Raw genomic sequence first — 114,442 nt, 5'->3', positions numbered from 1 at the left:
AATATATAAAAAGAGATACATACAAAATAGTATAAATATTTTTTTAAATTAAATTATGACTGAGATATCCGGATGAGCGTGGATCAGATAAACACCGAAATGATTTATCAAGTCATTAATTATTCTCATCTAACAATATTATATATTAACATATTTAATTAATCCAATAGTTAATGGATATATAGGAGGATAATAACTAGATTCAAGTATATCCTCATAATGTGTATTATACGCGCCTGGGGTATTTTACTAAATATTAGACCATGATATTTTGAATAGGAACTACTCTATAAAAATGTTTAAAATATCTTTTTTAAGTATATTTTTTAATAATTAAAATTTAATATATATAATTAATTAAATTGTGTTATTTTTCTTAAAATTAGACTAAATAAATTAATTTAACAAAAAAATAATAAATTAAATTAAACTAATAATCTGAATTAATATTATTTTTATAAAAATAACTATAATATTTCTATTATAAAGAATAACTAAAATACTCTTATTATATATTAATTTTAAGAATTCTAAATTTTAATTTTTTTTTGTCATCATAGGATTAGCATTTAAAGTTTTTAAAATTAATATAATAATAATAATAATAATAATAATATTGTAATAATTTTTTATAATAAATATTAATTTAGATCAATTTAAAATTTAATTTATTAATTTTTTGGTTAAATTAATTTTTTGTTTGATTTAATTTTAATAAAAATAAGACAATTTAATCAATTATATATGTTAAATTTAATTATTAAAAAATATCTTAAAAAAAAATATTTTTAACATCAATATCTTACCGACTTCTATTTTAAATTTCCTCTAGTTTCACATGGTAACTTCATTTTGTATCTTCTTTTGAAAATTGTGTCCTCGAGAATGAGAGAATAAATTATCCAATATAAGAATTGTATTTAGAAGATTTTTGGTTGATAAGTTCAACTTACAAAATTTTGATATAAAAATTTGTGAAGTGTATGCTTAGCAAGTTAGCAGCTATTGGACTGCCTCTTTTAATAGCAGCTATTGGAATGCCTCAAATTTTTCCACTTTGTATCCCAAATATAGGTAACAATAATAAAATAGTTAATAGTCAATTAAGACAGATTTTGGATGTGCTTACATTTTTTAGGTATATGTAAATTTTTTTAATCTGGCAGAATAATAATTTAATTGATCTTTTAGATTGATAGGTCCTCGGATCTTACTTTGCTTGAAATCTACTTCTATGTACTTCTTGTATCTTGCACCTCTTATTTTTTGATTTTGATACTTTGATTTCAATTCTTACCCCAAAAGGATAAAGAAAGCTTATTTTTGTTGTTTGGTAAAAAATATAAGAGTAAAATATTATTTTAACTTTTAACGTTTAGATTAAATTATAATTTAATTTTTAACGATTTAAATATTTTATTTTTGTTCTAAAAAATTTTAAACAGGTTAAATATTATTTTATCATTAAATTTACATAAATAATTAACGGAATGAATGACATAAACCTTAATAATGTTATTGTTAAGTTATATATTTCTATTTGTGTTAAAAAATATAACTAAAACCTTCTTGTAACATTTTTTTTAATGTTCTTTTTACATATATAAAAAATACTACTAATCAATTATCAACGTTCTATAATAAAAAAAAAACTTTTATACTAGTAATCGTTAATAGATCACTTTTACTTACATACTAAAATAAAATGTTATTAATTCTTAAATATAATAATTATTTGTGTCAAATTTAACAAAAAGACAATGTTAAATCCATTTGAAGTTTTTTGGACTTAAATAAAATGTTTGAAACTTTTAAAAACTACAATGAGACGTTTAAAACGTTAGAGATTAAATTAAGACTTGATCTAAGCATTAAAGACTAATTCGTCGTGGATTGAAGCTCTATTTAAGAGTTTGTTGCTGACCAATAGATTGCTAAATGTATAAGATAGGATTCACACCCCCAATATTTTTTTAAATAGACTAATAAACTTACCACCAAACTAACCCAACTTGCTTAAGATTAAAATAATACTTTATATCCAAAATATAAAAGCCTAATTATGCGATAGCATGTTTTCAAAATCCAAGCGGGGATCTGTGTTTTGTGCCCTTTTTTGTTTTGGGACCAAGCTCAGAAAGATGGTGTTTTCTATTGGGCCTCATCACAATCATGTTTAGGGAAAGAGAACCCAACTATCGAACAAAAACAAATATAACCAACAAAAATTTCAAAAATAAAAAGACGAATCGGCACTAAGCTAAACACAATGTTCAAAAAAAAAATCACTAAGCTCAACACAAGAAAAACCACATAAAATCGTCATTGCAATTCCATTGTACAAATTTACCCTCATCTTTGATGCAAAAGACGCATGATTCCAACGAAACCAACGTGATTTTGAGTGGCAAAATAGTCATTTTAAGTTTCAGTAACGAGTCAATGCAAAACCCTAGTGTCAAATATATACCCTAGTTCTCCCAAACGTTGCGCCTTCATTTCCCTCTTTGACTCTGAAACCCTAGCCGTTCGATTCTTCTGCAGCAACAATGCCGCCTAAGTTCGACCCTTCGCAGGTCGTCGATGTCTACGTCCGAGTCACCGGAGGTGAGGTTGGCGCGGCGAGTTCGCTCGCTCCGAAGATCGGTCCGCTAGGTCTCTCTCCGAAGAAGATCGGAGAAGACATTGCTAAGGAGACAGCAAAGGACTGGAAGGGACTGAGAGTGACGGTGAAGCTCACCGTGCAGAACCGTCAGGCTAAGGTCTCGGTGGTTCCGTCGGCGGCGGCGCTGGTCATCAAGGCTTTGAAGGAGCCGGAGAGAGACCGGAAGAAGACGAAGAATATTAAGCACAACGGGAACATCTCGCTGGATGACGTCATCGAAATTGCAAGGGTTATGCGGCCAAGGTCGATGGCGAAGGAGCTGAGCGGCACCGTTAAGGAGATTCTTGGCACGTGCGTCTCCGTCGGGTGCACCGTCGACGGGAAGGATCCAAAGGATTTGCAGGAGGAGATCACGGACGGAGATGTTGAGATCCCTCTCGATTGATGAACAAGTTTTCTTCTATTTCTTTTTATTTTTTCTATATTGTTTTTTGTTATCTCTGTTTAATTAGTGCTTTTTTCTTCTGATATAATTTTTGGGAAACTGCTGAAGGATAATTCCAAATTCAATTTACTCTTGAGGTAATTGACAATTGAGATGATGTTGAGGAATTTTTGTGATCCTGTTTAATGTGGAATGCAGTTTTACAAGGATAATGTGTATTATTTTTAGTGTATCTTCCTTCTAAGGGTGGATTGCATTGTTTTTGTTAGTTTATTATTACATATCTCTTTTATTATTGCATAATTGTATTCCGTTTATTCGTGTGCCTATTGTTTATTAGTTGTAGTATAATATATGTTTCTCCATTTGAATTCTGTGTGGAGTTTGTCACCGCGATCAAATCGGTATTACCTTCTCTGAGGATTGTTGCTATTCTAATTTCGTTATTCTCACTAGGTCTTTTACAAGGCTAGTTTTTTTTATCCTACATGTCTCGTTCTTATCTAAAATTGATTTATCATTGGTGCATATTAGACTTGATTTTACAATATGGTGAATGAGGTGAAACGTATTTGTTTCTACTAGGTGGTTGTGTTGTCCACGTGGTTTGTTTCTATCATGATGCAATGTTCGTTTCACTATTCGTGTTGTTTGATCTTGCACTATTCTTGGCTTTGAAGCCATTTTTAGTCTCGTGTTGTTCTCGCTGCCACTCGTTTTCTCATTCATTCCGAAGTTTTTGCTTCCCCGTTTGTGTATATATATAGCTCTTGATTTCTCATTGCATTTCAAATCAATTCAATCAACAGCACTTTCAAATATATCTCTCCCTAGGAATCCTTCAAGCCAACATTTCAATAGTCCCTCGTTTGGTTCTGCTTTCTCTCTCTTCGTTTCATTCAGGGACTTAGAGAGAGATCCACACAATAATAAAAGCTTCCATTAACAGAGGCCGTAGCCACCTCTCAAGTAAGACGTTTGTCTTCAATGGCAAGAGAGCTCAGGCAGAAAATGCAGCCCTGGATCGAGGTTGCACCCTTGCTTCTGGATTTCCCTTGGAAGCCCTCCAACTCTCCCAAACTCGAGACCATTTTCGAAGAAAGAGCTGAAGAGTTTGATGGTGAAGACGATGGTCGTGCCGACCTTTAATTGTGAACTGTTTGTTAGGACAGGGCTGGCAATGGCATTGTATCCTTGCAAAGTCAAGGGCAGTGCCCAGTTCCCATTTCTAGCGTCCCTATTCTTTCTGTATTTGAATATGAATAGCGAGACGGCACTCACAAACAATTACAGCGGCAGATGGGAATAATCAGAGATGATGCATTTGTATATGCAATTGTCTTGGATCTATGATGATTTAGTATATCAGTCATTTATTAAGTTGTACATATTAATAATGCGGTAACGTACCATAAAACAATGCCAAGCTACTCATAAATGAGTGTGCTTCGTGCTATGTGTTGAACATCTCTCAATCAGAGTTAAAATTCATGTATTTAAGTTTTATTTTATTGTTCTAGACCTTCATGACTCGTGTACCATTCGTAGTAGTTAAATTTACCTAAACAATTCAAAGGCAGAAACTCGAAAAAACAAAGCATGGAGGTTTTTTTTAATTATTTGGGCCGAAACAAGCTTCAATTAAGAAAATTGATGACTTTACCTTCAAATATTTTGGGCTTTATCCTTGCTTATTGTTTTCCGGCTTGCTAAGTCTTTGTTTAAAACAGAATTAACGTTGAAAAAAGAACCTAATTACAAACTAAGTAGGACAAGAACGCAGCTGAGACTTAATTCAAGTGACAAAATTACGTGTCTCTTAATACGTTGCACCCGGATTTGAAACTTGGCATAGACCAAGTGCGAGTGTTCCTGGAAAATACAGTAGGAATAAATTTTTTTTACCAAAGTCTAAAGTTAAAAAAAAAAAAAAAAGATCCCAAGGAGTTAGGAGATTAATTTAGAACATTTTAAAATGTCCATTATAATACGAACGTTTAATCCCGGACAATTAGGATATCAAAACAATTGTCGTCAGCCCTTCGGTCGGTCATGATTTTGCTAATATAAGTATGCAGTGATAGATGACAGGCTGACTAATCATATAATTCCAAAACAGCCACTAATCCTTATGCATTAAAATATCAGAAAATAATATCTCATAGTATACTCAGTGAAAAAGATAAGTACTATTTCAATTTATAAGATTGAATTAGATGAATATAAATAACATATCTTTTATTATAAATATTCTCTATTTCATAACCGTTTTTAAGTTTTGCTTTAATTCATTTTGAGATGGAGAGGCGTATTATGGTTCGAGAGGCGGAGAGAAGGGGAGGTGGGAACCGGGCAACCTCTTCACGTTGGAAGGATCCGCGGATTTGGACTAGAGAAGAATATCATCGCTTAGAGAGGGACTCTTTTACTATCTTTGTAGATAATCTGCCGGAGGATATCTCTAGGAGGGAACTGTATCAGCTGTTCAACTGGATAGGAAGAATCAATGACGTTTATCTCTGTAGAAGACAGAAGAATACAAAGGCGTACATGTTCGCCTTTGTTCGATATACGACGAAGGGTGGTGCCCTAAAAGCTATAGCTGAAATGCACCAATACAGGCTGCGTGGTAAAACGGTCTCTGTAGGGGAAGCTAAGTTTCGGAGGCAAATGCAGGAGGGGGACCGAAGGGTGCTGGTGGATCAAAGCAGAGGTATGGAAAGGAGGCCGGAGAGAATTACTAAGCAGAATGAAGTGGTTCAGCATCCTATGGAAGGCGGAATGCAGGCAGGGGACCAAGCGCGTATTCACCAAGGTAATGGATGTATGAAACGGATTGCACTACCTGTACTAGCAGCGAATATGGAATGGTTGGCCAGAAGCCTAGTAGGGTACACACTGAATCCTCTGGACCTCCGATCCTTGAAGAGGGTGATCCAAACAAATGTGCCTCACGTGGAAGATGTTAGGGAGATAGAGAGGACCAAGGTACTGGTAACGTTTGATACGGTGGAGCATTCTGCTGAGGCATATACGTTTAAACTGGATTCAATGTTACAAGTTTTTTATCGAATCCGGCGATGGGAGGAAGCAGAATGCGGCGGGTCTCGTCAGGTATGGTTGGAATGCTACGGAATGCCTATTCATGTATGGTCGGAAGAGGCATTCAAAGCGGTAGGAGGCCTGTGGGGTAACGTTATACATTGTGCTATTCCAACAGGAGCAGGGGCTTCATTTCGGGTAGGACGGGTTCAAGTAGATACATGTGTCTTTGATGAAATTAGAGAATCGGTCAGGCTTGTTATTGGAGAGAAGGAGGTTACAGTATTTGTGCAGGAAATGGGGTGGGTGACTGGTGGGCCGAAGAATTCAGTGGAGGTGAAGCAAGCTTATGAAGGGGTAGTTGATGTTGGTCATGGGGAACATAGCTGGAGAAAGGCGGAGGTGCCGAGGGACCTAGCGGCAGACATGATCACCGGCAATGAGAACGGGGGGAAACATGAGAAGGGCAGGATAGTAAACTCAGAGGTACTATTGAATGATATGAACGTTGACTTTTTGAATTTTAAAAAGATTGTTGAAGTAACAGATTCGGAGGGTAGTACCAATAATAATGGGAAAGGGGATATGCTGAGATTTGGTGAGAGTGAATAAGGGGATTCTGACAGAACGGTTACGCAGGTTTTTAGTTCGGGGGAAGGAAGGGTTGTTGGTTCAAGCGTTCCTCGTGCTGACCTATTGCAGAAGGATGAGCCAATTAGGCCCAACACAGGACGCAGCTTAGGGGGAAGGGAATTGGGTCATGAAACAAAAAGCCCAATGTTAACTAACCAAGGGGAGTGGGGGGAACCGGGTCGGCTGAGGTTGGGCTGCAACATGGTGGACTGGGTTGACATGACCCGTTTGATTCAGGAAACGCCCAAGGGTAGGGTTGCGCGAGAGGCTGTGGCTGCGGGTGGGTGCAAAGGCAAAGCTGTGGTCAATATGGTTTGTGAGGCAGATGCTGAATGGGACCAGCAACCTATGCATGGACGGCTGCCGACGACCTCCGTGGTATGTGAATTGGGGTTGGTAGGCTGTGAACAGGACAGGGCGGTGGGTGTAGTGGCGCGGGCAACCTCTGCTGCGTCGGGGTGCGATGGGGGCGGTGAGGGGACACCCGTTGATCGCGCGAAGGGAGAAGCTGGCCGGACCAGGTCGCCCGTTCTGGGAAGAACGCCGGTGGTTTCGGAGGAAGGCGAGGCGGGGTACCAACGGCCCGAACAAGAGGTGCTGCGATTGGGAGCGGGGGTGGAAATCGGAAGAGATAGGGTCAGAAGGTTAGAGAATTGCAATGGTTCAGGAGGCAGGGAGCAGCGTGGCACGGGCAGGGAGGGAAATTTTACTGATAGTTGGGTGGATGAGGGTGCAAAGCAGCAAATGATCAGGGCAAATGTTGACACCATTGGGAATGATCAAGAGGAAGAGGCGGACGACCAAGGCTTGGTGGGGATTGAGGAACATGTTGAGGAAGGGGCTGGAGCTGAACCTGGCAGTGTGCGGCTAACGGAGGGAAATGATGATCGGATGTCTATGGAAGCACAGACCAAGGAAAATGCGATTACATGGGAACTGGCAGTGGAATCTGGCGCTGTGCTGTTGGACGAGGACGTGGATATCATGGGTATATTGCAAGCTCAGAATGAAGAAATAGCGAAAAAGCGGAAGTTGGCGAAACAAAAAGCAAAGGCAAGAAGGAGTCGTCCAAAGAATAAACAGAAGGTGAGCAGTAATTTGTTTAAATGATTGTGAGCTGTTGGAATATTAGGGGTTTGAGGGGGGATGGAAAGATGAGTATGATTAGGACGTTGAAAAAAAAGTATAATTTAGACATGCTAGGTTTGATAGAAACTAAAAGGGAGAATATCTCGATGTATGATGTTGGAAGGATTTGGGGACATAGTTCTGTCGGTTGGGAATTTGTGGAATCTGTTGGGGCGGCGGGGGGGCTTCTGTGGATGTGGGATGATAACATGTTTAAGAGAAGGAATTGTTATAAAGGAGATAGGTGGTTGTGTATTGAAGGAGTAATAACAAAGAATGACTTTCAGTGTGCTTACTGTTTGGTATACGGGGCACATGAAAGGGAGGCAAAGTGGGTGGTGTGGGAGGAGTTGAGTTATATTGCAGGTTTGTGCTAGGTGTCTTTCTGTTTGTTGGGTGACTTCAATGAGATTTTGCAAGTTGAAGATCGAAGAGGGCTACAGAATTTATCGGTCTCAGCGGAAGAGTTTAAGAGTTGGGTTCAAGACATGCAGTTGGTGGATCTCCCCCTTACGGATAGGAAGTTCACTTGGTTTAGGGGCAAATCTTGTAGCAGAATTGACAGGGTGCTGGTTAATATTGAATGGGTGGAGCAGTTTCCTGACTTAAGGCTGAGAGGGGGTCCAAGGGGCTTGTCCGATCACTGCTCGTTGATTGTGGAGGATACAAAAGTGAGAGGGGGGCCTAGACTATTTAGAAGTCTGGATGCCTGGTTTAGCCATGAGGGCTTTCTAAGGATGGTAAAGAATGAATGGCGGACCTTGGGAGGTGGTCCATTCCTTGATAAACTGAAAGCCTTGACGATACCATTGAGGCAATGGCACAAGGATAATTTCAGAGATATGGATACTAGACTGCAAAAGTTTGAGGAAGAGCTCAGGAAGCTAGATGAGCAGGTTAGTGAGGGGATATATGATGGTACGACGGAGGCTAGAAGAAAGGCGTTGGTGAGATTTTGTGAAAAATGGTACAGTAGGATGGAAACGCATTGGAAGCAGATGTCTCGATCTAAACATGCAAGGGACATGGACAGGAATACCCGGTACTTTCATACTATTGCATCGGCTAGAAGACGGAATAACTGGATTGATGCTCTGATGATTCATGGTCGGCTTGTGAGGAATCAAGAGAGAATAAAGCAAGCAATTAGGGGATTCTACAAGGAGTTGTATTGTCAGGAACATGCTCCGAGTATAGGTATTCGGGATGGGTTGTTGAAGCAAATTGATAGAGCTGAGGCAGAAGCCTTGGAGGTTTTTCCGTCGGCTGAGGAAATTAGGGAGGCCGCTTGGGATTGTGAATCGTCTAAGGCCCCAGGTAGTGATGGATACAATATGAACTTCATTAAAAAATGCTGGGATGAGTTGGGTCAAGAGTTCACAGAGGCGGTGATGGATTTCTTCCACAGGGTAAAGCTACCAACAGAGGTGAATATAACATGGGTGACTCTGGCCCCAAAATTCCTGGGTGCTAAGGAGATTAAGGATTTTCGGCCAATAAGTCTGGTGGGTTGTGTGTACAAGGTGATCTCGAAGGTGATGGTGAGAAGAATGAGGATGGTGATGCCGGGTTTGGTGGGTGAGACTCAGACGGCTTTTGTGAAAGGGAGAAATATTCATGATGGTGCTCTGATAGCCTGTGAGACAGTTAGTTGGCTTAAGGCACGGAGGAGGAAAGCGGCGATCATAAAGCTGGATTTTCATAAAGCATATGACAGAGTCAGGTGGAGTTTTGTGGATATAGTGTTACAGAAAATGGGATTTGGCCAACGCTGGAGGAATTGGGTGAAGGAGTGTGTAAGCACGGCCACTATGTCTATTCTGGTGAATGGGGCGCCGTCTAAGCCATTCAACATGGAAAGAGGTCTCAGACAAGGGGATCCCCTTTCTCCATTTCTGTTTGTGTTGGTAGTGGACGTGTTGAATAGGATGGTGGGAGAAGCTGTAAGGAATGGGCGCATTGAACCGCTGTTGGTTGGCGGGGAGCATATCAGTTTGTCGCACCTACAATTTGCGGATGATACGATATTGTTTTGCCCACAAGAGACAGAGACAATTCTTAATTATAAAAGACTGTTGAGGTGTTTTGAGTTGATGTCGGGGCTGAGCATTAATTTCGAGAAGTCAAGTTTGATATCGGTGAACTGTGAGCAGGACTAGATAGATCAGGCATGTGGATTGCTGGGATGCAAGCAAGCGGTATTACCTGTAAGATATCTCGGGATTTCTTTGGGTGCAAATCCTCGATTGGTGAAGACTTGGAAGCCCATAATTGACAAGGTGGAAGAGAAACTCAGTCTCTGGAAAGCTAAGGTTCTAACTAAAGCGGGTAAGCTTGTTCTTATCAAATCAGTGCTGAATAGCCTTCCTATATACTATCTAAGTCTATACAAGATGCCAAAGGCAGTTGCAGATAAGCTGATCGCTCTGCAAAGGCGATTTCTGTGGTGCAAGGAGGATGGCAAGGATGGTATTCCGTTAGTTAAGGGAGTTGGTTCAGGCACCGAAAAAGGCTGGGGGCTTAGGTATTGGGGATGCGGTGATCCGGAACACAGCGCTATTATTCAAGTGGTGGTGGCGTTTCTCAAAAGAAGAGTGCCCATTATGGAAGAAGATAGTTTGCTCATGCAACAACCTGAACCCTGCTGTAATGCTAGTGAATCAGCAGTTACCAGTGAAAGGAGGGCCATGGAAAGATATATGTCAGTTAAACGTTCAAGAGCAAAGGATAAAAGATAAAATGCTTACTGGCATGGCGATGGAGGTAGGGAATGGGAGGAGTACCCTGTTTTGGGAAGATAACTGGCTGCAAGGTGGTCCTTTGAAGGTGACATTTCCAAGACTTTTCTCAATTTCTAATCAGCAAGGATCGAAGGTAGGGGAGTGTGGATTTTGGGATGGACTTGAGTGGATATGGAACTTCCAGTGGCGGAGAGAGTTGTTCCAATGGGAGCTGGAACTTGTCCACCAACTTCATGTGCGGCTTAGGCAGGTGAAATTGTCAGAGGATAAAGATGATAATTTGGTTTGGAAGTTTGATGGTAAAGGGGTATTTTCTACCAAATCTGTTGTGCAGGTACTACAATCGGAGACTCTGTCGGATGAGATAACGAGCTACAGTTTCACAAGTTCTATTTGGAGGGGAATGGTACCGCCGAGGATTGAGCTTTTTGGGTGGTTTGTACTTATTGGCAGAGTAAATACAAAGGAGAGATTGATTAGACTAGACGTCCTTAGGCCCAGTGATAATATCTGTGTTCTTTGTAACAAGGAGGTAGAGTCGGTGGAGCATTTATTTCTCAGGTGTGAGATAACATGGAAGGTGTGGTGTAGTTGTTTGAGATATGTTGGGGAGGTGTGGTCTATGCCTGGTACCATAAAGGAACTGTTTGAGCGGTGGGCCGGTAGGCATAAGCAGAAACAGGATCAGAAGAAGTGGCTGCCGGGATTCTTTGCAGTTATTTGGAACATTTGGGTGGAACGCAATGCGCGGATCTTCAATAATCAGAACACAGATGTGGAGTTTGTAATAAGAAAGACGATTCTGAGTTACGACGAATGGACTACGAGTGTTCCGTAGGGGTTGATGGCATCACTGGAAGTTAAAAAGTTGTATGTAATTTTTTTAAGTACTTGTTGTTTCTACTGTTGCTCTACTTCAGTGTGTTGAGCTTATTTTCTTTCAAAAAAAATTATAAATATTCTCTAACGTTGATTTTGCAACCACTGCTACAGTATTACTCTCGTGACATGGACAACAAATGTGCCATTCAAGCTATGCTTTTGAGTAGAATTTTATGATAAAATGAAACATGTAATGGGAAGATGATGATGATTGATGAATACCATAGCAATCAAAATTCCGGCAAGAATATTGGGCATAACTCTATGTGGTTTATTTAAATTGTCCTATGATATATTTTCAAATATCATGCGTGAAATTTATGAATCAATGAATGGAACGTAATTGAACAATATGATATATATTTGAAAATAATAGAATGAAAGAATGTTGTTGTGGCTGAAAAAGCACCACGTGTCGAACATTTGTTGGCCAGAGATGATGATCAATGTTTGTACAAATTTTCTTTGGCTAGCCTTGATTAAGATAGGCAATGACAATTTCGCTGGTCGGTGCCTGAATTCCAATTAATTTTGTAATTAATAGCTCAATTTCGTTAGCTTATCCATGCGCTTATGTAGAAATGTATTCAATTGCTTCATAAAAAATATGTAATGGATTATGGACCAAAGTTAGTTTGTTAATCATGTCGCCGTCCAATAATTCCTTATTTTTTAATTTTTCTTCGAATATCATGTTATGAAACCAATTATTTTTATTAACCACGCGATAGAAAAGGTTAATCACAAGATATAAAGTGCTCAGAAGGGAAACTGGTCGTATTTGATTAATAACATGAATTTTGTTGAACAAATCTGATGTATAAATTTGCATGCATGTAGAGTTTATTTGTAAAAACCTTATTGATTTTTTACGCTATAAATTAAACGCACCCTTAATGTAAAAGCAACAATGCCAATTCATGATCAGTATAATTGACAATCATTATTGGTAATAATCTTGCACTTGAACAGCTGAAAAGAAAACGAAAATGTATTAAATAGGGACATGCACAAAATTGAACCAATGCTTAACTATAGTTATAAACTTATAATAGTTAAGTTAATAAATACCCTATTCAAAATGTTCTCTAAGTGCCAACAGAATTTATTATATTATTTTTTACTAATATTTTTAATTATTAATTTAATTTTTTTAATTTAATAATATAACCATATATTTTTAATCTACATTTTTAAGTATTATTAATTAATTACTAATAAAAAATAATAAAAAATTTTACTGATCTTTTAATATTTTTTCTACACGAACTTTAAACTTTAAATATGCAGTCTCTTTTATATATAATAATATTTGAGGAGATTCCCAAAAACCAGTTAAAATTGGCCATGATTATGATTTAATTTTGCTTAATTATTTATTACATATTGCAGTTAATTAATTAGAAATGGTGGGATCACAATAGTTGCGAGGGCCATGAGTCCGTAGTTTGTTCTGGAATTTGCTCTGAACCTATCTGAATTTTAGGTGAGTCCAGATAAGTTCATCTGGCAAGCATTCGTCACCCAACAAAAGTGACAACTACTTTTCCTCTTATTTTAATCACATTATCAATTACGTACATATTTAATGATGCCGAGAACAATGATTGATAGCTTTAATTTCTTTTACTTCCATATATAATAATATATATGCGTTTATCTCTTGCAATTTTTTTATGACAATATTTCGTGGCCACTAATTAACTTTAATTTGATGCTTTGCTTCATATAGTTTCGTAGAAATGGCAAAAGTTAGATGATTTAAAACTTAAAAAGTCACTCTGATCCATGGAGTTAGCTCCATATTAGCCTAATCCCCTGCTATAAATTTTCGATGTAATTTTAGATCGTATGAAATTAAAGTTGTAGGTAGGATTTAATTCCATATATTATAAATCTGTTCTTTCTAAAAATTTAAATTTATAAGAGAAGATGTTTAAATAATTATATTTTTAATACGATTTTTTTGTTTAATTTTTTTTGTTTAGACTCACTTTCTCTTTTTATTATTAGATTTATACTGAAATTATTTTTTTAGATAAAAATAAATCGAATTTTAAACTTTTATATTATAAAAACTTTGATATATATATAAAATTATTTCTTTTAAATATTTAAACAAACAAAAAGAAATACATAAATAGTTGTATATACATATTATATCTTATATTTTAAAAATTTTGAATTATATGACATTCAATATTCTTCATATTTTGTAAAAACGCAATACTCATTTTTCATTTTGCAATATAAATATAGACATGATGAATTGATTTAAAGACAATCCAGATAGTATTGTATTAGATAAGTGTAATTTATGCTAATAAATAGATTTTCTATTGATTGTATTCAAAAGATCTTTCCCGAATAAGGGGAAGAGAAAATGAGGCGCAGTTGTATTTACTTTCTTGCAAATAACTTGCGTATGGAATTGATATTCATTCAAGATGGTTAATTATTACATAATTTCCACAGTAGCAAGCTATAGCTAGGCCATATAAACCACATGCAACGGTTGAATTATTAAGAACCTTTTATAAGGTTACGTTGGCCCATAGAAACAGACCACATAAACCTAAACCCTAAAGAAATTTCCAGAAACCAACAAACATTGATTTATAGACTTTTTTTTTTTATTAATAAGAGTCGTTGGAAAAGTTAAGGGCAATGCACAGGGTTAATTATTAAGGCGTACGGTGGGTCCATGCAAGCGAAATCAAGCTAATAAGGGCGGCAAAAAAATAACGTTAATACATGTCATCAAAGAAATTAATTAATTGTGTTTAATTATTTAACCTAGTGTAGTGGCTCTGTTACCCTGATTCCTTAAATACCCTGTTTTGCTGAAACCTGAAAGCACAGAATTGAATTGAATTGAAAGAGAGAGGGGGGGAGAAAATGACGAAGGATGTTGAGGTAGCAGAGCAAGGGCAAGGAGGAGAGTACAGTGCAAAAGACTATAATGACCCTCCACCGGCACCATTGATAGACTTTGAGGAGCTGAAAAAGTGGTCTTTGTACAGAGCAGTGATTGCTGAGTTCGTAGCAACGCTTCTATTCCTTTATATAACGGTTTTGACCATCATAGGTTACAAGCACCAGACGGACCCAAACGTTGCTGGTACCAATCAGTGTGACGGCGTTGGAATCTTGGGTATTGCATGGGCCTTTGGTGGCATGATCTTCATCCTTGTTTACTGCACGGCAGGAATCTCTGGTAATTTATAATACTTACTGTCTATTATTTGATACAAAAAATAATTTATAATACTTACGCCTATTATTTGATATAAAAAATAATTTTATATGTATTCACGTGAAGAATTATCTAAAAGAATGGATGTGTTGGTTGGTGCAGGTGGACATATCAACCCGGCGGTGACATTCGGGTTGTTCGTGGGGCAGAAACTGTCACTAATAAGGGCACTGCTGTACATGATTGGGCAATGCGCCGGTGCCATCTGCGGTGCCGGACTTGCCAAGGGGTTTCAGAAATCGTTCTACAACAGATACGGTGGTGGTGCCAACACCGTCAGCCACGGGTATAACAAAGGCACTGCTCTAGGTGCTGAGATTATCGGCACCTTCGTCCTTGTGTACACCGTGTTCTCTGCCACTGATCCGAAGAGGAACGCCAGGGACTCCCATGTTCCAGTGTTGGCACCACTCCCCATTGGATTCGCCGTCTTCATGGTTCACTTGGCCACTATCCCTATCACTGGTACTGGAATTAACCCTGCAAGGAGTTTTGGACCCGCTGTTATCTTCAACAATGATAAAGCTTGGGATGACCAGGTACTCTATTATTTCCACTTTCAATTCCAAACTTTACTCATCCTGATGAGCTTATTAGAAAATCAAAGAGAAATACCAGCCGCCATAAGAATTTATTATTTTTGTTTAATTTTTTAGTTTAATTTTGTTAGTGTATTAATTAAATAATATATTTTATTTTATATTTTTAAATATTAATAATTAATTAATGACTAAAAATACTAAATTTTAATAATCATATAATATTTTTCAAAACTAAATATGTTATCCCCAAAAAATAAATTATTATATATTGATAATATTATAAATCTATAAAAATCTATTATTTTTAATTATTAATCTCATTTTTTTAGTTTATTTCATACTTTAAATATTAATAATTAATTATTAATAAAAAATAATCATTTTTAATAATTTTTAATATTTTTTAAATTTGTATATAATATATATTTTATACTAATAATCGTTAAATTTTTATATATATGTAACATGAGTATTAAAAAAAAATCCGAAATTTGACTCTAATTTTCATTTTATATTTGAATGAATACTGAAAAACTATTTTGTTTTTACCAAAAATATTACTTCCTAGCAATTTTTTGTTTAACAGTGGTATAATTGTTTATTTTGATTTTCAGTGGATTTACTGGGTTGGACCCTTCGTTGGAGCAGCAGCAGCAGCGATCTACCACCAACACATTCTTAGAGCAGCAGCAATCAAAGCTCTTGGATCCTTCAGGAGCAACGCTTAATCAAAATCACACCTTAGTTTACTATTTCTCAGACACATCTTTAACTTCAATAATTATTATGGTTAAACTCTATTATGAGGTTATGGCTAGTGTCTATCTTCTTCCCAGTTATCCCATATGCTGTGTATGGGACCCTCTTCTTGTGTGTTTTGGCTTTCTTCCATTTCAAGCTTAGCTGTGTGGTGGGTTTGAGGGCAAAACAGGCCAAAACAAAATGTGGGGTCACATCAAAATTGTAGATAAGCACGCATGCTTTTGTGTTCTAAGGGTGTATTTTCTATCCCCTTTTGTCCTTTCTTTCTTTTTTTTTTTTCTTCATGTTTTCTTCATCATTACGTGTTGCCTTCTGTATTATGATCCTGTGCATTATCCTCATTATTAAGTTATTTTTCACTCTTTTTCGTCATCTTTTTCTCCTTATATACTTCACATCAAAACTGTTAGTACATTGCATGTGTTATTTATAACCTTCTTGTGATAATTGCTTGATCTCTTCTACACGCAGAGTTAATTAAATTACCTTAAATTTATACTATTTTTATAAGTTGATGTTATAAAATTTTCTGGTCACTCAACTTTTCTTAAAAATTAAATACCAATTTAATTTTTCTTATAGAAAAAAGAGTGAAATTTTATAGCCGAAGCTTATTTTAGCCAAGAAGTAGACATAATTCTGGAATGTTCTTCCTGAATTGGCCAGTGTTATACATCTCTTGTATATTAATTTAGGGTTATTAGTTAGGTAAGCGTAACATATCACTCACGATCCATCTTAGTGTCTTGTGCTTTAATTTGAAAACCGATAGTGACAAAAGCCAAAGTGTTGTGTCACTCAACACTAGACAAAATTAAAATTTGTTTTGCTTTCATTATTAAGCTAAATAAATATGCAAATTAAACTAGCTACAAGTTTCTCGAGCTTTCACTTAATTAATTAAGCTAGCCTTAATACTAGCATTAGGGGTTTAACATTATTGTCAACTGTTTGGATCCTTATCCGAATGTATTAAACTATTGCAAGGATCATAATAAATAGTAGTGGAGGAGGTACCGGGTACCCTAATTATTGTTATTAAATATATAAATTAAATTAAATCATCGTTTTGGACAAAAGTTTATAAGTAAGGCTTAATATATTATCATCTGGCTCGACTTGTCTGATGGTGATGACAGTATTTGACGTGACTTGTTCCTTTTTTGCATATAAAACTATAGCTTGTGGATGGTATTAATGTTTCCCTTTTCATATAAAACATAATAAAAAAAACGTTTCAGGATATGCTATAATATTAATAATATAGGGAAAGAAATAGTAACACGTTAGGTAACGGGGTTCCTTAATTTTTTCCATATAATAGATTAGTGAGCTGAAGAACCTGTCTTTACCTTATTATTATTTTTTTTAATGTATCCCATTAGGTGTACTTTATTTGTTTAATTAATGGTCACAATTAAGCATATCATCTTTTTTAATAGGAATGATGTATATGGTGGCTGGTAGGGACTAATCAAATAAATTTCCTATCAATTTTACATGATGATGCATGTAAAGTTTAATTTCATCATCTCTGATTAAGAAATTAATTGAAATATATATAGAATATAAATTATTATTAATAAAAGAATAAAAATAATATTTATATACTAAAAATTAGTCATTAAATCAATTATCACATAGTTTTAATTTATATTTAATGTGCTTTTATATTTTAGAGTAAAATGACAATTAAATCTTCAAAAATTTCGATTACGAACTAATTAGTCTTTAATGAAAAATAAAATATCAATAAAGTGTTCCACAATAGTAAACATTGGATGTATATCCTTTCGATCCGTCAATAAATAATGCAAAATAAAACAAAATTATTCATGTATTTTGTTATTTATCGTGATGCCTATCTCATTACTGCCACATGAATATAAAAATAATTTAATTTTAGATTATAAAATATTTGTTATTTTTTTGGATTTTCATCTAATATTTATCAACTGTTCTCTATTTATTACGAATCATAGTAAAACAATAAAATTTTACTCTAAAAGTTGTTAGACAATTTATGAATGAATATGTCACAGTAATTAACGATACATATAAACAATACTTTAAGTTTTACGTGATAAATTAATAGAAAGATTTTACGTGTGCACCATTTGTTATTGTAAAAAATTAAATTGATATTTTTATTTTTAGAGATTAATTAATTTAAAATCAAAATTTTTAGTAATCTAATAATCACTTTACTCTATATTTTAATATTTATTATTTTTGTATACTTCTAACATCACTGACAACACAAATTATAGAGAATTAATGATTATGCTATTTGTAATTAGTTCCTTCATGATTTGAGCATTTTCGAAATATATGTCATCATTATCATCATGTGATAAGATAGAATTAGAAATCATAATTCATATAAGGTTCTCGCCAACACAAATTATATAACATTTCCGGTTAACAATAAATGAATTCGACAAGTACCGAAACAAGAACATATTCTTGTTGCATACAGGGCGAAGCTACATACTGGGAAAGGGGGGCAACGGCCCCCCCTAATTTTAATTTTTTACATGTAAATTATATGTAAATTTTAGTTTAGCCCCCTCTCAAAATTTTATTTAATATTATTTTATGGTGTAAATAATTTTAGCCCCCTTCTAATATTTTTTCTAGCTCCGCCCCTGGTTGCATATATGTTGGGTTAAGAATAATGAAATGCAATTTTATGTGTTGATAGATGTATTGACGAAAATTGCAGAAAATGAAAGTTTGGCTTCATAATTGCTTCAATTATGTTATTTGATTGGAGTAAAAAAAACAATGAATAGACGTGTAGCATAGAGCATAAGAAGTTGATTGTTTTGTTTGTCGCATATTCTCTTCACAAAACCCGCATATCCATCACTCAAATATTAAGGAATAAATATAGGACCAGCAATTTTGGTATTTTTTGACTAATATTTAATTATTAAAATAAAAGTGAGTGATTTCGCACTATTATTAATGACCAATTGATAATTACAAAACACTAAAATTATTGATCTCTTAACATTTCTCTAAATATAAATCTTGTGAATTATTAAACCCACGTGTTTGTGGGGTTATATAAATATACATTACATAGAAATTCAAGAGTAAAAAGAAATTTAACAAGTCCTATAATTTTAAATAATCCAACAACAATGAATAAGAAAATTTTCAAATCATATTGGTCATACTTCTTATCACTAACAATAATAAAAGAGTTAAATTAAAAATTAAATGACTTATAAATAAAGAATCAGTAGTTTACATCAACAAAATATTTTACTTATTTTGTTTACTATATATAAAGACATATCAATAATAAGGATTTAAGTATGATAGTCTATTAGAGAGAAAGCATATTTACAAAAAAAAAATAAATTAAAAGAATAATCTAAGAATATATTTATTTACAAAAAAAAATAGTTTTTCTTCTTAAATATTACATAAATCAACCATTTTTAATAATTTTAGTACAAAGGTCATTTTTTAATAATTAATTCTTCCTATCGATTTTTTAGAATAATTTTTTCTTAATCAATCTTGATAGAGATCAAGTTTATTTTTTTTTTTAAATTATAGATGTAAATTTTATTCTATTTTTTTTTTGTTTCTCATAGTATCTCCCAACTCGACAGGTCAATGACTAATCTGTTGCGGATTGTAGCTCCATTAAGTGTTTGTCGTTCGCCAATGGATTAATGCATGCACAAGATTCAAACCTTCAACCCTTACTTAAGCGAATTAGTGAGTTCACTGCTAAATCAACCTAACTTGGTTAAATTTTACTCTAATTTATTGACCATATTATTTTCTGGTTTTGGTTGTTGCAATTAACTCTTTTTTTGGGTCAACTTTAGGTTTCAACTTTCAACAAACTTCAATTTTCTCTACGAAATCTCGAAGCAATATTTTTTTTACAAATGGGCCATGGCCCAAGCAAAGGATGCCTAAGCAGAAATTTTTTTCTTGATAAGGGCCTAAACAGAATTTAATAGCTCTTAATTGCACCACTCAAAAATATAAATAGTCCATAATCATGAACCCCGACCCAAAAAAGCTACTAAGCGAGCATGTTAAAAAAAAAAAGAAAAAAGAAAAGCACATTCACGATTACCATTCATGTCACCTAATACAAGAGAAATGCATTAGGCATGAACTATATAATATGCATGTACAAAAGGAAAGAAAAAACACCAAGCTGGTATGATTTTTAATGTTTCATGATATCACATGCATGGTGTTGCCTAAGTGAAGAACATAAATGCACATTTTGTGCTATTCACCTCTTTAATTTGCATGCGCAATTCAATTTGTTTCTTTGCAATAATGTGGAAGTGGCATGCTAAATCAATAATAAGTCCTTTGCTGCCTTTCTAAGCTAAGGTTACCCCACTTAGAGACTAAGCTAATTAAGCATAAACCTTCATAAATAATAAATTAACCTTCATATCATGGAAATGTTACATAAGATATTTTCATTATTTAACTAATAACACGTGCATGTCACTTTGGAGGAGAAACTGAGTTTGTAATTAATTAATACCAAATACCCCAATAATGTGATTTATGCCATGGGTTTTTATTGGTGATTTAATAAGGATGGATGACTTTATTTAATGATTTTAATTACCACTATACACTAATTACTCTAATTATATGCATTGGGGATAATACACTCAAATTATAACTGCATAAGTATTCTTTTTTGGGTCTAACAAATAATAATTGATGTAAATGATATTTATTATGCCCCCCATCTGCTCTCCAATAATACCAAGTATCAACTCAATTTGAAATATGCTTAGTTAGTTGTTAATTGGAATCTAAATAAAGTAGTTAGAGTTGTTATATCTATTACACTTGCACCATCAGAATAGAAAGAAAGACACTTAACAGAAAAATACTATTTACTTTCCTGTAAGATGTGAAATTTATGTTGTGTGAATTTCATACCCTATTTAATAAAAAAAATTCTAATTGTTTATTCTCTTATATATTAACTCAAAATATATTCATCTATCATTAGATATGATATAAATCATCATGAATCATACATGCTTTCAAAAATAGAAATACTTATATATTTACTTCATATACAAAATAAAAATAAGTACAAATAAGTGAATAACACATTTTATCTAAATAAAAAAAAAATTGAACCAACTTAATATCTCAATTTAGTATTAGCCAGATCAAAAGGCTAGACTGTTTAGTAATTGCAAAGGGTTCAATGAGGGGCTAAAATCAGAATCCACAATAATTGAGTCTTCCTCATGTAGTAGTACCTCATCACCATTATAAAAGCCACCTAAAACCATCCACAAGTTTTGATCATCATCCAAAAAATTCTTCACATTGCAATTAAATCCAAAAGTGGTTTAATTTTAGAGATGAAGAATCTCACAAGGCTTTCCTTCTTCCTCTTCATCACTATCCTTTGTGTCTCAGTTGTCACAGCAGAAGAAAGAGCACCCCATGGTCTTGTTTATGTGAAACCTGAAGCTTTTTCACCATCAGCATACAACTTCTTTCACCCCATCAATAACAATGCAAGGAAAAAGAAGCCTGAGACCAAAACACAAGAACCTTGTAGTGCATCATCATCCAAATGTTCACCAATGCCATTATCAGTTACAGCACAATCTGAAGAAGCAACACAAATTCATGAAAGTAAATCCTCATCATCATCCACAAAGGAGGATAATAATGTTAGCAAAAATATTGGAGCTGGTGGGATAGCAGGCATTTTATTTGGTATAGTTTTTGTGGTGCTTTTAGGTATGAGTGTGTACCATTTTAGGGTCACTCGCTCTAATAACCTAGGCAAACCCAATAATTTTCTTCAACCAGCTTTATCTGCATAATAATTGCCTACTAGAATTAATTTACTTTGATTAATTAGGATTGCATTAATGTATAATGTCTCTCCACTTTGATTTTGTTACTCTAATATTCCACTTTCTTGTTAATTTGTTTTTAATGGTGACGGTTATGTATCTAGTTTTGTGATAACAATGTTCTAGAAAAATTAAAATTGAAGTGTTACTTATCAAACAATAATACAGCACAAGAGCATTTTCTCAGTTTTAGAAGAAAAATAAAGAATTTTAGATTTAAAAAAATATTTTTTTTCTTAGTTTTATTTGTGAAAAATAAGACTACTTCTCAAGCCCAGACCAGTAATGTAAGGTATATATACATTAAGTGTTTTCATTTTCAAATACCTGGAAAAAAAAGTCTAGAGGTTCGGAACTAATGTTGAAATTTGGCCAACACTTAACCATCAAAAGAAAAATGATTAATCCTATATCATTAAATGTCATCTTACACCATTAAAAATATTGATGATGGCTAATTGATGGCTAAACATCACAAATTCTGCTGGTCCCCCTAGTACTGATGTTTTCATTTTCATATGATTCTTTAGGAGTGTATTGGTTTAGCTATTTTTTATTTTTGATAAAAATAAAAATGAAATATAAAAATATATTTAGTTAAATATTTTAATATTATTTTTTGTAGAAATATTTTTCTTAAAATAAAAATTTAAAAATAATCTTTTTTATAATTTTTTAGTTAAAAATGATAATTTTCAATTCAAAATATGGTATTTTCAGTAGTAAATTTTTTATTTAACGTATTCAATTATTCATTTCTCTTTTTATATCTCATCCACTAGAACTATGTCCAAAAATATAAAATCTTTTAACTATTTTTTTACTCTTTTTTTTTTCTAATTTTTTCAGTGGTTTTTCCAATTTTAGTAGCTCTCTTTCATTATTTTTTTCATTTTCTCTCTTCCATTTAAAGATAAAAAAATCTCTTTTAAGTTTTTTTTGTGGTTTGGTTAAAAATTTTTATATTTTTTAAAATTAGATTTTAATATGAGGTGAAGTTTGAGTTCTAAAACCAACACTTCTATCTCTTCTTTTAGTAATTACTGATTGGTCTTCTACTAGTTATCTAGTGGCAACTAGCTCAACTCTTCCCTTCTATTGTTTTTCCATTCCATGCCTCCATTCAAAAATTAAAAAAATTCTTTAAAAATTTCTTTTGTTGTGCTTGAAAATTTTTACTGTTTTGTTATTGTAAATTAAATTGGACTATTAAATAATGTAAAATTTGAGTTCTAATTCTTTTATGTTTTATTGAATTTTGGCCAGCATGTAACCAGCAGAGGAAGATGAGCCATTGGATGAAATTTCACACCAATCTTACACCATCAAATCATCATTGATGGCTAGTTGATGGCCAACAATCACAAAAATTGCTGGCCCCCTAGCATTGCTCTTTATTATATTCAGTGTTTTTTTTTTAATTTCAAGTCCTGTCTTGTTTTCTGTCTTAAATGTCTTTTAAGTTTTTGTTTTGGTATTTCTGTTAAATTTTTGTAAAGAATATCCAAAAAAATTCATTTGATAATAATTGACAGTAAATATAATTTATTTATATTTGTATTTCAATATAAAGATTTATTTGTGTTCTTATTCAATATAATTTTTGTACTCTCATTTTTAAAATCAAATTCAATCGTACTCCCATTGTTTATGCTTTATTTATTTTGTATTTATATTTTATATTTATTTTTTAATATTAATATAATTTATTTTTATATTAAAAAATATTAATTTTAAATATTTTTATTTTAAAATATTTTTTTATATTATTTTTTTAAATGCTATGATAATTTTTTTAATAAAAAAATAATTTATTTAATTAATCATCAATTAATAAAATATTAATAATAAAAATTAAAAGAATAAGTGTTCACTGTTCAGTACGCTGTTTCTCATCCTCAAGTTGTTTATTTACCTATACGAGTTTAGAGTTGAATTACAAAGTGCTGGATAAATCTCACTTGTTTTTGGAACAAAGGAACTGCAAGGCTTAGAGAATGTGTGACTTGAAGATTGCTTTCATTGCTCATCTTCCTTACAATCCTTTCTTATACATGATCAAGTAGGAAGATTTCTGACAGAAGAAAAAAAAAGAAAAAGATAATGTGTATGTATAGAAGTATGGAGAATGGAGAGTGGTTAATTATTCATTTATTTATAGGTGATTTTGCATAGATATTTTATGATCTATGATAATATTCGGCTGGACAAAAAGATTGTAACTATTTCTTTGTTGTCGTCTTTATAATTACATTCTATAATTACTGTTCGTCATAAAATTATATCACTTAAAATTATAATTTTTTAATATTCTTTAGTTATAATTTTTATTAAAAAAATTTAAATTTATATATTAAAATTTAGTATTCTTTTAGTAATAAAATTTTTAGTATTTTATTGTAGTAGTGTTCTTGTATTTAGTTTTATCTTTTTAATAGAATTAATAAAATATATTATAAAAAATAATAATAATAAACAAAATATATACTAATTCAAAAACACATAGTAAGATTATACAAAATTTAAAAAAATAAAATAAAATTTCATAAAAAATATATCAATAAAAATAATTAAAAATTCAATAATATAATAATGTACATAAAAAAACATATATAAAAAATTTAAATAAAAATTAATAAAAATCAAAATTTTAAAAAGAGTACTAAAAATTATAGTATAAAAAAAATGTTTGTAAAATATAACCATAAAAAAAAGTTACAATAATTTTAATGATTATTTTTGGTACTTCTTATTGGTTATTACAAATAAGATTGAATGATAAAATTAATAAAAAAAAATTTCTTTTTAATTACTTCAGTCTAACAATTGAACGTATAAGTTAGAATTTGTTATTCTTGATGAACCCGAATTAAAATACCAAACAAAAAGTTGTAAGCGTTTAATGAGATTGAACATTGTTTCTTTCTGTGTTTAAAAACATAACATTTGAATAATTGTTTCTGATCAGTTGAAGGATCTCGTGATTGTATTCATTGATTAGAATTAAAGTCATGATAAATAATAAAATAATAATTTATAAAATAAATAATAAATTTTAAAATTAAATGATATATAAAAAATTAATTAATAAATAAAAATTATTTAAAATTTATTAAATTTTTTTATAAAATATATTTTATTATTAGAATCATTTAATAGTCCAAATATCAGTAAATTATCCAATCCTTTTCCTAGTTTATTTTAGGGAAAAAAATGCTATTGCTAATTCTTAATTTAGACCGTCAAAACAAGTTTATCTTTATGTCTAATAATTCAGTAGTTTTTTGCATTTATTTTAATAGTATTATAAAATACACAAATAATTACAATAATATTAGATAAAATAATAACTTATGTTCAGTCTTTAAGATGTTTATTTTTGAATTGATTCAAGTTAAGATTTTTATTTTTTTTATCAAAGATAGGAGATTCAAACCCACAACTTTTTAGATGAGTATGAAGAGATTATGTTATTTGACTAATTCAAGCTAAGATAATTATTTAATGTAATTTTATTTTAATATTTATATTTTAATCTTATATTCTTGTACTTTTAGAATGTATGTATCAAAATATTTGGCTGCATTTTAAAAGGAGATTGACACTGAAAAACTGAAACTAAATTTAAATTTTTATATTATATTTAATGTAAAATATATTGAATTGGATTATAATTTAATATTATATTTAGTTATAAATATAGAAATTGAAGAAGTAAATTTAAATTTTAAAAAGCAATCATTATATATACTATCCAAACTTCAATATAAAATAAGAGAATGATTCAATAATATTATAAATAGTCTTTTTATATTATCAGTAATTTTCCAAACTATTAATTTTTTATTTTCAGAAGCCAAATGAATGATTAGATATGACACGTCCACCAAAAATTAGTGTAATCGAGTAAGGTTATAGAACTTCCACCAAAAACAGGAAAAGAAAACAAGTCATCAAAAACTTCAACTAAAGATCAAAATATACAAAAACATTAAAAAAAAAAAGTAGAACGACAACAATTAAGGACAGAAAAACTATCATTGCCATAACAATTTCAGCAAAACTTATATACATAAGTTTAAAATAAAACTAATATACATAGGAGAAATATTAGTCAAGTAACATTAAATAAATAAATGATCTGAAGCTTAAATTTAATTTTTTTTATCAAGGTAAATTATCAAACACTTTATCTGCATGCAACATAATCATAACAAGTATATAAAAAATCAAGCAAAATAGAAAAAGAATTAATCAGATTAGTAGTCTGTTGTAAAAAATTAATGTAATATGATATAGAAAGAATGAAAAAAACTCAAATCTTAATAAGAGATTCTAGAAGAATTTGTAGAGTGTAAACATGAATTTAAAGAAGAGAAGGAGATAAATCTTCTATTTAGAGTAATGGTAGCACTGACGTGAGCTCTAATGGCGATAACATTGGTGAAATCTCTACTGATTTGAAAAAAAAAATACAAAAAATCTATGCTAGAAAAAAATGATAATAAAAGTAAGAGCTAAAGTTAAAATGATAGGAATAATTTAATCTTTTTTATTTTATTATTTATATTCTATTTTCATTAGAATTAAAAAAAAAACAAAATAAATGTGAGAATTAAATTAATAGTATTTTTATTATAGAGAATAAAAGTTGTTTGAGAATATTTTTTTAACTTTAAACTAAACATCGGAATATGATATTCTAAAATAAATTTTCTCAGTTTTTTTCTTCAATTTGATAAAGAATTATCTTTCACTTTATAATTTTTAAGCGAGACTAAAAAAAAATATGTGAAAAAAATATTGAATAATAAAAAATTACACTTTACTAAATAACTAAAAAAAATCCACTCTTTAGTATTTTCATCGTAAGATTTTTAAAAATACTTTATAATTTCTCTAAGAAAAAGTATGAGAAGACAATAGAGGTATTATACAATACATATAATGGGGTTAATTTAAAATTTAAAATATTTGATAGGCAATTAATTAATTTTAAATTATAGGCAACTAATTAATTTTGAATAGTTTTCAATTTGAAATTTAAATCAAATATTAGGATTACCGTCGGTTTTGGAAACAAATAAACTACCTCCCTCTCTCACTTCTCTCTCTCAGTACAGTTTGTCAGCGTTCCATACCTTTCTCATGGAGTCTCGTTGGTACACTAACGCCACGGTCACCAGCCGCCATTGAAAATTGCGCCGACACTGTTTCGACTGACGCAGTTGTCGCACAGGCCACCGCCAAGGGAGGACACACATATTGTGTGGGTCAAACTAACGGCACCGCATCAACCCGAACGTCTAGCGCTTCCGTCGTAGCCGGTATGTGCCTTCTTCCCTACACTGTCCTCACATCCTCCGATATGCCTTCGCTTTCTCCCATTCCTTTAAGTCTCTTCTCACCGATAATACTGCTGTTGCGAAACATAGGGCTCAAATCATGAAAGAAACATGGTTAGCTTCTTTCATGATTTGAGCCCTATGCTTCGCAACAATGCCATTTGTCATGATAGTCCTTCAAAATTATGTTTCACCACAATAATAGTTTCTTCTGTCTATTCATCTTCTTCTTCTATTTTAATGGTCAATTTAAGATGGTCATTTTAGTAGGTATGCGAGTAGTTATTTTATTTTTATGTAGATGATTATTTTGATTGGATTGAGTTTAGTTATATATAATTAAAATATGTTAGATGTTCAATTCATTAGATATGCGGATGATTATTTTTATCCTTAAGTGGATGGTTATTTTTATTAAGGGTGAGTGGCGTGTGGCAAGCCAAGTAGCGACGGTGAAATGGGATGATTATTGATGAATGCGGGGTGGCCACCGGTTGAAAAAGAATAAAGTATTGGAGGATTTCAGATGGTTATTTATTTGAAATAACTAACGGGATTTGTTTAAAAATTTGAAATTTGAAATTGGAGAATTTGAAATTTGAAATTTGATGTGAAATAACTGAATAAGAGTTTTTAAATTTATTATTTCGTGGATAATTCTCATTTTTCACTCATATTGGGCTAAATAAGCAGCCCATTGTACACATTGTACAAATACCCCATTAGTTCCATAACAAGACTCTTTTTCCAAACATCTACCTTTAGGCCCGTCTATTTTCCTTTTCCCTTTTCATGGTACTCTTCTTACGTCAAGGAAAAAAAAAGAGTTTGAAAAAAGAAGCTCCGGACAGCGGTGGCCTAGCACGGATGACATATCTGGTGGCCTAGCATGGATGACATATCTATATTTTTTTGGTTTGCACTAGGGTATCCATCAGGCCGGAAGCCCAATGACTAATCCCTCGAGTACTGCAGAGGCACACAAAGTGGGTGACCCTCCCAAGCAAGCAAGCTCCATTCCCATTCTCCAGTGAGTATCGAACCCAAGAGAGATGGTTAAGAGACACAGACCCTCATCTATCTGTGCCAACTTGCGTTGGTGATGATATATCTATATGTCTATTGTAAGTTGTATTTTGGATCAAATTTCAGTTGAGATTGAATGTTGTTTAAAAAATCCATAATATTCATGTAACATGTGTAAGTGTGTTGTGTAGGTGTGTAAAGCATAGGGCTAATGTCTAAAAATAGGAGCTATCTAATCCATTTAACAAAAAAAAAAAGAAAAAAAAGAAGCTATGTGAATCCAATTAAAAAAAAAAAGTCTCTCCAAAAGACTTGTAAAAAAAGTGTGTTGAATTAATATTTAGAACGTGAGTAGTTGTAAGGCCAGAAAATAAGTTGTTATTTATCTTTGACTCAATTATTTTTACAGCATAATGTATAGGCCCATTAAATAATTAAAAATTAATAGTTTCTTACTTTTCTACACTCAACTTTACTTTAGAATTTTTATTTTTATATTTAAATAAATAACATGTTAAATGCCTGTTAAATTAAAAAGGGGATAAGTATTGTTTTGGTCCTTAATATTGAGGGTCAGAATCGAAACCGTCTCCAACAAAATTTTTTATTTAAAATCATTCTTAACAATTTTTTTCGTATTAAAATCATCCTTTTAATTTTTTTGTACAAAAATACCCTCAACTACCATCAGCACATTTACCTCCACCACCACCACCACCACCAGCACCTTTACCTCCACCACCAAGAAAAACAACATCAATAAAATCAACAAATCCAGGTATCAGAAATTCAACAAATCAACTCAAATTCAATAAATTCAACAACCAAATCAACACATAACAACAATAAAATCAAAAAACAACAAATCAAAATCAGAAGTAGAAGCAGTTATAGAAGCAGAAGCAGATGCAGTCACAAAAACAGAAACAAAAACTCAAAAAGAAGCAGATGCAGAAGAAGAAGCAGATGTAGAAGCCGAAGCAGAAGAAGCAGATTAAGAAGAAGAAGCAGATGCAGAATCACCGGCGCTTGCTCACCCATCACCAGCGGCGGCGACAGAGCGTGCGAGGACCGGCGACGCACTCCACCCTCAGATCCCTCTCTCTCCTCGGCCACCCATCACCAACGGCGGCGACGGAGCATGCGAGGATCGGCGACGCACACCACCCTCGGATCCCTCTCTCTCCTCGGCCACCCATCACCCGCGGACCGGCGACGGAGCGTGCGCGGACCAGTTCAGCCTCAGATCCCTCTGTCTCCTTCGCGCGTCGCCCTCCTTGCGTCGGGCTCTTCTTCCCGACGACGCACTCCATGGCAGCAGAAGCATGCATGAACGGTCCTCCCCTCCACCGGCGCTCCCTCTCTCTTTCCCCCCTTCTCTTCTCCCCCGTTGCAGCTCCTCTCCTTTCTTCTTTCTTTCGACAACGGCGATGGCAGCTCCAAGCTTCGCCGGCGACGTCCCCCCCCCTTTCCCTTCCTCTTCCCCTTCCCCCTCTTCCTTTCTCCTTTTCCTCCCCTCAATTTTTTATTAAATTAAGGGAATTTTATTAAAAAGGACGATTTAAATACGAAAAAAAACGTTAAGGATGATTTTAAATAAAAAATTACGTTGGGGACGATTTTGATTCTGACCCTCAACGTTAGGGACCAAAACAATACTTATCCATAATTTATCAACTTTATTTTGGGTGAGTGACTGAGTGATAGATTAGGGACCGGATGTTGTAACATCATAGATAATATCAAGGCTTAGTTTGGTAAAGCTTTAATTTTTCAAAAGTAGCTTATAAAAATTAACTTTTAAAAGATAATTTTTTAAAAGTTGTAGCATTTATATTTGGTAAATCAAATCAAAAATAGCTTTTAATAAACACAAACAACATCAATTACGTTTGGTAAAATAACTTTTAAAATTTAAAAATACTATAATAGACATAAATGTAAGTATTAAATTTGAAAATTAGTTAATATATGAGGTTATATTAGACTTTTAAATTTTAAAAAGTACAAGCCAACTTTAAAAAATTCTATCTTAAGTACTTTAAAAAGTATTCAATTCTTTTAAGGTGAATTCTATGATGTAGAAAGAAAGATTCTTCTACATGTGTATGTTTATGTTGTCAAAAGGATAGTGTGACAAGTATTTAGAAAGAGAGTAATTGAAGAGACTAAATTTGACATGTTGCAAATAAAATATAGTGTATTTTGTCTTATGTAACATGTAAATAATGTATTAATTAAATAGGCTAATTATATTTATGTTAATTAATTATTAAAGATAATATTAGACCTTGTATGATTTTTTTTTATTTTTGGACTTTTTAAATGTACGCTCTCTTTCCAAAAATATTAACTTTACACACAAAAATTTATTAATATTTATTTATTTTATTATATTCCTTTTTTTTCGATGACTTAGATATATTCAGTTTCACAAATATAAAAATATATTTACATATTTTAACCAACAAAAAATATATAACTTTATGTATTTACATATATTTAAATTAACGGTAATATTTATATATATTTAATTTAAATATTATATCAATATATCTGTCAATATTATTCTGGGTACATATAGATATTTATAAAAAAATATTATTTAAACACCACATATTCTTGACATCTTATAAAAATAGTTTGTTATTAATTATTTTTATATTTAAATTTTTTAATTAATAAAAAAAATTATATTTAATTATTTAAAAAATATTGATAGCAAAATAGCATTTGTAATATTGCCATTTTTATGGTGCAGAAAGAGAGGATATATATTTTGAGAGAATTGATTTTTTTTTTAAATGAAAATTGTAATAAGAAATTTTACTTTTTGTTATAAAGAGAAATTAAAAATAAATTTAATTTTAATGTAGTGTTAGTATAAAATAATTTTATATTTACATCTAATGACGTAACACTATATTAACAAAAATAATTACTTTTTATAGACGGTGTGAATTGTAATCCAAAAGACCAAATATAATTACACGACTGTATAAAATATATTTTACACGGTCAATACATCAAAATTAAACTCACTAAAAATATATGCACCCAAAATTTGTATAACACCAGACATATAGAAAAATATGGTAGACACCAAGAAAAATATAAGAAAACATAGTTATTTTTTGGTATTATATAGACGATATCTTGTTATTTTGTTTGCATTAAAATATCTATTTACAGTTATTTATAAAAAATAATTAAAAAAAATTTCAAATACTAAAAAAAGAAAAATCTTTTAATAATTAATATTTCAAAAAAAAAATTGCCTAAAAAATTAAATATTTCAAGTTATTATTGGAATATTTTAGATGCAACCTATTATTTATAATTAAATTATTAATTTTTTACAATGAATAAACTATGTTATTGAGTGAATATTTAATATTTATTATTTTATTAAACAAAAAAAGTATATTTGAACAAATTTAACAAAATTATATGATTAGTTTCTCTTTAAAGGCATATAAGTGTGTTGAAGAAAGATGATAATTTTTCTAATATATATTATACATTCATTAATTTAATTTAAAATAAATATTAATAAATTTTTGTGTGTAAAAATTAATTTTTCAGATGATATTTATTATATAAATAAAAATAATTAATTGAATTCTCTTTTTCAAGTAACATGAGTTGGAAGAAAAATTATTAACTTAGATAAAAAATTAATAAAAAAGAAAAATTCAATTAATTATTTTTGTAAAACTGAATATATCTAAATCATCAAAAAAAAAAAGTATATTAAATAAATAAATATTAATAAATTTTTGTGTGTAAAGTTAATATTTTTGGAGAGAGAGAATACATTCAAAAAATCTAAAAATAAAAAAATCATACAAAGTCTAATATTATCTTTAATAATTAATTAACATAAATATAATTAGCCTATTTAATTAATACATCATTTAGTCACAAAAAAAAATCAATACATCATTTTCATATTACATAAGACAAAATACACTATATTTTACTTATAACATGTCAAATCTTGTTTCTTCAATTACTCTCTTTCTAAACACTTGTCACACTACCCTTTTGACAATACAAATATACATATGTAGAAGAATCTTTTTTTCTACATCATAGAATTCATCCCTTTTTTATTTACGAAACACAAAATAAAAAATTTAAACTTTTAAAAAATACAAGTACAATTTCAAAAAATTTTACCAAACCAACCCAAATAACCAAAAAGTAAGAAGTAAAATAGTTGATTAAGCACAAATATACTCTATACAGACAAAGTAAAGACATTATTACCAAAAATAGGAAAGAGAAAACGGTAGAAGGCACATACACATCACCATCACAAAATACAAATAAATGATCAATCTTACTAGATAATTAACAGGATTTAACTAATAATAAATCAATAAATATTTTTAAATTATACTCCATATTAATTAATTATTATTAATTAATAATTATTTAAAATTTATTTTTTTAAAATATAAAATTAATAATTATTAATTACATTTATTTAACTAGGTAAAAATTATTTACCTATATATTTCCATAAATGTTATGGCATGTGAGAGTCCGGCTAGAATGGCCTATCATTGAGCAATTCTTCTGTTATTCTCATGTGACTAATTTTTTTTTTCTCATATGCTAGACTGAAACATTTCACTACTCTTATTGGTCCCCACAAAGCAACCCTTAAGTCAGCATCATGCTACTTTTTTTTCCTATTAGGACCAAGGATGTTTCTCTTATGTCCATTTCATTTTTCACCTCTCAACCACTTTCCCATACAGTTACAGTGAGAGATCATTTTAGCAACTAACTTTTCATCTGTCTTAATTTCCATTTTGTTAACTAGACTAGCACATACACCATCACTCTTAAAATTAATAATAATAATAATAATAATAATAATAACAACCCTTTAAAACTTATTTGAAGGTACATATATTGAGAGGAGACTTTCGGAGGACATGTGAAACCTAAGAAAGATGGAAGGAAGGAATTGAAAGAGGTCAATTTTGTGAACTAGACTAAGACTAGTCACGAGTAACAAGAAATGAAAGCAGCACATGCCCCTGATGCAAGTTTGAATGGAATTGTCTTGCTTACACTGTTACTTGTAGTGGCTTCTATTAAGTAACAAACTCTTTTCTTCCAATGCAATGCTATCTATGTCTTCTCTCCTTCCCCCTCTACACCTAGAGAGCCTACACATGTGCCCTTTTTTGTTTATATAATTTGGAGACAAGTATTCTGTACTTGTGAGAGAAACAAGTGTAAATTTTGTAATAAGAAAGTCGAAGCGTCATTTAATACGACTTGATTTTTTTTTTTTTTACTAAAGATAGGAGACTCGAATCCGCAACTTTTTAAATGAGTATGGGGAGACTATACCATTTGAGTTATAACTCATTGGCAATACGAGTTGATTTCATGTGAAAATAATAATTAAAAATTATTGGATGATAATTTAGTTAAATATGTCATATTATTTAATAATTTTCATTTAATGTATTTTTATAAAGACAAATTAATGTACTATAGAATCATTATTTCTCTAGTAAAACCTTACTGTAAAGTGAGGACTAAGTCAAACCAAATTAATTAGTAGTTTATATTATATGATATATATATATAAAAGAAAAACAAAGACATAGAAGCATGTACTTTACCGAAGCTCACACACATACACACACGTGATCTTTCTTTGGCATGAGTTGCACAATAACTTTTCATTTTCTCCTTAGAAACATGTCTCCTAACGAAGTTTGATCCTTGAAGCACCACAATCTATGATGTTATGTACTTTGATTTAGCCTCAACTTTCTAGAGATCTCTAATACATAACATAACTCCACGGGGATCAATCCTGACATGGATGATGTTATTGTTTTTGGCCTTTGTAGTTTACCTTAACTCAGAATCATCACGTTATGTCTTTTACCATTGCTCCATGGTCCACTTGTCATGTTCTTCTCTTTTACCACTTTGCTGCACAACAATGCATCATGCTGATGCTCTTATCTTATGAAATTATGGGAAAAGAAAGAGATAAACAAAAATCAAAATCTTCTAAGTTCTATTTATAAAGTATTGAAACGCCAACATGTGACAAATACAAGAAAGTGTTTGGTTTCATTCTTTTATTAGGTCCAAACACAACTTTAGGGACTAATTAAATTGTGGTTTATGCTGATAAAAACCTTTAGATTTATGAGCTTCTCTGAGGAATAATGGAACTTGCAAAATAATGGTGAAAAGGTATTTGATATAAGTAGTACTTGAAAGAAGTCTATATATATTGTGGCATGCATTTTCCTCTGGGGTTGAGAGATTCCTTGGGAATATTTTGGGATTTGGAATTCCAAATTTCTCATTAGGCTGGAAAATATATTGTGGGTTTAACAACAAAGATCAAAAGAAAGCAGCAAGTTCAGCTGTCCACTTCAATGAAGACAACCTGTTTAAAGTATGTTCCAGCTTTTCCTGTTACCTTTCTTAGCTGTTTAGTATATATAGTCAACCAAGTTCCACTGTTGGATTCTTGTGTTGCTACTTGCCAGTGCTACACTCTCTTACTCTTCTTATCTTCATTCATTCATACCCTTTTCAAGCATTTTTTATTGCTTTCTCTTTCTACTTCCTCGGTAAGTATGTAACTTGAGAGCCATGCAAAGTGTGACTTCAAAATTCTTCTCAAATTTTCACCATTATATAAAGCAGTTTACTGTCTATTCCCTTTGATGATTGTTACATTACATTTTGTATTTCTGGTAAGTTCTGTCATCAAAATTGCCCACTATGCTATTTTTGACTAAAAAATTGACTTTCATTGTCATTTTGTGGATGAGAGAATGAGAGATCTTAGTTTGTGGTGTAGCTCCATTATTGATTGATTGTATGCTAGTTCCCTCTTTTTTCTTTATTGCTCTTCTGTCTAGTTTGACTGAGATTATTTCAGGTTTCATATAACTGTGCATAGTTACTATTTCTCTTGAAGAGCTTATAAGAATGAGAAATATGTAAGCCTGTTTATTTGAATGTGTTTTAGTGGGTGTAGAAAAAGCAAGAAGAGTCTATCATGAAGTTCATAGGGTGATGCTTGTTGACAATGCGATTGCTATGGGGTATAAAGTTGCCCCTACTCATATTCATTCAACTTTTATGTCTCAGCAAATTATATGGTAAGTGTTTGATATCTTTTTCCCTTTACCATATTCATTAGCAAGTTTTGTTTTCCATGACAAAAAGCATTGAATTTGTCTATCAAATTTCCATTTGCAAGCTATGAATTATTGGACAAAGACTATATGTTTCCATTTTCTCATGGAAAGTAAAGTAGTAAACTACAGATTGATCTTCAATATATATAGATAAAATTAGTGTCAATGAGAAGATCCAGTGACAAATTTGTTGACTGCAGCTGAGGCTTTGTTCACTTTGAAAGGTTCACTTAGCAGATCACAGCAATTGGGATGCAGCATTGTGAAGTATCCGTGTCGAATGCAATGGCCGTGTCGCCTTAACTGCTATAAACTAAAAGATCCAGGTGCTTTTTCACTGATTCTCTGTAAGCTCCTTCTCTATGTTTCTCTGAATTTGTGTGTACTGTGTAGTATTTTGTTGTTCAGAGAGATATGAGTAATTTGTTAACATGATTATAAAATTAACTTTCTAATTTTTTTATACTCTTAGTGTAACATCAAGAAATCAATCATAAGAATGATGAGAAAAGATCTTTACTTGAGAAACAGGTGGAATAGCAGCAAAGGTGGATGGAAACAATGACATTCCAACACTTACACCTGTTCAAGAAGCTCAAGTTAACAGGCAGGGTGAAAGAAGGGCTGCTGCTGCCACAGTTGGTGGCGTTGCTGCCGCCTTATTGGTGATTATCATTGTGGTAATTGTGTATATCTGCTTGATGCGTCTTAAAAGAATGATGAGGCAAACATCTGAGAGTGCTTCTTCTATGCCATCTCCCACAGGTAAGTTGAGATTTTTCATATGTTATTTACTTTGAGATTTTTGGTTAAAATTTGATCTGATGTTGTGGATTCTTACAGTTGAGATGGGAAGAAGCAACAACTCGCTGCAAGTAAACGAATTGTGTCCATATTATGCACACAATGCAAGGCAGTTAACAATTTTAGAACTAGAACAAGCTACAAGATGTTTCAATCAAAGTAATATTGTAGGTGAAGATAGATTTGGTTTGGTTTACCAGGGCTTGCTTCAAGATGGATCTATTGTGGCTATAAAGAGGAGAATGTCTTCTCTAACGACGAATTTCATCCGCGAGGTAGATAAATTTGAACATTAAAATCAGACATGCTTGATATGCATATTACATCATGTTGATATATAATAAGTGATGACAGGTGAGGAAGATATCATGCATTCACCATATGAATCTTGTGAAGCTTATAGGCTACTATGAAGATGGCTATCAACAATTACTAGTGTATGAACATCTCCCTAATGGCCATGTAGGGAATCACCTATATGGTACTCTGCCTCTCTTTCTTTTGAGTTTGCTTTTATTGTTTTACCTCTCTTGATTATTCTGCTTAATGTGTAACTTTTCTTGTTGCAGATAGTGAAGGTTTGCCTATTGGAAAGTTAGACTTGTGGAGGAGGTTATCCATTGCTTTAGGAGCATCCAAAGGTTAGTCCATCTTTACTATTGATTATCCTTTTAGAATTCAAAATAAACAACTTAGTCTATTATGCTTTGCAAACAGGACTGGAACATCTTCACAGTTTGGATCCTCCTTTGGTTCACACCAATTTCAGAACTAGAAATGTTTTTTTGGATGGAAGTTACACTGCCAAGGTTTCGGATTACGGATTCGGCACATTGCAAAGAGAAGTTGATCAGGCTGCAGCCTCATCTTCATGCATAGATTGCTTTCTTGACCCAGAGTATGCTAACTACCCTATGCTCTTTTTCTTTTCATTGTTTTAGCCTTTCCTTGTTGAATAATGTTGATTTATTTATGGTGCATGAATATTTTTCTTTGCCAAGGTTGAGTTCACCAGAAAACTATACACATCAGACTGATGTATACAGCTTTGGAGTCTTTTTACTGGAGTTGATTAGTGGTTGTGAAGTTTATAACAGAAACATGTCAACCTTAGAAGAAAACCTAGTATTCCAGGTACATAAATAGTAGGTATATTCATTACATGCTTTTTAATAAACACTAGTAACTGAGTAAATGATAATGATATATTTGAAGGCAAAGGCAAAGGCAAAGGATAGTGATGGGTTGGAGAAGTTGATTGATGTAACATTAGGAGAGCATGAAAAACATGGTGCAAGGAGAATGGTGAGGTTGGCATTGTTATGCATAAGCAAGAGTTATAGAAGGCCATCAATGGGGCAAATAGTGGAAGAGCTAGAGCGGATTCAAAGAGAGATTGCTCCTTTGTATTCACAAGTCAATGAGGACATTGGTGTCGTCACTCTTGGGAGTGAACTTTTCCAATAAGCCTATGCATTTGGTTATTGTTATTGCATACCGTTCCTAAAAGGAAAATTCATTTGTAATTACATTCTTCAAAGTAAATAAAATATTGAAATTAGTGGAAACTATATTGGATATGGGTATTACAAGTTGTCGAATTTTTTAAACATGGGCTTTGAAATGCAAAAATATTGGAACTTTTTTGTTTAACTAAAATATGGATAGCAATTTATAAAGTAAGAAATCATCGGAGATGATTTGTAATTTTTATTTTTTAATTTCAAAAGAATTAAATTATCGAGGTCAATTTCTATTTTTAGTCAGAAAATTGTCTCTGGCAATTTTGGTTTGCATGACTACATACAACCATAGTTGTGAAAATTTTGAATTTATCTTATATTTTGGTATTTTAGAATTTTAAATCCCACGTCAAAATTAATTTGCGATTATAATTTTGTGTGAAAGAGGAATCTATATTTTTAAGAGGAGTGCTACACATACAAGTCTTTTTGACTTACAAGTCTTACAAGTTACTAGGCTTTTTAATGCGTTATTCAACGTTTCCTGTTTTCAAAGCGCTACATTCAGAACGGTTCTTCTTCTTCTTCCTCTTCCTCTTCTTTGTTTTTTTTTTTTCGATTTTTATGGTTTTTGAAATCAAGCTTTGAAATCGTTTTGAAGAAGAAGAAGCAGCAGAAGATGAGGAGAAAGAGAAAGAGTTCTGAATTATGCAATGAATTTGGGGTGTATTTTTCGTAATCCTTTGGGTGTATTTCTGTAATCTTTTTGAAGATAATGGAACTTCAGAAATACACCCAAACGATTACAGAAGTACACCCAAAATGATTACAGAAATACACCCAAAGGATTACAGAAATACACCCAAACGGTTACAGGAATTCACCCAAACGATTATAGAAATACACCCAAAGGATTACAGAAAATACACCCAAAAGATTACAAAACTACACCCAAAGGATTTAAAGAAATACACCCAAAATTCGTTGAAGTACATCTTATGCATAATTCAGAACTCTTTCTCTTTCTCCTCCTCATCTTCTACTGCTTTTTCTTCTTCAAAAACGATTTTTCCATGAAAAATCGAAAAAAAAAAAGAGAAAACAGAGAGAAAAGAACGTAAATGAAGAAGAAGAGGAAGACGAGGAAGAAGAACGTGCAAAAACGAAAGAAAAGAAGAAGAAGAAGAGTAAGAGAAAGAAGAAACGAAAGAAAAGAAGAATGATTTGAAGCGCGTTTTGAACGTTAGTTTTAATTGAACTTGTAAGGCTTACAAGCCTTAATCGTTTGTATGCGAAGAATTACTCTATTTTTAATTACTGAAATATTGTCCTTTACTTAATAGGAGATAAATTTTAATTCAAAAACAAGATTCTCACAATTATTCTTAATATTATATTAGATTTACTAATCAATCTAAATAATTTTATATAATAAATTTTACGTGATCATCAATTTTTTATAATTTTAGTCATCATAAATATTAAATTATCATTTATATATATAAATTTAAAAAATATAAATATAAATTATATTGATTCATATATATAAATTTTAATAAATATAAGTATGAATTATAAATATGAATATAAATTATTATTGTCAAATATTGACTCAAAATTATGTGTATAATTTCTGTAAAATATAAATATAAATAATATTTATTTATGTATATAAATTTTGATAAATATAATAATAAATTATATTTTTTGTATAAATATCTATAAATATAAATATAATTTATTATTAATCAAATAATAATAAAAATAAGTTTTGATCACTGTCTAACCTTTTTCGTTTTTTATTCCATTCCAAAACAGATAAAAATATCTTCTAAGAGGCATTTGTTTAAAAGAAAAAGGGTGATAAAAGAAAAAAAATAACCGAAAACCGCACGTAAAGGACACAGTTTTTTTGGGTGGTGAAAGGACAGTTTAATTGTAATTACTAAGAGAAAATATACGAATCAATAAAATATTTATACGATGTATATAATAAACATTTAAAAAATATTAAAAATATAATTATTAATATTATTTTTTTTATCATTATAAATTTTTAAAATAAATAATATGATGACATAGTATCAGAATTTTAGACCACAAGTAAGTGGCTCCTAGCAGGACTCAATTACTAATTAGCAAGCGAGTTTTGTTTGTTTTTGACCCAAAACGACGCCGTAGAGAGAGAGAGAAGAAGGTTCATTCTGTTTCACACTCGAAACAAGAAAGTCAACAAAGTCAGTGTTAGCTACTTAGCTTCACATAACTTCACTGTTTACTCAGATCTCTTTCACTTCCGTTCGATCTTCGTTTACTGGATTTTTCACTTGCTTCACAATGCGGATCTTCGTTCTCCTCTCCCTCACCACTCTCCTCCTCTTCTCCACGTTCTCAATTACTTATTGCAAGGACTCCGCCACCGCAACCGCCACCACCGCCGCTGATGACGACGAAGATCTCAGTTTCCTCGAAGAGGCCGATGACACCTCTTCCTCTCATCATCACCAGTACGAAGGTCACTACCCGGATCCCGACCAAATCGACGACGCTGATCTCGACGACTTCTCTGGCTTCGACGAGACAGAGTTCAATCCTGACGCCTACAAAGAAGCCGAAGTGGACGAAAAGGACGTCGTCATTTTGAAGGATAAGAACTTCACCGACGTTGTCAAGAACAACCGCTACGTTATGGTTGAGTTCTACGCGCCTTGGTGCGGTCACTGCCAAGCCTTGGCTCCCGAGTACGCTGCCGCCGCCACTGAGCTGAAGGGCGAGAACGTCATTTTGGCGAAGGTGGATGCAACGGAGGAGAACGAATTAGCGCAGGAGTACGATATACAGGGTTTTCCCACCGTGTACTTCTTCATTGATGGAGTTCACAAGACTTACAATGGCCTCAGGAACAAGTAACTATCTCGTTCTCAATTCTCTATCTCTGTGGAATTTGATTCTAACTATGTGTTTGACAGATTTACAATTCAGCGTTGCAATTGCATCCAAGCTGAAATTTGATGTCACGTTGTGTTTTGTATGCAAGTTCTTGCTTTTGTTGGATCTGAATTTTACTTTGTTTTTGAATTTGGGATGCAGAGATGCTATAGTGAGCTGGATTAAGAAGAAGATAGGACCTGGTATCTACAACATTACCACAGTGGAGGATGCTGAACGCATTTTGACCTCCGAAAGCAAAGTTGTTTTGGGATTCCTCAACTCTTTAGTCGTAAGTATTTATATGTCTTCGTCAAGCTACAATCGCCTGTTTGGTTAGATCTGGTAGGACCGGTATCAAAGTGAAGTGGAATTTGTCTCTTTTCTTTTTGTACCTTTTAACATGGATTTTGAAATTGATGGTTACTAATGATATTCATCATGATAACTTGATCTTGTCGTAGCAAGTCTATGTTTCCCAATTGACCAGTCAACAAATTTTTCCTTGATGAAGCTGCACCATATGTTACTGTCATTTATCTGGATTATATGATAGGGTTGAGCAAACCTATATAATTGTATATTTAAAAATGTTGGTTGTTATGCTTCATTTACCCTGTCATAAAATCAGGGTCCGGAGAGTGACGAGCTAGCTGCTGCATCAAGACTTGAGGATGAAGTCACCTTTTATCAAACTGTGAATCCTGATGTGGCAAAGCTTTTCCATATTGACCCGAGCATTAAGCGCCCAACTTTGATCCTGATCAAGAGAGAGGAGGAAAAACTGAACCATTTTGGTTTGTTTTCTATCTTGTTCTTCCCTCTTTTGCTAGTTAACATGATGTTTACAGTAAACTTGATGTATTTTTCCCCATCTCTGCAGATGGTCAATTTGTGAAGTCTGAACTAGCAGACTTTGTGTTTGCCAATAAGCTTCCCTTGGTAACAACTTTTACAAGAGAAAGCGCACCATCAGTTTTTGAAAATCCAATCAAGAAACAGGTAATTATCCATATGCATCTATCTATCTAATTATATTGTAATCTTGAGATATTCTTTAGAAATGACACTACATTATCCTTCTAATGGTGTTATGTTTTTGAAACTGAACATTTAGATATTGTTGTTTGCGACTTCAAACGATTCGGAGAAGTTCCTCCCGGTATTTCAAGATGCAGCAAAATTTTTCAAGGGGAAGGTATGTTTCATTGCAGGCTGTTATTGGCTTTCTTTCTATCTGTTATAACTTTTTTTTCTCTTTAGAGTGTCGACGAATTTGTATATGACTTGTATTTCAGAACACTACTATTTAAATACAATACATGCTTTACCTCAGAATTCAGGTGCAGGGTACTGCTGTATGGGTCATGAAAGTAGACTGGGAGGATGGAATTGATGAAATTTAGTTGAGTCACATTGAGTTAATGAATAATTGTATGTTTTATCTGTTGCAGCTAATCTTTGTGTATGTGCAAGTGGATAATGAAGATGTTGGAAAGCCGGTTTCAGATTACTTTGGTATATCTGGGGATGGTCCAAATGTAATTAGTCCTTCTTCCCTTTCAAATTTATTTAAGAGGTTGAGGTTTGAAAGTTATGATATTTCACATATTACATGAAATGAATTTTAAGTAACCATTGGAATTTCAATGCAGGTACTTGCATACACTGGTAATGATGATGGAAGAAAATTTGTGCTTGATGGGGAGATGACTATTGACAAAATAAAGGTATTCTGTTTGCCTTCTTGCCAGGGGTTCTGTTAGAGGTTGCTACCAAGTTGTGGGAGGATCTTGGATGTTAGTTTTGAATTCTGTTAGTTAACAAGGTTTGAATTCAAAACTGTATTTTGGCTAAAGATTCCAAATCTTTATTCTATGTCAGGCGTTTGGGGAAGATTTCCTTCAAGACAAGCTAAAACCTTTCTACAAGTCGGATCCAGTTCCAGAAAGTGTGAGTTGTTTTGTTTTCCAGCCATGAATCATATTATATTCTACTGAATCAGTCGATGATGTGTAACCTTTTGTTATCTTGGTGACAGAATGATGGTGATGTGAAAATAGTTGTTGGGAATAACTTTGACGAAATTGTCTTGGATGAGTCAAAGGATGTTCTCCTAGAGGTATAATTGGACCCACTAGATTGGTATTACATTTGTATCTGTACCTTGGACATGTTAGTTTAATGTTTGTCATAATCTCAGATTTATGCCCCCTGGTGTGGTCACTGCCAAGCACTGGAACCAATATACAACAAACTTGCAAAACATCTTCGCAGTATTGACTCACTTGTTATAGCCAAGATGGATGGAACAACAAATGAGCATCCTAGGGCAAAGGTAAACAATATAAATTTAAACTAGACTCATTCTAAATTTTGAATTTTCAAGGATGCAGAAAAACACTTTGTTTTGCCTTTCATGAATACATCTGTATGCAGTCATGATAGGATTCAAGAATTAATCGATTCATATTCACTTTGCAGTCTGATGGATTCCCCACACTACTCTTCTTCCCAGCAGGAAACAAGAGTTTTGACCCTGTAAGTTGATATTTCATTTACTTTAGATCTGACTCATGATCATTTCTTTTACATGGAAGATATGTATGTCCTTGTCTAAACATGCTATCGGTTCATTGTGTCTGCAGATTACTGTTGATACAGATCGTACAGTGGTAGCTTTCTACAAGTTCCTCAAGAAACATGCATCAATCCCATTCAAGCTCCAGAAACCAGCCTCGGCCTCGACTCCTAAACCTGAGGGTACTGATGATACCAAGGAGAGTTCTGACGTCAAGGAAAGCAAGAGTAGCAGTAGCGACTTGAAGGATGAATTATAAGGTGAATTAAGTTATGTATTTATATTTACAAAGAGGTATGATTAGGCAAAGACGACTGAGCACAACTAAAAAGGAGAAAAGAATATTTCCCCAGAGAAGAAAGTGGGATAAAATGGGGGCCAATATATGTATTACTATCATCTTTAATTCTTTCAACTTTTTCTTTTGGATATTTTAGAATTTTGGTTAGACTTCGTTAAAAGAAAGAATAACCTATATTTTAGTTTATTTATTTAGCGCACAAATAATAAATTTTGCTTGACCAGTAATTATTTGGAAAAATATTTAACGCAAGGAGATATTATAAATGAACACAGGAATAATTAGGGGCAAATAATCTTTGGGCTTCCTGACAAATATTGATTGTTTAATAAGGAATTTCTTATATCTTCATATGAGTTTGGAAGACAATTGTTTCTGTTTTGGGTGTTATATGACGACTTCTATATCAATTTGATTAACACCTGCAAAACTGAAATATAATAGTAGCAAGGGAGCAATGCCTAACATTTGATATCCTTCCATTGTCATTGAGCCTTGTCCTGTTATTATTTAGATAAACATTATACAACAACTAGTGCCTTTAAATGCCGAAAAGTCAATTGTATGAAACTTCACATTATTATTATTATTAAAAGCGTCAATCGTTCCGGCCTAAGTAATTGGGAGGATGTGTTAAATAACGGAAATCTCAGAAAATCAAATATAATCACGTTTAAGTAACCTTTCTTTTCCCCTCTTTTGATGTGTTTATAATTTATAACTTGAAATTAATCATGAAAGTCATCGTGAATCCTTATTGCCATGAAAAGAGCCTTAAATACTTGAAACTGAAAACTATAATGGCACTTTACGTGTTCGGAATATGACAAATATATTATAGTATGTCCCATCATTGATAGACACTATTGTTTTAACTTTTAACCAACTTGACTCTATCATTCCATCAATACATAGAAACAGTGTGCACCGCCATAACGTAGACATACAAGTACAATTAACCCCTACGAAAATATAAAGTTCTCTCCTGAATTGCATGAAAAGCAACGCTTTTCCCTTCATTAAAAATGTACATGCCTGGTTCCATGCAATTCCTATACGTCTACTCTGTCTCCATCTGTACATACATGTGAAATAATATGTCCACAAATAAGCACGTAACTCTCATAAAATTAAAATTAAATAACTTACTCTTCATATATTATATATAGTTTATATACGCTATCTCAACTCAATTTCATTTTTATAACTCAAAAACACTAGTTTCTTTTCCACGAAACAAGGCTGTTTCGCATTTCACATGATCTTTTCTTCCTTATTAATCTTCAACGACTCCTGACCAAAAAAAAAAAAAAATCTTCAACGACTAAGAAAAATTATTTCCTTTAATTCGCGCCTCTTTCCGTTTTCCCTACGCTTACGTGTCCGGATCCCGTGCCTCCATTCCCGCTGACCGTTCGATTATTTTCCAAAATCTCGAGATCTTCTCTAACTTGACCGTTTTATCAGCTGTCACTTCTCACACACTCTCGGATCTACCGGTTTTCCCTTTTTGCTTCGATTCAAACACTTTCTTACACACATTATTCAGTCTTCATAGTTCGTTCCTCTTCATTTCCAATTTCAACTTCAAATTCAGATCTACGTTCTTCTGTTCTCCACTTTGTTCTTCTCTGAACCAATAACAATGGCGGGTGCGAGATCCTTGTTTGTTTTTCTCGCTCTACTCTCCTTATTATTGTTGCACCATCACCTCACTGTCTCAGCAGAGTCGCCGCCGTCTCCGTCACCGGAATCACCAGCTGACTTGCCCGCAAGCTCACCGGTAAAGTCATCTTCATCTCCATCTCCATCTCCTTCACTTTCACTTTCTCCTTCTGTTTTGGGTTTTGCTCCTGGCGTTGGCGCTCCAAACTCTGCTCCGGCCAGTTCGCCAGACACTTCATCGCCGCCGGAGCCTTATTCGGAAACTCAGAGTCCTGATTTTTCGCCGGAGAGCTCTCCATTTACATCTCCATCTCCTTCACCAGCGGATGGAAGCTCACTGAGCCGCGCCGGTTTGGACCCCGAGGATGAGACCGCAACTGCATCCGGAGAAGGAGGAATGAGCGGCGGCAAGAAGGCCGGGATAGTGATCGGAGTTATCGTTGCCGCCGCCGTGGTTGCACTGGCAGGGATGGTGTACAAGAAGCGGCAGGAGAATATACGGCGCTCTCAGTACGGATCTGCTGCCAGAGGAGGGCTTCTGTAATATACGTAGTAGGTTTATACGTACAACTACGTTAATATGTAACACACGTTTGTTTTTGCTATTATACCATAGATTCAATATTTTTTCTAGCTGCTAGATTCATTATTCATTCCATTATTATTGGTTGTGGCGGATACTATGTTGATTCCATTTGATTCTTTGTTTTGTTGGTCATCATGTGATGATTGAAAAATCTTTCTTCCATTTTTAAGAGTATCATCATCATTTCTCAGATCTTCTTATTTGCTAGCTGTAATAGTGATAATAAATAAAGGTTGTGGGGAATTTATATTATTTTACTTCACTTCTGATTTGCAGATTTCTACACTTTCGGTCTAATATTGTTATTGCAGGTGTTACGGTAGGTAACCGGAGATTAGTCCAATGGATGGCGTTTGGCGGCCCAAGTGAGTGATGGAGGAGGACTCCAGGTAGGTCCGCAACTTCGGGAGGCTCCGCCCGACTTGTGCTCGCGTGTGAATGGGGGGTGGTACCTGCAAAGACACTCCGATGCCTAAGTTAGCAAGGGTGTAAGCAGGTCTTAGAGGGTATTGGACTTAGGGATACCTGAGGGGATGTCAGCGTATTTATAGAGGTGAGCCAATAACCACCGTTGGTGTAGTGCCGTATCTTTAGGGTGGTAACCGTCCCCATTATCTTGGGGAGGTTAAGATATGGCTTCATGAGGCGGTTAGAGAGATTTTAGGGGGCGGTTACTCATTTTGAATGAGTATTTATCTGCCAGCGGATCTCACATCCGACCTCTTCATACCAAGTCGTGGTTGACACCGACTTCTTATGTGAAAGTCGGTATTTTGTAAGGCTTATCCTGTTGGATTAGGCCTTTCGGTTGGACCTGGGCCCTTATCATTGGGCCAGGGTATGAACAGTGCCCCTACTTGAGCCCAAATTTTCTTTAAAGTTTGGGTTCAAGTATTCAACTCGGGTTCGTAGTCGACTTGTTTGAGAGAATACGGATCTTGGAAACCGACGTGATTTTCGCGACCTTTGATTTCTGACAGTTACGTCAATTCAAGCGTCGTGTCCGTTGAGGGATCATTTAGGGATTGAGGGTTTTGGTAACGGTGCAGTCTCATTAATGACTGCCTCGCTTTTTACCATTATGCCCCTTATCCTTTTTTATAAATTCTTTCCCTCTCTTTCCATTTTCCGTTTCTGCAATCTTTCAAACTTTTTCCTTATCTTGTTCGTACTGCATCCTTGCATTCGAAGACTTCTGTTCTTCTCCAACCTCCATTTTCGGATAAAGGTTAGTTTTGTTTTATTCATGCCATGCTTTATGTTTGCATGTTTTGCGAGTAGGTAGGTTGACCCGTAGATTCTGGTTTCGAATCTCTCTTCTTTAGTGGCCGTATTTTTTGATTTTCTTTTTCTTTTTCCTTTTTGTAGGTTTTCTGCCACTTTTTTCTTTATAAAAAATGGCCTCTGTAGACATTCTTTCTCAGTGGGTTGACGATACGGTCCTTGGGGAGGAACCGTTGGTTGACGCTGAGTTCATCACCCACCTTCGTACTCATCATAGGCTCTGTACTTCGGACGAGGACGAGCCCAAATATGAGCTGATAATCCCGGGTCTTGAAGACCGGGTCTGTTTTGGGAGAGCTAATGAGGCGGCCCCTCATTTTTTCTTCATGTATGAATGTATGATCACCCGTTTGGGTGTTTTTCTTCCTTTCTCTGATTTCGAGGTATCTGTTTTGCACCACTGTAAGGTTGCCCCTACTCAACTCCACCCCAATTCATGGGGTTTTTTGAAGATTTACCAGTTTATAAGCCACGCTCTGGACTTTCCGACTTCCTTGAGAATCTTCTTCTATCTTTTCCATATGACTAAGCCTTTTAGTGGGCTAAACAACAAACAACAATGGGTATCCTTCCGAGCCATTCAAGGTCGGAGGATTTTCACCCTTTTCGACGAGTCTTTCCACGACTTCAAAAATTTCTTCTTCAAGGTCCAAGCCGTAGAGGGTCACCACCCTTTTTTTCTGGACGAGCATTCCTCCCCTCGCTTTCCCCTTTATTGGCTGCCGGCCACCCCTTGTGAAAAGATCGGTCTAGATGACCTAGACGAGGTGGAGGCGGCCATTGTGGGGTTTTTCCGAGAAGCATGGGGGAGGGCCCCATACTTGGATACGAGGAAAATCCTCCAGGGGACGTCGGTATTTGTTCAATCTTGCATAGGTAGTGCATGCATTTCTTGTTTCCGAGTTGCATTTTACCGACTTGTATTTTACCGACTTGTGTTTTACCGACTTGTGTTTTACCGGCTTGTAACTTGGTTGTTCCTTTTGTAGATATGGCAAAGAAAAATGCTCAAGAGTCCTACCAGCGGGTGCAGGAAGCCAAGGCAAAGTCCCGGGCCAGGTCCGGGGGTTCCAAGGCGGTCGTCTCTCCTCCTCCTCCTCCTCCTAGAAATGTGGGTACTCCCCCTCAACCTCTTATCATCTCTTCCTCCTCAAGTTTGACTCGACCACTCCCTTCTGTCCCACTACTTTTCGAGCCAGAGAAGAAGAAGCGCAAGACTTCAGAGTCTGGCCCTTCTTGGGAAGGTGGGGTTAAGGCGGATGCTTTTGCATTCGTCCGAAAGAACATCTATCCTCTCATAAACATGGATGATGTTTCTGTTCGGAAACACCTTGCCACTCTGGCCGAAGAAAGTTTTAGGACGGCGGGAGTTTGTGGCAAACTTTTGGACATGTTTGAGAAGACTCCTCTCAGCTCCTTGGGGACTTCTTCAAAGGTTGAGGAGCTAGAGGAGAGGCTTCTTTTATTTGAAAAACATCAAAAGGAGTTGAAGGAGGAGATGGATAAGCTGAGGAAGGAGAGAGATGACCTCCGGGGGAAGGAGAGTCAGCTGCGAGCCCAATGCACTATGGAGGTAAACCTAAGGAAGGCAGCCCAGGAGAGTTACCAAAGCCTATTTAAAGATATGGTGGAGGTGAAGAAGGATTTGTTGAACTCTCGGAATGCCTATGCTGACTTGGAGGACTCCATCGCCGATGCCGCCGAGGAGTCTTGGAGAATTTTCCTGGAGCAGGTCAGGGTTATAGCCCCCGACTTGGATCTTTCTCCATTACATCCTGACAAAGTGGTGATTGATGGCGCCATCGTTGATCCTCCTGCTCCCGAGGTCCTTTCCGAGTCAGACCTAAAGACTCGGGGGCAGAGGATTATAGAGTCTCCTCCTCATTCCGCAGATCCACCGAGTTCTTCAACCCTTGCTCCGACTTCCTCTTTGGCTCCTCCTCCCGGTCCTGGTGATGTTCCTCCTGGTGGTGGTGATTCCTCTACTCCGTCCAAGAAGTGACTTTTTTATTTTTGTGGCTATATGGGGGCCCGGCCTGTGGGTCCCCCTTTTTTTAAACTTCTATTTATTTGCTGGTGGTTGTGAACAATTTGCTTCTGGCCTTTCAAGGCCGTAAACAAAATATTCTGTTTGTTGCCCTTTTTTGGATAAGGGTTTTAAACAAAATAAATGCCCTTTTTGGATAAGGGTTTTCTAATCGAAGTAGGTGCCCTTTTTTGGATAAGGGTTTAAGTTACTTTGCGCGTGCACATGCTTTTCTATTTTGAAATATGTTTGATCTTTTCGAAAAACCTTCTGCTAGCTTGCATTATTTTTTCGAGCCTTTTTCGTGGAAAGGCTTGTATGCAAGCTTTAAACTCTTCAGGTTGTCATATCTCTTTTGTTATCCTTTATACTCGACTTTGCTTTAGTGAGTTTTTATGACTTAGGTTATTTTTGCGATGCGTTTTTCTTCTACTCGGTGTTATACTCCGATCTGTGGATCAAAGTTTTCCAAGTTTCCCTACTCGGGATCTCTTTCCGACTTATGAGTCGGGTTGGTTCCCGAGCTTTTACGACCGACTTGTATAACCTCTTTACACCGACTTGTACCTCGTCGTTTTATCCTGACGACCATCTAGGTCGGTTCATGGGATTTTCACGCTTTGTCGAGCTTAAGTCGGCGCGTTTCGTAGAAAGACTTAGAAAACTAAAGGAGGATATTATAAGAGATATTATGAATGAAAAAAGATCTTTATTAATCGGGAAGGTACCTTTTTGCTACTAAGGGTCTTGACAGTATATTTTCCCTTAGCCTCTACTATGATGCCTCGTTAAAAACCCCTCTCCAGAAAAAACCCTTTTTGGGAAAAAATCATGAAGCTGGGAAAAGAGTACATCAGGGAGTAGGGTTCGCTTCTAACTGTAGTACTTTTTCATATTACAAGCATGCCACGACCTTGGTAACTCAGTGCCATCCAGGTCGGTTACTTTATAATAACCTTTCCCTAATACTTCCTTGATTTTGTATGGCCCTTTCCAATTTGCGGCGAGCTTTCCATCTCCTGATTTGTTGACCCCAATGTCGTTTCTAATTAGGACCAGGTCATCTACGGCGAATGTTCTTCGAATGACTTTCTTGTTGTATCTGGTAGTCATCCTTTGCTTTAATGCCGCTTCTCTTATCTGGGCGTTCTCTCGGACTTCGGGGAGCAAGTCGAGCTCCTCTTTGTGCCCCTGTACATTTCCGACCTCATCATGGAGAATTACCCTTGGGCTTTGCTCACTGATTTCTATAGGAATCATGGCTTCTACGCCGTAGACTAGCCGGAAGGGTGTTTCTCCTGTGGCGGATTGGGGGGTCGTCCTATAAGCCCATAGCACTTGGGGGAGCTCGTCAGCCCAAGCTCCCTTTGCTTCCTGTAATCTCTTCTTTAGTCCTGCCAGTATGACTTTGTTGGCTGCCTCGGCTTGCCCGTTGGCTTGTGGGTGTTCTACCGAGGTGAATTGATGTTTGATTTTCATACTGGCTACAAAACTTCTGAAGGAGGCGTCGGTGAACTGGGTCCCATTATCTGTGGTGATGGAATAAGGTATTCCATACCTTGTGATAATGTTTTTGTAGAGGAACCTGCGACTTCTTTGAGCGGTGATAGTAGCTAGTGGTTCTGCTTCTATCCACTTTGTGAAGTAATCTATTCCCACGATCAAGTATTTGACTTGCCCTGGTGCTTGGGGAAAAGGACCTAACAAATCCATTCCCCATTTTGCGAAAGGCCAAGGGGAAGTTATACTGATAAGCTCTTCTGGGGGAGCCACGTGGAAATTTGCATGCATCTGACATGGTTGGCATTTTTTCACAAAGTCGGTTGCATCTTTCTGCAAGGTCGGCCAATAGAATCCTGCTCGGATCACTTTTCTGGCCAGTGACCTTGCTCCGAGGTGATTTCCGCAGATTCCACTATGTACTTCCTCCAACACCTCGGTGGTTCTTGAGGTCGGTACACACTTCAGCAATGGTGTTGATATCCCTCTTCTGTAAAGGACATTTCTCACCAATGTATAATGTTGTGCTTCCCTTCGGATCTTTTTAGCCTCTTTCTCCTCTTTGGGGAGGATGTCGAATTTTAGGTATTCGACTAGGGGATTCATCCATCCGAGATTTAGGCCGACTACCTCAAGTACCTTTTGTTGATCCTCTGTTTTTGATACCGAGGGCTCTTGGAGGGTTTCCTGGATCAGGCTTCTATTGTTCCCTCCGGGTTTGGTACTTGCTAACTTGGATAGGGCGTCAGCTCTGCTATTTAGATCCCGAGTTATGTGCTTGACCTCGGTTTCCGCAAAGCGCCCGAGGTGTTCCAAGGTTTTTTCCAAGTATTTCTTCATATTGGGGTCTTTTGCCTGATACTCTCCACTTATTTGGGAAGTCACCACTTGTGAGTCGCTGTAGATCATCACCTTTGTAGCGCCAACTTCTTCTGCTAACTTTAATCCGGCAATCAAGGCTTCATATTCCGCCTGATTGTTTGAAGCCGGAAATTCAAATTTTAAGGAGACCTCTATCTGGGTCCCTTTTTCATCTACCAATATTATGCCTGCGCCGCTCCCTGTCTTGTTGGAGGATCCGTCTACATAGAGTTCCCATGTGGTCGGTTTTTCCTCTTGTTCACCTGCGTATTCCGCGATGAAGTCGGCGAGGCATTGGGCTTTAATTGCAGTCCGAGTTTCGTATCTCAAATCGAACTCGGAGAGTTCTATCGCCCATTGAACCATTCTCCCTGCAACATCCGTCTTTTGGAGGATTTGCTTCATGGGTTGGTTTGTACGGACTCTTATTGTATGAGCTTGAAAGTAAGGTCGTAGCCTTCGTGAGGCTATCACTAAGGAATAAGCAAACTTCTCTAGTTTGTGGTACCTTAACTCAGGGCCTTGTAGAACCTTACTGGTAAAGTAGACCGGGTGTTGACTGACCTCGTCTTCTGTGATCAGGGCTGATGAGACAGCCCTGTTTGCGACGGATAGGTATAGGACGAGGTCTTTTCCCGGTATTGGTCGGGTCAAGATAGGAGGTTGGCTTAAGAAATTTTTGAACTCTTGGAACGCCTCCTCACATTCTGGAGTCCATTCAAACTGGCATCCCTTCCTTAACAGGGAGAATAATGGAAGGGATTTTAGTGCCGATCCTGCCATAAATCTGGAGAGGGCTGCAAGTCGGCCATTGAGCTGTTGAACCTCTCTTAAACAAGTCGGGCTCTTCATTTCTAGGATGGCTCTGCACTTGTCGGGATTGGCCTCAATCCCTCTTTGTGTTAGCATGAAGCCTAGAAATTTCCCTGCTTCTACTGCAAAGGCGCATTTTGCGGGATTTAATCTCATCCCATGCAACCTTATAGTGTCGAAAACTTGTGAGAGGTCGGTTAAGAGGTCGACTTCTTGCTTGGTTTTTACTAACATGTCGTCGACGTATACCTCCATTAGGCTCCCTAGGTGGGGGGAAAACACTTTGTTCATCAGCCTTTGGTACGTAGCTCCTGCATTCTTCAATCCGAATGGCATGACCACGTAGCAGTAGTTGGCTTTTGGTGTGATGAACGATGTTTTCTCTTGGTCGGGTTCATGCATCGGGATTTGGTTATATCCCGAGTAGGCGTCCATGAATGATAGGTATTGGTACCCTGAGCTGGAGTCTACCAGGGTATCAATACTTGGTAAGGGATAAGGGTCCTTAGGACAGGCCTTATTCAGGTCGGTATAGTCGACGCACATCCTCCATTTACCGTTTTGTTTTTTGACTAGCACTACATTGGCTAGCCATGTTGGGTATTTGACCTCTCTGATAAAGCCGGCTTCCAGGAGCGTCTGTACTTGCTCTTCTACTATGGAGGCCCTCTCTGGGCCGAGCTTGCGTCTTCTTTGCTGTACAGGTCGGGACCCTGGGTAAACCGAGAGCCTGTGAGACATGAGCTCGGGATCAATCCCGGGCATGTCGGAAGCCTTCCAGGCGAAGAGGTCGGAATTAGCTTTTAGGAGTTCACCCAACCTTTGTTTCAGGGTTTCCCCTAGGTTGGCTCCTATGTAAGTCGTTTTTCCTTCCTCTTTACCGACTTGTATCTCCTCGGTTTTTCCACCCGGCTGGGGTCGTAGCTCTTCTCTTGTCCTTGTGCCGCCCAGCTCTATGGTGTGGACTTCTTTGCCCTTTCCTCTCAGATTTAGGCTTTCGTTATAGCACTTCCTTGCCAATTTTTGATCTCCTCTCACCGTTGCTATTCCTCCTGGAGTCGGGAATTTCATGCAGAGGTGAGGAGTTGATACCACTGCTCCGAGTCGATTAAGGGTAGTCCTGCCAATTAAGGCATTGTAGGCTGACCCTTCATCGATGACTATGAAATCTATGTTCAAAGTCCTCGATTTTTCCTCTTTTCCGAAAGTTGTGTGAAGGGGCAAAAATCCCAGTGGTTTTATTGGCGTATCCCCCAACCCGTATAGGGTGTCGGGGTAAGCTCTCAACTCTTTTTCATCTAACCCTAGTTTGTCGAAGGCAGGCTTGAAAAGGATGTCCGCCGAGCTTCTTTGGTCTACTAGGGTTCTGTGGAGATGGGCGTTGGCTAGGATCATAGTTATCACCACGGGGTCATCATGCCCGGGGATTATCCCTTGCCCATCTTCTTTCGTGAATGAGATAGTGGGGAGGTCGGGTGTCTCATCCCCGACCTGATAGACTCTTTTGAGATGTCTTTTGCGAGAAGATTTGGTGATCCCACCTCCTGCAAATCCTCCTGAGATCATGTGGATATGTCTCTCTGGGGTTTGTGGTGGCGGATCTCTCCTGTCCATGTCATCCCGCTTTCTCTTTCCGTGGATGTCCGACCTCTCCATGAGATATCTGTCAAGCCGGCCTTCTCTAGCCAGCTTTTCTATCACATTTTTGAGGTCGTAACAGTCGTTGGTGGAGTGACCATATATTTATGGTACTCACAATACTCGCTGCGACTTCCCCCTTTTTTGTTTTTAATAGGTCTTGGGGTGGCAGCCTTTCAGTGTTGCAGATCTCTCTGTATACATCCACTATAGAAGTCTTTAGAGGAGTATAAGAGTGATACTTTCTGGGCCTTTCGAGACCGGGTTCTTCCTTCTTCCTGACTTCCCTTTCCCTCTCCCTAGAGGAGGAAGTAGGTCCAGGTCGTGAACTTAGGTCTCTTAATTTGGCATTCTCTTCCATGTTGATGTACTTCTCGGCCCTTTCTTGTACATCACTTAGAGAAACGGGGTGTCTTTTAGATATGGACTGTGAGAAGGGACCTTCTCTAAGTCCATTGACTAACCCCATTATTACTGCCTCCGTGGGCAGGTCTTGGATTTCTAAACATGCTTTATTGAACCTTTCCATATAGGCTCGTAGAGATTCTCCGACCTCCTGTTTTATCCCAAGAGGCTCGGTGCATGTTTTACCTTATCTTTTTGGATTGAGAACCTCATCAAGAATTTTCTTGAGAGGTCTTCAAAACTGGTGATGGATCTTGGGGGAAGGCTATCGAACCACTTCATCGCTGCTTTCGACAAAGTGGTCGGGAAAGCCTTGCATCTCGTAGCGTCGGAGGCGTCAGCTAGATACATCCGACTTTTGAAGTTGCTAAGATGATGCTTTGGATCCGTAGTTCCATCATAGAGGTCCATATCAGGGCTTTTGAAGTTCGTTGGAACTTTTGCCCTCATTATGTCCTCGCTGAAAGGATCTTCTCCGCCTGGGAGTTGATCTTCTCCTTCGTCGCGGGAGTTCTTGAGAGAGGATTCTAGCTGCAAGAGTTTTCTTTCTAACTCTTTTCGCCGTTCCATCTCTTCCTTAAGGTACCTTTCGGTTTCCTTTTGCCTCTCCCGCTCTTGTTCCAATTGCTCCAGGCGGCTATGGACTAGTCCCATCAATTCAGTTACGTGGGATGGTCCACCCTTTTCTGATTCACGACCATCTGAGGAGTTTACCTTTGGATTCTTCATTCCAGATGTACCCTCTCTGTGTTGGTCGTTATTTTGATGTTGGGCTGTGTCTTCATTGTCATTGCCCATGCCTAGATTCTCTTGCTCAGAATCTGTTTCGACATGGCCTTCTTCATGGGATCTTTCTGCCATCGAGGGATGATCTCTCGGGTCCCCGGCAACGGCGCCAATGTTACGGTAGGTAACCGGAGATTAGTCCAATGGATGGCGTTTGGCGGCCCAAGTGAGTGATGGAGGAGGACTCCAGGTAGGTCCGCAACTTCGGGAGGCTCCGCCCGACTTGTGCTCGCGTGTGAATGGGGGGTGGTACCTGCAAAGACACTCCGATGCCTAAGTTAGCAAGGGTGTAAGCAGGTCTTAGAGGGTATTGGACTTAGGGATACCTGAGGGGATGTCAGCGTATTTATAGAGGTGAGCCAATAACCACCGTTGGTGTAGTGCCATATCTTTAGGGTGGTAACCGTCCCCATTATCTTGGGGAGGTTAAGATATGGCTTCATGAGGCGGTTAGAGAGATTTTAGGGGCGGTTACTCATTTTGAATGAGTATTTATCTGCCAGCGGATCTCACATCCGGCCTCTTCATACCAAGTCGTGGTTGACACCGACTTCTTATGTGAAAGTCGGTATTTTGTAAGGCTTATCCTGTTGGATTAGGCCTTTCGGTTGGACCTGGGCCCTTATCATTGGGCCAGGGTATGAACAGCAGGTAAAGAAAACAAAAAGGGAATAGAAAAATGATGATTTACACTTAAGATTTAGTTATTTTGTAATGCTAAAAGTATATTTTAAGAAAATAATAATAGAATTTTTTAAGTTTTGAATACATTTAATACATTAAAAATATAAAAATATTTATTATTTCAATAATTTTTAATAAAACATTTTTCTTAGCAAATTCCTAACTTAATTAAGACAAAAAAAAATTAATTTTGATGCCTTCGGTATATAATAATTTTATATTTTATATTTTATTTGGATTCAGAACAATTATGTAAGTTTGTGACATTTCATGCGAAAAAAAGGTTTGTGCAATTGATGTCAAGTCTAAGATTGATTTAGTTTTGAATAAAACTCTACAACTAATCAAAATATTTAATTAAGTCTAACTAACTTGTTATAACTATATTGCGCTTCTTTTTCTCCTCTTTTTCCTACTTCTTCTTCTTCTCCTTCACGTTTTTCCTCCCTAATGTTGCTACTTCTTTTTTTTTTTTTTTTTTTTCTCATCTTTTTCTATTTTTATCGTTAGGCCATTACTTCCATCTCCTCCTCTTTCCTTTTTCATTTAAATTTCTTCGATCTCCTCCTTTCTTTTCCTCCTCTTCTTCCATTTCCTCTTCCATTGTTTAAATTCAGAATGTATCAAAATTTCTTAACAATGACAATACACAAACAAACTCAATTTAAAACAAATTCTCCTTATTCGTTGTCATCATCTTTTTCTTCTCCTTTTCTTCCCCTATTTTTTTCTCACTTTTCTTTTTCGTCATCTCATCCTCACTACAACCACACCACCACTTCTATCTCCTCCTCTTTCTTTTTTTTATTTGAATTTCTTTCATCCCCTCCTTCCTTTTCCTCCTCCTCCTCTATCATCATTATTATCATCATCGTTAAGTTCAAATTTATAATGCAGCGAAATTCTTTAATGATGACGGCACACAAATATCCTCAGTTTAAAACAATTTTAAACAAAAGTGCACCTTATTTAAATCCAAAATATACCGAAATTAAATCCAGAATGTACCAAACTCAAAATTTCTCCTCCTTCTTTTTTTCATCATTATCATCATCTTCTTTTCTTCATCTTTTTCTTGTTGTTTTATCTTCTTATTATTCTTCTGGTTTACTCTTTTATCAAGAATAAAAAAAATCAAGTAAAGAAAAAGAAAAAATGTATAATGCTACAAAATCACTAGAAAGAGGAGGAGGAAAAGAAAAGTAGCAACAAAAACAAAAATAAAAGAACAACGATGAGAAAGAAACATGCGAAGAAGAAGGAATGCGAAAAAAAGGAAGAAAAACGCAAAGAAAAATAAGAAAAAGAAGGAATTCATACTCTCACTAATGAGACTGATTTTTGTTAGATTTTGACCAATTTGATTGAACTTAATTGTTAAAATAAAACTGATTTTTGTTAGATTTTGACTAATTTGATTGTCAAAAAGATTTGGAGGTATAGTATGACTTTTTAGTTTTAGTTTATTCTAATGAATATTTTTATTTAAGCTAATAAACCCAGACAATAAGCCAAGGCGTACAAACGAGATTCTTACAATTCGATAAACAATTTGTGCAAACTTGAATTATTTTTTGCATATTGGGTGACAAACATGAGAGTGGTTTTCTTGTTTCTGTAATTTGTTAAACATGCAACCTTAGCCTTCTTAAGATAATATTACAGGGCATTGTTCCAACTTCCAACCCATCATTCTCCACATATTGCTATTTATTTTTACTGATGGGGGTAAAGCAAAATACATTGTGGTCTATAAATCTATATCTCATGCAGCTGTGGAGCACCCCCACCCCCTTCATCTTTGAAATCAAGACTTCAATTACAAGAAAATTTTCTGACTATGTTGAAAGTGAATTTCAATACTAGAACATCACATGTACACCAGGACCCTAAACTCTTCACTCAGGATCCATTAACCTTTACTCATCTGCAGGAGGGTCTACCCACCTTCCATGCTCTTTTATTAAATCAATCAATGCATCGGTTGCATGCTCCATTTCAATTCCTCGCTTCACCACAGTCTGTAATTATAATATCATTGAACTTAGTTTCAAACTTCACTCACCATAGAAAACTAAAAGTTGGTTTTTTTTTTTTTTTTGTTAGGTGTGATACTAGTAATTTGGGAATGAAGAATATGTTACCTTCCCAACATAAAGGTCAATCTTTCCGGGAGCTCCTCCCACATAACCAAAGTCTGCATCAGCCATCTCTCCGGGTCCATTTACAATGCATCCCATGATTGCAATCTGATGCAGGAGACAACAACACATTACAAAAACAGCAGAGTTTCTTGTTTTATGCAACTTTGCTAACCATAGTGCATGGTTACAAGAGCAAGATGCGTGGTTTACAGATGAAAGGAGTTAGGAGTAGGTGATTACCGAAACACCAGGCAAGTGTGATGTCTTTTCCCGAATTTGTGCACTTATTTCTTGAAGATCAAACAATGTTCTGCCACAGGATGGGCATGACACATACTCCTGCAACACATTAGAGATAGAAGTAAAGATCACAGATGCTATTCCTTCGAATTCAACCTATGTCTTGTTAAAAAGTTGAACAACATACTGTCTTTGTGTTTCTCATTCTGCACCCTTGCAGCAAATTGAAAGATGTATTTCTGAGGAACTCGAAATCCTTGTCTGGGGCTTCTAAGAGGATACCATCTCCAAGCCCATCAACCAGCAGTGCTCCAGCATTAGAACCGGCTCCAATAACTAAGTCATCCCTGTAAGTAGAAGGACTTTGGTTTCACAAGGACTGCATTTCTCGAATCTTGACCAATAAATATCATAACTTTGAATTACCTATGAATCCCATGTGGAAACTGAATGTGGTGGATGACAGGGAAGTCCAGAGAATTTTCAGAGAGGTACTCAAATAGCCTGACATCAACGTTAATAAATCAGGATTACCATAATCATATACACATGCAGGTAGCAGTGTTAAGTGGGTCATTTATTATTTTATTATTTTATTATTTAGAGAGAGGAGCCAAGAAAAGAGGGTCTAGAATTGATACTGATTGCACTGATGCAGCCAGATTGATGCAACAAATAGTTAATCATGAGTAACATTGTCACCTTCTTGCTGCATGAACTCTACTAATTTTCTCTTCTGTATAAGGCAGCTCATGAAGAATCATAGTAGCATCAACACCTTTGAGAATTTCCAGTTCTTCATACGGCTCGTCACCCCGTACAGACACAGCCAGGCGTGTACCTAACAGAACCAAAAATTCACCTAACATCACATATGAACTTTGAAGTGGATGTATAAAGATGTTATTATAGCAAATTGTAAATTTCAGCAAATAAATTTGTTAACAAACTTACATCCTCCTTAGCTCATGTCAAAAATTCAAAGTAACAAGTAATTTTCACAAGGAGTGTACAATGTCATTAAACCTTAAGGATAGTCATTGGGTAGTACCTTGTGGCAAAAGCTTGTACGCTCCAGTAGATAGTTCCTTAAGATTTACTAGAACTATGGCATTGGGTAATGGCTTTGTTAGCTGCTCTGACAAAGGAGTTATAACCCCCATACTTATATCTATCAGTCTCTTGAGAGCTAGCCGCTGATACAGTATCCAAAATGGGAAAGAGGGAACAAACCATGCCATCAGTTGCAATTGATTGAAAAATACAGGAGTAGCATGAGGAATGAGGCAGAACAGGTAATGGTGCCTTGGTAAAGGTTCTTACAGAATCATGGTCATCTACTGGAGGAAGTTCCCGCAACAAGATTGAATCTACTGTTGCCAGATCCTGCATATATATATAACAGTATACTGTCAATAATTTCTTATTTAAATCCAACAGATATTCATTCAACAAAAAGAGCAACAGAAACCCCTTTTTTGACATGTAAAAAAGTAACAGAAACCTTAAATGGCATGCCAACAACGAGTTTGGCCGCAAGTGACTTGTAGAGAAGCTCTGGCATCTGCAAAAAAATATTAGGGGAAATAAATTTTAGAATGATGTAATGCACCCTTGCTAATCGAAAATGTTCCAAAATGTTACCTTCAACTGATCCAAGGTTACTGCCATGAGAACAGAACCGTCCCGGTGGAGGACACCTCGGTAATCCACTTCCTCACCCTGTATTACATTGTAAATGTGTTACAAATGTATGAGGAGTTCCATAAGGAAAACATGGAAAACTTTTCTTAATTGTCTGCATGTGGTATGTATTTTGGTTAAGTTTGTTACAAGTTTATACTTTACCTCTTTTTGCACCGGCAATTGACCAGTTCGGCGCTGGAAGTCAAAATAATGTCTGTGCTTTTCTTCATAAGGTGCCTGTAGAAATAGATCCATGAGAATTCCTTGGTATTTGTCAATGTAAGAAGAGTCTAGTTGACTTAGGATTTCAAACAAAGGCATTCATTTGAATCACATACCACTCCTTTCTGGAGTTCAGCTGCTTTCATTCCAAGGTTTGCTAACCTTCTACAAGGATCTATCTCCTCCTCTGGTGGTTCAGTGAGTGAAACCCTTATTGTATCACCTAACCCATCCTGAATAAAGACATATCAAAATAGTACACCATAATGAAATGGTAAGAAGCTGAATGAACATATCCATTTTTTTTATAATTAGCAATACATTATTATATCTATACCTGAAGAAGAGTACCAATGCCAATTGCAGACTTCATCTTCAAAGGCAGATTCAACCTGTTGCCATCATTGTTTATGAGAAGGAAAATTCTCTGTGGAAAATCACATAAATTACCAGAGACATATAGCAGAATGGGAGGGGGAAGTACTGCTTACCATTCCCCTTGGAGAATCTCCATAATAGCTCATTATACGATCTGAAAGACTGCCATGGTTTGTCCCGATCAAAGGCAGATTCAACCTGTTGCCATCATTGTTTATGAGAAGGAAAATTCTCTGTGGAAAATCACATAAATTACCAGAGACATATAGCAGAATGGGAGGGGGAAGTACTGCTTACCATTCCCCTTGGAGAATCTCCATAATAGCTCATTATACGATCTGAAAGACTGCCATGGTTTGTCCCGATGCGCATTGCTCTCCCATATTTTTTACACTTCTCAACCAATGGTGTGAATACCTGGCAATAAATAAAGCTTAAAGTAAGTCAGTAAAAAGAAGGAAATAAAGTTTTTAAACATCAGTGAACAAAACAATTCTAACAAACAAAAATAAGGCCTTGTTTGGACATGGATTCTGCTTCGGTGAAACCCTGCTCAGATTTTTGTCTGAAAACAAGAAGTGGACAAGGGAAGGGGATGGTCTTTACCTGTTCAATGTGCTCAAGTTCTTTCTGATAGTCATCTTCAGTGTACTCTAACTGTTCAAATTGAGCCCGTCTATCAGCTGCGAAAGGCCACAATCATGGATTCAGAATATAAGCAAACAATTAAAACAAACGAAGGGGGAAAAAAGATTGACAAATAACAATTTGAAGAGGTGCACATACCAAAATTTCCCGGGTTGACACGGATCTTTTCAAAGCATTCAGCCACTCGCAAAGCAACGGATGGAGCAAAATGAATGTCAGCCACCAAAGGAATGTTGTAGCTGGACACACAAATAAAAAATTTGAAAACATAAGATGAACTTACAACTTACAGCATCAACTTTTTTAATAAATCTCAAGAATAACCACATTAATACTTACTTTTTCTGCACAAGGGAGTTCTTAATCTCATAACATGCATCAGCTTCTTTCTTTCCCTGTACTGTTATTCTCACAATATCAGCTCCTTTATCTGCTATTTTCATCACCTGCCAATAAACAACAGATAAATAAACATAATCCACCAATTCCATCAATAGTTATTTTTCTTTTTCAACAGAAAAAAGGAAACACAGATAAATAGCGGAAACGATGTAACTTAAATAGAAGCTTGTAATGTAAATTGAAAGCAGAAGAAAAGATGTAAAACCTGTTCAACTGTCCCAGCAACATCCTTAGTGTCAGTTGTAGTCATCGTCTGAATTCTTATCGGATGCTCACTACCAAGAGCCACGTTACCAACCATCACTGTCCTTGTCTTCCTCCTAACTGTCTTGTGTAATGATTCACAATATTTTTGCCTAGGAACTACATTGAAATTATTAACCATGCATCAGAGAATGCTAAAAAGAATAGATAACCACATAGCAGAAACACTCCAAATACCAATTAGGCTCCATAGATTACATATACATTTGGTTGTGAAATTGATGGACAACAAAGGCAACTGAAGCTATAAATTCAATTCGAAAATAAAGACGAAGATTTGAGGTATGGAACTTATTCTTCACATAGAAGAATTTGCTTTGATTGCATGCATCATATAGAAATCAGTTTTCAAGTGTCTCTCTGCATCAATAATCATACCTAGAAGAGGACTTCCTGGGGATGCAGGTTGAAGTTCAGCAATATCCTGGCCCCCAGAACTTGAGTTCCTGATAATTGAAACCTTTGTTCTTCCAGACTTGAATCTCCTCAAATCCGAAACTCTCACAAAATCCATACTTTTTGCAAACCCCAAGCTGGTATCTCTGGTCTTGAGGGCAGAAAAAGAGGCTGGCACAGCTCCTGCACCCGCAGCCATTTTCAAAGAGTAACAGCACCTTCACCTCACCTTGATCACATTAAACAAAACTCAAATCAACTTTGGGCATATGAGAAACAAGTACAAACATGTCATAATTAACAAAAAAAAAACAAGGAATTCTTGCTGAATGAATTTCAAATTAGGAACAGATAGAAAGCACGAGCTAACATAACAAGTTTATATATTGAATCTGTACCTAAAGAGTGCTGGGAATTGAGAAAGGAGGAGTTTTGCAAAGTGGGTTGTGAAGAAATGAGAGAGTTGAATTTAGAGTTCTTTCAAGTATGGGATTACCTGGTTAAAATGAAGGTGATTGATGGAGAGAGTGAAGGGTCTGGAGAGTGTGAAATTGGTGGTGGAAACTGGAAAGTGTAAAACAATATTCAATGGTCTATTTTTTTTGCCCTTTTGATCTTTTATTTTTTTCTGATTTCTATGTGCCTCTTTTCTCAGATTCAAAGGCACCGAGATTTGAATGTGTATTTATTAGAGCATGAAGAAATGAATTAGATTTACAAGGTCAAGAAAAAAAAGGGGGTACTACGTTTTCATAGTACTCAGAACAAGACAACAAAATTGTCTGCTTAGCTTTACACACCAAATCAGCATCTAAACAAACATTATCCTCAGCCAGAAATTCAACGTTGCACATTTACCCTTTATTTTTTAATTAATTTTTTCAGTTTTAGTGAAGCACGCATTAAACATTTTTTATGAACAACAAATGATAAATAATACAAATACATAATAAATTTCCCTTAAAAGTAAACATATATTGGCCAAATAGCTATATCTCAAATCGCATAATTTCGTAGAAGTTGCGGATTCAAATTTTTTTATTTCTGAAAAAAAAAATATATATTGATTTAAATATTTCATAATTAATGAATTGCAAGGGGCCAAGTAGCAAATTATGTTTGACTGAATGACCCCTGGTTTTGCAGCGGAAATTAATTGGAGGGAAGGGCGGTTAGGTGTAACGTGGTGGTTAGGTGAGTTGGTGGTCAAGGAAGAAGGACAGTGAAGTCATTTCAACATAATTAAGAAATTCAAGAGTCAAATTAAAAAAAAAACAATTCTTAAAATAATAAAATGTAGACCACCTTCTCATGATTTGTCCTACTATCTTTTTTTCACAATCATGTTATATATTCACAACAAAAATTATCTCGCATAAAACAATATATATTAATTAATTTTAAGTGTACACATTTCTTTTTCTTTGTTCTCTTTTTTAGTTTTATCCGTCTATTTAGACTTAGAATGTCTTGGTGGAATATTCCAATGTTATACGATTTATTTATCCTAAATAAATAAAAGGATTATTATTAGTAATAAAATAATAAAGGCAACGTTGAAGATTGAATACTGGGGATGCGTGTTGGAAACACACGCACAATCCAACCAACACAGATAGATTAGGAAATAGGAACCCTAAAAAAAGAAAAGAAAAAAAGAGTGATAAAATTAAAATTTTAAGGGGTTTTTATACCAAGTGTTTAAAGTATTAACTAATACTAAATTTTAGATATTAAATTATAAATTCTAATAATATAAAAATAAAATATTAATTCCTTAACATTTTTTTTGGTAAATAGATTTGAAGTCTTTAACGTAACATGTATTTAATAAATATTGAAATTTAAAAATTGTCAACGTGTGTTTTAAAAATCACTTTAAAAGTACTATCATTGAAAAATTTATATAAAAATACAAGTCAAATATAAATTTTCTAAATCTTATATTCATTAAATACGTTGAAAAAATAACAATTTTTTACTTTTATCCTCTTAACAATGCCACCAGAATACTTTTTATATTTTCAAAACTACTCGTTGTTCTTGAAGGGCAACCCGCACTTATATATTATTAAAAATATGTTAGGGATGAGTATTAAATCAAAAATCTTTAACCACTAAATTAAGATATTTAATTAAAAATATTATATTTTTATTTATATAAAAATTAAATCTACTTAATAATATATAAATATCAAACTATAACACTAAAATCTCATTAGATAATTTATTTTTGGTCATGGGTTATAAGCCCAACAAGATAACTCACCCAAAACCTAAATCTATCTTGACCCTCCCAACCTATCTGAAACTAACTCCCGCTTCTCTCCCTGAATTTTTTGTTGAATCAATTTCCATAGCACATTCAAATTAGTCAACTCCCAATGGGTTCTCCAAGCTCTTAACGCAAGTTCTCTTTCTCCAACCACTCCTCATTAGATTATTGAATATTGCAATTATTTTAGATCTCGGTTTGCACAAGCACAACACTCGAATCACTCTTTTTTTTTTTTGTTAATAAGACTCGAATCACTCTACTCCTCCATTTTATGTTACTTACAAAAAAAAGAAGCCTAATCAAAGGATTATTTGGGCCTATTGGTTTCTTGCGTTTGGGCTTCTTGCTCTTCTCTAAGCAAAAAAAAATATTGGTGCATGATCTCACGGATTATTCACGGATTATTCAATGGCAGCATCATGCCTCGCTGGGAGTTGCACCCGGGTTCGAATCCTCAATCAGGAATATAAAACCCATGTTAGTAGTAGTAGTGTGTGTGAGTGGGTGTATGTAACCTAGAATTAGGAGGTCCAATCCATCGACAAAAAAAAAAAAACCAACAAAAAAAAAAACACTTATCAATGATTGTTACCTAAGAAATTAACAATATACTTAACTTTATATTCTTTATAAATTTGAAATTGTTGAGATGTTTTTTTCTTGTGCACAAGATGATCCACCTATAACTATTAAGTATTTTGATACACCCATACCAAAACTACAAGAAAATGGATGCTGTTTGTTTTGTTCTGCTGTCTGAATACATGATGTGGTTGTCGACTGGAAATGAGAAATTATATTACACAGTCGGTGCATTTTACTTGCCTACATAAACCATGTCCATTGTGGTTATGGGATTCTAATGTGCTATCACAAAAACACACCTGCATTAAATTTTGGTCTAAATATTTTGACCATCATATTTGGTTGCTTGTATTGTTAAAACAGTTTTACTTTTGTGATATTATCGTCATAACTTCTCTAAAAAAAATTACATATGACAACAAAAGTTAAGAACACAATGGGCACATGATGTAACATTGCAAGTTGGCAGAGACAAGAAGCAACAAATACAACTCAACAATTCCATTTTAGGAGTCTCATCATCTTGCTCTTGTTACCGAAGCCCTGTAATTATGATGGGCTTATATTATATATACAACTAATATTCAAGATAATCTATGGTCCAAATTACTATACAGATATTAATATATTACACATTAAGTTGCTGCCATATAATAAGCTGTACAATCAAGACTTGTGTAACAATAAACAATATGAGCTCACCAAAAATAAATATAAAAGAATCAACACTATGAAAGAAGCCACATGGGAGTTTCAGTTTCAGGTGTGATTTGAGTTGTGTTGATTTTGCACTCCTCCACTTTGTTGTTGTTGTTGTTGTTGCTGCTGCCAAGTTCTCCTCCATCTAAGAATCTCACCAATAATTGAACTTCCACTCATCACCACACTAAACCCAGCAAATGTTGCAAGAATTATCGACAGAATTGCTCTCTTGGTAACCTGAAATTGACCATTCTAATCCACTCAAGTCAGTTTTCATCTGATTATTTCTTATTATATGATTCAATTGGTTTAATGTAACAAATATGAGAAATGAATTACCAGGGAGTAAAATATGTGTGCAAAGAGAGCCACCAGAACTAATTGGACAGATGCATAAACCCATGTGAACTTGCTCTTCACTACACACACACACATAAAAACTATGATGAGTTTCTTAGAAAAAAAGTATCTTGACAATATTTATTTATCAAAGCTGTTTTGTAAATCTACCCATGGTGGTTGATGTCATGGCAGACAGTAGGCCTAATACACAAGAAAATGGAAGAGATATGGAAATTGCATTGTGCCCCATTTCACCAACCTGCAGAGAGTTGAATATGTGAGACTATATATAAAACAAAAGTATGTAACTTTGGTAGATCTGAGTTAGAGGAGTGTTGTTCTTAGTTCTTACCAATAACTGTTCAAGGAAACAGAAATAGGCAAGCATGCTCACAATCACAAGCACTGGCAGTTCCTGCCAAAACCTGTTGAATAATTTAGCACACATATTAAAACTGTAACAATCATAGGATCATATCATCAAACAAAAGAAACTAGACATGCCTGTAATCATCATGGTGCTGAGAGCTTGCTCCAGGATTATTCTGAGTTTGAACATTTCGGATGCGTAAGAGAGTGACAGAAAGGTTCCTAACCTCCTCCTTACAAACATCACAGGTCTTGTTGCCCTTGATAGTGAACCATTTAATGGCACAGTCTTTGTGAGCAAGAGCAAGTTCACCTTTGCAGCTGCATTCCATCTTCAGTGTCTCCCCTCCTTCACACAGATCAATCAGACATATTCTGCACACTGCTTCTTCTTCAGCTATATCTTCTCCATCATCATCATCATCATCTCCATTTTCTGAACCAAGACAAACACTAAAATGCCTTAATAACAAGTTCTATCATGTTTCATCAATGCATAGGCAACATAGATAGATAGATACCAGTATCTTTTGTTGTGTACTTGGATAACCAATCATTCCCTTCTTTTAATAGAGGAGTGGAAGGAACAACACGGAAGAATGAATCCATTCTCCTATGGCCTTTTTCTTTGGTATTGATAGGTACTGAACGAGACCGAGCTATCATCCCCTGAGTCTCTACCCTCTGCAAATGTTTCTAAGAGGTTAAAGAGTGTAGATTTTATTGTTCCAAGAACAACAACAGAAATTGAATTGAATGGAATTTCAGCAAGGACTATAGTGGCTGAGAATCTTACACATGGAGAACCACCAAGAATTGCAGCCTGAACAGAATCTGTGTTTGCATGACCCAATTCTTCTACAGGTAATGATGAAGTTCTCTTGATCTTAGTTGTGAACATCTTAGTGAGGGACACCGATCTTGAGATTGAAGAAGACTTGTCTTTCTCTTGATGATGATCTAAAGAGGAACATTCTGGAGCTAAAATATTAGCCTTTTCAATATCCGAATTCGGTGTCCTATGATTCCTTAAGGTGAATTTTGGCAATATGTTTCTTATGGATGATGATGATGATGATGATGATGATGATGATTTAGTTCTAGATGAGGGTCCTGAAGAAGAAGATGATGAAGATGAAGAAGAAGAAGTAGTATTTATTGGGGCATCAACAGAACGAGAAGTCACAAGAAAATTGACTCTCTTATGAGTTGGAGTTGGACTTGGTGTCAATGGCATCTTTATGGCTACATAATCCTGAGATTTTGCCTCTTCTGATGATGAACATGTTCTTGATGATGCTATATCCGCCACAAGATTCTGTTCTTTCCAATCATGAACATCTGTGGTTTCTTCATTCAACCCCATTGAATCATCAAACTATATCACAGGATATAAAAGAATCAATTAATTCAGCATGCCATCAAGATTGCAACACCATTAAAACTTTACTAAACAAGAAACTTGTGAGCTTGAAATAAGCAGAAAAGAAGCAAAATTAAAGGGGAAAGAAAAGAAAAGAAAAGTAATTAGTTAGTTAATTACCCCGTGAAGTGGAAGTGAAAGTGTTCGTTTGCATGAAAGAGTTTCTGCAGCAGCATCATGTTTCTTCTGAATAGTCATTTGGTGGTGACAAAACAAAGTTTGAAGAGAAAGAAAGAGCAAATAAAGGAAATTAAATTTCAGTGGTTGAAGGCAACAAACACAAGAATCATAATCATGTGAATATCTGATGGTGCCTCTGTGTATATGTATATATATAACACTTTTTTGTGACTAGTGTGTGTGTTTTCTTAGTGCATAAATTTTAGTGACATGTGAGAGAGGCAAATAAAGAGAAGGCTTTAAATTGGGCAAGTTAGATAAGCAGGGAAGTGAAAGTTTATCATTAAAGTTTTTATGAGCATTTTTTGAAACACTCTCTTCTGTTCACTCATTCCCACTCTCCACACATATATTCTATGATATAAAAAAGGATTTTCTCTAAATACCAGAAATTTTTTGGGCTAACAACTTTTAGTATTTTTTATTATTATTTAGTTCTTATAAATATTAAATTATTTTTAATAAATAAATTTTATTAATTTATATATACAAATTATAAAAAACGTGGATACCAACTATATTGATTTATGTGTGCAAAACTCTGATAAATATAGATGCAAATTATATGTTTTTTTTTGTGTAAAATATTTGTAAACATGAGTGTAAATTGCCAACAAGCTATAATCTCTCCATACTCATCAAAGATCACGGGTTTGAGTCTTCCTATTTTTGGTAAAAAAAAAATATGGGTGCAAAGTATTTTTTAAAATTGTGAAACATACATAAATCAGAGAATAAATTACCATTTGTACCCATGAAAAATACAAACGCGGACAAATGTAGCCATATAAGAATAAAATGACAATTGTACCCACAGAAGATAGCTTTCGTGTGCCAAGAATACCCTAACGGACCAATTCTGTAACCAATGTTCGGGTACTCTTAACACACGGAAGTCATCTTCCGTAGTTATAATTGTCGTTTTATTCTTATATGAGTACATTTGTCGGCATATGTATCTTTGATGGGTATAAATCGTAATTTATTCTAAATCAGAAGATCCGATTTTTGTACCTCAAATTTTTTTAATCTTTTCAAAACAGAAATTAAACGGTCTAATTTTTGTATCTCTTAAAAATCGAAGGATCTGTTTTTTTATTCCAAATTAAAACGGTGTTACATTTGAGATTAACACCCTAACAATCTATAATCCAAAAAAAACACAATTGTGAATCTAATATCAAAATAAAAAAAATGTCAACTTAACAACTAGAAAAAAATTATAAATAACCAATAAAATTTAATAAAATATGAAAAATAATACTATGGTCAAAATTTATGTCGTTCTCACTTTGAAATTCATTATTTAATTTTAGATCTTATTAGTACTATAAATTGATAAAGACTACGGAAATGTATGAAATTATGTTTTGGAAGGTAAGGTAAGGTCCACTTTTTTGGAGGGAAGAAAGTGTGTTTTATTGAACTTTAGCATGTTGTAGAAGTTAGTTCACAACCACTAATACTTGCCTTTAAAATACATATCAATCACACTCAGTTATTGCATGCATATATGGCAATCACAAAATTAGAAAGGAAGAAGCTTTGGATCACATTTCATACACTAAGAAGCTTGTGCTTCTCCACTACTTCCTCACAATGTGGGATGATGATGATGCATGAATGAATAAAGCACTACTATGCCTTCTTTTTCTGCCTCTTTAATTCATTATTTGGGATCACTCACCAAATCCCTTTTCTTTCACGCAATTATTGTGCCATACAATTCTTCCTGTAATCAGGTAAAAAATGTGGGGAAAGAATAACACAGTGCCATTCATTATTGCTCTTTCCTCATACTTGTATTGGAAACAAAATAAGCCCAAATCAGTTTATTCTCTTCTTAATTAACTTGACATTCAATAATATCATTATCATATAAATCAATAACAAAACTTTCTTCTTTCAATTCAATCACCGCCAATTTATACGTGTCCTAGTAGCATCAATTCAGCACCAAATTAGAATAACTACCTATTCATCTAACTACAAAGGTTAAATTAAATAATTAATTTGAATTAGTCGAATAATAAACTCACTTATCCATTTAAATAAATACTGAAAATTTAAATTTTATTTTGTGTGTATAAAAATTTATTTGTCAATTAAATTAAATCTTTATATAAAATTTAGATCACGGTAAGTTAATTGGATTAAAGGATACCGTAAAATAGAAAAAAAAATTTAGTGTATTATTGTTGGAAAAATTCAACAAAGGTTCAAACAAGAATTGTCTAACGGCATGAACAATATCAGGCCTGATACAAATCATAGCATACATCAAACTGCCAACTGCAGATATATATGGAATCTTCTTCATTTCTGCTTTCTCTTTCTCACTTGTAGGACATTGTTGCGAACTCAGCTTGAAATGATTAGCAAGTGGAGTACTAACAGGTTTAGAATTACTCATGCTAAACTTCTCTAAAATTTTCTTAATATACTTCTACTGTGACAACCACAGTTTCCCATTCTTCCTATCATAAGTGATACTTATGCCAAGGATTTTTTTTGCAGGACCCAAATCCTTCATAGCAAAAGATCTATTCAAGTCTTTCTTGAGACTTTCAATCTTCTTAGTGTCATGACCAACAATCAACATGTCATCAACATAAAACAAGAGAATTATAAAATCACCATCGAAAAATTTCTTAACATACACACAATGATCAGAAGAAGTCTTACTATACCCATGACCTTCCATGAAGGAATCAAACTTCGTGTACCACTGCCTCAGCGCTTACTTCAGCTCATATAAGCTCTTCTTCAATTTGCATACAAGAGGCTCCTTTCCTTTAACCTCGAAACTCTTTGGTTGCTCCATATAAATTTCTTTATCTATGTCACCATGAAGGAATATAGTCTTCACATCAAGCTACTCAACCTTTAAATTCAAGTTAGCCGCCAATTCAAGTACAACTCGAATAGAGGACATCTTCACGACTGAAGAAAAAATCTCCTCAAAATCAATACCTTTCTTTTGCTCAAAGCCTTTCACAACCAATCAAGCTTTGTACCTTGGCCGTGAGACATTTTCATCCGCTTTCAATTTGAACACCCATTTATTCTTAAATGCTCTCTTACCCTTCAGCAACTTCACCAATTTAAACGTATGATTCTCATGCAAGGATTTCATTTCCTCTTGCATGGCCTTTAACCAATCTTTTTTATGCTCATCAGACATAGCTTCTTGGTAGCTCTCTGACTCTCCAGTCTCAGTGTTCATCACATACTCATGAGGAGAATATTTCTGAGAAGGATGACCCTCTCTAGTAGATCTTCTCAACTCAAACTCAACTAGTGGTTCAAGTGGGACTTCAACATCTGGTGAAAATTCTGCATCTGGCACTTCAGATTGAGGTGTAAGTTCATCATGCAAATCATCACCATCATTATCAACTTGTACATCTCCCCCATCAACAGGACCAGGTTCATCATCAGTAGAACGTCTAACAATTATTGACTTATCTGTCTTTTCAAGATCTTCAATAGTTTGGTCTTCAAGAAAAATCACATCTCGACTTCTAATTATCTTCTTGCCCACCGGATTCCATAATCTATAACTAAAGTCTTCGTGACCATAACCTATGAAGATACACTGCTTTGACTTTCCATCAAGTTTGGACCTTTCATTTCTTGGAATGTGAACAAAAGCCCTGCAGCCGAACACTCGCAAGTGACTATAGGAGACATCTTTTCCTCTCCAAACTTTCTCTAAAACATCACTATTTAGTGAAACTGAAGGAGAAAGGTTGATCAAATCTACTGCAGTCCTCATCACTTCACCCCAAAAGGATTTAGGCAACTTTGCATGAGAGAGCATACATCTTACTCTATCATTGATGGTGCGATTCATTCTCTCTGTAACTCCATTATGTTGAGGAGTCTTAGGAACCGTCTTCTCAAGCTTGATCCCATGTCTTTTACAATACTCTTCAAACGGACCCCTATATTCACCACCATTATCTGCTCGAACACATTTCAATTTTTTTCATGTTTCTCTTTCAACACTTGCATGAAAGTGTTTGAAGATTCTGAGCACCTGATCTTTAGATTTCAAAACAAAAGCCCACACTTTTCGAGAATAATCATCAATAAAAGTAACAAAATATGATGCACCACTTAGTGTCTTAGCATCCATAGTGCAAACATCAGTGTGAACTAAATTTAGAATATGTGATCTCCTATGAGGTCCAGAACTATGAAGTGATACTCTAGCATGCTTTCCAACAAAACAATGAGTACAAGTATTTAAAGTTGTACCTTTAACTGAAAGTGAGTACTTCTTGATTATGACGCTTAGCCCTTTCTCGCTCAAGTGACCAAGACGTATATGCCACAAATCAGAAGAGGAATTACCAGCTACATTCACATCTTTTTTGCACAACTTTGCTTGCAACCGGTAGAGAGTAGTGGGAGTATTTGTCTTTTCTAGCAACAATGAGAGCCCCTTTGGTAATCTTGCATTTTTCACTACCAAAGGAAGTACAATACCCCTCTTGATCCAATGCCTTCACTGAAATAAGATTGAACTGCATATGTGGCTCATGCCTAACATTCTTTAACTGCAACTTGCATCTCATGTTGGTTTCAAGTCACATATCACCCATACCAATGATATCACACACTCCTTTGTCTCTCAACTGATCTTGCCAAAATTTTCAGCGGTATAGGAAGTGAAAAATCTACACCTCGGAGTGACATGACATGAGGCACCAGAATCCATAATCCAAGTGGAATCATCACAGACAAATTCACATAATTTTCATCATATGTGATAAGAACATCTTCATAAACAATAGCAGCAGTTTCTTTATCACTACCTTTACCTTTGTCTTCGTTTCTTCTCCTTGATTGTTTTCTTTTCAAGAACCTACAATACCTCTTGATATGTCTCGCCTTGCCACAATGGTGACAAATAGACTCCTTTCTTGGCTTGTACTTTCTTCTTGACTTGCTTCGACTCTTTGACTTGTCAGAACTGTGAGGTTTTCTACTTTGACTTCTCTCCTGTGACTTTGAAACAAGTGCTTCTGACTGGGAGGAGACATTAGTCAAACCTCGCTCTTTTCTTCTGACTTCTTCATTCAACATGCTCTCTTTAACCATTGTTAACGTCAACTTCCTATTTGGAGCTGAGTTAGTCAGTGTCACAACCAGAACTTTTCAACTATCAGGCAAAGAGCTCAACAACAACAAGGCTTGCAATTCATCATTCAAAGTGATTTCATTATTTGTCAGTTAGTTCACCATCTCCTGAAAAATGCTCAAGTGCTCCGACATTGATTTACCTTCAATATACTTCATATTGACCAGCTTCCTAATCAAGAATGCTTTGTTTTGCACATTCTTCCTCTCATATAACTCCTTCAATTTGTTCCACATCTTCTCATCATTTGTTTCGGTGTCAACATGTGGATACACGCTAAGATCAAGCCATTACCTAATCAACGCAACTGCCTTCCGATTCAACTTCTTCCATTCAGCATCGAATTTAGTACCTTTGGATTTATCCTCCTCCACAGGATCATACAAGTCCTTGCTATACAACATATCTTCCACGAGGGTCTTTCAAATTGAATAATTTTGCGAATTCAATTTGACCATATTCGGTTCATGAATATTTTTCTCCATTTAATGAGCACAAAGATAAACAACCAAAGCTCTAGATACCACTTTGTTGAAGGGTTTATGTTGATTTCATCAGTTTTGATGATGTATTTTGTTGATTGTTGAGATGCCCTAGTGTCACTAGGAAGACTGTTTGTTTACCCATTATTTTGATAGTGAAAGATTTTACTGGATTAGGTCCCGTGGATCTTTTTTGTCCCTCTTTTGGAAATTTTTCCACGTTAAAATTCTGGTGTCTGATTATTTAATTTCTGCCATTATAATTGTTACTTAGAGTATCTTTGATATTGCCCATTTAATTACACAGGTTGTGGAAAAATTATTTTTGGTGCTTCCGCTGTTAGACAGGTTCTTATTTGAACCTTTGTTGAGTTTTCCCAACAAAGTGGTATTCTAGTTTAATCAGTTTGGTTTTATGGGGTATTCAAGGTGAAGCATTGAAAGTCTTCCCAGTAAAGGTGGTCCGGACGATGTATCCTGCGGTGTTTTGCGGCGTTGTGATGGATGAATACTCGTATGTGGTGGAAGAGTTAGAGGGGAGTTGATGCTTGATGTGGATACTCACACTTAAAAGAGAGATTGTTAATGTTGCAAATGTGAGATGTATGAAATTAATCACACATTAAAGAAAGTAAGAAAGAGTGATGAGTTTATAAAATCAGAGATCCATTAACTTACTACCTTAATGTTTTGAATTGGACGTGGTGTATTCTTATCTTATATTCTCTTGCTTGATTTCTCTCCAAAATCTTTCGATAGTCGAAAACTCTCCATAATTGACCCAACAATAATAATAATTATAGTAAGTAAAATAATTAGTAGTTAATAATTTAATCATGAACCAATGATTTTAACATGGTCATATTCCAGCCGTGTTTTTTATTTTTAATTTTAATTTATTTCATTAGTTTTCTTTTTCCTTTTTGATCCATTATTTATACAATAAAGAAGATAAACGATAGTTAAGAGAAAAGTTATAGACTTATAGGTCCACACGCATTCATGATTATTGTTATACTTTAATTGGTTCCACATAGCTGTGGATTAAAAGCATAAAACATGCATGGTGCTAGGCATAGGAATTTCAAGTGTATATGATCATGCGATGATACCATATGATTATTTTTATCATTTAGTTTAAACAAACACATTTAATTTGTTTAGCTTTTTTTTCTTTTTCTTTTCTCACGGGAAGCTTACAACCTATATATGGGGCTTTTTGGTTTTCATGCGACGAAATTAAAAAAGAATTGAAGAGTAGCACCCTCAATTTTCTCCTTCGGAAATTAAATTAAAAGTCATTCTCAAAAGTTATAGCTAACAACCACCACCTTGATTTGATTACGTGATGAAGACGACACATTACATTCTAAGGGTCAGATTCGATGTGTATGAGTCCAACAAGATTAAAATTGACATCTATTTTTATTTAATTTCATTAATTTAGTAAACGTTTTTTGTTTGTGTTCCCAAATTCGCCATGTCATTTTATATTAATTATATGACAAATTGACAACCGAAAAATATGGCAAAAGACGAAGCTACCACCACCGACTCAATTTATTTACGTGACAAGGAAATAACAATCTACTAGTACTATAGTTAATACAATGCATCGATCATTAAAAAAAGAAAACAAAAACAAAAAAGGATTTTTTCATTTCGTTCCCACATGAAGAGGGATATATTATTCTTTGTTTTGGTGAATCAGATCATGTTATTTATTGCTATGCATTGTTGCAATGACATATGGTTACTCTACCGAATAATGTTTTATATATATGTTGGATAAATAAAATAAATTGTTAAATTTGGGATTTGGTAATTAAGAAAGGTAAACTAGTTTAATTAGTGGCCATATATAACATGTAACATCTTAGTTAGTAGTAGACCACCATAATAAGTGAGAAACTAATGTTGGATGCCATATTGTAATGTTATATGTTATAGATTAATCAAATGAAAGCTAAATATTTGGATGAAATTTGAACATTTTGTTAATTCAAAAATATAATTTGTATACTAAAATTAGTTATTAAAATTAATTATTATATATTTGTGTATAAATATATGTATTGTTTAATTTATTTTTAATATATATTTTATATTAATAATTATTTTTAATAATTAATTTTAGTATATAATTACGTTACGTTGCTTCTAGAAAGTCTATAATTAATTTTCAATAACAAATTAAATAGAGGTAGGTTAGTAAATCAGACAAAAGATAATAAATTTATTGAATGGACTCAGCTCCAATAAGTGCTTAATGAGACATTATGATTTTGACCAATTAAAAATGTCCACAATTTATGAAATTGAAATGGTAACTCAAACCACGAGTTTAATGGAGTATTAATTTAATGTTATTAAGAATCCACAGGAAGCAAGCTAAAAATAAAATGTTGACGTATCAAGTGACACTTGGATAGTTAGTGTAGTGACCCTGTGTTGAGGTCAAGCCATATGACAAAGCCACAATGTCCCGTCAACATAAATTGACAATAAAAACCATGGCCACAAATTAGGATAATCTTGTGTCACTTTCAATTTTTAATTAGGCTACTATTATGGCCCCCGCTAAAAGCAAAACACGACAACATTCACTCATTTAGATAATGCTTCATTCATATTCAATTTGAAAAATGAAAAATAAAAATCATATGAGCTTTTAGTATATATATATAAATCATAAGATAACATAGACTCTGGTCTACCCAACATAAGAAGTTCAAGAGTTAGGACATAAGGAATAGGAAATCTTTGTCTTATTTTGTACCTAGCCATTAACCACAGTCCACAGTGGGTGATGGATATCTATGTTTTTTTTTTCTTTTTTTTTTTGGGAGTATTGAGGGTGATGGATCTCTTTTTTTGTTTTTTTTTTTTGTAGTAGAATACAGGTCAATGATTAATTTATTGCAGCTTTGAGTGCAGTTTAAGAGTTTTTCGCTAACTAATGAATTGTAACATGCATAAAACAGTATTTGATACTTTTTTAATTGGATTAGTGAGCTAATTAATAGATCAGATGATGGATATCTAATATTTTAAATTAGACCACCCAGATCCAATAATTATGGGCTAAAAGAAGTAACTGAATATGGGCCAAAATTGTAGTGGGCTCCATTCAAAATGTAATGGGCTAATGACTCTTTGTAGCCATTCCATTCATAAAAAGTCATAGAAAACAAAAAACATTTTCATATCCTTAGATTAAACAACTATTTTTTTTTTTCAGAAAAAAAAGACTATTTTTGTTTCTCTTTTCGATAGAAGAGATGTATTTTACTAATCAATAGTATAAGTATAAAAGATAGTGATTTCATAGGTTGCGTTTTATTTTAGAAATATAATAAGATAGGATATTAACACAAAAAATAAAAATTAATGTTTTTTATATTTTGTTTGATGATAAAAAAATATAAGATATAATAAATTATAAAAAGTTTAATTTACCTTAATTTTATTTATCGTACAAAATTTAAAAAGGAAAATATAATGATAAAAAATATAATTAAAAAATTATTAGGGATAATAAAAGAAAAAAAATAAAAGAAATAAATATCTCTTACTACTTATTAGTATTTCCATATTTTTTTCTATAAAAAAATACATAAAATACACTAATATAATGTTTCAAATAACATAACATACTTGCAAAGACTAAGAGTGAATTTAATTTGAATTTGAAAAAAAAATAAAAGAATATTTTTTTATTAGAAAAATTAATTCTATGTTTGGATAGAGAATATAAGAAGTACTTTTTTAGTAAACAATTCATTAAAATGTTTTCAAAATTTCGGTTTTTAAAAAAGCAGCATATTACTTGCTTCAAATAAAAGATTTTTTTTTCTTTTAATAAAATTACTTTTGAAAATTGTATTCAAACATCCTTATAATTATATAAAAAATACTGTTTCTCCAAAAAAAGACAATCCAAACGAGTATTAAACTATCTAAACGAGTATCTAAATTTAAACAATACCCTAACTCCTATTTTTTGTACCACAACCTTTGTCAAATCATGAGTAACTTTATTTTTTTTTTTACCAAAGATATGAGACTCGAACCTGCAATCTCTTAATTGAGTATGGGAAGACTATGCCATTTGAGCTATTACTCATTGGCAAATCATGAGTAACTTTATTACTAGAACATGGCAATGTAATTTGAGAATTGAGGTTTCCATAAGGTATGGTTTAATCATTGAGGAAAAACTCCATACCAGTTCCTTGCTGAAAGGGGCATTCATATTTGTTTGAGCAAGCTGTTCTTTACTGCTATTAGTGTACCATTTTAAGTTTCGGAATCAAATTAGTCCATCAAATACAATAATATTTGCTCCAATCTTGAAGGACTAATTTTATTCAATGAAGTTTACTTAAGATATAATAAAGATCTAAAACTGTTTTGTAGCATTCCAGTAGCATTCTTAATAACCAGTATAGTTACTTGTATTCATCCTTGTCATACTGAAAATCATTTTCATTATTTGCTCATAGGTGTAATTGGGGATTAATTGCATATAATATAATACAGTGAAGATTAAATAATGGGGCCACAAGAGCAGAAAAAAAAGGATTCTGCTAAATCTACTACTAGGAGAGTGAAGATTGGCCCCAATTGCTGTTCCTAATTAAAGGAAAAAAAGAAATTATTTTTAGGCCACATTGTCTATAAAGTATGTACTAAACATAAATAGGAAGACAAAATTATAGACCTTAATGCAGGAACTACAGCTGGAAGCATGGACATGTTCCACAACAAACACATTGTACTCTTGAGGGGGACCTCATTTTGATATATTATGAAGAAAATGATTTCAAATATGTTGGAAAGTGGGAACCTTGTTTTTCACCTATGCCTAAGATCTAACATTTCCAACCTTGTTTACATTATCTACTTCATACACCTATCACCTATGGTACCCTTTCCACAACACTCTAGGCATGAATAGTGGACACAAATCAATACATAGGATACACTTTTGGACTGAAGAAGCATTGTGAACAAACAATGAGCATCAAAGCATTGAACAATTAAAATACTTGATTTATTGGTTTACATAGTTGGCTAAGAAAAAAAGATAACAGAACTTATCTGTGTAAAAGCCTAACCTCAAAAGCAATTTGAAATTATGGATCATGACAGTGAAAAATACATTCAAATAAACCATGTTAAAAATGAAAGAAACAAACTTCTCAAGCAGGAAAAGCTATCCCACATTGATTGAACACATGGAACCACCCTTCAAGGCTCTGTCAGATTGAATATACCAGCATCTTGTCTTCAGTTGAGTTAATCTAAAAGTATCTCAACAACCCATTACAGCACAATTATACACGAAAACCCCAACATGCTCCTTTACACCGAGTATCTGCCAATCGATGGTGCCATTCACGACCCCTGACTTAGGACACCATGAATTCAACACAACAGCTTCCCCTTCTGGACCCCTTTGTCCACCCACAACCAGAAGTTTATCTCCACAAGCCTTGAAAGCCAGTCCCCAACCATTAGAAGAATCAGCCCGGACCGGAAGCCTTCCCAATTCATCCCAGGTGTTCTTTTCCTTGTCATATTTCTTCACCATGTTAGTTAGATGCTCAACTGCATACAACTGGTTATCAACAACTGCCACAAGAGGAGGCGCTTGAGCAGCCCCATTAACATAAGGATACATACCCTCTATTTTCCGCCAACTTCTTGTCTTAAGATCATATTCCTCCCCACAGCTTAATGAAACAGTTGGACTTGACATTCCGCCAATCACATAAAATTTGCCATCCATAAAAAATCCAGAGCATAATCTCCGAGCTGTGTGCATGTTTGGCAACAGTTCCCAAGTTCCTGTTGAAGAGTCATACAATTCTGCCGATTTCAGAACATTACCATTTTTATCACTTCCCCCCGCAACAATAGCAATGGAACCAGCACTGCCAGATCCAAACAAGCAGCGAGGGCGGTTCATCCCTTGGCACTTCACCCAACCTTGTAAAACCAAGCTATATTTCCAAATAGCAAACTCCATCAATTCCCTGCCGAAAACCAACAATTCACATCCCACAGCCAACGACTCCTTATCCGCATGGTTAAAACATTCATCACAAGGTATCCTAGGTAATGAAATCCATCTATTTACATTGGGGTCAAAGGCCTCCCATCCTCTTGGATCACAAACCAAATAAACCGAATGCTCAACAGCCCCCAATTCCTTCCTCAACCCATATAGGTACCCACTACTAATCAGCTTCTTGTACCTCTTATTTATACACGATAGCGAAGCATAAGCCGATCTACTAATCCAAGCAAGACAATTCAATGCAACATCATCAATAAGACCAGGAAGAAGTGAATCATTTAGCCCATGTCTTGAAGAACCATCATTCACTCCTTCTCTTGTGCTGAGTTTCACTTTCTTTCCATCTTCATTTAAAGAGAAATCCACACGACTCTTCTTTGTCATATCAAGGAATCTTCTTCAGTGTATCCCAACAAGAATACCCTTATTTCACAAATAGACTTTCTTCATATGCTGCAGCCTGTACCCATAAAATAAAACCATTCTAGTATTAGCATGCAACCAATCTCTTTCTATTCATTCACTATTTCTATCAATTAGGAACTTCACTTTTGGAATCCGTTATACCCTTATACTTATATAATAATGGAAAAGAAAAACCACTCTTTTTAGGTACTCCTCCCAATTTGTACATAAAACTGAAAAAACAATAAATCTCTGATAGAAATATGTAAATAAAGCTCAAGAGCAATACCTAATGAATCAGGGCTGAGATTTGATTTGAAAGTCTGGAAAATAGCACAAAAGCAGCAACAAGAACTCCTAGCAGAACTTGCTTGTCTGATTTGCCGCTATGGAAACAGAATCACCTGCAAAATTCAGCAGGATAAGAAATGAACAGAAGAAAAAGGAGTAAACTTTTCTCGGAACAGAAAAAAAAAATGATGAAAAAACCGAATTTGAGCAAAAGGGTATGCTCTGATCCAATTCAAGGAGCAGCGACAAGATTCGGATCCAAATAAAAAAAAGGAATTTGATTTGAGAAAAATGGAATAAGTGAAAATAAAAATGTGTCAGAAGAGTTATGTACCTGGAAGAAAAGAGAAGATCTCAGACAGAATTGAACGGAGAAGGCGTCAAAGCAAGTTGCCGGAAAGGGGCGGAGGCGGAGGCGGAGGTGAAAGGCTGAAAGACAAAGATAACTTGCGACTTTGGACAGCGAAGGAAAAAAAATTGAGTCTTAATGTGTTTATGTGAGTTGTGACTTATAAATAAATAAATAAATAAACATAACTTACACTTTTAATTTCCAAATCTTCTTATTTTGCTATTCTGTCCTTCCATTATCGTCTAATTTCATTTTCACTTCTGTTATGTTTTCCAACTTTGTTCTTTTATTAGTGTTGTACTGTTATTCAATTCAATTATGGAATTCTCAAATTTAATTAAAATATGCCTTGATGGGTGTTCCTTTCAAAATTTAAAGGAATAATATGGGTTGGCATTGGAATGGTCAATTTATGAATATTATTATTCGCAGGGTTTTTTATTTTTTTTATTTTTTTTGGGGTAAAACTTTTTTGTTTATAATACTTAAAACAATTTAGTATTTTTTAATATTCTCAATAATACTAAATTATATTTATAATATCTCTGTCATATTTAAACATGGGTAATTAATTTTTGAGAACACCTTGTCAAGTTGTACTCATGAATATCTTATGACTCTTGTAACAAATATGAGAATAAATTATTCCTAAGTAATTATTTCTAGAATTAAGTTAATAAGATATTGAAGTAAATGGATGTCTAACAAACAAAACTTTCTTTGCCATTATTAACTTAAAGAGTTTAGCTAAAATATGTCTTTAAGACATACATTAATATTAGTATAAAATAATTATTTTTTTTAATAAATATATGATAATATATTAAAAATTTAAAATTAGATAATATATATTTTTTATTCTTAAAATTTATCAAAAAATTTAAAAATATTTTTAAATTTTATTTTATTTTAAATTTGTTCGAGAAATTAAAGTTTTTATTTGTATCAAATATATCCCTAATAACTAAATTTTCAAATAATTCAGAACCAATTCAACAGTAATGCATAATAAATTGATAACTATGTCTAATTTGCTTGTGTTGAAAATTATTGCCGACTTGCTCATAAATTTTTTTTGAAAAATTAACTTTTAGGAATAAATTTGATGCAAATAAAAATTTTTTAGAATAAAATAAAATTTAAGAGTGTTTTTAAAATTTTTAACAAAGTTCAAAAAAAAATATATTTTATCCTTTAAAATTTATGTATTTTTCATAAAATCTTTTTAAATTAATAATCTTAACATGTTTTTAAGGATATAATAATTGTTTAGCTAAATTCTTATTTAAATTAATTATTATTGAGTATACGTGTAGAAAGAAAAAAGTATTTGTAATATATTAGTAAGCTATTGACTTGACCACTCATTATTTTAATAGTGTTATAAATGAAAATGGGTATGGTTAATAATTTTTTGATATCAACAGTAAATGAAAGTTAATTTCTTTCTTTCAACCAAACTTTTAATCTTTTGCCTACCCAAATATATATAGTGCAAAAAAAAAGGGAGACTTTATAGCCACATTCACATAAAATTAATGAAACCCACATACATATATAAATATGTTAGCATGTATACATCTTGAATAAATTAAAGTAAAATCTATCTTTGCTCTGAGAATTTAAACATTACATGAGATGCTATACTTATGTTTATATAATATCTCAAATTAAAGAAGAAGAGTTTACTATAATTTTTTAGGGTAAAATATTTTATTTTAACTGTTCAATGGGAAGGATATATGATGGTCAGGTTTTGTTCAACAAGGTCAAATTAACCACAAAATCTATTAAATTAGCACAGGCATATATATAAATATATCAGCTTATAATAATTTAGACCGTGCACTTATCAAATAAATTATAATAATATATGAGATTTCTTTTTTTAGAAAAAATAAAAAGAATGCAATTTGGTTCACGTAGTATGCCAGTTTTGACAGATTTTATCTTCTTTGACCGGGTTAACTACCTTCTGAAGTTGTTTGAAATCCGACCAGGTCAACAGTCGAAATCGAAGTGGCTACTACATTAGTGGGTTTGATTTGTTGCTTTTAAAAAAAAAAAAATTAATAAAGATAAAAAAATAAAGGTGATAAAATTGGAAGGTGTGAAACTGTTAATGGATTTGGATGACACGTGTCGTTGAAGAGTAACAAAAATGTGGTTGGTCAACGGTCAGGGATTGTAGTGGTTAAACAGATTGTTTATTCACTTAACATACATGAGTCCTTTCACTGACATAACTTAGTTTTGTACTTCGTAGGACAATCTATGACTCAATCTAAGTAAACTAACGCACTCATAATGTCAACCAATATCCTTTGCTTTTGCCCAATCATATACATACAAATTATCTGTTTAATTTTGATACATTATTAATATAAAATATTTTTTATATAATATTACATTAATAAAAATAATTATTTTTTATATTAATTATATAAATAATCATAAAAAAAATAATGTAATTGTATGATGATATCCAAATTAAACTCTTTATTATCATGCCTTTTTTATGTTTCACTAATAAAATTAGATATTTGTTAACGATGTTTTTATTATCATGCTTTTTATGTTTCATTAGTAAACATTAGATATTTGTTAAAAATTTTAAATTAATACATATTCAATTTTTATTGGTTGGGATATAATCATATAAATGAAAATATGATAGTAGAATATGTGTATCTCCTTTCATTATATTATTTTCTAGGTAACTCAATTAGATAATTCGTTAACGATGTGATTTTATGCATAAAAACAATAATCTAAGTGTTAGGAAAAAAGATATTTAGTTTATTTTTGGTTTTGCAACATGTTATATCATGTTGTTGAATCTCATTATGTATAAGAATAAAGCTTTATATTTAAATAAAATATTTAATTAAGTTTAATTAAGTTGTTATAATAATTTTTTTAAATTACGTAATTTTTTTCTTTTTTTTTGTTTTCTTCTTCTCTTCCTCCTTCTTTTTCTCCTCTTCCTCCTCAATGTTGCATCTTCTTTTTTTTTTTTTTTGTTATCGTCATCATCAATAATATCAATATTTTACGAACATCTTTATTAGTTCTGATTTTTTCATTATTGTTCGGTGTTCGGTTGCCGGACAGGTCGGGTGGTTATGGGATGGGGTGAGGACGCCTCACTCGCGGTCGTGCTGAGCCCGGATTTGCCACGTAGCCGAGCCCCCGTTGCGAAGGGAAAAAAGGGGGGGTGCCACCTGCAAAGACATTCCGATGCTCTAGTCAGCTAGTGTGCAGGCGGGGGAAAATGATAGGAGAAAAGGTGACGTACCTCGGGGGAAGAGCCAATCTTCCCTTTATATACATGTCAGTAGTGGGCCCCCTCATGGGGACAGGCCCATATTCTCAAGGACGTTGTCCTGTAGCCGCGTGTGAGCCGTACAGGACGCGTGTCCGGGTCGGTTGGAGGGCGCGTAACCGGGCCGGGTGGAGCTTGGGCCGGGTTGACCCGTGGGAATCCTGGGCCAGGCCGTAACAGTGCCCCCACGCGCCAATGGTAGTCGTGGGAGCTATCAATGGCGTGTCGTCTCGCATCTCACCTATTCTTGTCTGGTCGGCCGCTCGTGGGAAGGATAAGCCCCCAACGCGCGTGTCCTTTGGTTGCACAAGCAACCGTTTCATCGCATCGTTCCTAGTGCCGAGCATTGAATGCTCATAATGTGGTGGAAAACCCTGTTTGCAAAGACTATTCTGCCCCCAGATTTTTCGCGCTTCCTGGGAGGCAGTTTTTAAACAGTCAGTTCTGGTACTCTTTCTTTCCTTCATATCTCCCTTTTCTGCCTTCTTCTTGCTCCCAAACCTCAGAACATTTCTTCGTGGTGCCCTCGCGTGTCTCTCCCCTCGCATCTTTTCTTATCTGTTGCTTCATCTCCCTTCTGCTAATTCAGGTAATTTTTGAACTCTTTTCCTTTTATGCTTTGTTCTTGCATGCTTGTTGCCTGGTTTTTGTTGTTGCTGCGTAGCCTTTCAATTGTGGTTAGACGTGTTAGGGGGGAAAGTACCATTCCAGGGTAGGTTTTTCCTTGTTCTTTTCGCGTTTTAATTCTGTTTGGCCTTAGTTGGGGAGTAGTGGGGGGTAGTGTCTGTATTCGGCCTGAGCAACCGGTCTCCTAGACTGACTGGATGGTCCCCCCATGTAGGTATGGCTCGCACGGTCTCCCGGGCTTCCCCTTCTCCCGCGGTGTACGATCCCTATGCTTGGGTCGTTTCCGACGTGAAGGATTCGCCTAACCAAATGGGCGAGGAGGAGCTCACCGAGTTCCGAACAAGCCGAGTACTTGTGTGAAGGAACCGATGAGGAGGCCAATTATGACGTTTTTGTCCCGGCTCCTCACGAGCGATTGTATGAGATCAACTTCCATCATCCCCGAGTTGCCGATTGGATTTGGTTCTACAAATCCATGTTTACCCAAGTTGGAGTTCGTATTCCGTTTTCAGCCTTCCAAATGGCGCTTTTAGGTCGGATTTTCGTGGCGCCGTCGCAGTTGCATCCGAATAGTTGGGCCTCGATCCGCTGTTTCGAGATAGTTTGTGAATATCTTGAGCTGCCGGTGTCCGTAGATGTTTTCCTTTTCTTCTTCAATCTTACAAACCCTTCAAAGGAGGGGAAACACAAAAAGGGGTTCATGTCTTTCCGGTCTGCCCAAGGTCGGAGGATTTTTGGTTTGTTTGAGGACTCCTACCACGGGTTTAAGGACAAATATTTCAAGGTCCGTCCTGTCAAAGGTCGTCATCCCTTTTGGTTGTCGTTGGAGGGGGTACGGCTTATCCCGACCTATTGGAGTTTCGGGGCGGGATCCAATGCCTTCGTCAAGGTAACCTATAAGGGCATGTCGGCGGTGGATAGGAAGATCGCCGACGTGTTGATGGCGGTCTTTGGGAGGAATCATGTGAATCCTCACCTCCTTATGGGTGATCGGAAGGCCGGTCGTAATTATATTTGTGAGAAGCCTCTGCTCATTTCGCCTCTTATCTTCTTGCTTTTATTAATAATTTGTTGCGACTAACCGATTTCACCTCCTCTCTCTCTCTCTCTCTCTCTCTCTTTTTACAGTGGGGATGTCTGCCGAGGTAACAGGTCTTTCTGACTTGTTCCAAACCTTCCTGTGTGGAAGTGATGAGGAGGAGGGTAACGAGAAGTCTGCTGCTGGGAAGCCTGCTGCTCCTCCGGAGGACAAGGCCGCTTCCGAGCAAGGAGCTGCGGCCGACGACACCGGCACCTCGGCTCAAGGTGCCGTGGTCGAAGGCGACCAGGCGGTTCATGCTTCCCCCTTTCGTGAGGTTATCGGCACTGGGGGTTCCACGCCTAACCCGGATGCCGATGACGAGGTGGAGGAGGTTCCTAGCTTCAAGAGGAAGAGGAAGGCGTCGTCTAGTCCTGAGGGGGTCCTTACTGTCATGGAGTGAAATTTTGACGCCGGGACCTTTATAGACTCCCAGCTGATTCCCGGTACTGAAGAGTATTTTCATGAGTCATCCCTTGCCGGGCAGGCGAGGTGGATGTACCGTACCCTCCTACGCGGCGCAGTGATAGCTCAGAAAGCCGAGTTCGAACTGTTTGGGATGGAGTCCCTCCGCAGGAGGTTGGAGTCTGCTGGGAAGGCTAATAACGGGCTAAAAAGTGAAGTTGAGACTCTTCGGGAGCAGTTGACCCAATCTGAGGAGAAGCTTGACGCCGCCGAGAAGAAAGCTACTGCTGCCGAACAGAAGGCCACTACTGCTGAGAAAAAATTGGAGGAGTCGGACGCCACGGTTTCACGTCTTGTCGAGCGCGAAATGGCTTTGGAGAGTCAGGTCGGCGCGGCGCAGAAACGGGTGGCCGAAATCGAGAAAGAGAAGCAGGTCGTGGAGGCCGAACTGGCAACATGGAAAGCAAAGTATAAAGACGTCGTCAAGCAAGGGAAGGGTGCGATTTTGGCGACTGAGGAGGCCTGACGTGCGAAATTGTGAACTATACTTTTTCACAACTCTCATAATCCCTGGTAATGGCTCCAAAAACTTGGTGCGCTCAATACCATGGCATTACACAACTTCGCACAACTAACCAGCAAGTGCACTGGGTCGTCCAAGTAATAAACCTTACGTGAGTAAGGGTCGATCCCACGGAGATTGTTAGTATTGAAGCAAGCTATGGTCATCTTGTAAATCTTAGTCAGGCAAACTCAGATATATATGGTGATGAACGAAAATAACATAAAAGATAAAGATAGTGATACTTATGTAATTCATTGGTAGGAACTTCAGATAAGCGCATGAAGATGCCTTCCCTTCCGTCTTTCTGCTTTCCTACTGTCTTCATCCAACCCTTCTTACTCCTTTCCATGGCAAGCTCGTATAGGGTCTCACTGTTGTCAGCAGCTACCTCCCATCCGCGCAGTGAAAGCTAATGCACACACTCTGTCACAGTGCTGCCAATCACCGGTTTGGTTCCCTCCCCTACCGGAATAGAATAACTCTTTTGCGTCTGTCACTAACGCCCAGTAGGTTACAGGTTTGAAGCACGTCACAATCATTCAATCATTGGATCCTACTCAGAATACCACAGACAAGGTTAGACCTTCCGGATTCTCTTGAATGCTGCCATCAGTTCTTGCCTATACCACGAAGACTCTGATCTCACGGAATGGCTGGCTCGTTTGTCAGGCGAGCACTCGTTTGTCAGGCGATCAACCATGCATCGTGCAATCAGAAATCCAAGAGATATTCACTAAGCCTCAGATGCTTGTAGAACAAGAATGGTTGTCAGTCACCTTGTTCATGGGTGAGAATGGTGATGGGCGTCAATCATCACCTTCATCATGTTGAAGAACAAGTGATATCTTGGTAAAAGAACAAGTGGAATTGAATGGAAGAACAATAGTAATTGCATTAATACTCGAGGTACAGCAGAGCTCCACACCTTAATCTATGGTGTGTAGAAACTCCACCGTTGAAAATACATAAGAACAAGGTCTAGGCATGGCCGAATGGCCAGCCTCCCAAAGAGGGTTTTATCATCAAAACATGATCAAAAGCTCCTTAATACAATAGTAAAAGGTCCTACTTATAAGAAACTAGTAGCCTAGGGTGTACAGAAATGAGTAAATGACATAAAAATCCTCTTCCGGGCCCACTTGGTGTGTGCTTGGGCTGAGCAATGAAGAAATTTCGTGTAGAGACTCTTCTTGGAGTTAAACGCCAGCTTTAGTGCCAGTTTGGGCGTTTAACTCCCATTTGGGTGCCAGTTCCAGCGTTTAACGCTGGGATTTCTTGAGGTGACTTTGAACGCCGGTTTGGGCCATCAAATCTTGGGCAAAGTATGAACTATTATATATTGCTGGAAAGCCCAGGATGTCTACTTTCCAACGCCGTTGAGAGCGCACCAATTGGGCTTCTGTAGCTCCAGAAAATCCACTTCGAGTGCAGGGAGGTCAGAATCCAATAGCATCTGCAGTCCTTTTGAGTCTCTGGATCAGATTTTTGCTCAGGTCCCTCAATTTCAGCCAGAAAATACCTGAAATCACAGAAAAACACACAAACTCATAGTAAAGTCCAGAAAAGTGAATTTTAACTAAAAACTAATAAAAATATACTAAAAACTAACTATATCATACCAAAAACATACTAAAAACAATGCCAAAAAGTATACAAATTATCCGCTCATCACAACACCAAACTTAAATTGTTGCTTGTCCTCAAGCAACTGAAAATCAAATAAGATAAAAAGAAGAGAATATGCAATGAACTCCAAAAACATCCATGAAGATCAGTATTAATTAGATGAGCGGGGCTTTTACTTTTTGCCTCTGAATAGTTTTGGCATCTCACTCTATCCCTTGTAATTCAGAATGATTGGCTTCTTTAGGAACTTAGAATCCAGATAGTGTTAATGATTCTCCTAGTTAAGTATGATGATTCTTGAACATAGCTATTTCTTGAGTCTTGGCTGTGGCCCAAAGCACTCTGTCTTCCAGTATTACCACCGGATACATACATGCCACAGACACATAATTGGGTGAACCCTTTTCAGATTGTGACTCAGCTTTGCTAAAGTCCCCAATTAGAGGTGTCCAGGGTTCTTAAGCACACTCTTATTTGCCTTGGATCACAACTTTATTTCTTTCTTTTTCTTTCTTTTTCTCCTTTTTTTTTCGGTCTTTTTTTTTTTTTTGAATTTTTTTTTTTTTGCTTTTTCTTGCTTCAAGAATCATTTTATTGATTTTTCAGATCCTCAGTAACATGTCTCCTTTTTCATCATTCTTTCAAGAGCCAACATTCATGAACCACAAATTCAAAAGACATATGCACTGTTTAAGCATACATTCAGAGAACAAAAATATTGCCACCACATCAAAAATAATTAAACTATTATAAAATTCAGAATTCATGCACTTCTTTCCTTTTCAATTAAGCACGTTTTTATTTAAGAGAGGTGATGGATTCATAGGACATTCATAACTTTAAGGCATAGACACTAAGACACTAATGATCACAAGACACAAACATGGATAAACATAAAGCATAAAAAATCGAAAAACAGAAGAACAAATAACAAGGAAATCAAAGAACGGGTCCACCTTAGTGATGGCGGCTCTTTCTTGCTCTTGAAGATCCTATGGAGTGCTTGAGCTCCTCAATGTCTCTTCCTTGTCTTTGTTGCTCCTCCCTCATGATTCTTTGATCTTCTCTAATTTCATGAAGGATGATGGAGTGTTCTTGATGCTCCACCCTCAGTTGTCCCATGTTGGAACTTAGTTCTCCTAGGGAGGTGTTTAGTTGCTCCCAATAGTTTTGTGGAGGAAAATTCATCCCTTGAGGAATCTCAGGGATCTCATGATGAGTGAGATCTCTTGTGTACTCCATCCTTTTCTTGGTGATGGGCTTGTCCTCATCAATGGGGATGTCTCCCTCTATGTCAACTCCAACTGAATAACAGAGGTGACAAATGAGATGAGGAAAGGCTAACCTTGCCAAGGTGGAGGTCTTGTCCGCCACCTTATAGAGTTCTTGGGCTATAACCTCATGAACCTCTATTTCTTCTCCAATCATGATACTATGGATCATGATGGCCCGGTCTATGGTAACTTCAGACCGGTTGCTAGTGGGGATGATTGAGCGTTGTATGAACTCTAACCATCCTCTAGCCACGGGCTTGAGGTCATGCCTTCTCAATTGGACCGGCTTTCCTCTTGAATCTTGCTTCCATTGTGCGCCCTCTTCACATATGACTGTGAGAACTTGGTCCAACCTTTGATCAAAGTTGACCCTTCTAGTGTAAGGATGCTCATCTCCTTGCATCATAGGCAAGTTGAACGCCACCCTCACACTCTCCGGACTAAAATCCAAGTATTTCCCCCGAACCATAGTGAGATAATCCTTTGGATTCGGGTTCACACTTTGGTCATGGTTCTTTGTGATCCATGCATTGGCATAGAACTCTTGAACCATCAAGATTCCGATTTGTTGAATGGGGTTGGTAAGAACTTCCCAGCCTCTTCTTCGGATCTCATGGCGGATCTCCGGATATTCACTCTTTTTGAGTGAAAAGGGGACCTCGGAGATCACCTTCTTCAAGGCCACAACTTCATAGAAGTGGTCTTGATGCACCCTTGAGAGGAATCTATCCATCTCCCATGACTCGGAGGTGGAAGCTTTTGCCTTCCCTTTCCTCTTTTTAGAGGTTTCTCCGGCCTTGGATGCCATAAATGGTTATGGAAAAACGAAAAAGTAACGCTTTTACCACACCAAACTTAAAATGTTTGCTCGTCCTCGAGCAAAAGAAGAAAGAAGAGAGTAGAAGAAGAAGAAATGAGGAAGAGGGGGAAGGGGTGTGTTCGGCCAAGAGGGGGAAGAAGGGGTGTTTAGGTTGTGTGAAAATGAAGAGTTGAAGAAGGGTATTTATAGAAGAGAGGGGGGGTAGAGGTTCGGCCATTATGGGTGGGTTTGGGAGGGAAAGTGGTTTGAATTTGAAGGGTGAGGTTGGTGGGGTTTTATGAAGGATGGATGTGAGTGGTGAAGAGAAAGAAGGGATTTGATAGGTGAGGGGTTTTTGGGGGAGAGGTGTTGAGGTGATTGGTGAATGGGGGAAGAAGAGAGAGAGTGATGGTAGGGTCCTGTGGGGTCCACAGATCCTGTAGTGTCAAGGAAAAGTCATCCCTGCACCAAGTGTGGCTCAAAATCACGTTTTGAGCCATTTCTGGCGTTAAACGCCGGGCTGGTGCCCATTCCTGGCGTTTAACGCCAGGTTCTTGCCCTTTACTGGCGTTTAACGCCAGTCTGGTGCCCCTTTCTGGCGTTAAACGCCCAGAATGGTGCCAGACTGGGCGTTAAACGCCCAACAGCTAACATTACTGGCGTTTGAACGCCAGTTTCTTCTCCTCCAGGGTGTGCTGTTTTTCTTCCTGTTTTTCATTCTGTTTTTGCTTTTTTCATTGTTTTTGTGACTTCTTATGATCATCAACCTAAAAAAAGATAAATAACAAAAGAAAATAGTTAACTATAAAACATTGGGTTGCCTCCCAACAAGCGCTTCTTTAATGTCATTAGCTTGACAGAGGACTCTCATGGAGCCTCAGAAATGCTCAGAACCGTGTTGGAACCTCCCAACACCAAACTTAGAGTTTGAATGTGGGGGTTCAACACCAAACTTAGAGTTTGGTTGTGGCCTCCCAACACCAAACTTAGAGTTTGACTGTGGGGGCTCTGCTTGGCTCTGTTTTGAGAGGAGCTCTTCATGCTTCCTCTCCATGATGATAGAGGGATGTCCTTGGGCTTTAAACACCAAGGATTCTTCATTCACTTGAATGATCAACTCTCCTCTATCAACATCAATCACAGCCTTTGCTGTGGCTAGGAAGGGTCTGCCAAGGATGATGGATTCATCCATGCACTTCCCAGTCTCTAGGACTATGAAGTCAGTAGGGATGTAATGGTCTTCAATCTTCACCAAAACATTCTCTACAAGTCCATGAGCTTGTTTTCTTGAGTTGTCTGCCATCTCTAATGAGATTCTTGCAGCTTGCACCTCTAAGATCCCTAATTTCTCCATTACAGAGAGGGGCATGAGGTTTACACTTGACCCTAAGTCACACAAGGCTTTCTTGAAGGTCATGGTGCCTATGGTACAAGGTATAGAAAACTTCCCAGGATCCTGCCTCTTTTGAGGCAGTTTCTGCCTAGACAAGTCATCCAGTTCTTTGGTGAGCAAAGGTGGTTCATCCTCCCAAGTCTCATTTCCAAATAACTTGTCATTTAGCTTCATGATTGCTCCAAGGTATTTAGCAACTTGCTCTTCAGTGACATACTCATCCTCTTCAGAGGAAGAATACTCATCAGAGCTCATGAATGGCAGAAGTAAGTCCAATGGAATCTCTATGGTCTCATTTTGAGCCTCAGATTCCCATTGTTCCTCAATGAGGAACTCAGAGGAGAGTGGTGCACGCCCACTGGGGTCTTTCTCAGTGGCGTCCTCCTCCTCTCTTTCCTCTCCATATTCGGCCATGTCTATGGCTTTGCACTCTCCTTTTGGATTTTCTTCTGTATTACTTGGGAGAGTACTAGGAGGGAGTTCAGTAATTTTCTTGCTCAGCTGACCCACTTGTCCTTCCAAATTTCTGATGGAGGACCTTGTTTCATTCATGAAACTTTGAGTGGTCTTTATTAGATCAGAGACCATTGTTGCTAAGTCAGAAGTATTCTGCCTAGAACTCTCTGTCTGTTGCTGAGAAGATGATGGAAAAGGCTTGCCATTGCTAAACCTGTTTCTTCCACCATTATTGTTATTGAGACCTTGTTGAGGTCTCTCTTGATTCTTCCATGAGAGATTTGGGTGATTTCTCCATGAAGAATTGTAGGTATTTCCATAGGGTTCTCCTAGGTAATTCACCTCTTCCATGGAAGGGTTCTCAGGATCATAAGCTTCTTCCTCAGATGAAGCATCCTTAGTACTGTTTGGTGCATTTTGCATTCCAGACAGACTTTGAGAAATCAAATTGACTTGTTGAGTCAATATCTTATTCTGAGTCAGTATGGCATTCAGAGTGTCAATCTCAAGAACTCTTTTCTTCTGACTTGTCCCATTGTTCACAGGATTCTTTTCAGAAGTGTACATGAATTGGTTATTTGCAACCATTTCAATGAGCTCTTGAGCCTCTGTGGGCGTCTTCTTCAGATGAAGAGATCCTCCAGCAGAGCTATCCAAAGACATCTTGGATAGTTCAGAGAGACCATCATAGAAAATACCTATGATGCTCCATTCAGAAAGCATGTCTGAAGGACATTTTCTGATTAATTGCTTGTATCTTTCCCAAGCTTCATAGGGGGATTCTCCATCCTTCTGTCTGAAGGTTTGGACTTCCACTCTAAGCTTACTCCATCTTTGTGGTGGAAAGAACTTTGCCAAGAAGGCATTGACTAGCTTTTCCCAAGAGTCCAGGCTTTCTTTAGGTTGAGAATCCAACCATATTCTAGCTCTGTCTCTTACAGCAAAAGGGAATAGCATCAGTCTATAGACCTCAGGGTTAACCCCATTAGTCTTGACTGTGTCACAGATTTGCAAGAATTCAGCTAAAAACTGATGAGGATCTTCCATTGGAAGTCCATGGAACTTGCAATTCTGTTGCATTAGAGAAACTAATTGAGGCTTAAGCTCAAAGTTGTTTGCTCCAATGGCAGGGATAGAGATGCTTCTCCCATAAAAATCAGGAGTAGGTGCAGTAAAGTCACCCAGCACCTTCCTTGCATTGTTGGCATTGTTGTTGTTTTCGGCTGCCATGGGTTCTTCTTCCTTGAAGAATTCGGTCAGGTCCTCTAAAGAGAGTTGTGCTTTGGCTTCTCTTAGCTTTCTCTTCAGGGTCCTTTCGGGTTCAGGGTCAGCTTCAACAAGAATGCCTTTGTCTCTGCTCCTGCTCATATGAAAGAGAAGAGAAAAAGAAAATGTGGAATCCTCTATGTCACAGTATAGAGATTCTTTGAAATGTCAGAGGAAAAGAGAAATAGAAAGAAGAAGGGGAAGAAGAATTCGAACTTTAATTAGATAAGGTTCGAATTGTGCATTTAGAAGGAGTGGTACTCCATAAATAGAAGGATGTGAGAAGGAGGGAAGTGGATTTTCGAAAATTCAATTAAAAGATTTTGAAAACATCTTGAAAATTTGATTGATAATTTTCGAAAACTAAAAGTGGAAGAGAAATCAAGTGATTTTTGAAAAAGATTTTGAAATTAGAAGTCAAAAAGATTTAATTGAAAACTATTTTGAAAAAGATGAGGTTAAAAAGATTTGATTGAAAAGTTATGGTTTTAAAAAGATGTGATTGAGAAGATATGATTTGAAAACAATTTTAGAAGATATGATTTGAAAACAATTTGAAAAAGATATGATTTTGAAAATTAATGACTTGCCTAACAAGAAAAGATATGATTCAAACATTAAACCTTTCTCAACAGAAAAGGCATCAAATTTGAGATGTTCAATCAAATCATTAATTGTTAGTAAGTATCTTTGAAAAAGGAAAGAAATTGATTTTGAAAACATTTGATTGAAAAGATATGATTTGAAAAAGATTTGATTTAGAAAAACTTGAAAAAAATTGATTTGAAAACAAAATCTTCCCCCTAGCACCATCATGGCGTTAAACGCCCAGAATGGTATACATTCTGGCGTTTAACGCCCAAAATGCTACCTTTTTGGGCGTTAAAAGCCCAACCAGGTGCCATGGCTGGCGTTTAAACGCCAGTCTGCCTTCTTCACTGGGCATTTTTGAATGCTCAGCTTTTTCTGTATAATTCCTCTGCAGTGTGTTCTGAATCTTCAATCCCTTGTATCATTGACTTGAAAAGACACAAATTAAGAATATTTTTGGATTTTTAATAATTAAAATGCAACAAGAATCAAATAACAATGCATGCAAGACACCAAACTTAGCAGTTTGTATACTACTGACACTAATGAACTGAAAATGCATATGAGACACACAAAATACTCAAGTCAATAGAATTCAAAGATCAAAACAAGAAATATATGCATGGATTCGAAAAATGTAACAAAAACATGCATTTGACACCAAACTTAAGATGAGACTCTAGACTCAAACAAGAAATATTTTTGGATTTTATGGTTTTTTTGAATTTTTTTGTGTTTTTCGAAAATTAAGTGGAAAAAGGTATCAAAATTCTATATAGAATTCCAGGAATCAGTGCAATGCTAGTCTAAGACTCCGGTCCAGGAATTAGACATGGCTTCACAGCCAGCCAAGCTTCCAAAGAAAGCTTCGGTCCAAAACACTAGACATGACCAAAGGTCAGCCAAGCCTTAGCAAATCACTGCTCCAAAAGCAAGATTGATACGAAATCAACAAGCTCTTGTGGTGATAAGTTGAAACCTCGGTCCAATCAGATTAGACATGGCTTCTCAGCCAGCCAGATTTCAACAAATCATCATGAAACTCTAGAATTCATCTTCAAGAATTTCGAAAAAAAAGTACCTAATCTAAGCAACAAGATGAACCGTCAGTTGTCCAGCCTGAACAATCCCGGGCAATAACACCAAAAATTTGATGTTGTTGCCGGATCTTGGCACTGATGTTACCAAAGGCTTGCCCAAAACTAGAACAATCCCCGGCAACGGCGCCAAAAACTTGACGTGCGAAATTGTGAACTATACTTTTTCACAACTCTCATAATCCCTGGTAATGGCTCCAAAAACTTGGTGCGCTCAATACCATGGCATTACACAACTTCGCACAACTAACCAGCAAGTGCACTGGGTCGTCCAAGTAATAAACCTTACGTGAGTAAGGGTCGATCCCACGGAGATTGTTAGTATTGAAGCAAGCTATGGTCATCTTGTAAATCTTAGTCAGGCAAACTCAGATATATATGGTGATGAACGAAAATAACATAAAAGATAAAGATAGTGATACTTATGTAATTCATTGGTAGGAACTTCAGATAAGCGCATGAAGATGCCTTCCCTTCCGTCTTTCTGCTTTCCTACTGTCTTCATCCAACCCTTCTTACTCCTTTCCATGGCAAGCTCGTATAGGGTCTCACTGTTGTCAGCAGCTACCTCCCATCCGCGCAGTGAAAGCTAATGCACACACTCTGTCACAGTGCTGCCAATCACCGGTTTGGTTCCCTCCCCTACCGGAATAGAATAACTCTTTTGCGTCTGTCACTAACGCCCAGTAGGTTACAGGTTTGAAGCACGTCACAATCATTCAATCATTGGATCCTACTCAGAATACCACAGACAAGGTTAGACCTTCCGGATTCTCTTGAATGCTGCCATCAGTTCTTGCCTATACCACGAAGACTCTGATCTCACGGAATGGCTGGCTCGTTGTCAGGCGAGCACTCGTTTGTCAGGCGATCAACCATGCATCGTGCAATCAGAAATCCAAGAGATATTCACTAAGCCTCAGATGCTTGTAGAACAAGAATGGTTGTCAGTCACCTTGTTCATGGGTGAGAATGGTGATGGGCGTCATCATCACCTTCATCATGTTGAAGAACAAGTGATATCTTGGTAAAAGAACAAGTGGAATTGAATGGAAGAACAATAGTAATTGCATTAATACTCGAGGTACAGCAGAGCTCCACACCTTAATCTATGGTGTGTAGAAACTCCACCGTTGAAAATACATAAGAACAAGGTCTAGGCATGGCCGAATGGCCAGCCTCCCAAAGAGGGTTTTATCATCAAAACATGATCAAAAGCTCCTTAATACAATAGTAAAAGGTCCTACTTATAAGAAACTAGTAGCCTAGGGTGTACAGAAATGAGTAAATGACATAAAAATCCTCTTCCGGGCCCACTTGGTGTGTGCTTGAGCTGAGCAATGAAGAAATTTCGTGTAGAGACTCTTCTTGGAGTTAAACGCCAGCTTTAGTGCCAGTTTGGGCGTTTAACTCCCATTTGGGTGCCAGTTCCAGCGTTTAACGCTGGGATTTCTTGAGGTGACTTTGAACGCCGGTTTGGGCCATCAAATCTTGGGAAAAGTATGGACTATTATATATTGCTGGAAAGCCCAGGATGTCTACTTTCCAACGCCGTTGAGAGCGCGCCAATTGGGCTTCTGTAGCTCCAGAAAATCCACTTCGAGTGCAGGGAGGTCAGAATCCAACAGCATCTGCAGTCCTTTTGAGTCTCTGGATCAGATTTTTGCTCAGGTCCCTCAATTTCAGCCAGAAAATACCTGAAATCACAGAAAAATACACAAACTCATAGTAAAGTCCAGAAAAGTGAATTTTAACTAAAAACTAATAAAAATATACTAAAAACTAACTATATCATACCAAAAATATACTAAAAACAATGCCAAAAAGTATACAAATTATCCGCTCATCAAGGCCCTCAAAGCTCAAGTTAAAATTGTTGCCTCCGAGTTCGACACGTCGGCGATCAGTGTTTTCAAGGTCATTAAGGACGGCAAGATCGTTGACGTCCCCAAGAAATGAACCCTCTGTTTAAAACTTTGTAGTTTGGCCGTTTTATTTTGGCTTTTGTGAACAATTTGACTATTTCGTCGTTTGCCCGTTTTAACGTTGTTAACTCTTTCTTATTCGTCTGGCCGTGCTATCATTTCTATTAATCGTTATTGGTTTATAGTTTCTATTTATATTAAGGAGCCGTGGCCTTTTGCGTAGTCATTTGTTATGACGGTATTTGACGGGCTCCCGGGGTGATCAGTCCCGGGGCCACGCATCGTTGTCGGGTTGTGATAGAGCGTGTTATCTGAAAAAGAGAAATTACAAAAGAGAGAATTTGCGCAAGTATATCTTATTCGGCAATTGCATAAGGGACCCATAGGTCATAATGGAAAGTTTAAATTTGCATCTTAACCACTTAGCTTGATTAGTCGGTTAGTCGCCCCGCGTTTCAGGAGTAGAACCTTCTCAGATTGTTTGCGTTCCATGTTCTCGGGACTTCCTTACCATTTAGCCTTTCTAACTTGAAGGCGCCTTTACCCATTGCTTCTTTGATTCTATAGGGGCCTTCCCAGTTTGCCGCCAGCTTGCCTGCTCCAGGGGTCGGTGGGCCGATGTCGTTTCGCCTCAGGACGAGGTCGTTTGGCTCAAATTTCCTTTTGAGCACTTTGGTGTTGTAGCGTAGGGCTATTCTTTGCTTTAGCGCTGTCTCTGTCAAATGGGCCATCTCTCTGACTTCGTCTATCAAGTCCTTTTCCACGGCTTCCTCCACTCCTTTCAAAAGTAGCCGGGGGCTTGGTTCCCCGATCTCTACGGGTATTACCGCATCTAACCCGTATGTTAGTCGGAAAGGAGTCTCCTTGGTGGAGGATTGTTCGGTTGTTCGGTAAGACCAGAGTACCGAGGCTAGTTCGTCGGCCCAAGCACCCTTTTTATTATCCAATCGCTTCTTCAGCCCTAAAAGGATGATCTTGTTCGCGGACTCCACCTGTCCGTTTGTCTGGGGGTGTTCTACCGAGGAGAACCTCTGTTTTATACCCAGGCCGGTGAGGAATTCCGTGAACTTCTTGTCGGTAAATTGCGTGCCGTTGTCCGAGATGACGACTTCTCCCCGAATCGCGTTATCACCTGCCTCCACAAGAATTTCCTGCAATTGGATGAGGATATGCTAGCTAGTGGTTCAGCTTCTATCCATTTGGTGTAGTAATCAATGGCAACTATGAGGTACTTGACCTGCCCAGGACCGACAGGGAAGGGTCCCAAGAGGTCGACTCCCCATTGAGAGAATGGCCGGGAGGACGTTAACAAGCTTAACTCGGAGGCCGGTGCCCTGTGGAAATTGGCGTTCTCTTGGCACTTCACGCATTTTTTGACGAACTCTTTGGAGTCTGCCATCATTGACGGCCAATAATATCCGGCTCGAATTAATTTTCTTGCTAGGGGCTTGCCTCCTATGTGGTGTCCGCAGCAGCCTTCATGGACTTCCCTGAGGACGTAGTCCGTTTGGTCGGGGTGTAAGCACTTCAACAGGGGCTGGTTGAGCCCTTTCTTGAATAGCTGTCCTTGGATGACGGCGTATTTGGCTGCTTCCCTTCTCAGTTTCGCCGCGTTCTTTTCGTCGTCAGGGAGTTTGCCATTTTCCAGGAAGCTAGTGATGGGGTCTAGCCAGGAAGGGCCCAGTCTTGTCACGTGCAAGGTGACTGCCAGCTCTCTCGTCATACCTTGAATGAGAGACCGGTTGCCTTCTCCCGGTTTAGTGCTAGCCAACTTTGATAGGAGGTCTGCCCGTGTGTTCCTTTCTCTAGGCACGTGGTGGACCGTGACCTCCTCAAATTTTTGGCTTAAGCTTTTGACTTTTTCCAAGTACTTTTGTAATAACGAGTCTTTGGCTTGGTAGCTCCCGTTTACCTGGGAGGTGACGACCTGAGAATCGCTACGTATTTCCAGCCTTGTTACCCCGACTTCTGCTGCTAGGGTCAAGCCCCCTATAAGGGCTTCGTATTTCGCCTGATTGTTCGAAATGGGGAACTCGAACCTGATCGACTGCTCGTATACGACTCCAACCGGGCTTTCCAGGATGATCCCGGCACCTCCAGACGTCTGGTTGGAAGCTCCGTCCATGTGGAGCTTCCACCGTGCGCTCGCTTCTTCGGTTGGTTCCCCAGTTACTTCTACCAGAAAATCTGCCATCGCCTGCGCCTTGATGGCTTGCCGGGGTTCATACCGTATGTCGTATTGGGAGATTTCGATGGACCAAGTCATCATTCTCCCCGCTAAGTCGGGTTTTTGAAGTACTTGCCGGATCCCTTGGTCCGTTCTTACGACAACCTGGTGACTTTGGAAGTATTGCTTTAACCTTCGTGAGGAGGTCAAGAGCGCCAGAGCTAGCTTTTCTAGTTTGCTGTATCTTAATTCTGCCCCTTGCAGGGCTCTGCTTATGAAATAGACCGGCTGTTGAGCCCTCCCTTCTTCCCGCACCAGTACCGCGGCCAGGGCTTCTCCTGTTATGGCGAGGTACAGGTATAGCGGCTCCCCGTCCTTTGGCTTCCCGAGTACAGGTGGTGCCGCCAGGATTTCCTTGAAGTGCTGAAAGGCTTCCTCACATGCGGGTGTCCACTCGAACGCCATCCCTTTCTTCATGAGGTTAAAGAATGGTAGGGCCTTTGCTGCCGATGCTCCGAGAAACCGGGATAACGAGGTCAGCCGCCCCGCCAATCTTTGGACATCCTTGATACAACCTGGGCTCTTCATCTGGAGTACTGTCTGGCACTTCTCCGGGTTGGCTTCTACCCCTCTCTGAGTTATCATAAATCCTAAGAACTTGCCAGCTTCCATGGCGAAGGCACATTTGAGGGGGTTCAACCTCATGCCGTGTTGCTGGAGAGATGCGAATACGTTTTCCAGATCCTTTAAGAGGTCGTCTGGTCGCGTTGTTTTCGCGAGGACATCGTTGACGTAGACTTCCACCGTTTTGCCTATAAGACCATGGAATATCTTGCTCATCAGCCTTTGGTATGTCGCTCCTGCGTTTTTTAGGCCGAACGGCATCACCTTGTAGCAGAAGGTTCCCCCTGGCGTTATGAACGCCGTTTTGTCTTCATCTGGACGGTGCATCGGTATCTGGTTATAACCGGAGTAGGCGTCCATGAAGCTCAGGTAACGGTAGCCCGCCGCAGCGTCGACGAGCGTGTCTATGTTGGGGAGGGGGAAACAATCCTTTGGGCATGCCTTGTTAAGGTCAGAGTAGTCTACACACATTCTCCATTTGCCGTTGTGCTTTTTCACTGGAACAACATTTGAGAGCCACGTCGAGTAGTCTACTTCTCGTATGAAACCTGCTTCTAGGAGGCTGGCCGTCTGCCTGGCCACTTCCTCCGCCCTTTCTGTCGACATCTTTCTTCTGCGTTGTGTTACCGGGCGTGCTCCCGACTTGACGGCCAGATGGTGTGCCATGATTTTCGGGTCTATACCCGGCATGTCGGCAGGTGTCCAGGCAAACAAATCCCTATTGGCCCTTATCATCTCGATCAAGGGCTCCTTTAACTCTTGTGGGAGGTTCTTGTTGATGAACGTGAATTTCTCCTCCGTGTCGCCGATTATGAATTTTTCCAGGTCCCCTTCTGGTTCTGGTCTAGGTTTGTCGTCCACCCTGGCGTCCAGGTCGGCCAGGAACACATCGGACGCCTCCTTTGATTTCTTTCTCAGGGAGAGGCTGGCGTTGTCGCAGGCGACCGCCGTCTCGAGATCCCCTCTTATGGACCCTATAGATCCATCATCAGTAACGAACTTCATGACTAGCAGCTTCGTGTTGATTATCGCTTCAACATCGTTTATCGTCTTCCTTCCCATGATGATGTTATAGGCGGTGAAATCTCGGAGGATCACGAACTCGGCCATCGTCGACCTTCGACCTTCGACCTTGGGTTTGTCCTACCGATATCGGTAGGGATATTACTCCGTCAGGTTTAATGAAGTTGTCGCCCAATCCGATGACCCCGTGTTGGTGGGTCGTCAGATCGGCGTCCCTCAGCCCCAGTGCGTCGAATACGTTGCGGAACATGATGTTTGAATCAGCCCCTGTGTCGACAAGGATGCGTTTGACGAGGCCGGTTCCCACTCTGGCCGTGATGACCATGGGAGGGTTTTCCGGGGCGTCGTCGAACCATTTGTCTTCCGGGCCGAAAGAAATGGACGGAGGCTTCTTAGAGTTTCGCACCAACGAGGAGGAGACCGCCAAGACCTTAGCATCTTTCTTGTGCGCCGATCGGGATTTTGGCGCGGTGTTTTTGGCTGTTACCACGTTTATCACCGTGAGGCCGTGGTCTCTATCTTCTGGCTCTTGTCGCTGCTTTGCCGAACGGGTTTTGGCTTCTTCGTCATGGTCGCGATAGCGTCTCCTCGGCTCTCTGATAAGATGGGAGAATGCTGCTAGCTTGCCTTCTCTTATCGCTTGCTCCAGTGCATCTTTCAGGTCAAAGCAGTCCTGCGTTTGGTGGCCGTAACCCTTGTGGTAGTCGCAATAGAGGTTCTTGTTCCCTCCCGTACGGTCCTTGAGTGGTCGGGGCTTCGGCAGGATCCCCTTCTCGGCTATTTGTTGATAAACTTCCATGATGGGAAGAGTGAGTGGTGTGTAGTTGGCGAATTTCCCGACCCGGGGGAACGACCTGCGATCCTTGTTTGGCGCCTCCTCCCTGGTTTGTTCTTTCAGTCTTTCTCCGTTACCGGGTTGCCGAGATTGGGTGTAGCCGGACTGCCGTTTATTGGCAGCCACGACTCGGCTGACTTCCTCATCGTTTATATATTCTTTAGCTACCGTCTGGATCTCGTGCATCGTCCAAACCGGTTTCGTGGTAAGGTGTTTGCGAAAGTTTTCGTTGAGGAGGCCGTTCGTCAGACAAAGGCTGGCCACCGAATCGGTTAGGCCGTCGATTTCCAAGCACTCGTCGTTGAACCGATCCAGGTATTTTCTGGTCGACTCTCCCTGTCTCTGGGTTACCCCCAGAAGGTTTATCGGGTGCTTTGCCTTTGCTATTCGTGTTGTAAATTGGGCGAGGAATGCGCGACTGATGTCTGAGAACCCGTGGATGGATCCCTGGGGTAAGCCGTTGAACCATCTGATCGCAGGTCCCGCGAGGGTTACCGGGAAAGCTCGGCACCTCACCTCGTCCCCTACTCCCTCTAGATTCATCCTTGCTTCAAAGGCCGTGAGGTGTTCTAGGGGGTCTTGAGTTCCATCGTACCTCATGTCCGTTGGTTTGTCGAAGTGCTTCGGCAACCGGATTTCGAGGATGGAATGGTGGAACGGGGTGGTGCCCATTATTACGGGTTGTCGTGTCCTGTTGGACCTCCCGTCTTCGCGACCTCGTGCTGTGCGGCGCGTCTCCCTGCCTCGAGAGTATATTATCGTGTCATTCCGTCTCCTCGAAATCGGAGATTCTTCCCGGGTGCTCTCCGCTTCCGTTCGGGATGCGGAGGTGCGTCGCAGACGGCTTCGGGAGGAGTCTCTTTCTTGGCTTTCGGAGGACGGGGTGTAACTGGGATCGGTAGTTCGTCCGTCACGCTCCTGGTCGGCCAATTGCCGCTCCAAGTTCTGGACCCTGTGACGTAGCTCTTGCATTATTATGGCGCTATCGCCGCCCGTTCCTCCGAAGGGTCGCGCCCTCGTGTGTTGTTCAGTGTGTTGTCGGGGGACCTTCGTCGTCCTCTTAGTGAGGCGACAGAGGCCGCCCCTTCCGCTCCGGCTCCTCGGCCTTGGTCTCCGGGACCCGGCACAACATCCATTGAGGCGATCCCCACAGACGGCGCCAATGTTCGGTGTTCGGTTGCCGGACAGGTCGGGTGGTTATGGGATGGGGTGAGGACGCCTCACTCGCGGTCGTGCTGAGCCCGGATTTGCCACGTAGCCGAGCCCCCGTTGCGAAGGGAAAAAAGGGGGGGTGCCACCTGCAAAGACATTCCGACGCTCTAGTCAGCTAGTGTGCAGGCGGGGGAAAATGATAGGAGAAAAGGTGACGTACCTCGGGGGAAGAGCCAATCTTCCCTTTATATACATGTCAGTAGTGGGCCCCTCATGGGGACAGGCCCATATTCTCAAGGACGTTGTCCTGTAGCCGCGTGTGAGCCGTACAGGACGCGTGTCCGGGTCGGTTGGAGGGCGCGTAACCGGGCCGGGTGGAGCTTGGGCCGGGTTGACCGTGGGAATCCTGGGCCAGGCCGTAACAATTATTAAATAATTTCAGTTCATTTTTTAATTTATTTCGACTTATTTGTGTGTTAATTGAGGTTCATTTAATGCTGCTGCTAAGTATTAGCCAAATTTTTATTTCTTATATAATTTTGGTTTATTTCTTAATTTAATTGAGATTAATCTTGATGCAGAAATGAATTCGATGTGTTTTTGTTAATAATTGCGTCTTTTTTTAGCAAAAAAAAATAAAATTATTTATTATCACTTTATTCAATTGTATCATATTTTATTCCATTCTATTCAGTTTGTCTTGAAAGCTATTGGAACAAATTATTCATCGACAACACATCTGAACTACAAATGAACCGAAAATATTATTAAAGTAAAATCATTATATAATACCAAATGAAGCGAACATCATATATGAATCTCACCCAACCATTCTCTGAATTCTACAAATTTCAAGGAAGCTTGAAATAAAAATTGGAAGTGAATGTGTAAAAACTGCTGCCAAATTAAATGACCTGTCAATAATATTAGTTTCCGCACAACAAGTTATACACTAATAATAACTATAACTATAATTAATATCAGCAATTAAGATTTTGTCTCCCAACTGCTTGCTTCTTATTTTTCAAGTTATGCATGATTTTAATTGCAGTATAAAATGAGAGAATATGTAAGTAACTTTACTCTATCGTCATCATAATATAAAACCAACTATTATTTTATAAACATTGTTTTTTCTTCATTTTATTGGATACTTATGTTATTTCTTATATAAATTCGAATTCAAAAACACCTGCGTCTAGAATGAACTGAAAATATTATCAAAACGAAGCCATTGTATAATACAAAATAAATCGAATATTTGTCCATTATATAAATTTAAATTCAGAAACATTTACATCTAGAATAAACCAAAAATATTATCAAAGCGAAATCACTGTATGATACTAAATGAACCGAATATTGTCCATTATATAAATTTAAATTCAATTCAAAATGTTGGCTTTTTGTTAGCAAAATGTTGGTGTTGTTGGTAATTATAATAACAAAAGAAAAGAAAAAGAAGAAACTACGTGCGCAAATTAAAAGAAGGAGAAAGAGGAGAAGGAGGAGGAGAAAACAGATAAATAAAAGAAAAAGACGAAGACGAAAAAATTGCATTATTGAAACGCATATGTGATACACGCTGGTGTGATAAAAATAATTTTTGTTGAATTTTGACTAATTTGATTAGACTTAAATACAAAAATATTTAAATGTGTAGTTAGACTACTATATATAAATATAAAGATAAAGATAGATTTTGTTGACATTTATCGAAATATATATAACTACTATTTTTTATTCTACAATATTAATCATTTTAAAATATATATTTAAAGAAAAAAGGCAAGTGTCACTTTAATTTATATGCGATATTTGAAAGTAAAGGGTTATATTTATTTTAAAAATATTATTAACTTGGTTGTTAACAAAAAAAAATTATTTCAAAAAACTAGACTAAAATTACAAAATAAAATAATATGTTTATACAAGCTTCATATTACAAAATAAAATTCATATCATTATAAATACTTAACATAATATTAATATTTAGTCTTTTAGATAGAAATATTAATTTATAAGAAATATTTTTAATATAATAATCAACTATTGTTAAAAAATTCGGTCAAATAATAAATTTATTTTTGGACAAATTTATTATTCACATGGAATCAGATAATTATATCACTTGTTTATTATTACAAAACAAACAATTATTCTTTACATACAAGTCATTTTTTTATACAAATCATCTATATTTACGCGTACACGTTCTTCTTCGTGCTGTTACTGCACGTTCTTCTTCTTCTTCGTTATTTTTCTCTTTCGCTATCGTCTCACCAACACCACCACCTCCTCTTCCTCCTCTTTCTTCTTCTTTTTTCATTGGAGTTTCTTCTCCTCCTTCTCCTCCACCATCAGTTATCTCGTTATTGAAGATAATGAATAATTTAAATTCAGATTGTCAATTGAACAAGAATGAAATTGATTATTGTTTTGAATCCAATCAAGTGGTTGAGGTGTGGTTCGATTCTAATTAAATTTTTTGTTAGTAGTTTATGATTCTATAGGTGAATAATGTTTCATCGTTGACGGTTTGAATTGAATGTAATGTAAAAGTTCTGCATTAAAGAAAATATTTTTCTGCATTTACAGCAAATTTGAGTGTAACACGAAGATATTTGAGTGCATTGTTTAAGAATTTTTTTATGTATGTGTGCTGATAAGTTCTGCATAATTCAAAACTCTTCTTCTCCCTCATCCTCATCTTCTGCTGCTTCTTCTTCTTCTTTTTCATCATCAACATCATCATCTTTTTTTCTTATTCATCTTTTCTTTTCTTATTTTATCTTTTCAAAATTCTTCTTATTTTACTCTTTTAACAAGAATAAAAACAAAAAAATCAAACAAAGAAGAAGAAGAAACACATAATGCTGCAAAATTACTTGGAAGAGGATGAACTTACATTCATTCAACTAAAAGAAAGAAAGAAATAAGAAAAAAAAGTAGAAGAAAAAATGCAGCATTAGAGGAAATATTTTTCTATATTTGGGTGTAACACGAAGATATTCGAATGTAATGTTTAAGAATTTTCGGTGTATGTGTGCTGATAAGTTTTGCATAATTTAAAACTCTTTCTCTTCCTTCTCTTCATCTTCTACTACTTCTTTTTCGTCATCTTCTTATTTCATATTCTCATAATTCTTCTTGGGAGGAAAAAATCAAACAAAGAAAAAAAATACATAATGTTGCAAAATCAATAGAAAGAGGAGGAGGAAAAAAGATGCAGCAACAACAACCGTAATAAAAAGTGAAGATGAAAATGAAACACGGGAAGAAAAAGGAGAAGAAACGCAAAGAAGAAGAAAGAGGAGGAGGAAGAAGAACGCAGGATATAAAGAGGAACAACGTAATTTCATGCGCGCGTTAGTAATTTGTATGCCAAAAAGACTTGTATGTGTAGTAGTACTCTATCACAAATACACATGTAATTTGTTTAAGTATAAAACTTCATTTAGGCCAATCCACTCGCATAAACTATGTACACAAATTCTTTTGCGGCTTACTAAATATTCTCAACAAAATTCTATCAAACAATAAGCCTATTTTAAATTGATTGCTAATTTACATGAAAATTTGGGAATTATACCTATTTATTACTGTATTTATTTTTTATCAATTGGTTAAATACCAACTTTTTTTTGGGCCAATTAGTGATTGCGTAATTAAATAGAAGGTAAACATAATGTTCAATATTTATTATTTGACTAAACAATAAATTTCCTTTAGACTTATTATTGTTCACATAAATAATAAGTATTAATTTATTTTTAACTAGTTACCTAAACATATATTTACTGTTAATATGTATATATAATTTTGTCAAATATAGACCTTCTTTCGAGTAGATTAATATATATTTTTTTCCACGGTATTCTTCAGTCCGGCAAGGCAAAAACTAATCCGTTGCGGTATTGAGCTCCATTTAAAGGTTTGTCATTGGCCAATGAATTATTGCTGCATGTACAAGACAGAATTCGAACATTCGACACTTGTTTAGGTGGACTAGTGAGCTAACTACTAGTCAATTAATATTCATATGAATTACATGTCACAATATTGCTAAATTCTAAAATAAATCAATTTTTACAAAAAATACTACTTTAATAACATAATATTCAACCTATCTATTCTAAAACTAAATCTTATAAAATAAATGGATATTATAATTCAAATTATTACTAATTTTTTTATATAACAAAATCAAATACTTATTTAACACAAAAATAATAAGACACAATATATAATAATTATATAATATTATGAATCCTTATTACATATATTCACATAAAAAATTACTAATTTCCACTGTGTAACAAAATTGTATTCATAATAAACCATAAAAAAATTTCAAACAAAATAATATGTATAAAAAATAAAATCTTTAAATTAATAACCGACAAATTTTGTAACTTTAAATCTTATGCCATTATTCATAATTTAAAAGGTATAAATTTGTGACATTCAACCAAATAAAAAATTCTTATAAAATTTATTTTTTTAATAAAATTATAGAAAGACGATCGTACTAATTATAATATTATAATTGGAAAATAATGAGATGAATAGGAGAAGATAGATAACAATTGAATCCAATGAATGAGCCCGAAAAGTTTGACTTATTTTGATGGCTATCACTTTCCTCTTATATTCCAGTCTCCATCCACTCCATTGCCAACCATGCTGATAGTAGACATCCAAAGAATCTTTCTTCAAACTCAATTCCTTTTCAGAAAAGGAAAACCCTAAATTCTGCTTTACATCTACCCTCCATTGCTCTCACGTTTTTTCAACTTGATTAATGCATGGCAATATACATCATTAATTATTTATTTTATTCATAATTTAATTTCACTTTTTTTTCTTTTTAATTGGTATATTATTGAACTAGGAAAATTCAACATCTACTTTATTAGCAAAGATAACGCAAGCTGAGAGCAATTTACATGTGGAAAAAAATAAATAAAAAGTGGCAGCTACATGTGAACATAAGTAAAAACTAAGTGTAATCAATTTCACGTAAAGTTATATTGGTAATTAAGAATCGTTAAATAATTTAATTGATTTAACTAAATTTTTATTTAACGATTTTCAGTTATCAACTTCACGTAAAGTTACCTGCATCTGAGTTTTGATCGTAATATATATATATATATATATATATATATATATATAGAAAAGTCTAGGGGGCCAGCAGTTTTATTGAATTTTGGCCAGCATGTAACCAGCAGAAGAAGGTGAGCCATTGGATGAAATTTCACACCAATCTCACACCATCAAATCATCATTGATGGCTAGTTAATGGCTAACAATCACAAAAATTGCTGGCCCCTAGCATTGCTCTATATATATATATATATATATATATATATATATATATATATATGAAAAACGATTATTATTTAGTGTGTTGAAATGCAATAATTGGGTTTGAAAAGGGTGACAAAATAGACTCAGGGATTATATTCTCCTTGGCAAAAAAACGAGTAAGACGACACTTTATTTTTTTTTTTTTAATAAAGAAAAGAATATAAAGTAACGGTTATCAAGTAGTTGAAAATAAAAAAGTAATGTCTCATTCGCATTATGAAAGCAATAGTTTCCATCTTTTATTCCTATGGCATAATAATAATACATATAAATAATTTCCAATATGAAAATATGGAACAGAATCAGTTTCTTATTATTATTGGTGTTGCCGGAGAGAATCTTTAGCATAGAATCAGTCTACGACTACCATATTAAGAAAAAAATCTGAACCTCCGTTTTTATTTTGTTTCTTCCTTCTCCAGATAGGCACACACAACTAGTTATGATGGTTTTTTTTGTCTTATCGTTTATATAACACGCTCAAATTCACCCAATAATTATCTTTCTCCATTAAATAATCTTTCATATTACATAATCCCTCAAACGATGTAGCTTTGTAAATTTAATTTTCATCCACGGAGAATATAACATTTACACATACACTTAGGTCAATTTGGATAAAAACTTAATTAAAATCTTTTGAAAAAAAATTAAAATTAATAAAGTATAGTTTTTGTCTCTAATGTTTGGGATAAATTCTATTTGTGTCTCTAAATTTTAAATCGTCCTATTTGTATCCCTAACGTTTATAAAAATGATTCAATGTTATCCTGCCGTCAATTATACTAATAGATCAGATTGTATTTTTCAATTATTCTCATTTGGATGTATTCATTTTAAATTAGGTCTCACTTAGTTTGGATGTGTTCGATTTTAATATTGTACCCAAAATTTGTGTTTATGTTCAATTATGTCCCTAAAAAGTAAATTATATAAATGTTGTAGGATTAGTTTTAACTTTTATATTGAATTATTATCTGAAATGGATCATCAGTTCTTACTTATGTATTTGTATTTTAACTCCAAGAAGAGACTTTTAGAATTTCAACTAGAGATCATGATTTGTAATTGACGGCATGATAACATTGAATCGCTTTTACAAACGTCAGGGATATAAATAGGACGATTAAACGTCAGGACACAAATAAGACTTACTTCGAACATTGAAGATAAAAACGATACTTTACTCAATTAAAATATAATAAAAACTTATATTAATAATTTATAAATAAAATATTTTTATATTTAATTTTTAGTCATAAAAGTGTTTCTTATTTTAAAAAGAAATGATAAATAGTTTTTTATTATAGAAAATTTTTTTAATTTTTTTATAAACACTTTAAATAATTTTTTAAAAAGTCTAAATTAATTTTAAAAATTATACCAAATATAAATATTGTGATTTTTTATAATTTAAAATTTAAAAATAATTTTTAAATGAATTTTCTATTGTGCATTAACACATACATCATTAATATCAAATAATAAACCATGTTGATCGATTAACCCGATAGATAATAGTTAGCATATACAATTTTATATAACGAACTAATAAAATCTTATATGTAAAGATTACATTTAATGATATTATATAATATTTAAAAAAATTCTGTATAATATAAAAATATAAATTACAATATAAATAAATAATGTTTCATTGTAAATTTTAATGTAAAATATATATTTTAAAGGTTTAGCTAATAACTAAAAATTTTTAAATTATTTATTTCGTTAGATAATAATAAATACATTAAAAATTAAATTTCATATTTTTTATACAAAAAATTTTACTTATTTAACATGTAACTTTCAAATACATGGTAACTAAATTTTTTTTTTTGGTAAAGTAATGGGGCCTAAGCCCAACAAAAAAGAAAACTAACTGATTTGACTAATGGGTCTAGAGACCCTCCAATCTTGCTTTATGAGAATCTCTAAATTTAGCTCAGGTTTATCCATAAAGCTATATCCAAATGGTTTGTTCAAACTATGTTTAGCCATCCAGTCAGCACAGGTGTTGCCTCCCCTTAGAATATGCTGAACTCTAACTTCCCAAGGTTTCGCCAGCTGGTCTTGAACTTTTCTTAGAAGAGAATTATACTGACTATGAGATTCTCCTTTCATGATCTGTTGGCAAACTTCTAGGGCATCTGTTTCAACAATAACTTTTCTTATTCCCAAGTCTCAAGCTGTTTGTAAACCATAAAAGATCCCCCACATCTCCGCTTGAAAGACTTGACTATTGCCAATCTTTGCCTGAAAACCTGCAACCCACTCTCCATTCCACGTTCTGATTAAACCACCACAACCAGCCACATTTCTCGCTTTTGAAACTGCACCATCAGTGTTCAATTTTACCCACCCAATAGGAGGAGGTGTCCATATGCCTTCCTGGCTTTTGGTTCCATTCATTGTGCATTTCTGACTTCTTCTTTCATAGGCTTTCTTGTTATTATTGAGGAAATTCCTAATCACTTCAACAGCATTCTTGGGTCTTATAAAAAGAGGAGAGAAAACCTCAAGATTTCTCCACTTCCATATCATCCAACAAGAGACAAAAAACTCATCTATCCACTCATATGGTGACTTACCAATGGAATTTTGCAAGTTTAATTCTATCCATTCATGAAAGTTGATGTTAAAAAACAGGGCTGCAGCAGTGGGGTTGATGAGCTTCACCCATATAGTCGCAGCTCTTGGACAATCTCTTATCACATGCAAGATAGTTTCAGGTTGATGCTGACAATGATGACAATTGGGATTGGTTCCCATCATAGAGGCTCTTCTGCTGGCTGTTAGAATTCTACCATGTAACAGTTGCCATATAAAAACCTTTATTCTCTCTGGCCCTTTCCATTTCCAAATTCGCATCCATCTGTCTGTATTATCATTCACATCCGACTCAGCCAGCATTTTATAAGCTGAAGCGACTGTGAATTGCCCACTCGAGGATTGGGTCCAGCACAACGAGTCCTTCAAATTACTAGAAGGGGGAGGAATAGCTCTGATTTTATCAATAATAGAAGGAGGGATGAGCGTATATAAATCAACCAAATTCCAATCTCCTTGATTGTCCACATAATCTACAACCAAATCTGCCTCTCTTCCAGTTGGAATTGGATTGATGGCAGCTCTAGCAAGACAGTCTTCATTAGGTATCCATTTATCATTCCAGAAAGATATGCTTGTTCCGTCTCCAACAACTCTTCTACAATTATTGTCCACTGTATGCCACAGTTTAACCAGTTCTTTCCAAGTGGGAGAATCAGAAGCTTTAAAACTGATACCTGAATCCTCTCTGCTATGGATATACTTATGATAAAGAACTTGAGCCCACAAGTTATTGGGTTCAGTCAACAATCTCCAAACCAGTTTCATTAAGAAAGCATCATTAACAAGGTTGAGTCTTCTAAGCCCCATTCCCCCTTGATTTTTGGGAAGGCAGAGAGTTTGCCAACTAACATGGTGCATTCTTTTCTGATTTGAATTGTCACCCCATATGAATCTCCTTTGCATTTTCTCCATTTCTTGACAAATACCTTTTGGAATCCTCATGTGCTGCATATCAAAATTAGCTATGGGATTTAAGATCGACTTGGAGAGGGTTATTCTACCGGCTAGCGACAAACAATGAGACTTCCACCCCTTTAACTTGCTTTGCATTCTTTCCAAAATATTCTTAAACTTGTCCTTCCCTTTCCTGTGATTGGTGATGTGTGCTCCCAAATACCTCCCCAAACAATTATTTTCTTTGTAATGGCATAAGTTAATAATAGCTTCTCTGTCTGTCCCTCTAACATTGCTGGAGAAAGTTATAGAGGTTTTCGTATCACTTACTTTCAGCCCTGAAGCAGCACAGAAGGCTTTCATAGATTCAAGAATTACTTTCATTTGTTCCTTGGTAGCTTCTCCAAAGACTAGCAAATCGTCTGCAAAGAGGAGGTGGGATATGGGAGGCCCTTGTCTACCCACAGTGATTGGATTCCAAACTCCAGTCTCCACAAGATCTTCAATGAGATGAGATAATCTATCAATAGCTATGACAAAAAGATAAGGAGATATAGGGTCACCTTGTCTAATACCTCGAGAAGGTTTGAAAATTTCTGTCTTTCCCCCATTCCAAAGAACATTGTACGAGACAGTAGAAACACAACTCATTATAATTTGTAACAGTTGCCCTTCTATTCCGAAGTCTACCAGGCACTCTTTAAGAAAATCCCAACGAAGCCGATCATATGCTTTCTCAAAATCAAATTTGATCGCCATAAATCCTCTGCGCCCTTTCATCTTTTTCATGGCATGAGTTAATTCTTTAGCTATCAAGATGTTGTCATGTATTATTCTGCCAGGCACAAAGCTCGATTGGAAGGGGGAGATTCGGTCCTTTAGCGCAGGCTTCATCTTATTCACGATGATCTTTGAGAGACACTTATAACTCACATTACATAATGAAATGGGTCTGAATTGGTTGATGGTCTCTGGTAACTTCACCTTAGGGATGAGGGTAATTAATGTTTGATTGACAGTTTCTACCATACTCGGCATGCTCCAGAGAATATGGATTAGTTGTCCAATGCTCCCTTTAAATATGTTCCAATTTTCCTTGAAAAAAAGGGCTGGATAGCCATCCGGACCCGGTGCCTTGAAGGAGCCTATACCAAAAAGGGCATCTTGAATTTCTTTTTCTGTTGGTTTTAAATTGAGGCTTCTTTTAATGTCCTCTTCCAACATGGGATAGTTTCTTGTGGTAATTAGAGCCGGAGAAAGAGAGCTATCATGTCTGTAAAGGCATTTAAAGAATTCCACCACATGTTGGCGGAGCTCCTCTTGATTTTCAATCCAATCACCTCTTGGGTTCATAAGCTTTAAAATTCTATTTCTTCTTCTTCTAATGATTGTTTTTGTATGGTAATATTTGGTATTTCTATCTCCCTCTACTATCCAAGTTTCTCTCGATTTCTGCAACCACATAATTTCTTCCAGTTCGTTCGTCAGATTTCTCTCCAACTCTGCCAAAAAAGGGTTTCTTCCATAAGATGCTGCTTTTTGAATTCCTCCAATTCTCCTCATAAGTGATCTTTTTTGTTTGCCAATGTGGCCAAAAACCTCTTTGTTCCAAACCATCAAATTTTCAGCAAGAGCCGATAAGGATCTCCCCCACTGTTGAGCTCCACTCCAATGACTTTCTACAAACTGCTTGAAATCAGGGTGTCTACTCCACATTGCTTCAAACCTAAAAGGTTTGTTATTTGCAAGGTTATCTTTGGGCTTCATAGATATTAAAAGGGGGTGATGATCTGACTTAACACGCGCTAGAACTTCAACTCTCGCCTCATGAAATTTAATTCTCCAGTCTGCATTAGCTAGAGCTCGATCTAGCCTCTTGAAAACTCTTTCAAGATTCTCCCATTGCGGTCCCCTCCAAGTGAACTTTGGCCCCACTGATCCTAGATTAATCAACATACATTCTTCAATCCATCTTTTGAATCTCCTGCAAGCTCCAACATCTGTCCGACCTCCCCCTTTCTTCTCTGAAGGATCTGCTATTTCATTAAAGTCGCCCACCACTAACCATGGACCTCTGATCCCATTCTTAACCATCTTGATATCATTCCAAAGTTCTCTCCTATTCACCTCTTGAGGACTTGCGTACACAGCAGTTAGGAACCAATCATCATCATAATCCTTCTTAACATTCATGTGAACATATTGCGTTTTGGATTTCAAGGTACTTATAACAAATATTTGGATCCTTCCACATCACCCATATACCCCCACTAAAACCAACAGCTTCCTCAATATAATAAAAATCAAATCCAAAATTACTAATGGTCTTCCTAGCTTTCTCACCACTGCATCTTGTTTCCATTAGAATGACTATATCAGGCTTATTAATCCTTATAATTTCCAAAAATGTGCGACTAAATGACTCACTAGCAGCACCCCTACAGTTCCAGCACATAACTATCATTGGAAAATAAAAGAAAGGTAGG

The 114,442-nt window shown here is 36.0% G+C and overlaps 11 protein-coding genes, 1 non-coding gene and 1 pseudogene across 13 annotated transcripts; 9 read left to right on the top strand and 4 right to left on the bottom strand.

Annotated features, from left to right (window-relative positions):
* The first annotated feature begins 2,492 nt into the window (after positions 1-2,492).
* Positions 2,493-3,367, top strand: LOC130943347 (60S ribosomal protein L12). The gene has a single exon (XM_057871188.1). It carries the CDS (start codon positions 2,550-2,552, stop codon positions 3,048-3,050), a length of 501 nt encoding a protein of 166 aa, XP_057727171.1. The 5' UTR covers positions 2,493-2,549; the 3' UTR covers positions 3,051-3,367.
* A 7,237-nt stretch (positions 3,368-10,604) lies between these two features.
* LOC130945721 (uncharacterized) lies at positions 10,605-11,432 on the top strand. The gene has a single exon (XM_057874428.1). It carries the CDS (start codon positions 10,605-10,607, stop codon positions 11,430-11,432), a length of 828 nt encoding a protein of 275 aa, XP_057730411.1.
* A 2,899-nt stretch (positions 11,433-14,331) lies between these two features.
* LOC130944558 (aquaporin PIP2-7) lies at positions 14,332-16,408 on the top strand. The gene is made up of 3 exons (XM_057872921.1): positions 14,332-14,693; positions 14,835-15,271; positions 15,889-16,408. Exons 1-3 carry the CDS (start codon positions 14,375-14,377, stop codon positions 16,000-16,002), a joined length of 870 nt encoding a protein of 289 aa, XP_057728904.1. The 5' UTR covers positions 14,332-14,374; the 3' UTR covers positions 16,003-16,408.
* Positions 16,409-21,414: 5,006 nt separating this feature from the next.
* On the top strand, positions 21,415-23,275 carry LOC130943432 (uncharacterized). The gene is made up of 2 exons (XM_057871308.1): positions 21,415-21,808; positions 23,194-23,275. The coding sequence occupies exons 1-2, from the start codon at positions 21,421-21,423 to the stop codon at positions 23,265-23,267; spliced, it is 462 nt and encodes a 153-aa protein (XP_057727291.1). The 5' UTR covers positions 21,415-21,420; the 3' UTR covers positions 23,268-23,275.
* Positions 23,276-35,388: 12,113 nt separating this feature from the next.
* Positions 35,389-37,771, top strand: LOC130945720 (probable serine/threonine-protein kinase PBL28). Its single transcript, XM_057874427.1, has 9 exons — positions 35,389-35,461; positions 35,701-35,826; positions 36,032-36,265; positions 36,344-36,579; positions 36,659-36,785; positions 36,874-36,945; positions 37,022-37,202; positions 37,306-37,438; positions 37,532-37,771. Exons 1-9 carry the CDS (start codon positions 35,389-35,391, stop codon positions 37,769-37,771), a joined length of 1,422 nt encoding a protein of 473 aa, XP_057730410.1.
* Positions 37,772-39,957: 2,186 nt separating this feature from the next.
* LOC130945047 (protein disulfide isomerase-like 1-4) lies at positions 39,958-43,763 on the top strand. Its single transcript, XM_057873702.1, has 12 exons — positions 39,958-40,673; positions 40,858-40,987; positions 41,327-41,492; positions 41,579-41,697; positions 41,813-41,893; positions 42,150-42,236; positions 42,351-42,425; positions 42,580-42,648; positions 42,737-42,817; positions 42,899-43,033; positions 43,180-43,236; positions 43,344-43,763. Exons 1-12 carry the CDS (start codon positions 40,105-40,107, stop codon positions 43,533-43,535), a joined length of 1,761 nt encoding a protein of 586 aa, XP_057729685.1. The 5' UTR covers positions 39,958-40,104; the 3' UTR covers positions 43,536-43,763.
* Positions 43,764-45,067: 1,304 nt separating this feature from the next.
* LOC130946553 (classical arabinogalactan protein 5-like) lies at positions 45,068-46,090 on the top strand. The gene has a single exon (XM_057875329.1). It carries the CDS (start codon positions 45,223-45,225, stop codon positions 45,784-45,786), a length of 564 nt encoding a protein of 187 aa, XP_057731312.1. The 5' UTR covers positions 45,068-45,222; the 3' UTR covers positions 45,787-46,090.
* Positions 46,091-57,364: 11,274 nt separating this feature from the next.
* On the bottom strand, positions 57,365-62,948 carry LOC130944502 (4-hydroxy-3-methylbut-2-en-1-yl diphosphate synthase (ferredoxin), chloroplastic-like; annotated as a pseudogene).
* A 2,545-nt stretch (positions 62,949-65,493) lies between these two features.
* On the bottom strand, positions 65,494-68,393 carry LOC130943417 (uncharacterized). Of its 2 annotated transcripts, none has more exons than XM_057871291.1 (8): positions 68,025-68,393; positions 67,278-67,859; positions 67,003-67,165; positions 66,617-66,917; positions 66,465-66,537; positions 66,281-66,371; positions 66,110-66,189; positions 65,494-66,007 (listed from the first exon to the last, which is right to left on the bottom strand). In XM_057871291.1, the coding sequence occupies exons 1-8, from the start codon at positions 68,100-68,102 to the stop codon at positions 65,828-65,830; spliced, it is 1,548 nt and encodes a 515-aa protein (XP_057727274.1). In that variant the 5' UTR covers positions 68,103-68,393; the 3' UTR covers positions 65,494-65,827. The 2 variants fall into 2 exon arrangements, with proteins under 2 accessions (XP_057727274.1, XP_057727273.1); XM_057871290.1 differs by having other exon boundaries at positions 65,494-66,022; positions 68,025-68,390.
* A 10,328-nt stretch (positions 68,394-78,721) lies between these two features.
* LOC130944170 (F-box/kelch-repeat protein At5g60570-like) lies at positions 78,722-81,050 on the bottom strand. Its single transcript, XM_057872357.1, has 3 exons — positions 80,831-81,050; positions 80,495-80,609; positions 78,722-80,260 (listed from the first exon to the last, which is right to left on the bottom strand). The coding sequence occupies exon 3, from the start codon at positions 80,182-80,184 to the stop codon at positions 79,033-79,035; it is 1,152 nt and encodes a 383-aa protein (XP_057728340.1). The 5' UTR covers positions 80,185-80,260; positions 80,495-80,609; positions 80,831-81,050; the 3' UTR covers positions 78,722-79,032.
* A 5,324-nt stretch (positions 81,051-86,374) lies between these two features.
* On the top strand, positions 86,375-86,809 carry LOC130945719 (uncharacterized). Its single transcript, XM_057874426.1, has one exon. It carries the CDS (start codon positions 86,375-86,377, stop codon positions 86,807-86,809), a length of 435 nt encoding a protein of 144 aa, XP_057730409.1.
* Positions 86,810-93,113: 6,304 nt separating this feature from the next.
* Positions 93,114-93,221, top strand: LOC130947065 (small nucleolar RNA R71). The gene has a single exon (XR_009072477.1). It is a non-coding gene; the product is annotated as a small nucleolar RNA R71 (small nucleolar RNA).
* A 4,509-nt stretch (positions 93,222-97,730) lies between these two features.
* LOC130945718 (uncharacterized) lies at positions 97,731-102,896 on the bottom strand. The gene is made up of 5 exons (XM_057874425.1): positions 102,276-102,896; positions 101,412-102,095; positions 100,175-101,209; positions 98,513-100,075; positions 97,731-98,426 (listed from the first exon to the last, which is right to left on the bottom strand). Exons 1-5 carry the CDS (start codon positions 102,894-102,896, stop codon positions 97,731-97,733), a joined length of 4,599 nt encoding a protein of 1,532 aa, XP_057730408.1.
* Between the last annotated feature and the right edge of the window lie 11,546 nt (positions 102,897-114,442).

The sequence above is a fragment of the Arachis stenosperma genome, chromosome 8 (assembly GCF_014773155.1).
Source record: "Arachis stenosperma cultivar V10309 chromosome 8, arast.V10309.gnm1.PFL2, whole genome shotgun sequence".
Taxonomy (NCBI): Eukaryota; Viridiplantae; Streptophyta; class Magnoliopsida; order Fabales; family Fabaceae; genus Arachis; species Arachis stenosperma.
This window is presented reverse-complemented; position numbering and strand designations above follow the sequence as displayed.

Coding starts and splice junctions, on each gene's coding strand:
- LOC130945718 (XM_057874425.1), bottom strand. CDS start 102,896: ATGCAAGAGCTACGTCACAGGGTCCAGAACTTGGAGCGGCAATTGGCC. Junction 102,096..102,275: donor ACCCGATAAACCTTCTGGGG/GTAACCCAGAGA, acceptor CACGAGATCCAG/ACGGTAGCTAAAGAATATAT. Junction 98,427..98,512: donor TCCCTGTCGGTCCTGGGCAG/GTCAAGTACCTC, acceptor ATCCAATTGCAG/GAAATTCTTGTGGAGGCAGG.
- LOC130944558 (XM_057872921.1), top strand. CDS start 14,375: ATGACGAAGGATGTTGAGGTAGCAGAGCAAGGGCAAGGAGGAGAGTAC. Junction 14,694..14,834: donor CTGCACGGCAGGAATCTCTG/GTAATTTATAAT, acceptor TGGTTGGTGCAG/GTGGACATATCAACCCGGCG. Junction 15,272..15,888: donor ATAAAGCTTGGGATGACCAG/GTACTCTATTAT, acceptor TTTGATTTTCAG/TGGATTTACTGGGTTGGACC.
- LOC130946553 (XM_057875329.1), top strand. CDS start 45,223: ATGGCGGGTGCGAGATCCTTGTTTGTTTTTCTCGCTCTACTCTCCTTA.
- LOC130943432 (XM_057871308.1), top strand. CDS start 21,421: ATGAAGAATCTCACAAGGCTTTCCTTCTTCCTCTTCATCACTATCCTT. Junction 21,809..23,193: donor AGTTTTTGTGGTGCTTTTAG/GTATGAGTGTGT, acceptor AATTTTGGCCAG/CATGTAACCAGCAGAGGAAG.
- LOC130945719 (XM_057874426.1), top strand. CDS start 86,375: ATGTACCGTACCCTCCTACGCGGCGCAGTGATAGCTCAGAAAGCCGAG.
- LOC130943417 (XM_057871290.1), bottom strand. CDS start 68,102: ATGACTATTCAGAAGAAACATGATGCTGCTGCAGAAACTCTTTCATGC. Junction 66,918..67,002: donor GTACACAACAAAAGATACTG/GTATCTATCTAT, acceptor GTCTTGGTTCAG/AAAATGGAGATGATGATGAT. Junction 66,023..66,109: donor CACACATATTTTACTCCCTG/GTAATTCATTTC, acceptor TGAGTGGATTAG/AATGGTCAATTTCAGGTTAC.
- LOC130943347 (XM_057871188.1), top strand. CDS start 2,550: ATGCCGCCTAAGTTCGACCCTTCGCAGGTCGTCGATGTCTACGTCCGA.
- LOC130945721 (XM_057874428.1), top strand. CDS start 10,605: ATGGCGATGGAGGTAGGGAATGGGAGGAGTACCCTGTTTTGGGAAGAT.
- LOC130944170 (XM_057872357.1), bottom strand. CDS start 80,184: ATGACAAAGAAGAGTCGTGTGGATTTCTCTTTAAATGAAGATGGAAAG.
- LOC130945047 (XM_057873702.1), top strand. CDS start 40,105: ATGCGGATCTTCGTTCTCCTCTCCCTCACCACTCTCCTCCTCTTCTCC. Junction 41,698..41,812: donor AAAATCCAATCAAGAAACAG/GTAATTATCCAT, acceptor CTGAACATTTAG/ATATTGTTGTTTGCGACTTC. Junction 43,034..43,179: donor ATGAGCATCCTAGGGCAAAG/GTAAACAATATA, acceptor TTCACTTTGCAG/TCTGATGGATTCCCCACACT.
- LOC130945720 (XM_057874427.1), top strand. CDS start 35,389: ATGCGATTGCTATGGGGTATAAAGTTGCCCCTACTCATATTCATTCAA. Junction 36,786..36,873: donor TGTAGGGAATCACCTATATG/GTACTCTGCCTC, acceptor TTCTTGTTGCAG/ATAGTGAAGGTTTGCCTATT. Junction 37,203..37,305: donor GATTGCTTTCTTGACCCAGA/GTATGCTAACTA, acceptor TTCTTTGCCAAG/GTTGAGTTCACCAGAAAACT.